Here is a 142,050-nt window from a genome sequence, read left to right as displayed (position 1 = left end):
TCCATGCGCAATTACTAAATGCAATCATTTTCTTCTTTGACAACTAAATACGTGTTTTTTTTATTCTATCACCACCAGTTCAACACATCCTAGCAATGGCAGGTTAAACCCCATTGACTACCAGATATTTTCATGCAATAATTTACATAATTAACTAAACTGTACAAAAACTGGAGCTAGGCATTCAGTTCATGTAAGCAGAAATCAGCATAGCTCGCAATCAAAATTTTGTTTACGTTTGTTAGACCAAGGAAACCATTGTACATGACTACGTATAATTCGACATTGGCAACTTCAGCAGCTATTTTTCCACTTCGTCTGGCAATTTTTCTGGTTTCTTCCCAATAACCGAACCAGAAACATGCTGTTCTAACAAGCTGCATCATTTCCAAATAACATTTGGAAAATCTATCATTGCATTTTTTTATCACCATTCACAAAAATATGGACATGTCTTTGAACTGATAATAGAAACGAGGAGAAAGTGAAAGGAATATGTACCAGGGAAGATCGTGGTGGTGATTTCCAGTCATAGGAAAGCTCTTGTAAAACTGAACAGAAATCTGGCCTTCACTTGAGCCAACTGAGGGTGCAGGAGACCCCTCTGACATCACACTTGCTCCTCGTCTGGTACTTCTACCTACAAGCAAATCAATATCACGCCGATCCCAGAAATTGCAGCATCAAAGAAGGAAAATTTTGGATTGTGAACCACACATTTTGCATACAAAGGAGGGGAAGACAAAATCAATAGCAATTGGCTGAGGCATAAAATGCTTATGAACATTTTCAAAGGAAAAGAAATTAGAGGAGCGAAAAAAAGACAATCTTCAGGGCACCAATCTGAGATGAAAGCATGCTTCTTTGTACTACCTCGAATTCAAAACAAGAACTGAAAAAGCACTATTAGTGAAACTGTACTCCGCCTATGACTTAAAATTTCAAGCTAACGGCTACAAGAATTGGTGACTAAGCAAGTCAATAACTAGGAGAAGACAACCTTAAGCTGTGTTAACTCGTTAACAATTTCTTTCAATCTAGACTGCAAAATAATCACTCCATTCACAGCTCAAGAACTCTAAATTTAAAAGAAGATTTAATTCTTCTATAATAAACAACTTAATATGGCATTCCAGATATCCTTTTTACGACATTTTCTAGGCAATTTAGCTTTTTCTTGTTCCAGGCAAACAAATCAATATATTGAGAGTCGATGTAACAAGTTTTTATTTTTCTTTCATTTTACAGATGATTTGGCAATACTTGGGGAAAATTTTGGAGAAGTTGAAATTGTATTACAATGTCATAATACTAGACATGTCACATTGTGAAGCAGAGATACTCAACAAAGTTAAGATTCATAAACTATGTAATAACACAAATTGAGCTTATTCAGCAAGCTAAATCTTTCTGGTAATTGGAAACAATGAAAAAGTTATTTGAGAAAACTGGGAAATGAAAAGGTAGGTTATTCAAATTTGAAGCAAACAAACCAAGGTATCTTGTTATTTCCCATATTGGTACTGTACAGTCCATGATATTTATAACAGTAATTAGGATAAGAGTCATATTTATCCGAGGACGAGAATAATTCTTAAACTCAAAAGATGTCAGTTACCTTGAAAGAGTATGACAAAGCAAAAGAGAACTGTGAAGACCATAGCATAAAGGCTAGTGCTTGATGATGAGGCCTTTGAGTCCTTCATCCTCTTCCTTGTTTTAATCCGTTTCATCCTAGCACGTTTTCTCATGGCAAGTTCAGCAATCTCCCTCACCAACATCTGGTCAGCAGCATCCAACAATGGACCTTTCGGAGGCCGTGGTGGTTTGGGTGATTTCCTAGTGTTTGTCTTCTTGCACTTCGCTTCCCTCAAGTTCTTCTCTGCTAGGGCCACGAGTTCATGATTCTCTTCTCCTTCCGAATTCTTTTCTGTCAACAACTCTACATTCTCACCCTCAACTCCCCCGAAACTCGAAGAACTACTACATGAGTTTATGCCACTTTCACCCTTGACTATTCTATCAAAGCTCCAAAGATCACGCCAAACTCCGTTCAGTGTTCTCTTTGTTTGTAAACTTGATGAACCATGATCTTTTGTTCTTTCATCTTCACTGGTAGTCCCACCACTTTCGAGATCTACTTCGATATCTCTTTCTCTTGCAAGCAAGGGATCCATTCAAAATAAAACCTCTAATTCTCCTTAACCTAAGATAATTATGTTCCCCACTACTGGTAAACTTATTATACTCGGTCCCCGTCTACATGAATCAACCCTTCACCTCTAAGAAATATCACACAAGGTAAGTCTCACCAAATCAAAACAGAACAGTCCGCACCAGAGTCCAGCTAAAGTTTGAAACTCTAAGCAAGCGTATAATCCTGCATTTGTCAATGAAAAATCCAATATTAGTAGCCGAATATGCACGAAAACACAGGAACATTCAAATGCTTATTCCAAGGGGGAAAAGATACAAATTTATGAATCGTGGATGATTAAAACTTCATCATTCATCATCTGATACCCAACGGAACAAACTAAAAGATAAAAGGAATTAAACTAGTCATTATCATTTTAACTCGGTAAAACTTGAATTTGTTTCTATAATTTTCTATACAATCAGATGTGAGACAACAATCAAACAGCTCACAGCCTCTATGTTAAAATGATTAAAAAAGGGGAGGGAATCGAAACCGAAATAAACCCAGAAACTTATACCCTTTAAGATAAAACCCCGAAAAAAACAGGCGAGAATAAGCCGCCGACCGGGGGGGGGGGGAATGCACACATCATAGGAAAAGAAGAGACGTATAGCAATAAGAAACTCAGAAGTGAAAATAGAATGTATTTACCTACCACCTAAGTGAAACGAAATTCCTTCGTTGAGTTCGTCTAACCTTATATTTATTTACCCGCACGATTTACTAGCTTCTTTTTAAAGAAAGTGGCCTTTATATTTCGTAAAAAAATCAGAAATTAATATTTTCTTTAAAAAATCTTTAAAAAATAAATTTAATATCAAAAATAAGTGTTCAAATTATACCGTTATTTCCGAATATTTGCATAAAATATTTTTTGACTCATTCAAATGTTTAACGTAACAAATACTAACATTTTAGGTGCACAAGCCGACGTTAGTTTTGTCTTTGTATGAACGTGTCAGCTACTCCGGGGATGGTAACGGGCACTCTCGCCGGTGGAATAAGTAATATTCCTACGCTTTTATTTGACTATTCAAAAGAAGGAAACGAATCAATTAATGTCCATATTGAAAAGTATATTTTAAATTATTAGAATTAATAAAATCATCGGTTAACAATTAAAAATTTAATGGTCCCAAGATTCCTGCAGTTCTTTTAGAACATATTTCAAGGTTAGGTCGGCTTGAAGGTCAACCTTTAATGTAGCCCACTAATTGATTTGCAAGAGCTATATTTGATTTAAATGTGCGGAAAAATGAAACAAATTCATTCAACCTGAATTACTTGATTCAATTACGTAAATAGTATTCATAATCTAATAAATTATAATTCAACGTAAAATTGCTTGACTTGCCCAGTGAGACAAATCCTAAGAACATCACAACGATATATAAAGCAAAAGGTAATGATGTTATAAAACAACACAACATACAAAATGAGTGAAAATGCCAACCAAGTTGGGCATTCATGGTAAGACGAATGTTGATATGTAAATATATCCCTCTTACATTGATTATGAATCCTGATATGCAGCCCACATGTCAACGTAACCCTTTAGAGAACGCGGAAGCTTCTTCTTCCAGGCATCAAGATCGGACACCGCCAATTCACCGGTTAAAGCGAGGGAACTATCGTCATCCTTTCCATTCCCAAGATTCAAAACGAAAAGCTTGTCACCGAAAACCCTATGCATGGCCTTCAAAGTCTCTTCCATCACCATCTTCCCATTTCTCCGTTCATCCTCGGCCTCCACGCAACTACCACCTACGTTCACCATGATTCTCCCGCCTTTCCTCAGGCTCTTCCTTAACTTCTGCCACGTGGTTGGATCCTGAAGCTCCGGTATCAAACTGCCTTTACAGAATAAATCCACTAAAATACCTGCAAACCCGTTTCTAATACTAGCTTTCAATGCGTTTCCAATGTAAATGTAAAGCCTATCCGGGTATTGTTTTTCAAGCTTTTCAAGGCCAAAATATTCTCTTCCAACTTCAACCACGGAGGGGTCAAGTTCCCATCCATGTATTCTCAATTCAGGGTATAATTCAAGCATCAGGCGAGCTGCGGAACCTGCCCCAAAACCTAGAATACCAACAGGTCCAGGGGGTAAAATGGGAGGTAAGGTAGCAAAAACGTCAAAGTAAGTGTTGGTAAGTGATTTGAAGAGGAATGAAATGCTGTGGATGTTTCCAGGGGAATCGAGGAGTAGAAGCCTAGAGCCGGCAAACGGGTGGTCGGCGCTTCGAGAAACTTGTAGGACACGGATATAGTTGTGCCTCGTTTTGAATTTGGCAATGACTTTGACATCATCGATTGGGATTCCGTCGTCTTGGGTTTTTGTTTGTGGCTTGTACTGATGGGTTTGGTCAGACCTGCTGGATGCTAGAGGGAGATGGACCAGCTTGGGTCTTCCAGGTACTTTTAGGGAGAAATGGTGCAATGAGTGGGAAGATTTTACAGTGTAGCAGGTTATCGGAAAGGGGTGTGAAATAATTAGCCTTTGGCCTTGGCCTCCGAGCATCATTACTTCGGGTGATATCCTCTCGTCTCGATAGTTAGCAGCTATTATCTGGTGCCCTGCCTAGTACTCTTATTGAATCCCCTTGGTTATATATCTTTGGTTCTTGTTTTATGGGAATTTCCTAACGGGATATGTTTCACCCTTTGGTAACCTATGAACTAATTGCAGCTTAAGGGTAAATGTACTTTATTTTCTCAGCTTAGCCCAAAGGCCTAATTTAACCATAATTTTCAGCTCCAGGCGTTCAAGAATGTAGCTTTCACAGCTTCATAGCTAAAGTTGCCCTTTTTACTAGGACAAATTTTCTTAACTAGGATAAAAATGGCACTAATTGCAGCTAATCCTGCATTTATCAATGAAATATCGAACATTAGTTGCGGAAAGTACAACAAAACAAAGGCCTCTTCAAATGAAAATTCGGAAGGACAAAACGATACCAAATTTATCAATAGTGAATAGCTAAAGTTTCATCATGATAAACAAGTTCAAAAAACAAACAATTTGTTATCTACTAACTCAATTTATTTCTAAATTTTCAATCCTTTCTATTGATAATCATAAGTGGAACAGTATTCAGCTCCCACCCTCTTTATATGCAACTCCACAGCAGAAAATTGAAACTGTAGTAAACCCAGAGCTTTTTATACCCTTCAAAATAGAAGCCCAGAAAACAAGGGAAAATTCGCCGCCGGCAAAGGGGGGGGGGGCAAAAGCAGAGACATGTAGAAGATAGAAAATCAGAAGAGAAAAAGGAATGTACCTTAAACCAATAACAGCTTAATTTCCTTCGATGTCTGCGAGAACCGTTAACTGAAGACACTTCTTCGGCTATTTCGTCTAACCTTATCTTTCTTCGTTCCTTTTAAAAGAAAGTGGTCTTTATAGTTCATGTTGAACGAGGCTTCTAAAATACAGACATTATTAAAAATGAATTTGAATATATAAAATATCTATTATAAATATTATATTATAAATTAAAAATATAATATTTAAATTATATTTATACTTATTATATTATGATATATAAAATATATTAACTTAAACTATAATAAAAATATAAAAAAATATTTTAAGATAAGTTATTAACAATATTTTTATATATGAAATATTTTATTCAGAAAAAAGTATATTATCAATTTTTTTTAACATGTGAACATAAAATTCATAATAATTTAAATATTTGTTTTGATAAAAAAATATTAGTAATTATAATAAATTATTTTTTAAGAACATTAGTATTAAATTAAAAAAATAAAATGTATATAATTAACAGCAGTTCATACATTAGTAAGAGTAAAATTATAATTTGTTTTACGTTTCCAAACGTAAAGTTAAAACTGAAAAAGCTAGAAATCATATTTTTTGTGATTGGTTTAAAACCATCGATTTTTTTTTACCTGTTTGACATTGATTTTGTGGTCGAAACAGACTTTTTATCTCAAAGTGTTTTTAGAAAGCCACGTTAAACGGGACCTTAAAAGAGTATAATGTTAATTTAAAAACAAGGTAAACAATATGAATAACCGCTTAATTGTGAGAAATTTGACTTTATTATCAAATTTTTAATTAATTATTAGATTATTTAAATGATATTAACCCCTTAACATTTGAAGAAGAAATGGCATGATATAGTTAAATATTTATATAATTATATATTTGATTTTTATTATTTTTAAATTATATCAATTTAATTTTAATTTAATAAATTTAATTCTATAATCGTACGATAATACATCTCATTAATGACATTAATAATGAATTATGTAGGAAGGGTAGAGCAACTCCAACCACTTAATTAAATCAATATTTTGATCAAAGATTTAAGTCTATTTTTATATAAAAAAAACTTATTTTACTATCGCTCAATCACTAAAGTAACAACGAATGCTCAATCACTCTGCTACAACTGTTGATATTCGAATTTGTAAACTCTATAAATAACCGTGATTCTTTTACCCACTAAACTTTGTATGTCAACTTTCTCTCCATTTAACACTTATTTGGGTTTTCGGGGCTTGGACCATTAAAATAATAAATATGTGTTTTAGTACTTCATTTTGTATAAATGTAATTCAAAATACTTCTAACAAAATATCATTTTTAACCATCGAAATTTTATAATTAAATTTCAACCAATCAATGAATCTATGCCAAATCCCAGAAGCATCACAAAGATTGTTGCTGAAAAAATTACCTGCTAATCAGAGTGCTTATGTTGGAGGAAGCTTGGTAAATAATGTATTTACTTGCTCAAGAGCTCATAAATGGGGCCATCTCAGATCTTCCATTATTATCTTTTAATTTCCTCCCCTGTTTTGCTTCCTTCCCAACACAACATATTTAAGTTACTTGTGAAAGCAGAGCAACTTCCCTGCCGTACTCACCATTGTTGCATTCTGCAATTTGTAAATGGCAAACATTTTTTTCCAAATGATTTGAGCAAAATCTATATTAAATTTGTGTTTCAGTGAAAAACCAGAAGAGTTGAGTTGCAGAAACAAGACAAGCTGCAAAACGTTGGCCAATAGCTTCAAAAAAGTAAAACCAAGTTACACTGATGATCATCAAGGTCGGGCAACAGGTCCCTTGTACAAGAGAAATTGCCATTTGTCAAGCAAGAAAAACCACATACCAGATGAACTGATCTCATTTTCAACTATACCTCCTTTCAACCCAAGTCGGTGGGGGAATTTTTTTTTTTACATATACATACGGACACTACTCTTCTTTTAGCATATGGGATGGTACAAGGTCCTGAAGCAGGCCATGGTCTTTAAGCAAAGACGATGCTGGGCTGCAAAAACGCCTCTCATGGATAAAACTGGGGTTAAAGGACGAACCATTTTGGCCAAAGTTCAAAGGATACAATGCATTAATGGCAGCAAATGGCTCCATACCAAAAGTACCCGCACCAAGACTTGAACGAGGCATGATTGGGCTGGGATGAGTGTGTTGGCCTTCGTAAGTGGTTATCACAATGCTCGGGTCACTGAAATATCTCTCCACTCTTTTCTTCACCTTACATAAGTTGGTGGTGCAACGATAATAATTCCTGGGTGACATTAAACAGTATAAATATTAAACCATGGAACTGGAAGTTGTTTTTCTGAGATTTATCTGAATTGGTGAAAAACAATATAAGGGGGACGAAAATGGATTAAAAGGTTTGAACTTTGAAGTTAGTAATACTACCTAGGAAAGGAGCTGTTTTTCACAGCTTTTTGGCCGTACTTTCTCCATCTGTACCCATCTTCCAAATGATCAACCTCGCTCTTTGTCATGAACGCGAATCTCGGCTCTCTCTGTCTCTTCTGATTTGTCTTCTTGGGTTTCAACCTAAACCCACCATCACAAACGCCAAAAAACAAAACACTTCATCAGCTTCAAATCACTTTGATGAAAAAACAAACCCCCATTTGTCTTTTACACTAAGATTTTTTTAAAAAAAAAGTTATACTCACTGTTTACTGGTCTTTTTCTGGTCTTCTTCCTGGTCGTCCACTTTATCAGGCTCATCATTGACAGCCTCACTTGATGCCGATGAAATCGAGGAAGAGTTTGGAGTAGCAGGCTGATTTAACACGTCAACGGAAGAGTCGATCTTCGTCGAACAAGGATTATGTAGCGACCGGGTTAGTAATGGAGCTTGTTGTGTCATATCAAATAAAGACGTGTTCAAGTGATCTTGAACACCCAGCAACTCCATAAACCCTAATGGCATCGTCTCTTCTTCGCAGCTGAAATCGAACACACTTTGTAAGGGGAAACTACTCGAGATGTAACCAGAAAACGATGAGCTCCCCGACAGATCCTCCATCTTCAGACCCTCTTTTCTCTCCACAGAAGTCAATCAAATTCAAATACACCAAAAGATCAGTTTGTTCTTCATCAAACAAACAACTTGCAGTCTCACAAGGGAAAGAGGGAGAGAAAGAGTAGAGTAGGGTTTGATGTGATTTATAAGGTAGGTGTGAAAGAGACTTTTAGGTTTAGAGATAAAGCGGAGGAGACAATGGAGAGAGATAAGAAGAGTGAAGAATATATAATACGGGAACAAGAATAAAAAAGGATTGACCGGCGACTGTAGATCAACCTTTTGAGCTGAAATTCAACAGTGTCGGTTGTCTGCATGTCCTCTTCGTTGGTCGGATTCGGACAGTAATTATGGTCGACGCTTTCAGACGTAGATCTTGATTGGTGCAAGTAAACTGGTTTGAAGTGTGAACGGAGTTCCCACGTGAGATTCTTACGCGTTAAAACTCGCTCCGTCTTTCATGGTTCGTTTTAAATTTTTACAATCACAAAATAATTAACTAAAATGAAAAATTATATCTTACTAGCCGTGCTAATTGAAAAAAAAAGTAATCAGCTTGAAGGATTAAGGAGTTCAATAATCGGTACGTTACGTGGGATGTTAAGTTACATTTAAACATTGTATTATTTCTAATTAAAAAATTTATAACATTTTTTATATTTTATATTATCCTTAGAAGGGATGAGTTGGTGATGAACACAAGAGAGTGAAGGCCAAAACCCTAAACTCAGTTACTTCTTTCTTGGGTGAGATTATATTCATAGGAGCATGCACGGTTACATGTGTTGAAGGTGTGAAAATAAGGGCATAAAAGAAATGAATAAATGCTCGAATATTCAGTCGGTGATTAATGGCCATCTTTTCTCTTTGGCAGACAGCCGTAATCCCTGAGAAAATAAAATCAAAAAAGGAAGGAAGATCAGAAATCAAATTTCTCTTTATTTATTTTTAGATACCGTAAGTTGTGTTAGATGATTAAAAGGAGCCCTAAATAATGAGTCAAATGTTCTTCACTTGATTCCATGTAACAACTCCCACTTACCATCTCGTGGAAGACATATAAATGGGTATATATTATAGCATGAATTTCTCCCTCCTTTATCCACTTGCACCGTTCATTAACTGTCATCCAATTTAATATCATATTATATGTTCGCCTTAATTTAAGTTTAGAATTTAAAATATACTATCAATACTACGATTATGTATGTATATATATATATAGTCAATCATTTAATTTAATAATAGGGTTTAAATATATGATTTTGATAATCGTGATTCGTGATCAAATTCAATTTTTTTATCTATAAAAATTAACATATAAATTATTCATTTAAAACAATTATATACTAAAACTATAATTATGATCTAAATACAATTTTTTTTATTGGTTTGCTATTTTTTAATTAAGCGAATGTGATTACAAAATAGTACATGTTCTAAATACGATCAATCATTTGACAATTAACATTCAATCACCATGCTGCAACTATTGGTGTTTGAGCATGTGACATTTAGAACAACGACGATTCTTTTAATCACTGAGGTAAGATGGTTCGTACTATTTTTATTGCACGTTTTCTTATGTTTTTTGACATGTTTTTTATTATTTTACCTTTTTTCATTTATTTTTTTCTATAGGTTGATTTGACATCACCACAACTAATCAATATGAAGCTTATCTAGTATATTGTTGATATTTCTTGCTTTGGATCCTCAGATTGGACGTAGATACATCATTTACGTTTGTGGAAAGCTTTTTACGTCGCTCGAGTCTGATTTGCAGTTTGTCAGTGATATTTTAATAGTTTGATCCCCTTTTGTGGTTCGTTTGTCGATACGATCAGATATGTTTGTATATATATTTATTCGAGTTTTTTGGTTAGATTTTTAAAATTTCCTTGTATGGTCCTTATGTGATCTTAAGTTGCTAGTTTTATTTCAATGATTATAGGAAATTTTTCATAATTATGTGCTTAATTTACATTGTAGTTGTAAATATTTATTGTAATTAATGAAATTTCCTATTTTAAATAAAATTATTTGTTTCCATCGAAAAAAATATGATCTAAATCAATTATCACATATTAGGGTTTTCTTCACGGTTAGAAACTTCACATTGGGTAAGTAGGCTGCCCTCAACGTCAGGTTAAGAGCAGCTTCCGTGGGAGACCTCCGAATTATGAAATGCTCTCCGTAAAACTCGATCCCACGACCACAAAATTAAGAACCTTGTGCTCTATGAGCTGGACATTGCCATATTCCCCGAGTCCTGAGTCTTCTTGACCAGCCTAATTTTTAGAGTCGAACCTCAAATCTTGACTATAGTCGCGTGTCTACGCTACGTATTCAGACTTATCCTTACTTTTATTTTATTTTATTGCCTTGGTCAAATCTTTGCTGTTAAATATATATGCAATAAATTTAGTAGTACAATATATATTTTCAATGAATAATTTAATTCTTTGATAATTGACATCAATAAAATTTTAGCCCATCTAATAGTTAACTTTTATTTTTAGTCCATTTTACTTCTTAAATTTTCAATTTTTTTAAAATTATACTTAAAATTTAGTTTTTCTTTGATTTTAATATACATTCAAAATTTAATGTTAAGTTTTGAAAAAATTAAAAGTTTAATTACTAAAACTGATAGTTTAAATACTAAATGCGTTAAGCTTTTAACGACATGTACCTAAATGAAATGAAAACTAAATGCTATGTAGGATTTTAAAAAATTAAAAGTTTAAATATTAAAAAAACAAAAATTGATAGTCTAAATACTAAATACATAATTTACCCTTATTGAGCACTATTTTAAAAATAAAATAAAAAATTAATTCCCTCTCTTTTCTTTCAGCGTCTAGACTTTGTAGAACACTGTCCTTTACATTTGATGCTATGGAGTATGGACCCTCCTCCATTTCCACTGTTGTAACTGACTCGCGAGTCGTAACTGAAAGCAAAGACTCTCTTCTCTCTTATTATTTCTTTTTTCTCGACCGCATTAGAAGATTTTTATTATAATCCAAAGTTAGTGACGACAGATCGATGCACATAGGCATGGGGCAAGTCAAAGTCACAAAATAAAAAATTAATTAAAAATACATATTTAAATTATATTGTTTTAATTTAAGTATTGTATTATTATTTTATATTTTGATCGTTACTATTTATGAAAAGAACTTTTATGTACTAAATATATAAAACATGACAATTTCTATTAATTTTCTTTTAAAGAAAAGTTAAAATTACTAATTTCTATTTTTTAAATAATAATATCAAGACGAAAACATTAAGATTTTGACAAGTTCAACTTCAACGTGATATTTATGTCACATTAGTTAATTTTTATAATAAATTTGAAATAATAAATGTATTGAGGGACTGATTTATCTGGTAGTGTAATGATTGAGGGGGCAAAAGAGAACGGGACAAAATCTCCAAAATTTAATGGTTGGTTTACAGACATCTAGTTGGTATTCGAATCGTATGGGAACATCGTTGGTTGTATCTTCTTTTACCGTCTCTTTCTCTATGAGCGGAGCAACGTTACGATAATTGACACCTCAAAAATTTCTAATTTTTTTTATATAAATTTAATATATATGGTATAAAAATAAAAAAATAAAAAAATAAAACATCTTTTAAGAAATTTCGATACTCTTTAAAATGTGAGTCCAGTCTTTTTAAAAAAATTAATAATAAAAAATTAAAATTTACTTTTTTTACACATAAAAAGTCAATAGTAACGTTCTCCATATATTTTACTTTTTAAAATTTAATTGTACACCACCTTAACCCTACCTTTTTTTTTATAAAATATTTAACAATAAAAAATTAAAAAAAAATCCCTTTTTCAAGTTTTTAATCAACTGTATTCAACCCTCTTTTCCTCAAAATTTTCTTTTCTCTATGCCTTTAACCGACAATCTTCATCATTTGATATGATATTATTAAATTTTTAACAAATTTTAAGAAAAAAAAAACAAATCGAATCGAATCACATTCTAACATAAAGGTAAAATTAATTAATTTACTTATTGTTTTCTTTGAGTTTTCAATGTTTCAATATTTTTCAAATTATTATTTGATATTGATAATGAGTTTGTGTTTTTAATGTTTGGAATTATTAAAAATATTGAGTTGATTTTAAATTTTGAGGTAATTATCCAAGATATATTAACAAGTTCATTGTTTTCGTTGATTTACTAAGATAATTTCGTCATCAGCTCCTCTTTCCTGATCCTTTTCCGTCACTTCCGTCGCTGCTAAAACCGACAGTCTTGGGTACAACCTGTTTCTGTTTCGAGCCACCACCCTCGTCCCTGAAGCCGTTGCATTGTCGGCGACCGAAGTGCAAAGCTTTCCCACCAGAAAGGATCCCAAAGGAATCAGATTCTTAAAGCTCATCGCTCGCTCGCTCGCTTGAGTATCAGGGTTTAAGCTCTAGGCACCAAGGTTTTGTTCTTTATTTGTATTGTGGCCAATGGGTCAAAAGAAATAGAATGATTCTAAACGACACCGTTCCGTTCGTTTTTTTCTTCCACACAAAACGCAGCGCTTCACTGTTTTTTAAAACTCCTCAAATAACCAGGGTAAACTACATACTTAAATTTTAAATATATTTTATTTTAATCATATGATTATATTTTAATAAATTAGGCTCGTTTGAGCCACTCAGATGTTAAGTCTTTAACAAAAACATGATATCATCATATTTTTATTTATCAAATCAATCTAAAATTTTAACTTATTCTTTCTCATGTTGATATTTCTTAATCGTTATTGAATATTATTTGTGATATAGTCAGTATCAATGTTTCTCTTTTTCTTTTTTTTTACTTCTCAATTCTATTTTTTTAATAAATAAAATTAATTTTTTTACCTTATCTCGAAAAAAAAGAGTATATATATGTGTGTGTCTACAGAGATGGACCTAAGCGAGGGCGGGTGGGGCAGTCACCCCTTAAAATTTTAAAATTACTATATATTTTAGATTTTTTCTATATATTTTCTATTGAAAATATGTTTTCTACTCCTAAAATTTTATATGTTTAAGTTCGCACCCCCTAATTTAAAATCTTGTATCCGTCATGTGTGCCTACCTAAGTCATTGTCTATCTCATGCCTAAAATATTGGAATATAACCCAAATAAGTAGTTTATAAAAAAATACTATTCCATTTTTAACACGCCAAAAATTTCGATACAACAACACATTAAGTGATAAGAAAATATGAATTTATTAATTATTTGAGCATGAAATATTAATTATTTTCTTTACTCTTCTCGTTATTTTTGTAAGAAAATGATATAGCATGGAATGTTATATAACTAGAAGATTTCATTAATTGAGGAATGCATGTTTGGTGCATTTGTATGTTTTGTGTTAAAAAAAATATTTATGTGAGCTGTTTGCTCATTTAGGTATGTTTTAGGACTTTTTTAAGCTTAGAAATGTTAAAAATTGAGTTTCAGCTCCAAATTTTCAAAACTTTAAGGTGGGTTTTGAAACATAGGGTTAGTCGATAAAAATATATATTTTAGATTGATCCTCAAAACTTTTATTATTTTCAATTAAGTCCAAACATTAGAGTATGAAACATTTGAAAAGCATTTAACACTTCTGATTTGCATAAGCACATTTACATTTTATGTTACTGTTTTACTGATTATTGATACTGAAAATTGTGGGAAGTTTAGACAAAGGCAAGGCATTTCTTAGTTTTACTCGATTCACTGGAAGGACAAATTCTAATCTTGTGATACAATAAAGAAAAAGAGGTGAAAATTTATTTGTCAATTCCATTGTTCCCTTCCTAACGTTCAGAAAACAGCCTCAACAAGGGCATGTGTCTTCTTGGGGTACCCCATACCAACCAAGTGGCTGACATAAACTCTCCCATCCTTCACAGTTGCCGCCGTGGCCAACCGATGGGCAGGACCCTTAAACTTCGCCACGACGGAAGCCGACTCCCATCCGTCGAAGCTCTCAACCAATCTCCCCGAAGGGTTCCCGGCGACAACCAGCTTGGTCGGAGAAATTAACTCGAGACCATCACCAAAGACTAGCGAGCCTCCATCCACTTGAATCAACTTGACTTCCTCTCCCTTGCTTAGATCAATCTTAAACAAATTGCCACTGAAGGTATGAATCACAATCAAGTAGCCATCGGGGTGGTAGACAATTCCGTTCAATGCAACCAACCTTTTGTACCACTCTTTTGGAGTGAAGAGTGGGCTTCTGATGACAGATAAGAACTCGCCATTAACACCAACTTCCAGATTTTGCTGGCTTTAGCGTCGGTAACATACGCATTACCATATGCATCTACTGCAACATCATCCGCAAAGGATTTCTCATCACCTAAGGATCAAGGTGGGGAAAACCGTTTAAAGTTTATTAAAAGCGTATTCTAAATCATATGTGAATATATTTGATATCCATTTAAATGTGGATCCAAAAATGAATAAAGCAATCTCGGCCCTGTCCCTACCCTAATTATTTGGAAGGGAAGAAATGCATATTTAATGTGTCATAATGTTATAAATGAATTCACTACATGGTAACATTAATATCAGATTTATGAGTTATGATCTGGCATTATTGGGCTCCAACATTTGAAAAAAGAAAAGAAAAAGGAATGTCCTTCAACAAAAGCAAAACGTCTATAGTTTAAGACAAGTTCGGATTCCAACACAATTCATTTTCAAACAAATCGACAAATTAAATGAAAGTTCTGGTTTTTTATTATTTTGTCTGAAAACTAGTTCTTTTCAGAAACAACTTAGGACCACCAATATATACTTTCATCTGTCTGTCCCATCATCATCTCCATGGTTTGGTTTAGATATTTTTAATATCAGATTTTCTAAATTTTTTATATTTCATAATTACATAAATCTAGATTATTTTTAAAGTTCTAGATTAAATCTGTTGAAGTGAAACTCTCTCATAGATGTATATATACAAAAAAAATATAATAATTCATTTAAACGTTATCGTTCTTTCAGACTAAAAAGAAGGGACAAATTATTATGGTGATACTTACTAGGGCCACTGAGCTGGGTTAAAAGGAGGCGGTTCCACGTGGACAAATCATAAGCCGCGAGAGCGCTGTATCGGTTGCGGAGCAAGTCGGCCACGACCACAAGCAGCCGGTTTCTGGGGCTGTCAACGGCGATGCCGAGGGAAGAATTTCCGGCCAAGTCAAAGTCTTTGACCACAGTGGCCTCTTGCAATACGAGACCCGGTGTGTAGTCGTCGGGAAAGTGGATTTCACCGACTCCACCTTCCAAGAAACTGACGAGGAATCGACGGCCTCGATCGTCCCACTTGGCGCACTCCCTGAAAAAGCCGGTGCTATGGTAGTGGAAAACATGGTTGGTAGGCTCGGCACGTTCTTCTGAGATGATGTAAGCTATGGGTATTGCTGATACGATGAAGACGAGAACAAGGAATCCAGGAGAGCAAAATCTAAGCGCCATTCTTTGATCTGTTTTGAGTTAGAGTCTGTTTGGGTGAATAGAAAAAAAGAAGACCGAAAATAATGTTATTGGAGCTGTGGAAAGAGATGAGTAAGAAGAAGGTTTTAATTAGGTAACCGCGTAAGTCCAAAAGGAAAGTGTGTTATTACTTATTAGTGGTTTTGCTCAATTATTTTGGGTGTAAAAGAAAGATGCCGAGTCTTGTATATTAGCATTTTCTTTTGGGTAAATTATATAATTAGTCACTAAATTTTATTCTCTTTATTGTATTTAAATTGTTTTAATTAACTCACTCAACTTTAAACATTAAGTTTCTTTATCACCCTATTATTAACTTTCTAACCACGTTAACGTGAATTAAATAAATATTTTTTAATCATACAAAATAGTTAAAAAGATAAAATAATTATTTTTTTCTTATTTTCATTCTTTTTTATTCTTCCTCCTCTTTCTATTCTCTCTATTTCTCTCTTCAACTTGAATAGACCCAATTTCGATCACCATACATATTATCGTTTTGTTCATCGTCGATCGCCGTAGTCGGAGGTCAATGACTCTCAAAATTGTTAACAAACATGTCTGACAATTTTGAATGCAAAATTAGTGTTCTTTAAAAAAAACTAAATGACACAAACCTTAAATTCCATATTACAACCCCCACTACACCCTAACCCTAGATGGCAGTTCACTGCATAGAAAATTCAATTTAGAAATTTAGGATTAAGATTAGATTATTACTCACCCGTCACTTCTCTTAAAAAAAACTCCTAATGCTTGCCATCACATAACTCTTACTTGAAGGATAGGGTGAATTAAAAAATGAGTGAGTCAGAACTATCATTGAATTAGGTTTGTCCCAAGAAGTAATCAGATGAAACTATTGCTTTATGATAATAGAAGAAGTAAATGGATTTAAACTAGGTACATTACACTTTGGGTCTTTGAAAGAGGGGGAATACGATGATGATTTGAGATTTGAGATTTGACGTTTGAATTTATGGTATGAAGGTTTAGAACTAGAGATTGAGAGTAGAATTTAAGAATTTTTTATATTCTTTTAATTGTAAATTTTATGTGATATATTTTATTATTAAAATAAGTCATGTAATAATTATATGAATGAGAAAATGGTCAAAAAAAAAGCTCAATGTACAAAGTTGAGTGAGTTAATTGAAAAAATTAAAAGTATAATGGGTAAAATAGGAGAGAGAGTAATTTTAACTGATAAATGATTGTAATTTACTCTTTTTCTTTTATATAATGTTTAGTGGAGAGTGTTTGTCCAAAAAAATGATGATAATAATTTGGGTAAAGTATAGGTTTACTATCTATATTATTATTTTTATTTCGTTTTACTATTTAAATTTTATTTATTTTAAAAAACATACTTGACATTTAATTTATGTTTTTTGTACTCGTCGTTAAAAACTTAATGGCGATATTAATATGTCAATATAAGGTAATGTCAGATCATCATTGAAAAAAATATCATGTCTACAATTTTATTAATTTTTTAATGGTAAGGTATCAAATTGAAACCTAAACTAAACGTTAGATATAATTTTGAAAAAGAATATGTACCAAAAAGGAACAAAGGAATAGTTTAAGTACTAAACTTATAATTTATCCTAATAATTTTTTCATAAATTTTATTTTTTATGTTAAGTTTGTCTTAACTCCTATCAATAGTAACGTTCTTTTGCCAAATTGTTAGAATGTCATTTTCACCTCTTATTTAATTATTTTCTTTGTTTCATTTTAATTAAAAATATCTTAAAATAAAACAATAATTTTTCATACTAATATATTTATTATATTTTAATTAAATAATTAATTATCTATGTTATAAATTTATTAAATATGTTTATTTGATATTAAATTGATATTTAAATGATATTATATATATTTAAATAATATAATATAATATTTATATTAATATTATTTTTATGATATATCTATATTATATTTAAATATATTATTTAAATATCTAATTCTTAATATAAATTTGATTGAGATAATACATATTTGATGTAGATTTGATACAAATTTAATGTATCAAATTTATAAGATTGATTGTATGTGTATTTTTCTACATCATGAGATTGTTTCTCTGCTTCGTAGTCATCTCACATGTAGAAATAAGACATGCAAACAAGAGTTTCGCGAAACTAGTTTGCCTGAAGTTCTTTGGTACAAGTACACTAGACTGGTTTTTTTTTAACATTTTTTTTAATTGAAAACATTATTTATAATAATTTTTATTGGCTTCTGAAAATGTTATCTTCTGCATAATATTTTCAGTTCAACTCAAAATGTTGAAAAATTAATATTTTAGGTTACGTTTAATCGAAAATATTTCATTTCATGCCGTTTCTTAGTCTTAAATTAGACTACCATATAACAAAATTACCCGTTTCTATATGGGTTAACTATGAAATAACCATCCAGCTCAGTTGGTAGAGCACAAGACTCTTAACCTTGGAATCGTGGGATCGAGTCTCACAGAGGGCATTTTATAATTTGGATGTCTCCTACGGAAGCTGCTCTCAACCTGACGTTAGGTGCAGCCTACTATCCTACCTCCCCCTTACCCCATCACATATGAGAATAAGGGTCAACTAATTTTTATATGGGTTAACTATATGATTGACCACTTATGTTTATGTTCTCTCCATTTTTCTTCATTGATTTAAAAAAAAACATAATATATAGTCACTTTCGATTTTATTTAATTCAGATGCGGTCACCATGGGTTAACTGCCATTAGACCGTTAACGATTTGTTGAGCTGGCACGATAGTTAAATAAAATAGAAAATACTTTGTTTCCACATGGATCGGGTTAACTATCTGATTGATCACTTATGTTTGTGTTTTGTGCACTTTTCCTCGTTGATTCCAAAAAAACATAATATATATGATTACTTTTGTTTTTTTATTTAATTAAGATGTTGTTGCCACGAGTTAATTGTCATTAAACCATTAATAATTTGTTGAGATGACACGATAATTAAATAAACTAGAAAATACATCATTTTCACACGTATAAAAATAAAAGCGACCATATATTATATTTTTTGAAATAGATAAAAAAAAATAGACAAACTCAAACATAAATGATCAATCATAATTAACCCTTAATTTATTAAAAAAGAGAGATGTTTAAGTTATCTTGAATATCAAAATTAACAATTGTATAGATGTTAGATCTCCGATGATTTCAAATGTTCCAACGGCTCCATCACTTTCTCAGGTACAATACGATCATATCATTACTGTAACCCCTAGATTTAATATGTGCGTCACGATTAGGTTTAGTGAATTATATTAAAAATTTCTAAAACCTTTTCAAAACACCTTTTTAAAGTCATGTGTAACCAAACACCTTTAACCACATAATTAAAAGTAATAAAGTTCAAAATGAGTCATGAAAATATAAAACATCATTCATGAATACCGTATTGACAAGCGTTAAATTTGTCAAATAAAAATAATTTTTAATTCTCAAATAAATAAATAAATAAAATAATATAAAGAAATATGATCGATCCACAGGGACTAAGAAAGTTTGATAATATTGTTTCTCGAATTGAATTAATTACAAGAAATTAAAATGAGGATTTAAAATTAATGAAAATAAATAAATAAATATTAAAAGCATATATTCAAAGCATATAAAATATTTAGTAGTCAAATCATATCAGTAAGTAATAAATAAGGAACACACCTTAAAAAGAAGTCAAACCGGGAAGTCTATTAAGTACCGGCTTCGCTACGCTTTACTACAGTGCTCGAACTTAAACCATATTGAATACGAGTTACTTATTGAAGGTAATATTTAAATCTAAATATTTATAGGGTTTATGAAACTATACGAGTAATCACATGTTCTCGTGATCGGACGGATCGAAAGGAGTTAGGTCGAGCTGACGAGCAATCGAGAGAGTCTCGAGTACCTTCAATAATTAATAATATAAAACAATCATGACTTTAATTAAAATACACTTGAATAAAATAATTAAATACATATGCATGTACAGAATTCAACGCTCGATTTGAACACTTTCAGGTTATAATTTAGCAAAATAAACTTAGAATTCGAACTCAGGACGTCGAAAAACATAAAATATGAATTTTTAAAAATTTAGACTTTTTTGTTAAAGTCAAAGTTAACGGTTTGAGTTAAAGTCAACTGTTTAATAAAGTCAACGGTCCAAACCTGTTTGGGTTGACTCAGACCAATTCTAGTTAACTGGGTCTGAGTTGACATGGTGACTCGGTTTCTAGAAGATTCAAGCGGAAAGAGTAGCACTACACTTAGGGGCGATGCGTGGCAGCGCGTGCGGTGGCCAAACAGAGCGGGAAAATCGATCGATTACTCCCAATGTTCCAATTCACAAATAACAACTCAAACGTCACCAAAACTCATCAAAACACGAAACAAAATATATAAAAAAAAAATCAGAGTTTACCCACGACAGACTACCAAAGAATACCAGTGAAGTTGTGGTTTCGGTCAGGTTTTGTTTGGAAAGATGCGAGGAGCACGTCAATATAGTTGGTGTGGTCATCGGATGCCGGAGTCAACGTAAAATCGAATAAAAAGATACAACGACGGTTTTTGATTCCAACGACGATCGAGGGCGATTTACGAGATTTGGCGATGGATCTTAACAAGGGGAAGACGGACACACCAACGGTGACGGTGCACGACATGAAGACTGGAGATTGATTCGATGGTAGGCGAAAATAAAACGGAGATGGTTTTGTAATTTAGGGATTTAGGTTGCGAAAGGCTCGATTTTGATTGGGGATTTGTTTTGGCGATTTACGACATTTGGTGGTGTATCTCGACAAGGGGATGGTCGGGCTTTGGTTGCGAGGTGATGACGAGCAGACCAAAGGTGGCGTTGCACGACATGACGACTGGAGATTAATTCGATGGTATGCAAATTTAAAATGGAGAAGGTTTTGTAATTTAAGGATTTAGGTTGGAAAAATCTCTTTCTAACATTAACAATGACCTAGCCTGATAGTTAAGGTATGGGTGGCCATGCCCCTAGCTCACTCGTTCAAACTACCACAACCATAATATCTCACTTTTCCCCCTTTTTTAATGCTGATAGGTAAGGGTCAAATCCACGTTTAAGTCCCTGAACTTTTAAATAAATTCAAAAAATATCTTAAAACTCTGAAAATTAACAATTTGGTCCTAAAAATTAATTAATTAAAATTTAATTTAAAAGCAAATAAAGATTGGGTGTTAAAATTATATTTCTTAATAAAGTACCTCAATAATCAACTATCAACCTTGCAAATAATAATTCTCGCTATTTGTGCAATAATGATACTCATACTTGAATTTTGAACTTTAGGGTCATTGATCACATTTTATGATATTCACATTATTATAAATAAGGTTACATGTGCTTCAAATTTACATTCCATTCACCTTTTAAATGATAAAACTGTTCCTATAACTCATATTGGAACATTTGCTTTACCATTTCATCAATTTACTCACAATGTTTTATTTGTTCCCATTTTCAACTAATTCATATTTACCGTAAAAGAATTATTATTATTCCTTGAGGTCTTAAGTTCGAGCATAAAAATATCAGAGGTACGAACGTTCAGTGACAAATGATTGAGAGTTATATTTAATCAAATACTATATTTTACTTGCCCATAAAAAATCACCTAATAAGCCACCTGCTGTAGCAAACTTGGTTCCCCAAATAAATAGGAAGGTGTTGGATATATCTATCGACTCGTTAATAAGTTGGGTTCGTTTTTTTCAAACCCAGCTCGAGCCCACTTATTTCAGAAAGGGCAAATTAGATACTTTTGTGTACCCATCGGATTCCATCCTCGGTTCATCGACACAGCGTCATTCAGGTAAACCGTAATTTCTTCCTTCGATTTTCCTTCCATTTCTATGGGGTTCCGATTTCAAATATCTTTATGCGTTGAAATGATGATTCAGTTGTTTCATTTCTTAGTCTTGAAAGTTTTTGATATTGATTTCAGTGACTCAACAGCGTGCACGGTGGTGATTTAAGATTGTTCTTTGTTTTACGATTTTTTCATCGGAGTTTTGAAATTTTGGTTGAAATTTTTATGCTTTTTCTTAATTGATAGCAAAAAGCATAAATTTCGATTTAATTATTGTTTAAATCACAACAGTGCTTGTTTTCATTTTGCTTCTTAGCATTAGTTAGGGCTGTATTGCTTGATTGGTTGGGAAGTATTCTAATATATTTCCCGTCAAGCTAAGAGACTCGAAATCTCTATATATAATTTGCGTGCTTAGACATAAGAGAGTATGAAGTATGCAATGTAAAACTGCTGTTGAATGGAACCAATAAATTGAATATGAGTGGGTTGATCTGTTGCATTGACAAATAGGAAGGTGTTAAGGTGAGGCTTCATTTATAAATTTATGTTGTAAGCATTAACAATGAATAATTGAATGGGTTGGCTGCATTGCTTGATTGATTGACAACCATGAAATTGTTTTTTAACACAATGTTTTAGATGCCAGCTTTATTGGTCTCAAAACAAATAGATGTGTAAGAACTACTGATTATAGCCATTTTGAATGAAAGGAATCAATATTTGAGATTGAATCTGCGTATGTTGTTCATCTTTCTTCCATGTGTTGATTCAAATGGGTCAAATTGGTAGTTAAAGTACTAAAATTTACATGGATTGCTCTATATTGTCATTATTAAGGGTTATGAACATTAGAGTTGGAAATTAAATGGTTTAATTATGTTTAGGTTTACTAGATTCAACTACAGAAGTGAAATGGCTGGGGGGAGGGTTGCTCATGCTACCTTGAAAGGACCAATTGTTGTTAAGGAGATAGTTATCGGGATAACGCTTGGCCTTTGTGCTGGTGGGCTCTGGAAGATGCATCACTGGAATGAGCAGAGGAAAGTGAGAGCATTCTACGACATGCTCGAGAAAGGTGAAATCAGTGTTGTTGCAGAAGATAAATGTTTTAATGTCTTGTGAAATTGTGGACAGATTCAGCTGCATTTTGTTTTGTTATAATTTGGCTCTTATATTGATGATGAGCAACCTCGATTTGAATAATTCCATCTCATTGAGATCTTGATTTCAATATTTGCTTTGCAAATTGTGTCCTCGTGGCTTCTTCTATAAAAAAGGTTTCTGTTGCATCTGTTTGATGATGTTTTTGATCCGGAGATGTTTGATAAAAGTTTGAAAGCGTCGTGTCAAGCCATTGTTCTCTGTCATGGTTGCAGTTGGAGAGTGGGGAAGATTATAAAACTGAGCGCCATGTTGTTAGTGGTTGTAGATCACAAAAACCAAATGTCATTAGGGGTTATAGTTTCATATCAAGAATCTGTTCTTTATGAAGTTATGCAAGACTCGTTCAGCAGAGGCGTTGCCGGTAAACCAATAACAATTAGATTCATGGGTGTTAAGTACAAAATATAGTTTTACACAGTAATATGTTCTTTATGATGATATACAAGAACATGGTTTTTAAATGGTGTTGAAAGATCTTTAATTACACTTTATTCAACAGAATTTACATATAAAGATGATTATACCCAAATTCAATTTTAGATAAACTTTTCAAATGCAAAAATCTCTACTTTTTTCTGATGGCTCTTTATTTAGACCACAGTCGTTTGTTTCTGCTTGGGATGTTTCTATAAGTTTCTGCCTACGACGTCTCCATAAGTATCTTTTGATTTGGCAAAAATGAATAAATGTAGACAAAAAGGTCACATCCTTTCTGTCAACTTGCACACATGACACATAGCATCAACTCATATGGTTTGAAAAGCGCATTTCTTTCCTGCAGCCAATCACGACTGCCGACTGAATTGAAATCTAAAGCTTCTTTCTACGTCGTATCCTTGATGAGCTCAATATTATAAACAGCTTGTGGTATAATTGGCTGTAGTAGATTCTATACAGTTAAAATTTCAGTTTTTTTTAATCCCACCTGATTCTTAAAAACAATTACGTACGTTATTTTTGTTAATCCAATTTATTTCTTAATTATCCAGTTTTGCTATGGCACATAAGAAACAAGAGCTCACATAGATACAGCGGCTTTCACTTCAAAACCCAGGGACCAGAGTAGTAAATATAATCCAACCCACGGAACTCAAAACCAGGCCACTACCTCCTTTAAAGTTCATGCTTCCTCTTTTGCTTTCTTATCAACACTTTAACGCCAACAATTTCTCAGACCCTTCTTATATTCAAATTGAAACCAATAAAAGAAAAACACAACCCAAGTTGTAGCAATGGAAGCATTTCCACTGAACTTCAAGAAAAAGGATTGCAAAATTGTAGTGGCGGTGGATGAGAGTGAAGAGAGCATGTACGCACTTTCATGGTGCCTCTGTAACTTGATTTCTCAAACCACAATCAACAATCTCATCCTTCTTTATGTCAAGTCCCCTCCTCCCGTCTATTCTTCCTTGGACGTTGCAGGTTAGCCATGGCTGTTTCTTCAAATCGTTGCGTTTTCTATCCATTAATAACTACTTAAATTCTGCCAGGACTACTGTGCTCACAGCGTATGGTTTCAGGGTATATAATTTCGGGCGATGTGATCAGAGCGTTGGAAACTTACGGCAATGATCTGGCGAACTCGGTAATGGGAAGAGCCGAAGATATATGCGGAAAGTTCAGCACCGATGTAAAAGCCTCTTGCTTTCAACTTGAACGCCGCTTGTTTTTATTTACACTTTGTATTGTTCTTACCGATGATTTCAACTGTGTGCAGGTAACTGTGGAGAGAATGGTGGGAAGTGGGGATGCTAAGGACGTTATATGTAATATCGTTGATAGAATCAAACCCGATACGTTGGTGATGGGAAGCCATGGTTACGGTTTCTTCAAAAGGTATAATGATAACTTCACACTTCATTTATGGGGTTTTTCCCCCAAGAGAAAAAGGGTTAGTCGGAAGCGTGAGTGATCATTGCGCCAAGCACGTTAAATGCCCGGTGGTGATCGTGAAACATCCGGGGAAGATATAAAAGCTTTCCTTCTTGCTGCATTTCTCCTTGAATATTGTATAGATCAAATCATTAGTATTAGATGTTTATTGTGGACTGTGATTTTCTTATCTGAAAGTATGTGTGTTCCTCAAAAAAAGGAAATGGGTTTATCAGTTTATGCCTACAACACTACGACATACGTTATTCATTTCGCCGAACCATAATTAATGGAACCTTTGTAGGTGACAGCGATTTGCCCGAAACAAAACAAATGCAATAACATTCGGTAATGTCCAAAAGTACACGAAGGTTTCAATTTTACCCGCAACCTAAACTTACCTGGTTGGCCTCTAAACGAGCCGAACGAACACGAATGATGATATGTTAATATCGTTCATTAACTTAACCGAACAAACGAATACGATCAACTAAACAAACGGAATTTATTCTTCGTGTTCGTTCATTAAAAAAATTAGTTTGTTCATGTTCGTTCGTTAAAAATGATAACAAAACACAAATGAACACAAGCAAACGAACATAAAACGAATGAACATAAAATTAATTGGGTTTATATTTCATAAGATTTTTTTCTTTCCAAATAATTTTTTAACAGAAAAGTACGAGTTTGGAACAAATGTATAGTCGTGTGATCCTTTTGTAACTTTTAATAGTTGAGTGACTCAACAAAGCAACACTCTATAGTAAGAGGATTATTTTGTAACTTTTAATACTCGAGGGACTTAATAAAGCAATATCTTATAGTCAGGATCATTTATTTACTTTGTTCTAAAATTTATAAGGTATTAATATTTCAAACAGATCTAGAGATTGAACTGAATATAAACGAACGAACATAAATAAACTAAAATAAACAAACGTATTACCGAACATTCATGAGCGAGTAAATCATTTGTTCGTGTTCATTCATTTAATTAAACGAACACAAAATCATGTTCATGTTCTTTATTTAATTAAACGGACATAAAATCTTATTCATATTCATTCATTTAATAAATAACGGACTTCCCGCTGAACGATTCACTAAACGTTCGATCGCGTCGTTATTATAAATATCATGAAAATAAAGATAACATAAATCAAACTAAAATAAATATATAACCATCATATAATATTTTTGGATTTATAATGAAACAGAAAACTATTAATAAAACTTATTACTATCATTTTTAACGCATCATATCTAAATTATGTATGCAGTAAATACACCTAAATTTTTAAATATATTATGTATTGTATTTGACTTGCATGTAAAATTCAAACGAATAGATTAATTAGAATTTTGAATTATATAATATTAATATTTAAATATTTGATTAAAATATTTTGATATTTAGGACTAATTTAGACAATATATAATTTGAGTGTGCATGGGGCAGTTAACTTAACCCGTCCCAAAAATTACCATTCTATTACTAAAAAATCGGCGGGTTAATTATATGGTTTTTTTCGTGTGAAACGACGTCGCATATCACAGAAGAAAGGGAGCTCACAGAAAAAGATACAGGTTACGAAATTCCATATTTACCCTAAATTTTGGAATAACATCGAGAGTTATTGTTCCTCTTTTTCCAATATTACCCTCCAGTGCCCCAACTCGTTTTCGTTTTTATTGGGGGGGTCAAATTTGATCCTTTCTTCTATGATATGAAGTGGTTGCCTTGAATTACATCGATCTCACCGTCCCTCCGATCTCAGATCGTCGCAAACTATCGAGCTTCATCCGTTTGTATTTTCCGGGGATCCGAAGTCTGAACCGGAGAGCGAAACGATGTTTCTTGTGGATTGGTTCTACGGCGTTCTTGCCTCCCTCGGTCTATGGCAGAAAGAGGCCAAGATCTTGTTCCTCGGCCTCGATAATGCTGGTAAGACCACATTGCTTCACATGTTGAAAGACGAGGTTCGTTTTCCCCCCATTTTTTACTCATTTTCCAATAGTTTACCCATTTTGCTTCGAGTATCGAAATCTGTTTTTGAAGGTATAGTTTTGGATCTCGAATCAGATTCTATTGAACAGAAAATTTTGAAAGAAAAAGGTAATTAACTATGTTGAATATTACCGTTTCCAGAGATTGGTTCAACACCAGCCCACTCAGTATCCGACATCCGAGGAGCTTAGTATTGGGAAGATTAAGTTCAAAGCTTTTGACTTGGGTGGTCATCAAATTGCTCGCAGAGTCTGGAAGGATTACTATGCTAAGGTAACCAAAAACTGAATTTAATGCTTATTTTTTAAGTAAAATTTCCTTGTCAACTGTGTGTTTTCTATGTTTCCATGTTTAGTACTTTTAGTGATTCTGCATTCACTTGAATCTGTTTATTTTTAATTCTTTTGCTATGGTTATTACAATCTCAATTGCCAGGAGTTTATTAGTTTTGATGACAGAACTTACTCTATGCTCATATGTCGCACTGATGTTTTTGTGCCTGAGCTATTTTTGTTCAGAGTCTCAATGGATTTTTTCCTGCCGTGTGATGTAATAGAAACAAAATAAGAGGGTTTCTAATGTCATATGCTGATTTTCTAATCATTTAATGGTAATGAATTTTCAGTGAGGTTGGTAATTTGATCACCTTATGGAACGCTTAACTTTTAGCTGATTGATTTATTTCTCAAGCTGTCTAGGTGAAACCGGAGTCTCGAACAGTTATCAAAGTCTCAAACTCCTATTATTAGATCTTTAGCATATCACTATAGTTCATTTTGTAAAGGTAGCCATTGGTCGAGTATTATCTGTCAGCTGTAGCTTTCTGCGCAAAAAAAAAACATATTTCTCAAGCATATAATACAAAAGGCATAACAAAGAAAATAAAAAAAGAGATTCCTTGTGGGCATGTGTGTTTCTGTTTCGCCATTCTTCTTGTGCCAAAAACAGCAATGTTTGTGTGCTGAACCAGGTGATCTGGATCTGGCAGCTGGATGTGAAGGTTGAATTGAAGTTGTATGAACATTTTTTTTACACTATCATTGCTTTTGAGCAACATACAATGTATGATGAGAAGTTTAGATGACATTTTTTGCTGCTATATGTCCTTGTTCTTATTGTTTTGATTTAGAAGCTATGGCCACATGGTCACCGGTGAATGCTTTGAATTGTATATTTTCTTGGTTCCAGGTGGATGCTGTGGTTTACCTGGTAGATGCCTATGATAAAGAGAGGTTTGCAGAATCAAAGAAGGAACTCGATGCACTACTTTCAGACGAGTCCCTTGCCAATGTCCCATTTCTTATCCTTGGAAACAAGATTGATATACCATATGCTGCCTCTGAGGATGAGTTGCGATACCATCTTGGTCTCACCAACTTTACCACCGGCAAGGGGAAGGTAAACCTAGCAGACTCGAATGTCCGTCCACTAGAGGTATTTATGTGCAGCATTGTCCGCAAAATGGGATATGGTGATGGCTTCAAGTGGATGTCTCAGTATATCAGTAGGTTAATGGCCAGAAAGATGCATTACGCTTTCAAACCACAGCTCCATCTCGTCACACCGATTCCGGGAAAAGAATGTACTCATCAAACTGTTTGAACTGGCCCCCAAGTGTGTTTTGAATTGGGATGTATAAAAGGGAGGTAAAACTGTCACTGCTCTGTAAAATAGTTGTGGCAGCAAGTCTCCGGTACTGTAGTTTTCTCAATGAACTTCCATATCCTACCAACTCGAATAGAATTCAATTGAGTAGCATTTTCAACTTCGAAATTGATTATGTTAGTTTCTTTTATAAATAATTCTTGATATACCGGCTGGTAGAAAGGTAAAGGTTTTGATTCATATGTAAATCATCTCAAATTAGACATTCGACTTCCGACACGAGTTCAAAATATCAACTCGATAAGGATTTTGAAACGATTATAACTCAAATTTAAAATGATCAGAGCAATTGTTTTTATATAAAATATTTTCACCCACTTTATATAAAAAATTATATATTTCATATCAGACAAAGAAATCAAGAGACCAAACCAATTATCATCGTTGAGTTCAAGTCCTCAATCTTTTTTTTTTTTGAATAAACAAGTACTCGATCTTAAATTTAGTCAACAAAGTCCATAATTAAGTTTTAACAAGTCCATGATTGAAACCGATACTGTTAAATTTTCTTTTGACATGATTTAGATACCACAAGTAATTAAAAGAAAAACATCTCCATTAAAGTACGGAATTAGTTAATACTGCAGTTCATGGTTGAACCATATATTTGGCGTCAATTTTGTTTAGGCCGGGTACAGCAGACCTACATGTCTGCCATTCATCACCCTGGGATTAATGTAAATGGAAGTTAGATGATGAAAAGGGATCCAACGACCCTATATTTTATGATGTTTTAGTTAGTCCACCACAAAATCGTTCTCGATATGGAGCCGTTTAACGAACACAATCTACAACTTGAAGGCACCCTCTCCAGATTCCTTCATTTAATATCCATCATCTTTCTCTCAATTCCTACACTGAAATTCACATATATCAACTATCGTATATATTATGGGTAACCATATTACCACTGCTACATGTCTGCCATCCGATACCGCCGGGAAAGTAATTCTCTGGGATGGTTCGGTTCAAGAATTTAGCTGTCCATTGGAAGCGGCGGAGCTGATGTTGGAGCATCCGCAACACGTTGTCGTGGAGTTCAACGCCGAAATTGATCAGAAGAGACCGATTCCCTTGCCCGCCGACCATAAACTCGACGTAAAAAAGCTTTACGTGATGCTACCAGTGAGACGAGGGAAGCCCATCACGTTGTCGTCGGAGGAAGCTCGTCGTGTGCTGTCGAGTGCGAATTCAGTCTTGAGGTCGAAGTCGATTTTATCGTCGTCCCCGAAGCTTCTTCCTTTGTTTTCCAGGATTTGCACGGCGAATGATCATGCCGACAGAACGGGACATAAGTTCATGTTGCAGAAGAAGGAAAGCGCCGACAAGAGGTCCGATGGGGATCAGAGTTTAAAGGAGTTATTTTCGGAGAGTTCGGAAAGTAGGCCGGAATATTTGAATATGCAATATTCAGGCAAAGGATGGAAACCAAGCTTGGATACTATAAACGAGAAGGTACGAGTACGACATAGGTTGTTTTAACTTCAAAGTTTTTCAGTTATCGTAGGCTACTAAGCTTGACCTGTAACTTGGTGAATCGGATTCCTGTAACAAGTTTTCATGGTTTAGTTATTTTTGATTAAAAAATAATTAATAATATCTAAACACTACCCATTATCCCTAACACTGATAATACTATCAACTAACTAATTGTTAAATAATTACAAAAAATCAAGTAATTATTAAATAAAATTATATTGTAATGTTTTAAGCACCCCAATTTCTTTAAGACTGTAACTTTAGGGTGATCAAATTATACGTTTCTCTGCATAAAAATGGAGATACAAATTGTATGCTTAATTTTAAAAGGTTTGATTAATCGTCATAACAGTCGAGGTAAATTATAAATTTATTCAATAATTTTATTTTCCCCTTATTTTACTTATTATATTTTAAATATTTTAAATTTAATTATTAAACTTTATATATTTATTGTTCAACCGTTAACTTTCTAACAGTGTTACGATATGACAATCAACACCCAAAAATTAATCTTAAATATTTTTATAAAAATTATATTTAAATAAATAAGACATAGTATTAGTTTAAATAAAAAACTAGTTATTTTATTTATGTTCTTTCCTTCTTTTCCTCCTCTTCTATTATCTCTATTTCTTTCCTCAATTTAAATGAATCCTCCAGCTTGCCGCTATTCTAACCACCGTCGGTCATTTTCTTGCCTTGCACACAAGGACGGAGCTCCCTTAGGGTTCAAGGGCCCACGTCTCTGTTAAAACTTATATATTTGATATAATCTTAGTTTAATAATACTTTGGTTCATGTAAAAATAAATATTTAAATTTAAAAAATATAAAAAATTATTAAATATTTAATTAAGTAGAGGTCGAACTAAAGAATGATAAATTAGAAGTTGTCTTTTGAGTTTTGAGTTTTTTTTTTAATTTATATGAATACAAGGTAATACATGTTCAAAGACTTTCAACTATTTGACAATGAACGCTCATACTCCTACATACGTGCTTGAACTCGGGACCTCAAGGATAATAACAATCTCTTAATCACTAAGGTCGTTTAGTTCATGCTGAATTTCAAATTTAAATACCTAATAAATCTTTATATTTTTCTTAAATAGTCTAACATTTCAACCCCTACCAATATTTAATTTTGGCTCGTCTCAGTTTGCACCACCCTTTTACTGCTCTGCCCATCGGTCAAATGTTCTTTAATCATATTTTTCAACTTCATAGAGTATCTCAAAGTAGAAACGCCGGGAATGACATCATTGGTTAACGTTAGCATAATTCTGGTATAATACTTCTTATCACTCTTCTATTCATAAAACACCATTTGAGGTGGTTTATGGGCAAGCTCCACTCATGAACCCTATGTGGCTGATGATTTCATTGTTACTACGATTGATACAAGGTCACAGGCTCAAGAAGCTGCAATCAAAATGTTGAAGTTCTATCTTCAATAGGCTCAAATCGAAAGAAAATTTTCACCGATAAAAAACGATCCAAAATAACATTTCAAGCCGGTGATTGGGTCTACTTAAGCCTCAATCTTACCAGAATTGCCTATCCACCTCAGTTGGTAGAGCACAAGGCTCTTAACCTTGTAGTCGTGGGATCGAGTCCCACGGTAGGCAATTTATAATTTGGAGGTCTCCCACAGAAGCTGCTCTCAACCTGGCGTTGGGTGCAGCTTACTATCATACCTCTCTTTACCCTATTACATATGGGAATAAGGGTCAACTAATGTTCTTACCAACAATATTTCTTGACTACAATTTTTTTTTGAGGTAAATACGTACATATTAATAATATAAAATTTCTATATTTAAGTGTATGCGATAAATTTTTAACATAAACACATATATTAATGAAAACAACTCCAAATTTTAAAGAAAAAAAATTCAATTCTAAGAAATTTTAAGATGAATATATATTCTTGCTAACATCAATATACATCCACCACTATGTTAGAAGAATGAGTATGTTTAGAAGAATATTAGGCAGTTAGGAAGCTGTTAAGCTGGTTGTTAAGAGAGGTTATTCTGTTAAGCTACCTGTGCAGTATATAAACACAGCAGCCCTTGTATTGTAATCAGAGTATCAATAAATGTTTACTTCAATAACGTTTTACTACTTTCTCTTCAACTACTTCCTAATATGGTATCATTCGCCAAACGGTCCTGACTTCATTTGTTCTTTCGCTGCATGGAAGAGGAGGAAAAATGTCATCGCGTCTTCGGCAGCGGCAACGGCTGCTAAACCGGCGTCGTTTACTGCATCAGGAAACATGAGATTGCAACGAATTATGGCGGTTTCTATGATCTTCTCATCACATTTGCATCATGTCCACTCTTCCAGAGAGATAGAGATACTTATTAAGCAGATCGCCGTGCCGGTTTTCTTCGGCAGTCCATGCCTTGGTCTAAATGGCCCAAGGGGTAAGGCTAGCACCAGTTTCATCGCGAGTTCCATCCAAGGTATTAAGCATTGTTTGATAAGTGGAAAGGGCTTCCTCCGTGATCATATCACCCACCAGAACGACAAAGTAATCATCGGGAATCTCCTTTGCCCTTTCCCGGAGCTCGTTGACTTGGTCATAAAACCATTGGAATTAGGATCCAGGAGAAAGTAGGCGGGCTGCCAACATTTCTCGACTGGTTTCAAGTGAGTCAGGATGTTGTTCTCGGCCCATCCTTCCAGAGATTTGAAGATCTCAACCTTACGAGGCGGCATGGAGTGGGTGATCTGAGCAGGCACCTCCCGTGGAGGCGCGAAAGGCTTTTTCAGATTCCCAACATCTTTGGAGCCATAAGGAATGGTGGAGATCATGGAAAACTTGGGAGATCTGAGAGTGGATTTGGGAGGAAGAGCATGGCAAGGGAGTTTCTGAGAAATCGAGGCAATGAGACTGAGATTCAGAGCCATTTTCGCGCTCGCCAGATGGGTAGTGTCGCTTCTGCGCTTAAAAATTCCCCCATATTCCGAACGCTGGGTCTAATAGGCGGGAAATGGATTGAGGCTTATGATCACCACACTCTTCAGGTTAATAATTCTGCCAATGGGAACTTATAACAGAGATTCCGTTTATGGGTACACTGGAGACCATCTATATAGTATTTTTTTGTGCAAGTAAACAGAAGTTTAATTTTGCATTCATGTTGTTGCTTTTATTGCTTATATCTCAAAAGTGTTATGGGACTTGAAAGCTTCTCAGCTAAAAGTCCATAAAAAAAAAATTTCAAGGAATCTGGTAAAAGAGGGTGAAGAACAAAGAAATGAAGGTGAATCAGAAGTACGAAAGGAAGCATAAGCACTTTCGATTCAAAGTGAACGGAAGGAAGCATCGGCACTTTCGGTTCAAGAAGAACGAAAGGAAGCATCGAAAGCATCGACACTTTCGATTCAAAGTGAACGGAAGGAAGCATCAGCACTTTCGACTCAATTGTTCATCTTTTTATCAAGAAGGTTGAGAAAGTAGGGAGAATGTTAGAAGAATGAGTATGTTTAGAAGAATATTAGGCAGTTAGGAAGCTGTTAAGCTGGTTGTTAAGAGAGGTTATTCTGTTAAGCTACCTGTGCAGTATATAAACACAGCAGCCCTTGTATTGTAATCAGAGTATCAATAAATGTTTTACTTCAATAAACGTTTTACTACTTTCTCTTCAACTACTTCCTAAGTGAGTATAACAGAAAGTATACACAGGAAAGAATGACTTGTTATTCATCTCAGCTGGTGCATTACATTTATAAGAGAAGATTAAGCTCTCATTAGCTGCCAATAACCGTCTAACAAACTAACACTCTTAGCTAATCAACCTAACAGACTAACTGCCTCCTCATGCATGTGCTGCATTGATAACAGTCTAACATTCCCTCTACTTTCTCTTCCTCCTTCAACAAGGTAAGACACATCCTTCCGTTCGACTTGAATCGGAAGTGCCGATGCTTCCTTCCGTTCGACTTGAATCGGAAGTGCCAATGCTTCCTTCCGTTCGACTTGAATCGGAAGTGTCGATGCTTCCTTCCGTTCGACTTGAATCGGAAGTGTCGATGCTTCCTTCCGTTCGACTTGAATCGGAAGTGCCGATGCTTCCCTCCGTTCGACTTGAATCGGAAGTGCCGATGCTTCCCTCCGTTCGACTTGAATCGGAAGTGCAGATGCTTCCCTCCGTTCGACTTGAATCGGAACAAACATTTGATGTGAATGAACATTCAACAAAAAATTCTAAAAGAAAAACCTATTCTATAACAACAATGTGAAACAAACCAAACACCAACAACATCATTGAAACATTTGATCCGCATCACCACAGAGTAAGTTGAACACAGCTCCCTTGCGGCCGAAATGCTCTGCTCTACCAATTCTATGCAAGTAAACCTCACAACCAGTCTCCATATGGTTGTCATGTTTCATAAGAAGATCATAGTTGTGAGGATACACAACTGATGAATAAAGGATACGATCAATCTTGATCAAACCAGTTCTCTTGTGAAGTTCATATTTCACCTTGCTCCTTTTTCCAATTTCAACCACGCAGTTAAAAATCGTAGAAGTTCCAGGTCCAATCTCAAGATCATGCCATGGGTGCGCAGCGACGGACCTCCTGGTCATTGAAGAAAGGGTCCTTTCATTCAAAGGAGGATGTGCAGAATTTTGAGAGTCGAAGGACTTGGCAAGAGGCTCAATTGGGGGAGACATCACTACAGCGGTTTCCAGTTCTGAAGAAAGAGAAACTTTTCGAGGATCTTGAAGGAATGCGCAGATCTCAAGAACAGAGGAAGCAAAAAATACAAAAAGATAATAACAAAGAAAGATGTGCCCATTGAACAGGCACCTCGACGATCTTTTTGGTTTCTTGAGGCGTTGGTGCCTCGGCAGAGATGACGGTCCACAGAACCACGACGGTGAGTGAAATTCTTGTGCCATATCGCACAACATTTTCTGCAGCTCCTCCAGGCTGCAAACTTTCTCCTCTTCCCTTGTTTGAGCCATAAGGGAGATCATTTCAACCATAAAATCAGACAAGCCCTGATCGTCTTCATCATCGAGATCAAATAATCCAGCATCGTAATGAGTTCTCTTCCTCTGATCTGATAAAACGGAATAAGCTTCTTGAATCTGTTGGAATTTACGCTTGGCTTCACTCAATAGAGAAGGAGTGCTCATCCACTTATCCAGATGCCATTGCATTGCAAGCTTTCGATAAGCACGCTTGATGTCTTGAATGGAAGCATCGATCTCGACTCCCATAACATTATAGTACGATGGTAAGCCACGTTCAGCCTCCATCACCACAATCCAAATAATATTTGAGAATGAGCCCCAAAAGCTCAATGAATGTTGTGTTATAGTGGTGTTAAAGCCCGAGCATGGTAACTAAGTCAGCAGTTTGCTGACTAGACCCATTGTGCACCATGAATGAAGAACTAGAGAGACAGAAAATTTAGAAGCGTGAAAGCAAAATTCCCAGGACTTTGGCGAAAGATACCATATTAGGAAGTGAGTATAACAGAAAGTATACACAGGAAAGAATGACTTGTTATTCATCTCAGCTGGTGCATTACATTTATAAGAGAAGATTAAGCTCTCATTAGCTGCCAATAACCGTCTAACAAACTAACACTCTTAGCTAATCAACCTAACAGACTAACTGCCTCCTCATGCATGTGCTGCATTGATAACAGTCTAACATCTAGACCATCAATCATTATAGCAACTGATGGGATTTTTACCCAGGGAAACATTGATTATTTTAGAAAAAAAGGATGATAAAGAAAATCAACCTAGTTGAAATAGTATTATTGATTCAATAGTATTTTCCCGAAGATGCTATTTGGATTTCATTTAAACGGTTTTAGTTAGTATTTATTTAGTCATTGATCTTCGATAAAAGTGATAGACAGTGATTAAAATAACGGTCAATGTAATGACCAAAATCTAAGTTCATTAAGGTTGAAAAGAGAAACACAGAAAGAGGGGAGAAAGAAAAGGAAGAAGGATTAAGTAGAAATGAAGAAAAAGAGAAAAAAAATTGTGTAGACTAAATTTACATCGTTTTCAATCAAAATTTGATTTTTTATAATATCCAAAACTACGTCGTTTTGGTGTTGATTGCCACATCATAACACCGTTAGAAAGCTCGTAATCGAGTTATCAAAAAAATTCAATGTTGTAATATCCCAAACTACGGGTTAGTGACTAAATTATAAGGAATTTGGAATGTGTTGATTAAAGTGAAAAAGTTGAATAGTTTAATGATTTAATTAGAAATATTTCCTAAAAGTTTATAGTAATTATCCAAAGAATTAAAGGGCAAAATGGTCATTTAGCATGAAAGATATTTCCCCCCAATTATATGAATGATTATCGTGGGGTGGGGAAGAGTTATCTACAAACTCTTCTTCCTTCTTCATCTTCTTTCTCCCGTGGAAGCTAGGCAAAGGTAAGAGTTTTCTATTTTATTGATTATTTGTTGAATTGAAGGATGAGTTTTGATTATTAGATGACAACTAAGCTTAAGTTGTCTTATAATCAAAGGATGAAGAAGTTGTAAGAGATTAAAGAAAATGAGTTTTTATATGAAATCATGGAAAAGGGTTGATAAGTTGAATTTGAAGTTAAATTTGACTTGTCATCATGCTAATTAAAAAATATGAAGTGATAGAATTGAAATTAGAACATGATGAAAATTTGGTATGATTATTGAAATTCATATGAGGGATAGGATTTTGAGATTTAAGATGGTTTTTATGGATATAAGTTGGTTTAAGTGATGGTAGTTGAATTTAATGGCATGATAGAGATTTAAAATAGAAGAATTGATTGAAGAATTGATGATTTTTGGGCTTGAAATACAATTTCTGGGCAGAGGGAACCGATACCCTATGAAGGGGCATCGATTCCCCCCCTTGAACGAAAAATTCCAGTATGTTCAGGGGGTACCGATTCTCCCCTAAATGGAAAATGAAATTATGGTTCGTAAAACTAGCTTAAGTTATTAATATCAAGTTTAAGGTTTAGGCTTCTGATGGTTGTTTTGAAATGTTATATTTATGTAGATATTGAGCATAAACAAGTTTCTGGAATAATCAAAGGACTAGGATTGAATCAAAGTAAGGCTAAGGTGAGTGCAATTTTAATTGTACTTATATTATTGAACGAACATTGGCTTGCGATGAGTCAATAATGGAGTTACTATGGTAAGAAGTGACTCCTAAAATGTTATTTGAATTGTGATTCTTATGTTTGTATGAGTACATGAAAATGGGTACATGTTTTATACTTATTACATATGTTACATGAATTGAGTGAACACATATTAGTGTGACGAGCTATGTGAATTGGTTTAAGTAGTGGATGTGATTATATAAGTTGTATAGTATAAATATGTGATATAAGACATAAGTTTAAGAACTATATGATATGAGATAAGATAGACACATGCTATTATAAGTGACTATAGAATCACGAACTATATAAAATAGCAAAGATTTATGTGATAACAAGAGAAAGGATATAAATTACATGAGTAAGATATATATATATATATATATATCAGAATTGGTATAACCAACTTATGCGATTAGATGAAAAGTGGGATAAGTTAAATAACATTGATCTATAGTACAATATGAGAATAATATATAAACTAGGAGACATTGACAGAAGTAACTATACGAACATGTAAGATAAGTTATATGGGGAAAAGTTATGAGATTAAATGAACATATAATATATGAGTCATATGGTAAAGACTTATGAAGTTATAGGAAAATGCTATGAAAATTATGTGATGATAAGTTATGAGAATATATATATAGGTAATAAGATATGTGAAATTGAATTAAGTAAATATATGAAATTAGAATATATATATTTAATGTGAAATAAGTGATTATGTAAAACTGTGAGAAGTTATAGGACATTGATAATCGAATTATATGAAAGTGTGTATATGGATACATGTATAAGTCATATGTTATCCTAGGTGCTATGTGATATATACATATGAACATATGTGAACAAAATATGATATACGAGTTTATATGAATGCATGAAAAAAATGATACGATCTATGTGATTACAGGAATATTTGATATATGTTACATAATATGAACTTATGTGTGATATGAGTTATATAACAAGAATTATATACAAACCATATGAGAATGAGTTATGATATTACATGGTTATATAATACAAGTGATGTGAACATATGAATATATGTCTATGAGAAGACATAAGAATAAGATGTAAACTATGTGACATGTGAATGTGAATCATATGAAAATGTTTTACGTGTAAGTGAACTACGTGCCTATATGAATATGTGAAATGAGAGATGGTATAAGCCATATGAAACGATCTAGGTGAATACATGTACTGATGATACATGTGATATGAGATATATGGTTACACATACATGTGGTATGTGACAGAAGAGAAAGAACAAGTGATATGAAATGTTATAAATGATAATGCCCATGTTATATGATATGAGAGCTATAGGTGTAGTTGGCATGCCAAGAGTCGAGGGTATTGTAGTCCTTCGGGACGTAGTGGTCCTACGGGACATATATAACAGTCATTCGGGACGAATACTGAACAAATGTTCGGTGCCCCATGAGGGAATTTATACGAGCTGTGGTGACAACATTAGTGCACAACCTCAATGTACTCACATACCTCTGTTCTCAATAGTGTACATGGGTGAAATAAAGAAATACCAATGAATGTTATGTATATACTTTTAATGATATGAAACGTGATATGATTTATATGATGAAGTATGTATTGATTGGTAAAATGTATGGTATTGTAGGATGATATATGTGCATGAGTGTATTTATTACATGCAAAGGTATATGATTCTGTTTGATATGATGATGTTAAATGATTATGCACTGTTAGAAGATAAGTTTCCATTATATGTTTATATGCCTCACTAAGTCATCGACTTAGCGTGTGATTGTTTCATACGTAGGTATGGAAAGCGAAAGGAGAAACAAAGAGTAACAAGACAGGTCAGTTCTCCTTACCAAAGATCAGATCAGAAATGTAGATCGAATTATATGTATTTTATTAGAAAGAATTCAGTTGACATGTAATAAATAAAGGAATTTGTATTGGATACGCTCTGATCGAGTTTTAGAATATTTTAAACGTATATATATATGTAAATGGTATTTATTCCCTATTTGTAATCTGGAAATTTTAACATTTGGGATACTGTTTATACGGTACTGTTCATACAGTACAGTTCATACCATATTTTATTATTTATAAATACACTTTTGTTTTCAAAATTTTATACCAAACACAATTGAACAATATATGATCTTATTTTCTTAAAATAAGTTCAAATGTCTTGCTATTTTGTGCAAGTAAAGGTTTTAAAAAGTCAATGTGACACCTCGGACTCGTATCTGGGTCGGGTACGGGTTAGAGTGTTACAAATGTATAAAATTCAGTGATTAAATTAAAAAAATTAAAAGTACAATAAGTGAAATAATAGAGAAAGTAAAATTCAGTGAATAAATTTATAGTTTACTCTAATAGTATTAATTTTCTAATTATAATTTAATTGTTTAGAAACAATTAGTTATTGAGTTATCAAAATGATCTGAGACGTCGGGTCCATGAACATTCCGGGGACCTGTATCCGGTACGGTGCAGTCGCATGGTTGTTGTTTATGCTGCCAGTGCTTACCCGAAGCCATTTCCCCTCCCCTATGCTTTCTCTCTTCCGATAAAAGATACACAGGAGAAAAGAAAAAGAAACAACGAAGGGGAGCAAATGGTGGTTTTGGGTTTTTCCATTTAATTTTATTAATTAAAATTTCATTAAATATTTGGTAAAACACCGGTCAAAGGGATCTCAAAAGTTCTCCACTATGGCGGTCAACCATCCAGGTAAGCAGATAACAGTCCACGTGTGTTTTCCGTCACACCTGTTAACAACTGTTAACGTTGAGTGACCAATTTGTAACAAACGATAACGTTAGTAATCGATTTGTGACTTTTGAAACATCAGTGGTAAAAATGAAAACTTACCCAAACATTAGTGACCATTTGAGTAGTTCAACCATCGAGGTAAGCAGATAACAGTCCACGTGTGTTTTCCGTCACACGTTGAGTGACCAATTTGTAACAAACGATAACGTTAGTAATCGATTTGTGACTTTTAAAACATCAGTGGTAAAAACGAAAACTTACCCAAACATTAGTAATCATTTTAGTAGTTTACCCTTTAATTTAATATTTTTTTATTTTAAATTATTTTAATTTTAATTTATTTTAATATTTTTTTTAAAGTTAATATATGTTAAATTAAAATAAAGTTAGTCCTCTAATCGAATGGTGACACGTGGTACAACACATGGCAGTACCACGTGGCACCAGTGACACGTGACAACATTCGATTGGAGGATTAAATTTGTTTTAATTTATTAAAAATATGATTAAATTGAGAGAATATGTAAATAACATAAACCAAATGTGTGACAATATCAAAATATTTAACTGTTGTTAACGATAATTAACTCGTAGTGAGCATATCTTAGTTAAAGGAAAATGAAAACAACCGAATATCATATTTTTTTGAAATCAGTGAAGAAATATCTCGTTTCTGTAAGCATCTATATCTTTGCTGAATGAAGCAGGTATATGATTATTTTGACAGAAATTATCTCGTTTCTAACCCTTTGGTCTTGTCTCTGCAGGCCTATGAGAAGGTATCAACAGCACTCAAAATGGAATAAGATGTTGTGATAGCCAATCTAGATGCTGACAAGCACAAGGATCTAGCTGAAAAGTATGTAAACTTAACCAGTTAGCTCAATGTTCATTAATAAATGGTTTCTGAACGTTTATGGAATGTAGCAGTGGATGTTAAAAGGCCTTTAATTGAAGATACGGAGTAAGTGGGTATCCAACGTTGAAATTCTTTCCAAAGAGCAACAAAGCTGGTGAATACTACAATGGTGGCAGAGATCTAGATGACTTTGTTTCTTTCATCAATGAGAAGTGTGGCACCAGTCGTGATGGAAAAGGGCAGCTGACTTCAAAGGTTAAAATAGTTCATCATTAGTGCGTCATGTTCATCATTACCTATACTTTATTTGAAATTTACTGTTCTCCCCTTCTCTTTGCTTAGGCTGGTATTTTGTCTGGTTTGGATGCATTGGTGAAGGATTTTGTGGCTGCCGGCAATGATGAGAAGAAAGCAGTCTTCTCGAAGATTGAAGGGGAAGTCGAGAAGCTTTAGGGCTCCACTGAGAGGGATTCATTTTCTCTCTCAAGTCTTCTCCGATGGACTTGTCAATTCATAGTTTCCTGTTTAAATTTTCTTTATATCAAAGAATTGTTGCATGCCCCTGTTGCTGGTTGCCAGGTATGGAAAGATATACTTGAAAGCTGGTAAAAGCTGTTTGGATAAAGGTGCTGATTATCCCAAGAAGGAAACCGAGCCGCTGCAGCGGATGCTTGACAAGGTAAGGATTACTGTTGAAAGTTGAAGTAAGTTTATGTTTTGGTGGGTCGATAATTACGAGTAATTAATAGGATGGTGCCCTGAAATTAACGCTCCCATTCCTTTAATAAACAAACCTGTAGAGGTGGTTAAAATGTATTTATAAGCATATGATACGTGTGATGGCCGTAACCATGAGTTATATGCTTATGATGCAGTTCACCAGCCCAGATAAAGCAGATGAATTCACTGTCAAGAAGAATATCTTATCGACATTCATATAACTTTGAAGATCACTATATGCACTGGCGGCCAGCCCAAGTTTCAGCCATGTTTACGAGAACTGATTTTGCATCCCAGTGCCAGAATCTAGTCAAGTTCGTTTCAATGGCTAGGCGTAGATATGATTTAAAGTGCTTGGGTGCGATAGTAGTAAAGGACTTTGTACTAGCTAGAGCAGTTCTTTAAATTTGGCATTTCTTCTTTTGTGTGCCCCTTTACTCGATGATAAGAATTTTCCGGTTTCCGTTAACCTCAACACAATAATAAAAAAACTTCAATTACAGCAGGTTTATAGAAGCGTCGTTTCATCGAAGTGAAGCTGCTTTTAGAACAAAAATGATACAAACTTACTCATAAGAAGACTGTGCGTCCATCTTGAATTTCAATAACACTATAGTTATGTCTCTAACTTCTCAAAATGCTTTTGATGAACACAATTGTTAAGCTGGCGCTTTTTGGTGACCTTTTGCCATTTTTGTTCCGTTCCTCTGCCAATTTTGCCCATGCCCGAATCTTGTATGCTCGTAGGATGCCTCCTGATCCCATTGGCAGACAATGATATCCTGTTGCCGTGCATTTCTAGGGCTTCAATAGTTTGATTCACCAGAGGCAAACCAGGTGAATTCCTGCCATGAAAATTTTCCTTTCCTTCCAAAAATCTCCCCTGTTGTGCGTCCTTAGCTTCAACAAATTCGTTCCTCCTCATTGTGAACTCACGCTTTCCACATCCCGAAGATCTATTCCTTTTCTCGATCCTATAATGTTGGCGACGTGATGCATTCGGAGCGGCGGACACCCAATGCTCGTAGAGAATGCCGGCGACATACTTTGGTGGATATCTCAGTGGAGGAGCACACAATATAGGACTCTGAATCTGGGGACTTAATGTAACAAGTTGGGGGCTACTTTGACTCTGCAGCTTCTCATTCTGATGGAATTCATTCCTGGTAATATCAATTCAAGCAACAAATCGGTTACAAATAACACCCATTGTATTTGATATTCTTAGAAAAAAGTGCTTTGCCAATGCCATTAAAATTAAAAAGGAGGTTCTTAAGTGCAAGTGAGATGAACCCAATAAGAAATGTAAAAAAGGGGAGAAATAGCATACAGTGAAGGAGAGGGGGGTTGAAGATGGAGATCGAGTTGTCTCCAATCAATCCCTTTGTCTTGCAGAACAACTTCTCTGGGTCTTGCAGATCCGAAAGGGTTTGGTTTCTTCTGCTGCCTTTGTTGCTGTTGTGGTTGCTCGGTTGCTGCAGCTGCAATGGCGGCTGCTGCTGCTGCTGCTGCTTCTTTCTCGACCTCATCGGCCCATGAGAAACCAGAGCCGCCCATGTTTCCACTTCCTATCATCATCTATCTCTCGCACTCTAAACCCTAACGGCTATCCCGCTGTTTTAAATTTCAAAAGGATGGGACTTGCTATTATTTTATTAATGGACAGGCTAGCAGCCAACAAAGTTCATATCAATGAACATGTGAAATTATATGCTATAAATATTTAGGGTAAATTACGCATTAGTGCCTAAATTATTTGCTTTGGTCCATTTTAGTATATAAACTTTTAAATTTTTTTAAAATTATACTTAAAATTTAGTTTTTATTTCATTTTAGTACCCACCATTAAAAACTTTAATTTGTTTTTATTTTAGTACTACTGTTCAAAATTTAATGTTAAGTTTTGAAAAAAATAAAAGTTTAGGTACTAAAACAGACTAAAATTGATAGTTTAGGTACTATACAAGTTAAGTTTTAACGACGGATACTAAATAAAATAAAAACTAAACTTTAGGTATATTTTTGAAAAATTAAAAGTTTTGGTACTAAAACATACCAAAATTGATAATTTAGGTACTAAATTTATAGTTTACCAAATATTTAATATATATATATATATATATATATATAATTGAATGAAGGATTTATATTATTTGTGGAATAAAAACTAAACTTTAGGTATATTTTTGAAAAAATTAAAAGTTTTGGTACTAAAACATACCAAAATTGATAATTTAGGTACTAAATTTATAGTTTACCCAAATATTTAATATATATATATATATATATATATATAATTGAATGAAGGATTTATATTATTTGTGGAGGGGAGCTATGGAATTGCATTTGGGCCTATTCATATAAAAATAGTATAAACTACTTCAAATACCATTGAACTTAAGCGTAGGTTCAAAAATGCTATTAATGTTTAATTTTATTAATTTTATCACTGATGTTTATGTTTAATTTCAATTAGCCACCGTAATCTGTTAACGGGATACTAACATGGCATCTCCATGCCATGACAGTGATGACATGACTCTCTCATTAAAACAACATCATTTTGGCACAACTGTTTTGATGCTAAAAAACCCAAAAAATATCATTTTATTAGAGTTATTTAAATAAAAAAATTACTTTACAGGGAATCTGAACTAAGGTTCTTCAAGAACCAACGTAAACACCAAACCACTGAGTTACCCTAATAACTTATTACATGCTCAACAAAACTAATATAAAACTTGCTAGCCAAATCAATATCTTTCTTAACAAGAACGACTGATCGAGTTGGGATAGGAGTTTGTCCACCGGTCAGGTCAGCTAGTTCCAAGATAGGGAGAGGGACTGGAGCGAAGGAGTGAGGAGTCGAGTGCGAGCGAGCCGGTGAGTGCGTTATGTTTGAGGTCCAACTGATCGCTAAAAATCGAAGCTCCTTCAACAACGAGATTGATCGCGGCAACGATCCGTAGATCCGACCCATAATAGATAACTCGACGAAAGCTGATAGTTTCCCAATGGCAGCGTCTATTCTTCCTAATGGACTGTAAAGCCAAAAAATCAAGTGGGTCTAAAATTGCAACAGTCAAGAATTTACATTGAAATAGAGCAACCAAAAACAAAGCGACCATATTTCTTTTTCCTTGTTCACCATTGCTAAAAGCTCGAGTTTCCCAGTAAAGTAAAGAGATGCTTATATAAGAACAAAAAAGGATACTTTCAGGTTGATGAAGGTGGGATTTTCGTAGGACACAAATCATGAAAGATTTGGGTTTTGGATTCTTGCTTTTGAATTCACTTTCTTTTATTGCTTGCTTCTCTGTTTTTCTCTTGTTGATGATGCATGTTTTACTTTTTCATGATTTAGGGTTAGGGTTATAAATTAGGATTTTATATCAAATAAATTATTGTTAAATTGTCATAAGGATCCTATTTGGATTAAATGACTTTAATGAAATCGTCTATGTTATCACTGTCACAGTAAGGAGATGCCATGTCAGCATCTGTTAACAGATTAACGGCGGATGGCATAATTGAAGTAAACATAAACGTCAGTGATAAGATAGGCAAAATTGAAACGTCAGTGGTATTTTCGAGCCGGAGCTTAAAGACCAGCGGTATTTGAAGTAGTTTACCTTACAAAATATACTCGATTAACTTTAGGGTAAATTACACAAATAGTCATTAAAATATTGGTACATTTCTTTTTTCACTATTAAGTTTGAAAAAGTATAACATGATCATTAATATTTTAATTTGTAACAAAATAGCTACTCAACAGTTAACCTTTCGTTACCTAACATAAATCTAACATGACATATTATTTATTATTTTATTCTCATATATTATCATGTTATCATTGTTGTCACCGGTCATCACCGTTGGTTTACAGAAATTTTTTTTTAAACATTTCTTGTTTATAAATGAAAAATTCGAATGAAATATCGATCAAACCACCATAATTGATCGTCGATGATCGTCATTATTTTTCAACCAACAATGACACTAAACTTCTCCTCTTCGCTCACTCTCTTTTATCAGTTTAGGTTTCTAAAATGTACAACTAAAGTCCCAAATCAAATTTCGTTGGATCTATACCGGTGACTATTAAATTTGAATTATGTTGTTCTTTTTGGCCTCCACTATCATTTGATCATTCGATTCTTATAAAAAAATCATCATAACATAAATTAAATGATCAATTATAAAACCCGCAAGCTTTTGAAAAATTCAGCTAAAACCATGAATTTTTTACCCAAAATTTTCCCTCAAACTTGTCATAGTGATATATTAAACAACAAGTAAGGTACTTCTAGGGGGGATTTAGAACCAAAAATATGTGATGTATGTAAAGATTGTAGGTCAATAAATAGGTTAAACTACATGTTTAGTACCTCAATTATCACTTTTATTTCATTTTGATCACCCAGCTAATTTTGTTTCAAAATCATACCCAACATTACGCTTTGGTTTCATGCTGGTCACCCACTATAAAAATTAACGGTGATGATGATGTGTCACCATAAGGTAATGTCATACCATCATTGAAAAATAAAAAATAAAAAATGTTGCGTCAGTAGTTGTACAATTTTTAATGGTGAGTGACCAAAACGAAACCAAAAAATAACGTTGATATAATTTTGAAAAAAAATATAGCTGGGTGACCAAAATGAGGGTGACCAAAATGAAATAAAAGTGATGCTTAGGATACTAAACGTGCAGTTTATCCTAAAATAAACTGCACATCTTCCATAATTCTATCATATTTTGTGTTAGGGCAATTTCTTCGGGCTGCAATTTTTGTGTTCATTTAGGTTGCCTCTGCTTAGTACTCTGATGCTTCATTTATTCCCCTTACGGTGTATTATAAACCACCAAGCTCTTTCATGCATGCCTGCTGACAAACAACCATAGGAAGAGGATCAAGAAATAAGGTTGGTGGACTATCCCAAACCCAAAAGATTGAGAACCTCCAAAGTCATGACAATAATGAATGTGTGAGAAGGCAACATATTGGGTGGAAGAAGAGGATGAGCCATTATTTTGAGTAAAATAGATTAGGCGGGTAAAAATATTAGCTCATTAGATCATTTTTAAAATTAATTAGGGATCTACAATATTTATTATAGTGACTTGGAACTTATCACGTCGACTTGATGAGTTTTAATAAAATATGTCGATTTGATGAGTTTTAATAAAATATTTCATTAGAACTTATCATCCCGACATGATAAAATCTAATAAAAAATTATATTGTATTAAAACTCGTCACATTGACGTGGGAGTTTGAATAAAAAAATTATTTGGATAAATTCGTCATGTGAGCATGACGAGTTTTCCATGTACTGTAACATTTACCGTACATCTCAAAATAAAATCCGGGTTGGCCTAATAGGCAAATCTTTTTACCAGTTTAACTTATTGGGTCAATTTTACCATTATTTTGTGCTTTTGGTATGAAGTGTCGCATCCTGTTTCTGGCCCATAATGTTAAAGCAATTCAACGATGGTGTTGCAAAGCCCATAATATTTCTTTTACAACATCATAAGGGTGCGTTTGGTTAACGGAATGTAAGATTATCAGTGGGAATAAAAGATTATCAGGTAATAAGATTACTGGGAATGTTGTATTTTGTGTTTGGTTGGTTTAGTAGGAATGTAAGATTACCGTGTTTGGTTAATGGAATAAAATATTATTGGAATGTATATTTGATCAAATTGTCCTTAATATATATTTGTATAATATTACACGTTGGAAAATATTTATATATTTTCTTTAAAAAATTTAAGTTCATAAAATTTATATAATTTTTTTACAAAATTAAAAAAATAAAAAAAGGTTTAATGAAAGGGTAAAATTTTATTTTAACCTCTGAACTTCATATAAAATTTTAATTATAGTATTTTTTGTAAATCTAAAAATAGTTTAAGGATAAATTTGTAATTTAACTTTCGTATAATTTTTATTATTAAATGACAGAAGAATGATATTTTTGAAAAGAAAAAAAATTAAGGGCATTTTAGTCCAAAATGCCGGTAATGTTACAATACCTAAGGGAAGTGAGGTAATGATATTCTCGGTAATATACCTCAAAATATCTACTATTGGTAATAAAACATTACCGAAAAATGACATTCCTGACTAACTAAATGGGGGAATGTGAATTTCATTTTTGGGGGAATCCCACATTCCCCTATCCAAACGGCCCCTAAGTGTAAGGGCATGCAGCAGCAGCTCCATGTTCCCATGCTCATTTCCTTATATCCATTTATGCTAAAAGAGCATCAAAATCATTTGCTCCAAATTCATTGAAGAAATCCACTTTCTCACAGAGAAAGGGAATATAGAAGACTTCAGATATTACGACTAATGTAAAACATATCAAATGAAAAATATTTCTTTTACATTGTTATAAGAAAAATTAAAAAATTTCCTCTCTCTATATTTTAAATTTACTAATGATAGAATTACGAAAGACGCGACATTTTCAAAACATTGAATTTAATTAATATTTGATATGCATTTTTATAAATTTTTAAAGATATTAAAATGATAAAAGTCCGAAGTGTGGTGAGTTAACCGGAAGAAGTATGGAGGAGGTGCAAGTAGTTGGCCTTTGTAGCTTTCCGATCAAGGAATTGATGCGACAATAAGAGGGTGCCAAAACCAAGATTTCAATGAACGACACGTGGAATCTAATTTTGTCAATAACTAGTAGCTATCTTCTTTGGTTCTTTGTACCAAACTTAAATCTAATTAATTCCCATCTCTTGTTTGTTTCTTACTTCAGAAAAATCCGAATTCCCTTTTTGCTCCATAACCCTATTTCAATGCCGATTTGGTCATATGAAGATAAATTCAATATTTTCTAAATAATATTTTATGTTTCAATTTTTTAATAAAAATATTAATAGGTTTTTTTAATTTTTAAAATGTAAAATAACTCAATTTTAAATAAAATTATTATAACTGAATTTATAATTTAAAAATGTTTTAAAATTTTAATAACCAGACTGCACCAGAAAAGTGACGCCCACATTACCATCATCGTCATAATTGCGGTTCACGTAACGTGCGAGTGTCTCAAACATTAAGGGCAAATCACCATTTAGCTTGTTTCTCAATCAGTGTTGCAATTTATTAAGCTACAACTTTGTGGGTTTTCCATCATTAAAATTATGTTTTACTTTGGGATATGAATAACATTGCTAAAAATATGTATTTATTATGATAGATTCAAATACATCGTATATATAAATATTATGCGCAAATTTAAAATCATATTTATTTTAATTTAAATTTAACTTACGCTAATCGTATTAACTTTGATCAAAACACACGCACACGAGGATTTTTCAAATCATTTGATTAATAATCAAGACAGAGGAATTCTCTCGATACAATTACTCCTCCAAGCAAAATTTAAGTACGACCTTAATCATACTCCTAATCATGCTTTTAAGTTTTAAATCCACGCGCCAAGGGAACACGTGAAACACCGCCCTTGGGCAAATAATCCGTTGGATTCAACCCAAAAAAAGGGGTAAATTACACCAAACATCACTCTCTCTATTTTATTTCGTGTATTTTAAATTTTTCAATTTTCTCATTAAACTTAATACATTTAATTTTTTTGTTACTTCTCTGTTTTCTCACTAATAACATTATAAATTGATTGTTATAGATGAAAAATGATTATGTTTTGGTTAAAATTTATTTTCTAAAACGACATCGTTTTAACGTCGTTAACTATTTGACGGCGGAGTGATCAGAAAAATCAAATGTTAAATTTAGTGAGAAAATTAAACGGATTTTAAATACAATGAGTGAAATAAGAGAATAAAATTTAGTAATGATTAGTGTAATTTACCAAAAAAAAAAAAAAAAAGAGTTCGGTCCTAACACGTGAGATTCGTAGACAGGTACGGGGAGAGAGTTGGACTTGGAGTGATAGACATAGTAGCGTTGGGAGACGGAGGATAGTCATAGATTCGAAGAGGCGTAAATGTATATATACATATAAATCATAAAGAAGAGTTAGCTTTCGTTTCTCTACTTTGCACAGAGAAAGTGTAATGGAGAATTGACTGTGTTGTAGAAGTGTTAATATCACAAAACGGAAACTTCAACTCCCACTCCCACTCCCAACAGACACCAAACTTTGCTTATTTTTTTAATCTAATTTTCTATATATCTTTTTTTAAGATTCATTTCCTGTCGTTTTGGAGATTTTAGTTTCCTTTTTGAGATTTGCGTTTTGATTTTCTGGATGGTGGAGTTGTGAGAATTTTATTTTATTTTCTGGGAATAATTTGTGGAGAGAAAATGGCGGCGGAGGGAACTTTGTCGTTTTCAGTTGCTTCAGTTGTGGAAGATGTATTGCAACAGCACGGCAATCGCTCCCGAGATCTTGATTTGGAATCCAGAAAAGCTGAGTTAGCTGGTATTTTGATTTTATTTGTTTCTCTTTAAAGTCTGCATCTGGATTATGAATTAGTAAGAGGAAAACCACCTGATCATTGGTCATTTACATTTGATGTTTTCCTTTAAAACAAAATAGATGGATTATGCCTTGTTTGTGAGTAAAATTTGAATACAAAATATATGAATTATGCGATGATCTCTTGAATGGCAGCATCAAGGAGGTATGAAGCGGCTGGATGGCTGAGGAAGATGGTTGGAATAGTTGCGGCCAAAGATTTGCCGGCGGAGCCATCGGAGGAAGAATTCAGGCTTGGTTTGAGGAGTGGAATAGTCCTCTGCAATGCTTTTAACAAAGTTCAACCTGGAGCTGTGCCTAAGGTGAAATTATTTTTCTTCTTTTTTTCTTTAAATTGATTTTTTTTTTTTTAAATGTCATTAATATTAATGGAGTTGGTTGGTTTTAGGTGGTGGAACGTCCATGTGATGCAGCTCCCATACCTGACGGAGCTGCATTGTCAGCATATCAATACTTTGAAAATGTGAGGAATTTCTTGGTTGCTGGCCAAGATCTGGGACTTCCTACATTTGAGGCATCCGATCTAGAACAAGTATGTTTTTCGAGCATTTTCGTTTTTCATATTGATTTTAACTATTCTCTTGTTTCGAAAGAAACAGGTTCCATTGAATAGAATTGATTATTTATTCATAATTTGGTTAAAATCTTCAGGGAGGCAAATCTTCAAGAGTGGTGAATTGTGTTCTAGCGCTCAAATCCTATAACAAATGGAAGCTCTCTGGTGGAAATGGAGTGTGGAAATTCGGTGGAAATACAAAACCTGCAACCACCACATTGGCCAAGCAATTTGTGAGAAAAACTTCAGAGCCTTTCATGAACTCCTTCCAGAGGAATTCATCGATGAATGAAAAATCATCCAATGGTCACGCCAATGAGATTGATACTAATAAAATGGTTGGTAAGCTTGAATGTTTTCAACTACCGCATGTTTGAATATTATACTTGGTCAATGTCAATGAAGTTTTTCTTTCTGTACAAGCAGGTTGGTTCTGGTTCGTTAAGTATGCTGGTTCGGGCAATTTTAACAGATAAAAAGCCTGAAGAAGTTCCAATGGTAAGTTTTTACTAGCCCATTACCGTAAATAAATATATCAAACTCGAGTTGGTACTTCTTGCTTTTATTAGCTAGAAGGTTGAAGGATATCTTTTAGTAGTTTTGTGTTACTTTTATCTTGTTGTGTTGACTACTAAGATATTGTATTCGTTTCATGTCTTCCTAATATTTGGTTGTCGTCTTCGTTGAGTTCTCATAAACATTGATTACCCTTTCACTATTGCTGCTACTTACTTCGTCATATTTGGTTGTTGATAGCTGGTTGAATCTTTGCTCAGTAAAGTTGTAGAGGAGTTTGAGCATCGTATTGGGAGCCAAGATGAAGTGGTTGTTTTTTCAGAATTGCAAAATTTGTGCTTAAAAATTGACAAAATACGAATAGTTATTACTATATAACTACCGAATAATGTTTACTAACCACTTGTATATTATTTTTTCTCCAAATTGTAAGATGAAAACAACTACAAATGGAATCAATGATTCTGATTTCAGTAAGCCTCTACCAAAACAAATTCCTGGGGATGAAAAGGTATTTAACGATCATTATCTATTACATAGATTCACTAGATGACTTTTCTTGAATGTGTTACTGATGTGGGTCAAGTTTCTCTAACTTTTTCCCCATACTTATGATGATTTAGATTGAGGAAAAGAACATCGAAGTGATGAAGAAAGACAATTGCTTTCATAACAACATCACTGATGTCAAACTAAAAGGTCAATCTCTGAAATTACAAATGATCCTTGATCGACAACAAAGAGATATTCAGGTGGAAGCTAATTGTGTAGTATATCCTTTTTTTTCTTGTCAACTTTGTATTTCATTGAAGCACTTATAAGAATTATAAACTTTGCAGGACCTAAAACATACTATTAATGCCGCAAAAGCAGGCATGCAATACATACAAATGAAATTTCATGAAGAGTTCAACAATTTTGGTACTCTTACTTTGCTTTAACAGAAGTACTTATTTGCATTTTCTTGCATTTTACAGAGATGCAATGCGTGGTATTAATCTCTGAATTTAATGCATTTGTTTACAGGCATGAATATCCATAGCTTAGCTCAGGCTGCTTCTAGTTACCATAGGGTTCTAGAAGAAAATCGCAAGCTATACAATCAAGTGCAGGACCTTAAAGGCAATTTTCCTTTTGCATAAATTCTAACAATGATTTTTGCTTGTATCAAGTCTTGTTGATTAGAAAGGTTATCTACTTTGTCTGACCAGGAAGCATCCGTGTTTATTGCCGTGTGAGACCATTCTTGTCTAGTAAATCTGGCTATCTAAGCATTGTGGATTGTATAGAAGACGGAAACATCACTATAAACATCCCATCAAAGAATGGTAAAGGATGCAAGTCCTTCACCTTCAACAAAGTCTTCGGGCAATCCGCAACTCAAGGTTTCTAACACTAGTGGTTTAAGTGTTGATTGATTATGTTTTTGCAATTTTAGCATTCTTTACTTGGTTATATCTTATTATCTTGCAGCGGAGGTATTTTCTGATATGCAACCACTTATTCGGTCAGTTCTTGACGGATATAATGTTTGCATATTTGCATATGGCCAGACAGGGTCAGGAAAAACTTACACTATGGTAAGACATCTAGTGGTTGAATTTTTCACTTAAAAGTATGACAATTCATGCACTAAGACGTCTGATGGTTTAATTGCCAGGTTGGACCCCAAGGACTAACAGAGAAAAATCAAGGAGTTAATTATAGAGCATTAGGTGATTTGTTCATGTTAGCTGAACAAAGAAAGGATAACTTCTGCTACGATGTTGCTGTTCAGATGATTGAAATTTATAATGAGCAAGTCAGGGATCTCCTTGTTACTGACGGAAGTAACAGAAGATATCCTTTTCTCAATTCATTTGGTTTTGTTTCTTACAAGATAATGTTATCAGTTAGAACATATGTAAAATTATATTTACAGATTGGTGACATAGAAAAAGCTATCCCAGCATTCTTATTTCATCTAGAACTTTCATGTAGGGTTAAATGGTTGTTACTTGCCAGTTATTATCCAGGCTTATCCTTAATTTAGTAATACATTAGAAATTCGCAACAGTTCTCAGATAGGTCTCAACGTACCGGATGCAAACCTCATGCCTGTTTCATCAACATCTGATGTTATTGATCTGATGAACCTAGGACAAAGGAATCGGGCAGTTGGTGCAACAGCTCTAAATGACCGTAGTAGCCGATCTCATAGGTAGCTTTTGTTTCTTTACACTGCTTGATCCGGAAATGTTTCTTTTTTCAACTAAATTTTATTTATCACATTGCAGTTGCTTGACTGTCCATGTCCAAGGAAGAGATTTATCAACTGGAACTGTTCTTCGAGGCTGCATGCATCTTGTTGACCTCGCAGGAAGTGAGAGAGTGAACAAGTCCGAGGTAACAGGGGATCGACTAAAAGAGGCACAATACATCAACAAATCTCTATCAGCTTTAGGAGATGTGATTTCTTCCCTTGCCCAAAGGAATCCACATGTTCCTTACAGAAACAGCAAACTCACTCAACTTCTTCAGGATTCACTCGGTAAGTTTAAACTGTCAGAAACTTCTTAGGAGCAAATGCACTGCATTCATTTTGTATTTTCAGAAGTTTTCATTGTACTGAGACTGGCAATGTATTTTCAGGAGGGCAGGCAAAGACACTAATGTTTGTTCACATAAGCCCGGAGCCTGATGCCCTGGCTGAAACAGTAAGTACTCTCAAATTTGCGGAGCGTGTGGCTACTGTTGAACTTGGGGCTGCACGAGTGAACAAAGACACCCCAGACGTTAAAGAGCTCAAAGAACAGGTTATTTGGTCTAGAGAGTTGGCTAATGTAATACTCTTTGACTTTCCTCTGAGTAACTTGTCGGAATCCTATTTCAGATCACGAGCCTGAAGGCAGCATTGGCAAGGAAAGAGGAAGAAACGGAACAAAGTCAGCAATCTATAATATCCAGCACTGGTAGCTCTGAACAATACAGAACAAAGGCTAGTAGTGACTTGTCGCCGCTTAGTCCTAATCACCGGGTTGGAGATATGTTGGGAGCGAGACAACACATGGGTGGTGTGGGTAACACCAAGGTACCTATTGTTTTCCACATTTGATTGGATATAATTTCTTGCCAAAGTTACAGAATAATATAACAATTCAGTGTAGGAAGATTGCTCAAGATCTCTATAAAGCTTGATTGTTTAGATCATCATCATGCATTATCTACACAAGTACACATGGTGTGTGTGTGTGTGTATATATGTATATTAGTAGACCTTAGATGTTAAATTTAATAACTTGTTCTGCATTTTGTAGGTTCGCACGAACACTACATTGAGGCAAATCTTTGCTCTTGATGAGTTACTAGCAAATTCACCTCCCTGGCCTCCTGTTACCAGTCCTACACAAAACTTTCGGGATGACGAGAAAGAACCAAGCTCGGGTGAGTGGGTGGATAAGGTCATGGTGAACAAGCAAGATGCCATTCCCTTAGGATGTTGGGAAGCAGAAAATGGGAATTTGCCCAATGTCTTTTTCCAGAAATATCGCCAAGATTCTTCAGAGATTTATCCACATCAATCACCATATAATATGTTCATGGGGGATAACAGGTTCAGCATGGCGGCTAACGATGACATAGATGATCTTGATGCTGCTACCAGCGACACGTCCGAACCCGATTTGCTTTGGCAATTCAATCAGTCCAAACTTAGCAGCATAACCAATGGGATTGGGATTGGATCAAAGGCCAAGAAACCTATTCTAAAGTCTGCAAGTACCCCAGAACGGAGGTAAGGCAAATGCATACATACATACATACATACATACATACATTATGTTTTTGGCATGTTACAAAAAGCTTGTAAATCTTTGCAGCAAAAATTTATATCCAATGCCAGGGCCGTCACCATCCAGGAAACAAGGAAATGGAGTTGGCCAGCCTTTGCATCGAAAACCAGCTCCTGCTGATGGAAAACGCAATACTGGAAGTAGAAAATAGCATGTTCACATAACCATTAAAATCACTTTGGAGTGATTTATGATTCTTCGTTTTATTATTATTTTTTCTTTTATATTTGTTAGGGAATGAGAGACAGAGGTTTTACATATACGTATGTATTTTTTTTAAAAATAATTCAAATATGGTGGCAGAGAATTATTAATTATTGACAAATAGACTTAAGCATTTTCAACGAATGAAACATACAATATAGAAAAATAATCAGAAAAATAAAAATAGATAAATACAACATGAATATATAAACACAAAAAACTGACATAATATATTTAACACATAAATACTTATATAATAGAATTAGATATAACAAAAACAAGCACGAATGAAGTGGACTTCATAGTAAATGAATTATTATTATTCCCGAGGATCCAGGTTCGAGTATCATAAATACTAGAGGTTGTGAGCAATCAATGCCGAAAGGTTGATATTTTATCTTTATATAGATACTACCTTATACTTACATCAGATTAATACTTCTTTTATTTTTATTTTTTGACAACAACTAATTTATATATACTTTAGATCCTAAAAATGAGTGATTTTATCGAATTAACATTTTTTATTCCTTTTACTGATTTTGCTTAAATATCTTTAGTTTAATCTCTTAACTTTAAATATTAAATTCTTTTCTCACTCTTTCGTTTTCTCATTTATTGTCCAACAATATAATTTATTTTAATATCTTTTAATTATATAGACATCAACTCATATTTCAACCACCATTCATCGCAACTAACTATTGCATAAATCATTGTTAATTATGGTCATTTTAATATCCAAAATTTTGGAATAGTGACTATAATGTAAAATTAAAAAAAATAGAGACTAAAGTGTAAATTTATAAAGTTTAGAGATTTAAAATGTAAATTTTCAAAAGTTATTTTTGGGTCTGTAAATGAAAAGTTAAGCCCAAGAATATAATTTTAGCGGGTTTCATATTTTTTATTTAGAGTTTGTATAAAAGTCTATTAAAGGATAAAGATATATATAATATTAAAATAACTGGGTCAATTCGGAAGCTTACAAAAATTAAAAAAAAAAGATATTTTTGAGTTACAAAAATTATAATGATAATTTTAAACAGTGGAATTTGATGGAATTTGTATTATGAAGTGGAATAGTGTCATTTAGTGACTAAATTAAATTTTTAGAAAATTGAAAAAGTAAGGAAGGAAATTGATAAATGGGATTTTTAAATTTAAATAAGAATATTAAAATGGAGATAAAAGTATGGCATGGGGTAAATATTATGATTCATTAATGACAATTTTGACTTTTGGACCAATTGTAATTCATTTTTAATTGATTTTTAAGACAAATTAGGAGATATTTTGCAAGAAAATTCAAGACAAATCGTCCCATCTTCTCCGGCTGCCCGAAACCTCCATAGCCAAGGTGAGAAATTTTATTTTTCATTTTTTGATCCATTTAGTGAAATTTAGGTCTAAGTTGTGAAATAAGAAAATAGTCTACACTAGTTTCTCTACAAATTGGTATAAGTATTGCATTGTTTCATGTGAAAATGTGAAAATGGGTATTTTTGGTGGATGATGGGGAAGTTGAATTCGATTGAAATTAGGTTTGATTTTGATCTTTGAAGTGTTATGGAATCATATTCGAGCTTAAAAGTTATTTAAAAACCACTAAGGGACCAAGTTGTAAGTATTCGGTCATGTATGGATTTTATGAGAAATGTTAATTTTTGTTATGAAAATGGTTAGAAATGATTGAGAATGGATGAATTTGAGTTGTAGGTGATGAAATTGAGCTTGAAACAAAGTTGGAGACCATTAGGAGAAATGCTTGAAAGATTAGGCCTAGGGGGAAATAATTAGGAAAAATTTTGTAAAAAATTATTTAAGGCTTAGAATATATATATAGGAATGATTTCATGTGATTGGAATTAAGTTTTGGATCAATTTGGAGTAATGTTAAGCTTAAGGAACCTTTTTGTAGGTTTTGTGAAGTTGAAAGATTATTGGGTAATTGTTGGGAAATTAAAGTATTATCCTGGAAATTAGTGTTAAAAAAGTGAATTGGACTATTTTGGAAGATGGTGAATGATGAAGAATTCAGTTGGAAGTTTAGGAAAAGTTGGCGATGAAATAGAGAAAAGGCAAGATTGAAGTATTTGATTTGAAAATATTATTTGAAGTTGGAAATGGTGACTAACATGGACTAAAATTGATGGATAGGGACTAATGTGTGAGATGTTCGAATTATATGGATAAATTTAAAAAAATGTGTAGTTATGGGTTAGTTGTGAAATTATGGGAAGTTAAGTGAATTTTGGTTATAGGATATTAATTTCAAAGAACTACTAAGGGTATTTTGCAAAAGTTGGGTTAGAAATTAATTAAGTTGGAGAAAATAGTGTCGAATATACATTTATTGTGTTTTTGACATTTTATTTGAATATGTGCTTAATATGTTAGTTAGACACTAACATATGTTTAAATTTATTTTGTCGGATAATTGAATTCGGAAGATCGCGATTGTAATCGAAGTTTAAGTAAACGAAAAGAGAAGAACGAATTAGATAACGATTCGAACTTGATAATTCGAGCTATAAGTGAGGCAACAGGTGAGTGCAACTAAACTTTTTATAGTAGATAATACGATGATGAATTGCGATGAGTCAACCTACATAGATTTTATTAATTTATTTTATTTCATAGCATATAATAGCTTTGGGTATGAACTGCCCAATATAGCATTTATTTTAATTTTATTATATTTGAATGTATGTATAATTATTTTATATGCAAAATAACATATGATTTTCAAACAAAGCTCATTGTATGAAATTTGTAGTGGTTCAATTGACATGCCAAGAGGTGGAGTGTTGTTAATCGATCATACAGAGATACATTTATGTACATCATAGTTACCAGATACATTTATGTATTAGAGATTAATACGTACATTGTTGTTATGTTCTATAGTACCTATACATTCACAGGGCACCTATGATGCACTCACAAGCACTAAATGTGCAACATAGTCACAGACAGTTATATGGCACATAGCATAGACCACTCAATCATAGACTCGTGTCTTTGTGCATGCAAAAAATCCCTACTAGGATGTACATAAATGTACCTCTTAGATTTCTTTTTTCCTTTAGAGTTAATTTTTTCACAAGTTTCTAAACTATGAGTATCATTTTAAACTGATCTTCAATCTTTAAACATTTTAATTTCATCCATAAACTATTACTTTCATTTTAAATTGATCTCTAACTTTTGAATGCTTCAACTTCATCCTCAAACTTTGACTCTCATTCTAAATGTGTCCCTAAAATTTTGATCTATAGTTTTCTATAACTAAAAAATTATTTATATATTTATCATTTTAAATTTCACAATGATTTAAGTTTCGGTTAACAAATTGTTTCAAGTTTTGGCTCTGAATTATTTTTAAATTTAGATCTAAATAATATAACAACGAAACATATCTTAGAGAATCTAAATAATTCATTTGGATTAACAATCAATTCAGGAGTGAAATGTTGTGCACAAATATAAACGCATATCCAATACTAAAGAGAAAATTTTCTTTGAAAATCTTAAAATAAATAAAAAATATCAATCAGATAAAATTAAGGGCAACATATTATAAATTAAATAATAATATTTAGTTTTAAAATTTATAATAATGTAATAGTATATAAAAGTATATATAATTATAAATGCATCAAATATTAATCTAAATAAAAATGAAGAAAATTAGACAACACTTAAATTAACCAACAACGAATATAAGTAATAGAGATGACGGCTGTTATATGACGAAAAAAGTATCCTCCAAAACCGTTATTGTATGATGACAATACTTATAACGATTATAATAATATTAGTTATATCCACAATCGCGATAATGCAATGCAATAGTAATTTAAATCTTTGATTTTTATATAATTTAAATTCTTATTGTTGGTAGAAAAAGAATGATGGGATTTATCAACAGCGATGATGATATAAGAACATACGAAGAATTCAAGAGGAGCTCTGCTTTTTACTTACAGATGGTTGCCTTTATCTTCTCCAAAGGCTCTTGTTTTCCTTTGCCATGGTATTTTCATATCTCCATTAATATTAGCCAAAAAAATTTAAATCTCGGTCCTATACGAATGAATTCATAAGATTTTCCACCACCTTTTAATTTTATATATTATATATTTATGATAATTTTCACAAGTTTACAGATATTTAATTTAATTTTATAAAAAAATAACATAATATAATTTTTTATAAAAAATCGTATAACAATAAAATAATTTTAAAATTTTAATGGGATAGATAATATTTAAATATAATTTGAGATTAAATAAATTTGAATATTCAACGTGAATTGCAGGTTGTGCCGTGGAGTGCAGTGAATACATGAAAGGTATAACAGATGGCCTCTTAAATGCCCTGTTTTCCCCTTAACATATGAACACAATTTGTTAGTGTATCTGAGCAATTTAGTTTATGTAGATGAGGATCAATTAATGTTGATATCATGGTTTCATAGCAGAATGTGGAATCAGGTTTGCTGCTGCAGGATATGCGGCGTTTGGGATTGATTATGAAGGGCATGGAAAATCCAATGGTCCTCGATGTTACATTACCAAGTTCCAATACATCGTTAATGACTGCAGTGACTACTTCAAATCTATATGTGGTATGTACTCTCCAAGTGTACATCGCCAAATACTTACCAAGATTCGAAAATATGATCTTTATAATTTTGGTAGTTATCGGACAACATGAGGGCGCCTCAGATGATTCGGAATGTATTGAATAAAATGGAAGAAATTATACCGAAATGGAAGATTGTACCGTCGAAAAATGTCATCGACTTGTCATTCAAGGATCCGGTTAAGCGCACAATGGTGAGGACTCCTCTTTGTTCTTGTTCAAGTGATCTCTGTCTCTTGAACTGGTCCAGTTGATCTTAAACTATTTGATCATCATATAGATCAGGTGTAATTGTTTTGATTCGTGATGGATTGCAGATAAAGAACAATATGTTGATATACCGAGAAAAGCCTAGACTGAAAACAGCGCTGGAACTGCTGAGAACTAGCATCAGCCTTGAACATAACTTAAATGAGGTTAAATTATCATCCCCTCTCCCTATATGTTTTATGTGTTTCGAACCTTAAACCACATATCCTAAACCTTGAACTACATCGGTTAGTTGTGTGCTTTCGGCAGGTGACATTCCCCTTCCTAGTGTTGCACGGCGAAGCAGATATAGTAATAGATCCATAAGTAAGCAAGGCCTTGTGTGAGAAAGCAAGCAGCAGCGATAAAACCATAAAATTGTATCCAGGGATGTGGCATTCATTGACATCGGGCGAGCCCGATGAAAACTTCCGAATCGTTTTTGCAGATATCACGGCTTGGCTCGACAAACACTGCACACGTTAATCAAATTCAGCATCCTTTAAACAAAGTGTTCGTAAAAACTCAAGCTTACACAACCTAGCCTGATATGCACCAAATTAGCTGGCGTCTCTGTATATTTCTCTACACCGTAAGAATTATGTTCCTATCGAAGCGGGAAAAGACAGAATATTAGAATATAATAATGAAGTTTTGCTTCAGTACTTTTGAAAAAAACTTCCGAATCGTTTTTGCAGATATCACGGCTTGGCTCGACAAACACTGCACACGTGAACAATTCAGCATCCTTTAAAAAAGTGTTCGTAAAAACTCAAGCTTACACAACCTAGCCTGATATGCACCAAATTAGCTGGCGTCTCTGTATATTTCTCTACACCGTAAGAATTATGTTCCTATCGAAGCGGGAAAAGACAGAATATTAGAATATAATAATGAAGTTTTGCTTCAGTACTTTTGGAAAATTAGCCGAAAGTTGTACAGATAAAAGATGCATACGGCAAAGTTTGTATTTCTCGTGTCAAGACACAAGAAAGGGCAAAACAAATGAATTAGTTAACAAATATCATCTCTGGCACTAAGGTTTCAAATTACATACATTCCAATAGGTGAAGTTCTCCCGTATTTATCACAAGTGGTTGAGATTCAAGAATTTGAGTTTGTAAATTAGGATCCTACCACCATCACTATTGATGAATAATTTATAAATTTATATGTAAATCTTAATTGGGTCTTATGTATGTCCTGACCTTGAATTGAAAAATCCATCCAATTTTATTATAACCAAAAAAAAGTCTTTCCGTACACCGTACAAGCCAAAGTAAAAAAGTAACCATTATTGCATAATAAAGTGGTATTTTAAGAAGTTCTCCGATGTAGAGAGTAAGTTAAGGCCAATTTGAAGAAGTCTTACAAAATGATGAACAATATATGAATCCAATAAAGTTTGAATTTCGTTTTTAGATTATCAAATTTATTATTATGATTTATTTTAGGGTGAAGTATATAAATAATTCTTGAACTTTGAGGCACTTGCATTTTGGTCACCTAACTTTTAAAGCTTGCAATACAATCATCAAACTTTTAGTTCATTTTCAGTAAGGTCCCTGTTGTTATCTCCTGTTAGTTTTTGTTGACATGGCAATTAGCTTATGCTATCTTCCCTTCTTCTTCTTCTCTCACATAAAAGAATGTGAACAAACCCTTTTAGAAAAAAAAAAGAAATTGGGTGCCCAAAAAAGAAGTTTGGGGAGATTTTTTATTATGAAATATAATCTTTTTGAAAAATTAAATAGATATCAAATTTACTTTCATAGGATAAAAAGGAAGTGAATTTAAAAATTTTGAAGTCTAATAGTCGTTTGAGGTGGTGATCGGAGGCGGATGGCGATGATGATGAGTGATGATCAACAATACATGGAATTTCACATAATTAAGAGGTCAAATTGATATTTTATCTGAATTTAAAAGATCAAACTAGAATTTTATTTAAATTTTAATAGTCAAATTGATATTTTTTGAGTAGCATAAAGATATATATATATATATATATATATAATATATATATATATTAATGGTTAAAATCAATTTTGGGCTTAAAATAAATAAAAGAAACTGTGCTGAAATCTGAAATCTTAGAAATGCAGTTAAACTCAGCCCAAGACCATTAAGTTATTTGCCCAACAGAATATGAAGTAGCAATCGATTTTGCTTGCAGAATTCGATTTATTTTTTTCTGAAAAATTAGCTTCTCTAAAACCCTGCCGCCGATTAAACCCTGCTTGTCTGCTTCTTTCAATCCGAGGTCTCGCTGGTTGCGGCGCCTCTATTATAGCAATGGCTCGTTTCCGTAATGTAAGTAATAGCTTGCTCTTGAAATTTTAGCGCTGGTCGATTCTTTTGAACTCCAAAACTAATATACTGAGCTATGAATTTCGTCATGCTTTTGTTTATTTTTAGGGTTTATTTTGTTATTGTTTTTGGGTTGGTTTGGTTTAATCATGTTTTGATATCTGAATTGAAAAAAAAAAAACAGAGAAAGACGAAGGTTTTTGTGAAGCCTATTGTGAAAAAGAACCAGCAACAGCAATCAAATGTGGACCATATCACAGGGAATAAAATCCCAAAGAGTTTCGTGTTTTCGAGAGGGAAGCTTCCTGGTCCAATTAGGCAACTCCAAATGGACTTGAGAAAGTTGATGCTTCCTTATACTGCTCTCAATCTCAAGGTAATTCTTTCTTTCTTTCTTTCTTTCTTTCTTTCTTTCTTTCTCTTTTCGTTATATATATATATATATATAGAAACTGGTGTTACTTTGTTTCGTGAGTTCTCTTTTTAATTAAGGTTTTTGTTTTGATGTTATTTAATTGTTGCAGGAGAAGAAAAGGAACAATCTGAAAGACTTTTTGAATGTTGCAGGGCCAATGGGTGTAACCCATTTCCTCATTCTATCCAAAACTGAAACTTCGCCTTTCCTTAGGGTTGCAAAGACTCCTCAAGGCCCTACTCTTACTTTTAAAATACATGAGTATTCATTGGCTGTTGATATCGCTCAGTCTCAATTGCGCCCTCGATGTCCTCAGGATCTTTTCAAAAATCCCCCGTTGGTAAGTTATTCGCCTCATACTGTCTCTCTAATGGAACTTCCTTGTGTTATTGTAATTATTAGCTGCTTGTATAACTTATTTTATATAAAAAAATATGCAAGTTTTTTACAAGCCGAATTGGTTGAGTTTTTGTCTAAACTTATACATGACACCTTCATGACATTAATTTTGAATATATATTGGGTAGATTGTTTTATCCGGCTTTGCAGCAGGAGATGAACATTTAAAGCTCACCACTACGGTGTTTAAGAACATCTTTCCAGATATTGATATCAATACTGTGAGTGCTTGGACAGTTAAATTTTAGTATCCTAACTTCACTTGTTTCATTCTTCCCTTTTAACATTGTCTCAACATGAAAATTTCAGGTTAAACTTTCTTCTTGCCAGAGGATTGTGTTGCTTAATTACAATAAAGACACAAAGCTTATTGATTTTCGACATTATTCTATCAGATTACAGCCTGTTGGTGTCTCCCGGAGAATTCGTAAATTCGTGCACAACCATCAAGTACCTGATCTTAGGAATCTTAAAGATGTGAGCGACTTCCTCACCAAGTGAGTATTGTTATGAGCTATACATATTTATAGTACCGTCCTTATGAATGGTATACTCTTTTTGATGTGTTTAACTCTCATGTGTTTGATTTGTTATATGAAGAGTGGGTTACGGATCAGAAAGTGAAGCAGATGAGGAAGCTGCTACAGTTACTCTGACTAGTGATCTTAGTCGAGTTAATCGCGCCTCCACAAAAAGTGCTGTCAAGCTTCAAGAAATTGGACCTAGAATGACTCTCCAACTCACAAAAATTGAGGGTGGATTATGTTCTGGTGAAGTTATGTTCAGTGAATATGGTATGCTCATCTATCCTATCAATTCTTATCATTGTTAACAAGATAAATCATTTAATCGATAAAAGAGATAGAAAGTCTACCTTTTCTTGTACATGCTAGATTAGTCACTGAGAAATTCCAGATATCTGCCCTATACAGTGCCATCATTCAACTAGCATTTTAATAAACCATTCTCTATTTTTCCAGGAAATGCTGGCAATAAGATAAAACCTGACAGTGAGAAGGGTAATGAAAAGGAAGATGGTGATAATGATGACGAAATGGGATATAGTGATGAAGATAACGAAAGGGAGGATAATGAGGATGATATTGAAGAAAGCGAGGAAGATGATGAAGAAGATTAATAATGCTTTCATAAAGTGGAAGGATACGACTTCTGGAGTCTCTTTAAGATGACATGAAAATTATAATTAGCTGTGTTATTTACATGTTGAAGGTGATCATCTAGTGAGAGAGATCCTCCATTATAAGAGGATCTAACAAGATTTCATGCCAGTTAGTTTTTTTTCCATTATAAGAGGATCTAATAAATAAATGTATATAATTCTTTTAGTTTTTATAATTTTTGACGTGACACCTTCAAAATATGTTTAGTGTGATGGATCTAGGCGCACGAGTAGGAGTAATCGTCTTTCTAAAATTTTAAAATTAATATATATTTTAGATTTTATCTATATATTTTTTATTGAAAATTTGTTTTCGTTCCTTCTAGAATTTTATAAGTTTAAGTTTCTTCCTGAAAATCTTTATAAGTTTATGTTTGCCACTAACATAAAATTATGTTTTCATTCCTGTTTAGTGATAGGTATTGGATAAGATGATTGTATCTATCTTTTTTACTACCTCAACCACAACTCGAACTTGAGTATCCTTCCACTTGACCTTGATCTATCTCGATTATAAAGAATATTTCAAAATCCTAATTTATGGGAAATAGGGATAAATTGAATAATATTATTAAAATAATATATTTTTCTTATTAAATGACAATTGAGTAATAGTATTACTTAAAATGACATCCTTTTGATAGAAACGTCACGTGAAAAGTAATATATATATACTATAAAAGACGTTTTTTTGTAAGATACTTCTTTCAAAAAGTACATTTTATAAGATGTGCTTTTGTCTACATGACATACCTCTCACACAAACGTCACGTGGGACCAAATTCTTATAACAAAATTATACAAATTTTATTAAAAAAGAAATAACATACCATTTATGTTCAAAAAAACACGTATTTACACGAACACACACGTAAATATGTCAAACCTCGTCAACAACACATTTTATTTTAATATTTTTTTTTCATTTGATTAAAAGAAAATACGAAGTACTCTGATATAACTCAAGCAATAAAACAATGTGACAAACTTGTCGAGTTAGTACACAAGGATAAGTGTTAAGATGTATGAATTGTTGAAACTCCAAGATGCTTTCGGTGTATTAATGCATCGAATGGTGAAGTCAAAAGGGGCAGTTTTTTTGTTGAAAATTTGATAAGGGAAAATTATCAAATTTAGTCCATGTACTTTAAGATATTTACAAGATTAGTCCTTAAGCTTCAACTATAAATATCATAACCCATTTAGCTTCAAAACCATCCCAAATCATTCTAGCTTTCTCCCAATACTAGAGAATTTAGAGAGTTTTCTTGAGAGTTGTTTTCTTTTTTTTTTTTATCAAGAGAGAATTGTTATTATTTTATGCTTGTTAGATAGAGAGAAATTGTAATTTCTATTTTCTCACAGTGAAATTATTCTATTTTTGCCCGTGGTTTTTACCCTATATTATTTAGGGGTTTTTCCATGTAAAAATTTGTGTATTCTTTATCTTTATCTTTATTTTCTCAAATTATCAGTTGCGATTTTGCTCTATCCGATAGCCGTATTACACAACATGAGTTTCTTGTATGAAATTCTCTCAACTACGTAAACAATCCTCGTATGGAATTTCTTACAACTCTTCAAATGTAGGGTTTTGTTATTCTATTATAGTGGATAAGATGCTTATCCAATATTGAATTGGCTGGTTTGAATCTGATAGTTGCAACGACTTAAGAATAAGAAAGGTTGATAATAGCTTGGTGAAGCCGTTAAGGTGTAAATACAGTTAGCTCTCTGCACTCTTACGTCTTTCCTCTTCTATTCTACTCTTGATAATTCCTTTACTTTGGATATCCAATACTAGGAGTAGGACTACTCCAAACTATCTACTTACACGTTATTTCCTTTTACATGTTCTTTCCTCTTTTTTTACCAATCAGGTGGAAATCTACTATGTATTTTATTAGAAAAGCATTTCTCAACACAATAATCCTAATCTCATTTTATATGTATGTATGTATATATGTATGTATGTATATAAGATCATTATAATTTTAACTTTTTATTAAAAAAATAAAAATACATCACACTCGTATGGTTCAATTATCTATTTATAATGTTTTTAACCATTAATAACGTATACTCTTAACTATTTGACAATAGAAGTTCAACTACTCGACTGTAACCGTTGATGTTCGAACCCGTAACTTCTAGGAATAATAATGATTTCTTTAGTCACACGTATACAAGTTGGTTCAGGCTTCCTGAATGAATAATTCAATCAATCTTATTGTAAAAAGTATAAGAAGAGGAGAGAAGAAAAATGAATGGTGTAGGCCCGAATGAAAAAGGAGCGCGACCCTCCGCCTTTAAAATAAGCGCCGATCGTTTCTGATTTCCCTCAAACCTCAACGCTTCCAAGTTTTCGAATTGAGGATCACAGCGGGAACAAACGATGGTAAACTTGACATTCTATCTTTGTTTTTCTTATATTGTAAAGTTTACGACTGTATCTTCCCACCTATCATTTGCTCCACTTCCTTGAGTTTCCCAGAAACGTTAAGATCTAAAGTCGTATCACCTTTTCACAATGTATTTGATGTATAAGAGCGTTTATCTTGTGATTTTCAAAAAGGCTTTACTTGTTTTGAGACCCCAAACTTTTTATTCAAAATACAATTGCGATCTTTTCATAATTCCTGTTGAATTTCAAAAAAGGAAAATGATTTTTTTAGGTTCTTTGAGGACTATACTTTCGAGGTATTTGATGCTTTGACTAAAATCTGAAGTAGGGGTTAGCTTTGAGTAGCATGCCATATGCTAATGTTGTGTGCTATGGGCTGACCAGCACACATTTTCGCAGGACGGGCGAAATTCGGATGAGTCGAAACCAAACACTGCTGATATGTCTATTTTTGTGAGTTTCTCAACCCCAGTTTATAGGATGTAATGATAATCCATTTATGATGTTTTGCTAGTATCGTGAGGGCATAAGTATTGTTAATGTTGATATAGTCTCGACTTTTAGGTTCCTAGTCAGTGAGTAAACTTCAGCAATTATTTGCTGTTGCGGTCGACGTGCATCTCTGTTCTTATAAGTATCTATTTAATGATTTCTTTGACTGGTTTTTTTGTAGGTGCGAGATCTTCTTCAACAAATGGTGAGCTATAATCAGACCCTTTGTTGTTTGAAATATCTCAGTTATTGACAAATGTTTTGTTTACAGCAAACCAGGTTTCAAACAATGTCTGATTCCATTATTGCAAAGAATATCCTTTTCATATATTTTTTAATTTTATTGGAACATGTTCTTTTCATTAGATAGAAATTCTCTAGTAATATGAAATGTCTTTGAGTTACTTCATTTATGTAAAAGATATTTTACATGGAAAAATGTCTATTTTTCTTTATATAGCTTTTCCATTGTATTGTTATACGAGTAGGTCAAATTGGCTAGAGTAATCTTGTACTTTACTATCATATTTGTCCAGTTATTGGGAAATCTAGGGTTATGAGGCTAAGCTGAGACTGTTTTGAACCTTAATCTAATGTCTGTTTTGCTGGGAAGATATGAAGAAGTTTGAAACTTTGTTCTGTTTTGCAGTATTTTAGTATTAATTAAATGGAAATAGTTAATTAGTTACTTTTGTTTTAGTCTGAATTGTGTGACTTCTATTCTTTACTTAACTTCAAAGCACTTGATGAAATGGGAGACCGTATAAACGAGCTGGAGAACAGCGTCAATGACCTAAAAGCAGAGATAGGCGTGGATGGCTCTCCTTCCCCTTTAGCCCCATCAAAGAAAAAGTCAGACTCAGCAAAGCAATAAGATGGCTCAACATAAAACTTGGCCAAAGATTGTGTTTAGCAGTTGATTGTGATTGTAATTAGGTGATATTTTGTTTCGATTGAGACTACTTTGGCAAGCAAGAGTAGGGACATTACTGTGTCCCTCTTTTCCAGTTTCTTTTACATGTACCAAGTTTTTCTTCTGTGCACTCTGTTGTTTAGCAATTTGTAGAGGGAAATAATATGAATATGAAGTGATCTCTGTGCAATACCAGGTGCAATGCAATCCCAGATCTTTGAAATGCTACATGATGTTAAAGAGATAATGACTAAAGTTGGCTTTCTGAAGATGATCTGTCCTAGCTCACATTTCATCTTAAAACAGTTACGAGTGCTTTTACGAATCAATTGGATTAAATCTCTCTAACATCGATTCGGGCTAGTCTCGAGTTTGGGATCATTTGAGTTTGAGACCAGAGTTTGGTCAAGTCATTTGGTTTAGTATCTGTATTTATAACTGGAGAAATTGATACTTGAAAGGTACATTTCTAAGGTATCAAAATTAGAGTTCAAAGAGAGGCAAATGGTTACATAATAGCATAAATGGGTATTTCTTCAACAACATATGTAATGTCTCCATCTCACGTGAGGGGAGCTTGACGGTCTATCCCTTAATCCCAGTTTATTGCAAAGTTTCTAACAAATGAGAAACAAATGACAGAAAGAAAAGGAGGCAGAAGAATAACCTTAACCACGACAATGAGTAATGGTGCTGCATCCTCGGTTGTATGGATTAGCTTCCCTCCTGGCTGACAGTTATAGTAGGACGCCCCCCTTCGAGAGCATGGCACAGTGTCCCTGTGCAGAGCTCCATAGCTTATGTACTTCGTGGTTTGCAATACTCGCCTGCTAATCTCAGAGTCCATGTCGAGCTCATCATACATCATGCACTCAGCCACTGAGACCTGGCACCCAGCCTCGGCGGGAACCAAACTCAAGTAGTGCTCACCGCTTGAGTCGACGGTGAACGAGGCGACAACCAGTTTTGTGAGGACTACCGAAATGACCAAGGGAAAGCCAGAGGCGTTAGCCATTTCTTTCTTTTCCTCTCCTTTATTGTGGGCGCTTAAGTTGTTTTAAGACAACTTGTTTCTAAAAATGGCACCGGGGAAGGAAAATGGTTGACCGATAACGAAGGTATGGGATTGATTTTATAAAGACCTGGAAGAAAGCACAGTCCATGTGCTTCAAGATCCAAAACTTAACCCATTCTAATTGGCTCTTTCAATTATATATTGTGTCGCATTGTTCTATGCCGGTGCAACTTCCAGTTACTCGAGACTCTCAATTCTCTCCACAAAGGAGTGTCCACATTCATTCATTCACTTAGCTGTCACTAATCAACAATATAAGAGCTATGAACGTTGAGGGAAAAGAAGTCTGGGGATTTGGGTTCCCCAGCTCCATGATGTCTACATTAACCAAGACATTCAAAAGTCGAAACAGATTGCAACTTCAATTTCATGACAGATGAACACAAACCTTAATATATTCTACTCAAAGGCTGAAGGAAAATTAGGAGACAAAATCACACAACGCTGAGGCCAAAATGCAAACAAGATTACAAACACCTCATTCTTATTCATCAAATACTAATAGCTTTGGATTGCAATCCAAGTTTTCGAGCTTTTTTGTTTCTGCAGATCTTGGACCTTAATCCAAGACGGCCTTTCCGTGATATCAGCCACCCAAGCAGCAACATGCGGGCGAGACTCAAACAGATTCTTGACCGAGCTCCCCCTTAAAATACTGAACATTAGGCAGGTGATGCAAATCCGCCAAGGTGAAGTGGTTAGAAAAAGCGCCCACATTAATCTAAGAATTATATAGAAAAATAATAATGAATAAATATCATTATAAAATATAAGTGATAAACATAATGAACGAGTTTACTCTTATCTTGATATTGTTATCCGAAATAACAATTTGAGACAAAATCAATATTGAGAAAATAAATAAAAAATGTTAAATTTATTAGAAGATAAGATAAAAATTAATGGAAATAAAATACTCCTTTTATTTTGATCTATCTATCGAAATCAACTTAGGTTTGTCGCTACACAATTTCCTTAAGACATATTTTCGGCCACTCCTTTGGTGCTTGAGTTCATTGGTCGTATGTCTCCCATGATACAACAACTAATGATCAACTACAATAGCATATCTGCACAGATCACGAATGATCCTTGCCTTTGACTATCATCGGAAAACTAAGAAACAGAAAAAAAATTTCAAGAAAAGAAAAATTCTTAAAAAACTGAGTTGTGAGATGTGTTGAGATGTTTGAACTTGTTTAACCTAGCAGGTTAACTCACTATATATAGAGCATTTTCAAGAGACATTTAATACAACCAAATATCTTTTAATATTTAACATTAAATATATAACAATATCTTTTAATTTGAAATATTCAAAATATAAAACTCATTTTACCATTCAAACTTAAATATATATTATTTTAATTCGAAACTTAAATATATTATAATTCGAAACATATATATAAATATTCAGTTAAAAATGTAATAAATACATTTTTAAGTTGACATATTCAAAGAGTAATTATCCTACTAATATTTAAATCAAATAATATATTTAATTTACAATGGTCAAAAAGTAAAATTCTTTTACTATTCAAACATATATTATTTTAATTTGAAATATACAAAAATATATAATTATCTTTTAATATTCAAAATTAAAAAGATAACAAATACCTTTTTAAATTAACTTATTAAAAGAGTAATTATCCTATTAATATTTAAATTAAAAATTATCTTTTAATCTACAATAGTCAAAGAGATATGAATTTAATATAAATATAAAATCCATCAATTAAATTCACCCGTACATGAATAAAATTGATGATTTAATCAAAAAAACATTTCGACACGATGTGGTGATATCCTCTACGATTGATAGTTGCATAGGATAGAGAGATGTCCTCCTTTGAACCTTCCCTTGTGAAAGTATATTTACTTTACTGGTTAAACAATATACGTGATGTCCTTGAATTGTTCTGTCGTTTGTGCAAACGATGATATACTTCACACAACTATCTCTCTGACAAGAATTTAGTTCTCATGGGTATGTCCTTAAAGCCATGAACACATTCTGCAAGAGTTTGAAAGAACTATACCCAATAGTCTCCTTGAAGCGGCCCCACTTCACTCTCACATAGATGACTTATGTTGCTCGACTTATCTTTAAAAGTCAATAGTCTATACCACTTTGATCATTGTTTACATCATAGAAACAGATTTGGGATAAAATACCCCCATAGTAACCGTACAAGGGTTTCTGCAATTAGGTTGTTCATTTGAACCTAGATCTTGGGATATCCAGTCAACAAGGTAGAGTTTTCCTTCACATAAAGCCTTTAAATTTTATGGGCTTTAGTCACATTCCTTTAGATGTTTTTTCAACTTGATCTCAATTTAACCTTTTGGTTAACAAATTCTTAATGTTATCTTTTGATTCTTACAAAATCAATAGAGATAACTCAATTTGAGATCAGTTGTTTATGGTATTATGTTGACGATGCATATATCTCGACTTACCATTATAATTGAAATTCTATGTTAATCAAAGTATAAACATGTCGTGGGCACATGTTTTAGCCATTCAAGAATATTCTCTAAGAAATTTCAAAGCTATTTAATTCGTAGTGAGTAGAATATCCGCAGAACCCTGGAAGGCTCGATCGGTCCGGACATTCACGTCGCCCACGTCGTGTTGGTGCGCCCCAACCCAAATGGGTTCAACGGGCTTCAATTTACACCCCGAATGCGCTTGCACGCTAGGCACATTTTCAGCTTATTCTCTAGACTTATCTAGAACTACAAACTCAGATTCCATTATGAATCTGGTTATAACTATTTTCTTAAGGATTTTCATAACACGACTTATCTTTTCAATGTGAAATATATTCACTTGTGCCATTGATATTTAAATATCAAATTCCAGCTAGCATCAGTCTATCCTTCTAAAATAGTAGGATAATCAAAGAAAATACAATCCATCGTTTAGGATTTATTTTCATTTGCTTTGGTAATATGACTATTACCTTCTCAAGACACCTCACATTTTCAACTGTTTGTATGACACATGTTTTCAACATTTTTCATAATTCATATGGTGTCTTGTCATTTTCATGGAGAACTTATTTAAAAGGTAATTAGTTGACAGAACAACTTCTCTCTCCTCCACATGGTCTAAGAACTCAGAACTTCTTTACATTGCTTTCATTGTTCAATTCTTCCGCTTTGCTACTCCATTTATTTAGGAGAATATAGTGATGTCACTTCATGAGTAATATCACGTTGTGCACACTTCTTACCATCTTAATCTATTTATTATGTTGGTTTTCAATTTCATGTTTATAGAAAATAATTTTTTATAACTTCATTTTACTCTTTAGCAAATACACATAACAATACTTTTGTTATTATTATTGAAGATAATAAAACATTTATTCTCCCTCGTTTATGTCATTATTACGAAGTTTAAGAACTTGGTCTCTAATAATTCATTAGTACCAACATCTTCCGTTTTGTATCTATGGCTCAATTGTACACCTTATATTGTGTGTCCAATAATACAGTCAAGATGTATTTCCAACAAAGAAAGTTATAATGCTTCCAAGATCCTGTAACAACGTTTACCTCATCCTCTCTAATAATAGAAGGATCATATCACATTTGGTCAAATTCACCAAGACCAAATAAAATAACATCTTATGTTATCACATCTTGAAATTTTATTCATAGAATTTTACAAGTTTCTCATTGTGGCTCATGGCCACCAACAATCATGATTTCATTTAACACACGAAACTAGAATTAATAATAGAGAAAATAACCTTAGTGACCGAAAATGCCTTATAATATACGATTTTAACCAATATTTTTTTTGGATTTGCCAAAATGACCAACAAAATCGCAACGCGATCTCGAATTCGCAACGCGAACTCCAATTTTGCAACTCAGTTTCCAAAATCGTAGCGTGAATAGTAAAATCGCAGCGTGAATAGTAAAATCGCAACGCGAATTTAGAAAATCGCAAAATCGTGTTGCGAATTTCAAATGGTAACTCTCTGCTTCTAGACTGGGATTTTAAGTGAAAAATAAAACTTATCTACATGTGTATAGGAATCAACTTTTTCTTAATATAATTCAAAATTTAATTTTTTAAATGTATTTAATTAATCTGGGTTAAGGATTCTTTCAAATTTCAAACTTTAATTAATTGAATTTAGAATAATTTGTAATGAAGATTGACAAATGAAATAGATTTGTTGTTCATTTACATATAAATTTTTTCACGTGTACGAATATTTTTTATAAAAATTATTTATGTACTTTTCCAACAAATTATTATAGATGGATGATAAGAGATAATTTACATATAGATTCGTTGCGATTTTACTATTCACATTGCGCTTTTTATTATTCACGTTGCGAATTTGACTATCGCGTTGCGAATTTGACTTTTGTGTTGCGAATTTGACTTCTGTGTTGCGATTTATAGATTCGCGTTGCGAAATTGGAAACTGGGTTGCGAAATTGGAGTTCGCATTGCGAATTTGACTTTCGCGTTGCGAATTTGTTGGTCATTTTGGCAAATCCAAAAAAAAGTTGGTTAAAATCGTATATTCTCTTAATAATAATTCCAACAAGAAATCAAAATTAAATTTTGACTTATTCTATCAACATAATTTAGTCATGAAGTAAAATTTTGAACAAATCAGTAACATGGTTGTTACTTTCCATCAATTTCTATAGAAATCAAATAATTCTGTTACACGACATAATTAAAATTTCAGTTGATTTCAAACACGGAATCAAAGATTCCAAGAAACAGAAAATTAATTCTTGTTTATTTTCGATTTTGTTATCGGACATAAACAAATATTCTGAAGCAAAATCAGTAACCAAAGTTACTTCCACGATAATTTTTGTTATACAGATTTGTCTACTTAGAGATTTTAGTAAACCCATTAAGACGACATGATAAATCCTGAAACAAATTTATTTTGTTATCTCGTTTTCCCATGATATTTGAGTTGGTTCAAATTTAAAGAAATGTAGAAAAAAAGTTCCGAATCATTGTTAATCAAACCCTAAACCATCAAGATTCAAGATGTGCCTTCACAAAGTGTGCAACCACTCAGATCTTGCAAAGATTTTGGAATTCAATTCTTTGAATCCCTACACATAATTTAATGGATCCATATCTCACATTAAAATTAAATTCAAAAATATTTCTCAAAGAATTTGAAATTCATAAATTCAAAATTGAAGTAAACTTATGACGTAAATTCATCTTGATTTTCGCCCAATATAAGCATGGTATCCTCGAGCAGAAGCAAGCTAATTGGGACCACCCTTCACAAAGCAAAGACTTGGAAAGCAACACGTATCACAATCAAATATAGCACTTACCCTTTTATCATACCCAGCAAATTGAAGGGAAAAAAAATCATCCCCAACAACGTCAACACTCAACAATGTATGCGCCGATGCCAGCTGAGTTGGGATTTAAAAATAGCGGAAAAATTACATAATAGTGTTTGTTATTGTTGCGATTGTCCATTATTCGTTAAATTACGGTTGCTTCATTGTTATTAGTGTGATTCAGCTTCGCACCACTATTTTCCGCAATAACGGTCTTTAATGTTACCGCTAGAATGATATAACGACAGTTATAAGACAATCCAGTCGCTATTTAAGTATCTGATATGAACCCTCCAACACCAATACAGGCACTAAAAAACGAAATGTCACCCCTAACATCTATAGCCCAACCAACTTGCCTAGTTCAAGAACTAGGACTTGTTCGGCCCGTCAATATTAAAACCAAGCTTCTACACAAACTCCCGAGCTCGATAAGCTACCTACAATATCACTTTCATCCGATTTTTAAAATCTGAACTGAATTGAGGCTCCTCTTGATTCACTTTCAAATCAAACGATTGCCTCACGTCCGAAGTCCGGAAACTAAAATCCATCTAATCTTACAAGCTCCAAAATAATTTCCCCCTCATTTCCGTCAATTTCAAAGCCCAGTTTCCGTTGTTGTCTTCGTATTGTTTTATGGCTCGCTCAAATTTGCTTTTTCATTTCATTGATGTTCGGTGTTATGTGTTCTGTGTATATCTTTTGTCTCGTCTCATTGCTGCTGTCTGATACGATGCTCTTCGTTTTTATGTTGCTTTCGTTTCCCTTATGTATTTTGTTTGTCGTTCTGTCGTGAACTGTGCGCCGTTTATTCGTTGTGCTGTTGTCCGATATATATTCTTTGTTTTACTGCTCCTCCTTTCGCTTTGTTGCTACGATCAATCTTCTTCATTATCCAATTTCAATCATGAATAAGACAAGACAAGTTGACAATTAATTAAGAAATGAATCTCATTACAAAGAAGTTGGAGTTGGGTTCAAAGGGGTTGTTTGTCTAGGTTTTGACAACTAATTCTTGCCTGTCTGAAATCCAATTGCATCTTCTTCTTCTTTTTTACTGAATTTCCAAGAAAGAGGAATCAAACAGCATCTTTCACTTTCGTTTTTCTTGCGGACTTTATCTTTTCAAACGGTTAACTAAACAAAAAATATCCAGACGAGAGACCCTAGAAAGAAAAAGAAAGATAGTCCAATTATTTACTCTCCATGCTTTAATTATCTGCAGCCAATGGTGTGTAAATTAACGGAACAGCCAAAACCTTGACTTCGGGTCATGATCCTCACTTGCTGGAAAACTATATAATTCAATCCATTTCAATATTATATATTAATGGCAGCATGATCGAGACCCGATGGAGGTTTTCACGACAAAACAAATAAATGTCCAAATACCAAGTGTGGTCCCAAGATCTACCACTTTTAGAGTGAAGCCCTAACCTCGGATATGTATGACTACTTTGAAACTACAAATGAAGAAATGAGCACACTATTACACACACATATGATCAGGGATGTATTAATAGGGGCGGGCGGGGGAGTTATTATTTAAAAATATTAAATTCTCTTAATATTTTTTATTTTAATAATATGTTTTCACCTTTAAAATTTTATAAATTTAATCTCTAACATAAAAGTATATACATATATAATATACATTGAATAATCTAAAGGAAGAAAATTTATGCTTTGGCACAATTCAATTTGCTTCTTTCTCTCATTTTCTTTTCACAATTTAATCTCTAAAATTTCTGCCTTTATATTTGTTACGCTTTTGAGATTTTTGTCTCTGCTTTTGTAATTTTCTTTTTTTAAAAGAAAAATACATTCTAAAATCCAACTTTCTTATTTTAGGTGTATTTTTATCGATCCGAAAGGATGACGTCAAGGACGGGCGCATGATTTTATGTTAGGAAAGACGAACTTGAACTTATAAAATTTCAGGGTTGCGACCGCCTATCAGAATAAAATTGATATTCATATCGAGTTTTTTATTTACAATTATTATTGCTATCAATTTCGTTTTGCAACAGTGCCTTTTCAACATTTATAATGAACGTAATTTTTTTATACACAGACCATGTGAACTAAAATTTAGATAATCTTGTTTATTTAAATCATAAAATTTAAAATTTTAATTTCTATTTTAAACCCTAAAATATAAATCACTAAACCTCAAATAGAACAAATAAACAAAATAAATAAATTTGTATAAATTAAAATTTATAATAAAAGCTATTGATTTTATATATGAATGTGAAAAAATCATCATATTTTCTTAATTGATATTTAAAAATAAATTGATTAAACATACATGATAATTTCTTAACTCGTACTTAAAAAGATTTATTGCATGTAATTTTGACAATGATTATGTATGAAGAAAATAAAAGCTGAAGATAAACACAATATAGAGGATGGAGCCATAATTAAGGTAGATCCAATATAATGGACTTTGATTGATCAACACAACATAGAGGAGGAAGCCATAATTAAGGAAGACACTAGAGAGCACTGTGAATCTAATATAATGGACTTTGATTTCTAAGATCTTCATTCACTTCAAGTCTAAGCATAAAATTAATTTGGAAAACAAGCCTTGGAATTTGTTACTTGAATGGTGCTTGTATGCATATTATATCAGTTTGCTCGGAAGATGAACAAGATTGATAATAAAAATTTTGTTAATTTAATAACAAAAATGAAAAATTATTTTGAATTTTAACTATTTAATTAATAAATTTTAAACTTTTGCTCCTTTTCATTTTCCTTACCGAACAAAATCATCAAAACTAGGTCTGGGTTTGAGTTTCTTTGAAATAAACCAGCAATTAAGCTGGCGAGAGATGAACAATAATAACCAAAAGGAAAAAGGGTTTCTTAAAACTCTTTAATAAGTTCCTTTCTTATCTATGGTGTACGGTATAAATATGAAAGCAGTAGTCTTTAGTCTTTACTTTCTAGTGCCGGTGAAGAACAGTGAAAACAGTTGAAGAATTGAGCTCAAAATGGAAATTTTAAGGAAGAAAAAACCCCCTAAGATTTCCAAACAATAAAATCCCAATCATGAACTCAGATGTCATAAACAGATGATGATTTAACAAAATACTTCCAATAAAAAAACTCAATATTTGTAAGAGAGAAACATATAAGAACCAGATTCAGCACATGAGAAATATAAAAAGTAGTTTGATGTAAATTCAGGCATTGAAACAGACAATTCACCATGATTTTATATTTTAAACTTGAACGGTGTTGATTGAACCACGGACCTGTAATTCGAAGTTTCTTCCTTTTCTTGGTGGCTACCAGCAGCCCTATTCAAGTTAACCCTTTCTCCATCTTGTTCCCTATACCTAATCAAATACTTTTTCAGTTGCTCCGCGTAGTTATCGAACCCTAGAGTCGCCAGCGCCCAACAAATGTCGTCGCCGTTCACCGTCTTACGCTTTTCCTTGTGGCACTTATCGGATGCCTCCCCGGTGACGAAGCTAATGAACTCCGACACGCATTCCTGCATGGTTTCTTTCGCTTCTTTGGAGATCTTTGCGTTCGGAGGTAAAATCTGCTTCATGATTCGGCCGACGTTCGCTATCGGAAGCAGTCTACCACCAGCAAAGTTGTACTTCCAGTCTAAATTAATGCCTAAATTATCAGACATCTCTCTATTAAAAGGAAGAAACAAATTATTATCCTCTTAAACTCAGACACGTCTCTTCTAACAGCTAACTTGCTATATATACAGATGCATAGACGAAGAGATGGAAGCAATATTTTATGAAAATTTAAGTACACAAAATTATAAAATTTCAAGGAATGTAAAACCATATCATAAAAAAATTACAAAGGAAATAATTATATTATATAGAAAATTAAAATTTTCCGGGTTGCGACCTCCCATCCAACACCTTTCCATCCATCCCTTAATTGAAAAAAGATGTCGGGAATTTTAAATTCTTATATAATTTATATACTTTTATCAAAAATTATTTTATTGAAATTTTATAATTTCATATCCTTAAAATTTTTATATAATTTTATACAAAAATTTACTTCCTAATATAAAATCTAACATCTATTTTTATTTAAGTATATATATATATATATATTTAATACATATATACATATCTAGATGCTTCTGTATGTGTAAATATATATATAAATAATAAAGTGATAAAGTTTATTCGACTTGATCTGCAGGTCAAGACACAACGACAGATAATTTATCATTATTGGTATGAATTAGGGTTTTTCTCAACTATTTTATATTGAAGTACTCTTTACTGGTTTTGGCTATAGAGTTTATGGGAGAAATCTAAACCTTAAAAGAAAGGGAGAAAAAGACTTAAACTTACATTTATAGACAATGGTCCCCCTTCATAGTCGTTGACACTTAGTGCTATCAATAAGTTGGAACCAGACAACCTTAAAAAATGTTGCAAAATTGAAATTTGTGGACTTAAAGACATGCACGTGTGCTATGGTACCAAACTCTAAGACCTAAAAAAGAGACCAAGTTAATTATAAAATTAAAACACTACTAAAGTTGGATTACCTACTATTTAGGTTTTTACATGAGATTATGTCACAATAACGACAAGAAATTATCTCACTTTTCTAATTGTTATGTTTTGTGAAGTCATGTGGTCGGGTACATGATCCTGAAACTCTGGACAAGCGATAAAATGCCACGTATGGCCTATGATGACCCCGATCAAAGGTTAAAACAATCGACAGAACTCATTAAGATTATTAATCTTGATGATCGTTATAATTTATGTATTAAAACATCGAACCCAGCACGATGAGTATGTATGAAGGATTTTGTATACATGGTTAATAGAGAGAGAGCGTCTAAGAATATTAGAGAATATTGTATAGAAGAAATAAATTAAAAAAAGAAATAAATTAATAGTTGAAAAGTTTTATCCCAAAAAATTAATGGATTAAATCCTAGGTTTAGCAAAGATTTCTAGCATTTTGTCGAATAGAACTTCTCTATCCCCACTCCATGTCCCTGTATATGTGTTCCACTATTTATATCATGACTCATATATTAATGATATGTTAATAAATTAAGGAAGTCTGTCGTTATTTTAATTTCCTTCTTTTTCATTTTTTTTATTTTTTACTGAAATAAAATTAACATTAGTTTGATAATATTAAGTTTATGTTGGTGAATTTAATTTATTTAATTAAAATTCTAAACCATAAACCCTAAGCTCTAAACTTCAAATCTTAAATTTCATAATCAAAACCCTAAACCCTAAATCCTAAAATATAAAATAAAAACATAAATAAAACTAATTGAATTGAATTTTGTGTATGACTTAATTTAAAAAATAAAATTAATAGTAGATAAAAAATAATTTTAAAAATAAGTTAAATTCACTAAAATAATATAATATTGTTGAAATTTTTTAAAATATTATCAAAAATTTTGTTTTTTGTAAAAAAATAAAAATTGAATGAAAAAGAAAGAAATAAAGAAAATGGTGAACTTCCTTAGTTTGTTAATATATCATTAATACATGTGTCATAATATAAGTGGTGAAACATATATAGGAGCATAGAGTGAGGGCAGATGAATTCTATTCACGTTTTGTATGACTTATCTATAAAAGTAGGGAAACAATGCTGAAAACCAATAAGTACCTAGAGTGGTTTTTTTAACGAGGATCATGTCTATGTCTTGTTTTGTATGCGTTATTCTAATAAAATCGTATAAAAATTCTTTTTCAAAAAAATATATCTTAAATTAAGATTATAGGTATATAATCAATAATTAATTGATCAAATAGGACAAAATATCATTATTTTTAAATTAAATTAGGAGTTTAATCATTAAATGGCCACAACGGTAAAAGTGAATATCATTCTCTTTAGAGGTTTTGGGTCTGAGCAACTACGTCTGCATGGTGTGTGTGCATCATTAACAGGTCAAGAAAGTTCTGAACAAATTCTACTTTGTAATCACTTCATATTGTTAAAAAAAGAGTTTGAAGATTAACATTAGTAATAAAATTATTAAAAAAGATTATTTCATAATAAGTTTCTATAACCCTCGATCTAAAAAAAATATAGGTATAACTTTTTTTTTTGTCATGACCATGAAGTTATTGTGGCTGTCTACAATTTAACAAATAAAAGAAGTCAGTAGTTTTCATTCTTCTCATTGAAGGTGAAAGTATCATCTTTTGCAGTTTAGCTCTCGTTGACAGAATCAAATGCGACTTTTGGTGTCTAATGACCAAAGATTTGATTAAAATTTGTGACAGAATCATGTGCACACCTTCGTATATATTCTCCTTCATATGCCTCGTTAATGATTCTAATATATGTTATCAAAGAGAATATATCCGACCCTGAATTTAATATTACCTTCCACAAGACTTGAATGCCTTGTTAATTGGCAATCTTGTGCATCAAAACTCTACTTCCCTGCGTGAAATCACTGTTGAGAGAACATGTTTTTGTGGTCCACACCCCGTTTCTCACTAAACAAATGTATGCTTTTGCTTCTTTGTTATGAGAGGGTTTGAAAAGGCAAAGGACAAACCAAAACAACACAAACGACATACTTATCGCCATCTTAAACTTAGTTTTCCTTTTTAAACCTTACTTTACTTCATATGTTGACTTATGAGCCCCATTCATATCGATCTAAAGTTGAATATTTATGTATATATATATGTATGATCTGTTCATATTATATAATTTTTTTAAAATCATTAAACGGGTGAAAATAAACCATTAACAGTTGATATTTTCACTGATTCAATAATAGTAAAAGTACGTAAAATTAAAAGTTTTAGGATATATATATATATATATATATATATATATATATATATATATATATATATATATATGGGTTGGAATAATCAAGCATAAAAAACCAAGTGCCGAGAATCTTGGGCCCTTTAATGAGTATTTAGAAACGAGCCTCTTGATTTGGGTTTGCTTATAGGGTTGTGAATGAGATAAAATAGATAGTGAGTTATTCGAGATTAATTCGATCAAAGTTCGATAAATACTCGACTCGAATAGACTCAACTCGAGTTCTTAACGAGTCGAGACGAGTTACTTGATAGTCGACTTAAAAAGCTTGCTAGCAACTCGAAAATAATATATTAAGATTTTATATTTTTAAAAAATAAAATTATTAATAATATCAACATTTATGTGTTGTTTTTTTATATAAAAATACAATATAAGATTTTCATGTATTTAAGGTTCATGTTTGAGTTTAAAGCTTCAATCGATTTAAGTTTAAGATTTTTTTTTCATTTTGAGCTTTTACGAGCTTCAATTCATGGTTTCAAGTTTGAGTCTGTTAAGTGGTTTATTAATTATCTTAGGAGGTTAGGTAGGAAGCAGTTAATTGATTAAGCAGAGGTTATGTATTCAGTTAGTTTGTAAAATACTGTGTATAATAGGCTGCCTGTTATAATAAATAAAACCATTGAGGAAATTATTCAATGTTGCTTTCATGTTTACTGTTTTACACTTAACATGATATCATATATTAGGTGCGGTCCATTACTGAGAAAAATGATTATGTGCTTACCTTTCAATTATTCAGTTAATAGGCTGCCTGGTGTTCGAACTTCTTCTCGAACTGTGAAGCCTTCCCACTGGTTAAATGATTATGTGCTTATCTGCCAATCTTCTTCTTCTTCCTTAGGTCAGTATCTGGTTTCTCAAAATATTTCTTATTCTCGCTTACCAAAATCTACTCAATCTTTCATTTGTTGTACCTCTCAAACTTTTGAACCTAGAACCTTTGCTGAAGTAAAACATAATCCTGATTGTATAAAGGCAATGACAGAAGAAATTCAGGCTCTAGAATTGAATAAGACCTGGACTGTTGTCACTTTGCCTCCTGGCAAGACATGTATTGGCTACAAATGGGGTTTTAAGGTGAAGTATTAAGCAATTGGTGAAATAGAACACTTCAAGGCCCGGCTTGTTGCCAAGGGCTTGTTAGTTATTTACGTGTCAATAATGCCCCTATATTATGGGGCTGAATGGGTCTGTTATTAGTTGCTTTATTTACTCCTATCTTAGTGCCACTTAGTGTGTAGTGTCAGTTAGTTTGTTTCTGAGAGTCTGTAAGGCTTATATAAGCCATTCTTTGCATTGAATAAAGTGTGAAAAAGAAAAGACGTTTACTTTGAGTTTACAATTGGTACCAGAGCCATTCTGGTACAGTAAGTGAGTGAGTTACGTGTGCGGAGAGCAAATATCCAGATCTAATGTGAAGAACAATCTGGTACAGAGTGTGGGCAACCTAAGTGAGAAGTGTGGGAGTAGAATGTCTACATCAGAGAAGTTTGTTCAACCGGCCATTCCAAGATTTGATGGCCACTATGATTTTTGGTCCATGACCATGGAAAATTTTCTACGCAGTAAGGAACTGTGGCAACTAGTAGAAGATGCCATGCCAACGGTTGGAGCCACGCCCACTGAGGCACAGAGGAGGAGTGCTGCTGAGGCGAATCTAAAGGATATGAAAGTAAAGAACTACTTGTTTCAGGCTATTGATAGAGAGATTCTTGAAACAATACTGGACAAAAGCACGTCACAAGCGATATGGAGGTCCATGCAGCAGAAATACCAAGGATCAACACGAGTCAAACGTGCTCAACTCCAAGCACTACGACGGGAGTTCGAATTACTGACTATGAAGGATGGTGAGAAGATTGATAGCTACCTGGGGCGCACTCTCAGCGTAGTCAACAAAATGAGAGTAAATGGTGAAACATTGGCCTCGAGCACAGTGGTCAGCAAGATACTTAGATCTTTAACCTCAAATTTCAACTATGTGGTGTGCTCCATCGAGGAGGCCAACGACTTGAGCACCCTAAGTCTTGATGAACTTCATGGCAGTCTGCTTGTTCATGAGCAGCGAATGCAGAGTTTTCAACCTGATGAACAAGTGCTGAAAGTCACTCATGATGATCGTTCGGGAGCAAGCCGTGGTCGCAGTAGAGGAAGTCGTGGATGGGGAAGAGGACGTGGGAGACAACCTTTCAATAAGGCGCTTGTTGAATGTTTCCAATGTCACAAACTAGGACATTTTCAGTACGAATGTCCTGGAGTGGAGAAGCAGGCTCATTATGCAACATTTGAGAATGCAGCAGAGGCAGAAAATGAGATTCTGTTGGTGGCATATGAAGAGATGACACAATCTGTCCAGCGGGAAGACTGGTTTCTAGATTCTGGGTGCAGTAATCATATGACTGGTAATAAGCAGTGGTTCACAGAAATACATGAAAAAGGGCTCAATAAGAATGTGAAACTTGGAAATGACACAACACTGAATGTTGCAGCCAGAGGAAGTATTCGGGTTCAAATCAATGATGTTACTCATGTTATATCCGATGTTTACTACGTTCTAGAGCTTAAGACCAATCTCTTAAGTTTGGGACAACTTCAAGAGAAGGGTTTAGCTATCTTAATCCAAAATAATACATGTAAGATATTTCATCCAGATAGAGGATTGATCATTCATACTAACATGAGAGGAAATAGGATGTTTTATATATCAGCCTCAACGACTTCCCAACATCATCAGTGCTTCCAAGCTGAAGACGATTCAGATAAGGTAACGCTGTTGTGGCATAAACGATTTGGACATCTCAATTTTAAGGGACTCAACACACTCGCAAATAAGCAAATGGTGATTGGTCTACCCTCTCTGAAAATTCCCAAGGCTATATGTACTATTTGTCTCGTGGGGAAACAACATAGAGATGTCATTCCAAAGCAAAGTTCATGGAGAGCATCAATGAAACTCCAATTAATTCATACTGATGTATGTGGTCCCATTTCGCCAGCTTCACACAGCAATAAAAGGTACATTCTGAGCTTTGTTGATGATTATTCTCGTAAAACTTGGATTTATTTTTTGCATGCAAAATCCGAAACGTTCAATGCCTTCAAGAGCTTCAAAGCATGTGTTGAAAAAGAAGCTGGCACCCACATTGTGTGCTTAAGAACTGACCGAGGCGACGAATTCAATTCCAAGGAGTTTTCAAACTTCTGTAATCACCACGGTATCTCTAGGCAATTGACAGCTGCCTACACTCCTCAACAAAATGGAGTTGCCGAGCGTAAGAATCGCACCATCATGAACGCAGTCAGAGCAGTGCTTCATGACAAACATGTTCCAAAATCCTTCTGGCCTGAGGCAGTGCGGTGGTGTTTTCATGTTCAAAACCGAAGTCCAACCTCTGCAGTAGATCAAGGGACTCCAGAAGAGGTGTGGAGTGGAGTGAAGCCGCGTGTTGATTACTTTCACACATTTGGATGTGTCGCACATGTTCATATTCCAGATCAAAAGAGAAGCAAACTAGATGCAAAAAGTCAACAATGTATTCTATTGGGCGTAAGTGATGAGACAAAAGCTTACAAGCTCTATGATCCTATTACAAAGAAGGTCATTGTAAGCAGAGATGTGGTGTTTGAAGAAGACAAAAGCTGGAATTGGGATGCGCACGTAGATGGAGGTGCAACCCTTGCTCTTGATTGGGGAGACAAAGATGTTGAGGAAATTGAAACTGCAGAATCTACTTCCCAACAAATAACAGTCAGCCATGATCAACCAGTAACACTCGAGCCAACTTCAGATTCAACACCCGCTGATTCTCCAATTGAAGGGAGGGCAACGAGGACCCGGAGACAACCATTATGGATGTCTGACTACGAGACCAACCTATCTGTAGAAGAGGAGAACTTACTGGCAATGATGATAACCGATTCTGAAGATCCCCAATCCTTTGAAGAAGCTTACAGGAGTCAGAACTGGAGAGAAGCAATGGATACTGAGATGAAAGCAATTGAAAAGAACAACACGTGGGAACTTGTAGATTTTCCAGACGGTGTTAAACCCATTGGCGTGAAATGGATCTTTAAAACCAAATTCAATGAACATGGCCAAATAGAGAAGTATAAAGCCAGGTTAGTGGCCAAAGGCTATGCCCAACAGTATGGAATCAACTACACAGAAGTATTTGCTCATGTGGCTAGACTTGACACAGTAAGAGTTGTGTTAGCTGTGGCAGCTCAACGTTCATGGGAAGTATTCCAACTCGATGTCAAAAGCACGTTCTTACATGGTGAACTTCAAGAAGAGGTGTACGTTCAACAACCTGCTGGATTTATCAAGAAAGGCAAAGAAAATCACGTATACAGACTCAAGAAAGCTCTCTATGGACTTAAACAGGCTCCACGAACCTGGTACAGTAAGATAGAAGCCTACTTTGCCAGAGAAAAATTTGTACGTTGCTCTAGTGAACACATATTGTTCACAAAAAAGGTTCATGATAATATTTTGATTGTTAGTCTCTATGTTGATGATCTGATTTTTACTGGAAATTGCAAAGATATATGTGAAGAGTTCAAATGCTCAATGCAGCTGGAATTCGATATGACCGATCTGGGTAAAATGAGACATTTTCTGGGAATAGAAGTAATACAGAAGGAGGCAGGAATTTTCATCTGTCAAAGACAGTATGCACGTGAGGTTCTAGCTCGGTTCAACATGACAGAGAGTAACTCTGTTCGAAATCCCATTGTACCAGGAACAACATTGTCTAAGGATGATGAAGGAGCTCCAGTAGATGCTACAAAGTTTAAACAAGCTGTTGGTAGCCTCATGTATTTGACAGTCACACGGCCAGACTTGATGTTTGGGGTAAGTCTGATCAGCAGATACATGGCTAATCCAAATGAGTCACATTGGGCTGCAACAAAACGAATTTTCAGGTATTTAAAAGGCACCATTGAGCACGGTCTTTTCTATCAAAAAGGAAAGAAAATGGGTCTCACAGTCTACAGTGATAGCAACTATGCAGGGGACTTAGATGATAGAAGAAGCACCTCCGGATCAGTATTTATGATAGGAACTGCAGCTGTATCATGGGCTTCGAAAAAGCAGCCTGTAGTTAGTTTATCTACTACTGAGGCTGAATATATTGCTGCAGCATCTTGTGCATGTCAATGCATTTGGCTTAGAAGAATTCTGGAGCATCTTGGGTTAGAAGAAAAAGAAGCCACCGAAATTTTATGTGACAACAATTCTACAATTCAACTATCCAAGAATCTTGTTCTCCATGGAAGAAGTAAGCACATCGCAGTGAGATTTCACTTTCTCAGAGATCTGGTGAATGATCAAGTAGTTCAACTGAAATACTGCAATACTAATAAACAAGTGGCTGACGTGATGACTAAAGCTGTGAAGCTCGATCAATTTGAGAAGTTCAAACACAAACTTGGTGTAGTTACTGAAATAAGCTAAAGCTTAAGGGAGGGAATGTTAGTTATTTACGTGTCAATAATGCCCCTATATTATGGGGGCTGAATGGGTCTGTTATTAGTTGCTTTATTTACTCCTATCTTAGTGCCACTTAGTGTGTAGTGTCAGTTAGTTTGTTTCTGAGAGTCTGTAAGGCTTATATAAGCCATTCTTTGCATTGAATAAAGTGTGAAAAAGAAAAGACGTTTACTTTGAGTTTACAGGGCTATAACCAGAATGAGGGGGTTGATTTTGTGGGTACATTCTCTCCCGTGGTCAAGATGACTATAGTTCAGTTGGTTCTTGCTCTTGCTTCTATATTTGGTTGGTTCTTATGCCAAATGGATGTCCATAATGCTTTTTTGCAAAGTGATCTTCTGGAAGAAGTATACATGGAAATGCTTGAGGGTTTTTGTAGTCAGGGAGAGCATATGTAAGCTACAAAAGTCTTTGTATGGACTGAAGCATGCCTCAAGACAGTGGAATTCGACGTATTCTAAGACTTTATTGGCAGTTGGTTTTACTCAAAGCAAGTATGATTATTCTCTTTTCACAATGAAGCAGGGGACTAAAATTGTTATGGTCTTGGTTTATGTACATGACCTCTTAATCATTGTAAATGATGGAAAGATGATTGAGGATCTTAAAGTAACTTTGCACAGGAGTTTCAAAATGAAAGGATTTGGGAGAATTAAAGTACTTTCTTAGTATTGAGGTTATGAGATCAAAATAGGGTATTTTGTTAAGTCAACGAAAATATGCCCTTGAACTAATAGAAGATTCAGGGATATGGGGAGCCAAACCTGTCTCGACTCCTATGGAGTAGAATAGTAGACTTACAACCACTGAATATGACAAGTTTGTGCATCAACATAATGAGGAAGAGTTGTTGGTAGATAAGTCTAAATACCAAAGGCTTATAGGAAGATTGCTATATCTCACTCATACCGGACCAGACATTGCGTTTTCAATCCAACATCTTAGTCAGTTTATGCATCAACCTCAGAAGAAAAATGAAGAAGCAGCCTTGAGAATTGTGAAGTACATCAAGAAAAATCCTGGGTTAGGAATTATGATGAAAGCTTCAAGTAGTTGTAAGTTGAATTCATGTTGTGATTCTGATTGGGCAACCTGTCTAGTGTCACGTAAATCAGTTACAGGATACTGTGTAAAGCTGGGAGATTCACTAGTTTCATGGAAATAAAAAAAACAAAATAATGTGGCAAGGTCTTGTGCTGAACCAGAATATAAGAGTATGACAATGGTGACATCTGAAATTGTTTGGTTAAGTGGAGTTTTGAAGGAGCTAGGAGTTCAAGAAGAACCAGCAAAGCTCTTAAGTGACAGTAAGGCAGCTCTTTAAATAGCAGAAAACACAGTCTTCCATGAAAGAACAAAGCACATAGAGATCAGCTGTCATTCATAAGAGAGAAGATACAAAGTGGTGCAATACAAACTCAGCATGTTGCTATCACAGAGCAAGAGGCAATATCTTAACAAAAGCATCTCAAAAAGCATAATGAACTTGACTCATGAGGACATGTCCAGGCTATTGCATTCACTGTCATGTGCCAAATATAAGATCCTAAATAAAGACCCGAGCTCAAAAAGCATCTCCCCTTTGAGTTCAACCCCAACTTCACCGACAAGTTGAGGAGGATTAAGGTGTTTTGCAACCCTCTTTTAGAACATTTGTATCTGTTGGGATCGGGAAGTTCTTAATATTTGTAAAACTAAAAAACCAACTTGTGAATTATTATACAATGCAGGTTCCTCTACCAACAGTGGATGATAGGAAGAAAGTTATTGAAGATGTCGATAAAGAACGGCGTTATGCAATCGATACCGCAGTCGTGCGCATAATGAAGAGTAGGAAAGTTTTGTCCTACCAACAATTAATTTCCGAGACTGTCCAGCAGTTGAGTCGATTGTTCAAGGTATTGTTATTAGATAGATGAACAAGTATTTGAAGCATCATATCTTCGTATTAATGTCTGGATAAAGATATATATATATTTGTATTTGACATTCGTGTTCGAGTTGGAATGATTTTGTTATTACTAGTTAGATATATTGGTTGGAAATTGTAGCCTGATATTAAAGCCATCAAGAAGCGAATAGAAGATCTGATCACACGAGACTATATGGAGAGAGACCCTGAGGAGCCAAACATGTTTAGGTACTTGGCCTAAAAATTGCTCTTTTGCTTCGTAAATGGGAATAACGTATTAATGATTATATGTTTCATTACCACCAAAGATTATAAAATGACTTACCACACATACATAATAACAACAACACTGAAGCAACTTATTCTTTAACACATTATTTGCCCCCAGATTTGGTATAGGCTATAGCTACTAGGTTGCTTGCTCATTTTCATAATATATAGTTTATACATTACTTTTAATGGCAGCACTATAACCATTGACCCTATCATAGTATCTGTTCCAAAGCATAACACCTCCATACTTGGGTGATTTCTTGATCTTCGAAAGTATTTCAGAGTTCAACACACCAGGTGGAATGTAACCACTTCCGGCAGCTGCCTTAGCCGCCGGTAACCCTAAAAACAACTTCTTTATGGCCTTAATACTAGCCCACCGCCTCCACGAAGCTAGAATCTTGCTTGTGTTACCTGGACTGTATTGGCAAGGTGGATTGTTGTAAAACTGAACCCACACATAATCGAAAAGTCCAGTACTAAGTGCCGCTCCCAAGAATCTATCAGGGATCGGACACTGAGGAGCAGCCGACAGGTAAACTTTCTTACCAGGCTTACTATATGCAGCCAAGTAACGTGCGAGATCAGCCCAGTGTTTGGTCGAGCCGAGCTCTATATCAAAGTCTATACCGTTCAGCACGGCGCTTCCTAATGGCCGGGAAGGTGATTTTCCACCCAAGAAGTTGTTGTATAAGTAAGCGGCTACCCGCTTGGCGTCGGCTTTAGAAGACAGAGAGTAGTGGCCGATGCCGCCGCCGATTGAAAGCATTACCTTGATGCCTTTCCTTTGGCAGTTTTTTATGGCGGAACTTGCGACCCTGCAACCACCGTTTGCAGGGTTGCAATGGCCTGCAAGATTCAGCACCGGGGCTCGCCCGCTACCGAACTTGTTAAGGAAGGCTATGTTGACGTATTTGTAGAGTCCGGTGTTACAGGTTTGGTTTAAGGTGGTCTCGGAGCCGCTTTGACCCCAATAGATCGCGATCCCTCCGCCGTGGGAGACCTGGATCAGGGCTAGGACTAGGACGGAGACGAGAACTTGTGTGTTCGTGGACATTGTTGTGTTGTTTGAAACTGTGGTTTGATAACGGCGATGCAAAAGGTGGCTTATATAGAGTCGAAGGAGAGCCCAAGCAAGACGTAATCGCATTAAAATATGAGCGAAGACCCATTTTTGGCGGTTCACTGTCACTGCCCTTTTATCTTTTCAATTTGATATTCCATTTGTTTATGTTGACAGATAAACTCGAAAGACTTCAATCTCAAGTTAATATTTTTCTTCCTTACAGTTCTTTAAACCAGAGGCCGGTTTATGTGGCTCATGAGCCCTCCAATTTTGAAAAAAATATTATTATTCTCTTAAATTTTTTAAAAGTTTTTATTTAGTTTTTTTCAAACATTTGAAAATTTATTATATTTCTTAAATTTTAAAAATATCATTAATTCTCAAAATATAAATTTTATATCTATAATTTAATAAAAAAATTGTTAGAGTAACTGTTACAGTTATTTGATTATTCAATTCAGCTCTTTCCGGTAACTTTGCTAGTTAGGTTATCAAGCTTATATAAGCTATTTACTCGTATTCCTTTGAATCAATAAAAATTTTCACTTTCTTCGTTGTTCTTTCACTGTTATATGGTAATAGATCTCATCCCATACTATTCTCAACCGAGTACAGTATACATTCACTGTCGGCTGACCTTGCACCATATCATTTAATCGTTTCGTCAATTCAAATAACCTTTGACCATTAGATAGTTGATGTTCCTCAACAAAATAACCTTCAAATATGCAACTCTTTACCTTTTCTTCCGTCGTAAAGAAGGGCCACCTGTCAATTAATGAAAGAATGACTTGTACAGTGAATCTGTGTACGCTCATTTTATATATTTGTTATAGATATAGGCTATTCAAATAAATTAATTAAGAGAGAAAAATACGACAATTTTTTTTTATCGATGCCTTTATACACCATGCTTAATGGGTTGGCAATTTGTTGCCTCAAAAACACGATATTAAACATGTGGTATATAAAAAATTTAGGTCAAAGTATGTTCCTCAGTTAAAGGCAGTGGTGGATTTAAAAATGTAAAAATATGATCTAAAATTTTAATTTTTTTCTTAAAAATAATGGGTATGCAAAAATTATAATTTTTTCTCTTTTTCTTAACACATTAAATTAAATTTAATCATTTCTTCAAAATAATGTGATGTATTTGGCCCTTATCGGAGCGCAGTACATCCACCACTGGTTCAGGGACAGGGTATATTTAAGATTTAATTGAGATTTACATAGAAATTTATAAATTGCCACCAAGAGTGACGATGGTAAAATTCAAATTTTACCTTACAAACTCAAATTTTTGAATTACAATTACTTATATCAACCCTAGTTAGTATATATATATATATATTGAGAGATGACTTTTTCCATTTTAATAATTTAAAAAACGAGATGAATCAAATCCATTTGAATTCAATACTTTTTGTCGTCGGATAATGTGTTAAGCTCGTATTCATCGAAACTCTTAAGTTTGCCTTTGAGTTGTTTGTTTTTAATTATGAGTTGACCTATAATTATTTTTTTTTAATATCAACGCCTTTTCAAAAACGTATTGATATTTATAAAAATATATAATATTTTATTTAATTAATAATTTATATACTTTTATGATAATAATTTAAATTTTATTACATTATGTTCTTTTACTATTTGTTAGTCACGATATATTTTTATTTGTGTAATAAATTTTTTGTTAATATATTATAAAGTGTTTATCTCAATATTATTAATCAATTATAAATGTTATCATTACGCTAATAATTTATATTTATTTAGCTTTAAATTTTTTATAAAAACCCTTGACTTTATTAAAAATAGAAAATCTAAATTATAACGAAGGTTTCAACCATAATCGTAAACTAAACATATGAAGAAAAAAAATTAAATACGAGAAAACTACCCACTTAAGATCACAAAAACAATACAAGGAAAAGGTTAAAAAACTAAACCAAATAAACTCGGATAAAATGTAGATACGAACAGATCTGGTCGTATCGACAAATGAACCACAAAAGAGAATGAAACTACTGAAAGACCACCGACAAATCGTAAATCAAAATTGAATGACGTGAAAATATTATCCACGAACATAAATCATGTATCTAAGTCCAATTCAATGGTCAAAAGCATGAAAGTTCACAATGAAAACAAACAAAACATCATCTTAATCGATCGTGACGATGTCAAATCTAATCCTAAAAATAATAGTCAAACAACAGAAAATATTTCATAAAAACAGAAAAAAAATGTGTCATAAAGATAAAAGAAGACATATCATAAAAGCAGAACTATTAAAAATAAAAATAAAGATATACAATAACAAAGAAAAGAAAAAATAATAAATATCGACGATTAGCAATTAACTTCAAGGTTGATGTCATCGTCAATCACAAAATTAAAGGGAAAAAAAAAGCTTAACTGAGACAAAGAAAAGAAGAGAGAATTTATTTTTAACTTTATTTATTTGTTATTAGTAACTTACTGTATTTTTATCATTAATTTTATTTAATAAAATTTTCAAGATAGTTAATTATAAGTTAATAATTTTGAAATTTTGATTTAAAATCACGCAACTGAAAAGATAAAATATTATCTATCATATTATAAAGCTTAAAGTATAATTATACTTGGTTGTTATAAAATATATGGTATGTAATCAATAATCGATTCCTATTCAAAATATATAATTGATTCATGCGTAATTATAGCATTTTGAATTTTGATTTAGTCGGCGGCGGTTCTAATTTTACATTAATGGTCCATCGTCAGTGTTAATCATTATTTTTTTTTATCTTCTGTTAGTTTGTTGCTTTTATTCAATTTTTTTTCTAATTTTTAATAAAAATCATTTTTATTTGGTTTCTTACTTTATGTATATTTTGCGCATGTTTGTATGTTTTTTTTTTTGGCATGTTTTAACTCTGTTCTTTTCGCACGTTTTATTTTTCTCTTATAACATGTTATTTTCCTACTTTTGTGGTAGATGTATGATTTTGTATAGATACTCACGTCGCTTGTATTTAATTTGTGATTGTCAGTAGTCTTTTAGTGATTAGATATTCTTTTGTGGTGATTCGCTGATGTACTTAGATCTAGTTTGCAAAGCAACATGTAAGTTTACTTTGATTTTTTCGTCACTCTTTCATTATCTCTAAAACATCTAGTTGGATGGAGACAAATGAATATTATTGACGATTAGGGAGTTATTATAGATAATGGACATCATATTCACAAGAAAGTTTCAACTAATATTGTGCTTTTGAGTTTTCTTTTCATTTTATTTTATGTTTGATTTTTTTTGATAGACTTAGTGTAACACACTTAACCCGTATTCCTACCCGAATACAAGTTAAGGGTGTCACACTATTTCTATATAAATGGTTGTCCCTTTTTCCCATATATATAGGGTAAGTGAGAGGTAAGATAGTAAGTTACCCCCAATACCAGGTTGAGAGCAGCTTCCGTAGAGACCTCCGAATTATGAAATGCCCTCTGTGAGACTCGATCCCACGACCTCAAGGTTAAGAACCTTGTGCTCTACCAACTGAGCTGGATGGTCAAATTTTCAATATTTAACATTTATTATTATATTGTTTAATCAAATAAATTCATAATAAAATATTTAATTTCCAATTCACATTCGGTTTCCTGTAGTGATTAAGCAGATCTATATTATTTCATATCACAATTAAAACCGCCTAATTTAAATATCAACTGATTATTTTTTATAACATGATTTATTACTACTCATACGTAACCACTTACCATATTTTCTTCTTTCTTTATTACATTTTCTCATATTATATTACTGTACGATTTAGCACATTTTTATCATATACTTTTATATCACCATATATATATATAATATTTTTAATACATATAATTAAATTTATTGAAACATCTCCTTTATAGTTATTGTATACCGCCACACATCTACCAATTATTACTATAATGATACAACTATTACTATAATGTTCACATTACATACATATACTTATTATTAATATTTCATTCTAAACCAATATAAATCATTCAGTATAAATTAGACTTTGCATATAAAATTTTACTATAGTACACTAATTAAATTTGTATTGTTCCTTTTTTTCATACTATCTATTTTCTTGTATTGTTCCTTTCACTATAATGTATCTTTTAATTTACTATATCTTTTACTATATTGTATCTTTTAGTTTCATTTTATAGCCCAATGTATAACTATGAGAATACATGGTACTCAAGTTAGTCATGAGTATTCAGTACGGTATGTAATTGTATGACACATTAGTGTCTTGTATGTAGCATAACTGTCAGTAACGGTATATCACATTTAGTGTCCGATATACAGTATAAACTTTCAGTAACAGTATGACACATTCAGTGCCCAACATGCAATATAAACTGTCAATAACAACAAAGCACATTCAATGCCCAATATAAGTGAGCGTACAGGTACTGTAGAACACAACATTATTGTACTAGTAATCAGATATGGTACCTCACAACGTCAAAACATCATAAGACCCATAATACAAATATAGTGTCAATATCAATAATCAGTAATCATTTTATCTCGCATACCATTGTTTCTCAAGTCTTATACACTAGACTTTTATTTAAATCTTATATTCATTTTCATATAAAACATTTATAGGAAAATTATCAAATTCATATACTATTTTAATCATATATTAATATTTCAACTAAATTCTAATTTGATCATCACATTCCTCTAATAATCATTTATTACCATAATTCACTTAAACTTCACACATCATCTTATACTCAGTTTCTATTTTAACCCTTAATTTTTCCACATTTACAGTTTTGCTTTTTAACTTATACTAATTTCTAAATTAGTCCCCATTTAATATTTTAACTTTAGAATTATCATTCTACTATTTACTGCTCAAGTACTTTAAAACTTATATTTACTCAGTAACTTAACATTCCAACATGAAATCAACATTTTAATATTCAATTCCAATATGTTGCTTAAAATTCTAAAGAATTACATAATTGCCAGTTAAATTTCCATATTTTTTTCATTATTACGATTTATCCCTTATACTCTTACAATCTTCTAAATTCGATTCCAAATTCATAATCTAACCATAGGATAAATTTTGCTAGAATTCATCTCAACTTTTCTATTTTATTCAATATGGTCCTTTTTATCATTTAATCCCAAATTCAAGCATCACAAGACAAATTCAAACATTCCAACAATGTATTCAAATTCTACTCATAAACTTTATACCAAATTCCATTTCAAACCCACAAATTATATAAATTTTCAATTTAATCCTCAATCTTAATAATCTTACAAGTTAACTTTAATTCAAGCTTCAATTAACATAACCAAAAATTCAAGTATTTAATTCAAACATAATATCTCAATAATTACACATTTTCACTTAAGTCTTTATCTCTTCCATATTTATGATTTGGTCCTCAAACTTTATCAACTTTTCAAATTAGTCCAATTTCACATTCTAACATCAAATTAAACATTTTAATAATAAGTTCCAGCATAATACAACATCTATTAAACAATTGTACAATTAATTCCTATATTTCTTAATTTATACGAATAGGTCCCTATACTTTTATAATTTTCCTAATTATTCCAAATCTGTAACACCCCAATTTTCAATTATTTTTAATTTAAAATTTATTTAGTTAATTTTGGGACCAATTTATAATATTCTAGAAATTCTAAGATAGTTTTTGAAATCCCTGAAAGGATAAGGACTCACTCCTAAATTAGACCATTATTGGTCAACAAAAAAAGAAAACCGATGGTCGATGGGTTTAAACCCAGGCCATAGGGAGTCATGCCCTAACCACTAAGCTAGGGCACTGTTTATGTTATAAATAATCAACAAATAAGATTTGAACCAATCGGTTGGGATATTAAATCCCCTAAAAATCGAAAGCCAAAAAAAAATTTCAAACTTTGAAGCCTTTATCCGTCACCATCCACCGCTGTCGTTCGTCGTCTTTGGTTTTCGTGAAGTACACCGTTGAATACTTTATTGTTTTATAACTCTTTACATTAATTCCGAATCTAAATCTGAATTCTATAAAGAATCTATTCTTAAATATGAACTATTTCTATATAGAATAAAATTTATTTTTGGAAAAATTATGTCTTTGGTCCTTGAACTTTTTAAGTTTCTATTTTGACCATTAAACTTTTAAATATTACATTTTAGTCACTAATCATATTTTTTGGTATTACATAACATATTTATTTTAAGGATTGCGACTATATGGTTATTGGAGCCATGCTTTTGAAATCAAATTCATTGGCTTTTTTTTCCATTCAAAAAGCAAAAGAATTTCCTTTAGCAAATATTTCTTCTTCTTGTTCTTTTTAAGATAAACACATATAAGCTATTTAACACATTCAAAACAACAATATCCGAGATACAAGTTGAAAATTTTAACGGTGAAAACAAAAACATGCCCAATGAGTTAAAGAATGAGCAGCAACATTTGCATCTCGACGAGTGAAGATGACTTTAAACCATGGATGAACAGCTAGATGCTAATGCCTGCGAGCTTCCAAAAGGTGAAGGACAACGATGGAGAGATGGGGGTTGGCCAGCTTACAGACTATCGATTGCGCATCTCCCTCGATAAGAACATTAGTCCACCCATTTTCAGCAGTAAGCGAGAAACCCTTCAAAAAGGCCCTAGCTTCCACAAGTTCAGCTTAGGAGAGATCAGTCAGACGACGAGATACCCAATTTTAGCAAACATTTCGTGAAATCATTACAACAGAGTACCTTTTATTAAAAAAATAATAATTATACGATAATATATATTTAGAATGTTTCTTAATTATATATATATATATACCCTTCAAGTAATACTATTTAAAATTTCTAAAAAAAATAACATTCTCTTTTATTTTCCTCCCCATAACCATGTTTTAATCTTAAGCTGATAAGCCGTAAGCGGATATAGAACATCATAATCCCTCGGATTTCACCTTCCCTTGATACACACTCAACAATTCAGGCACTTCCTCATGATATCTGCTCACAAACCTCTCCAAGAACCGTTCCTCCACCGGCAGCAGCACCGTCGTTAAGCTGGAATCTTCTTTTATCAATCCCTTGGTCAACAGAATCTGGAAAACAGAACACCTGGGGATTATTCTCTTCTCCAAGCTGAAGAACAAGACCACAGGGCATTCAGCTATGGCTCTGGATGGCCACCCCATTTCATTCACAAAATAATCCATACTCTTCATGATTTTCTTCTCCGACAACATCATGGAGTGAGGCTGTTTCCTAAACGCCGAGAGGATATCATCTTTAGACCAACCCCATCGCTTGTAAACCTCGAAACACTTGTCCCATATCGACTTGTTTCCTTTCCCGGAAAGGGCGTGAATCGCCAACACGAACGTGGATTTCTTCGGCTCGAATCCCATTTCTTTAACCTCTCTCACGGTTTCACAAAAGGATTCTTGTTTTTGCATCACGGCTTCGGGGAAATGGGTTAATAAAAGGGAGACACAATTCTGGGGCACGCCTGATTCTTTCAAATAAGCCACGTTGGGGATAAGACTCTTCGAGGGATTTACAAGGAAGATCCATGTACTGCGTTTCATGGAAGCAACGATTTTCTCATCGGAGAGCAAAACACTCTTGAGAAACTCGTAAGTGGGGATGATTTTATTCTCTAAGCTTCGAGTTAAAAGGGTTGTTTCCGATGAAAGAGTCCTCGCAAGTTCACTGCTTGACAACCCGATAGACCGGAAAAACTCGAGCTTTGGAATAAGGATGTTATGGGGATGGGATAAAAGAAGCTTTGGGCGTTTCCTGATGAGATTTGAGATCTGGGTTTTTGAGAACCCGTAGTTTCTCAAAAGAGCTAAGACCAAATCTGGTCTCTCGGGGGACTGGAACTGTATCTTCTCGGAAACTGCAATGGCGGACTCTAAGGAAAGGCTGCACGAGTTTACAAGGTAAGTGACGACGAAAGGGCGTTGCTCGGCAAGGGTGCCTTTGAGTTGAGCTGGTTTCCACGGTGCACGAGAGATTGATAGATAGTCCAGCCTTAGGGTTTGGAAGTTTTGGTTTACTGCCATTGTTGAAGATTTTGAGTGGATAAAGAAAATGGTTAGTTTCTTTCGGAGATTAAAGAAAATAGCCATTGTGGAAAATCACTTCCACTTCGCAGTGGGCTTGACTTTTGGACAATGAGATGCCTGTTTATTGAGAAATCACCGTTGATGGTTAAAAACCTGAATCAGAAACCAAACAAAGAGAAGAACTGCGAACAAAGAGAAAGCAATTAGAAATGACGGCGGCGGCGGCGGAAGAGTTTTAGGGTTGTAACCAAAATTATTTTGGGCCAGTCTCAGAAAACTGATCTAATCAACCTCAACAACCCAAACTAACATTTAGGGTCGTATGTTTAACGAAAAACAAATTTCAGTTTGTTTCAAGAAAAATAGATTTTGAAAAATAAATTGTATTTTCTAAAAAATATTTTTTTAGAAATTATTTTTGATATTTGAATGATATTGTGTAATTTATTTTTCAGTGATTGATAAATGTTTTAAAAATTATTTATTATAAACATCAAATGTAATAAATAATATTATTTATTAACAAAATAAAAATATTATTTTTCAAATATTAGAATAATTTATCTAATATTATTATTAAAATATTATATCTAAAATTTTAAATAAAAATATTAATATTATTATATTTTATTAAGATAAAAATATTATAATTATATTAAATAGTTATTAAAAATAATAATATATTAATTTCTTATTGAAATATTATTATTATTAAACTATTAAAACTTATAATATTAAAATAAAAATATTATATTACATTTTAAATATTTAACAATTTAATGATATTATTTTTATGAAATTAATAAATAATATTAGTTTTATTAATAATTTATTATATATATTAAAATAAAAATATATTATATTATAAAATTATCAATAAATATAATTTAATAATAATATTTTATTAAAATGATACAAAATAATATGTTAATATTAAATATATAAAATAATAATGTTTTGAGTGTTTATGCTTTGAAGTAAAATGTTCGTAAGATGATTTACGAAAAATCAAACTGTAATCATTTTCTTAAAAATACAAAGAAATTTCAATTGACCAGAAAATTGAATTACATTGATCATCTATTTTCCGTCAACCAAACCCTTAATTATTAAACACATCTGATGTCTTAAATCTTGAAATTTTAATTCCAATTATGTCAGTAGTTGGTGGGTTTGTGAAGATGACTTTCAGTGGCCTTGAAATTGAACATCTAGGGTGCGTTTGGTTCACGGAATGTAAAATTATCAGTGGGAATAAAAGAGTATCATGGTATAGGATTACTGGAAATGTTGTATTTTGTGTTTAGTTGGTTTAGCAAGAATGTAAGATTACCGTGTTTGATTAAAGGAATAAAAAGATTATTAGAATGTATATTTGACCAAATTATCCTTATTATATATTTGTTTTTTTAACAAGTTGGAAAATATTTATATATTTTCTTTAAAAAAAATTAAATTCATAAAATTTATATAATTTTTTTTTACAAAATTGAAAATATAAAAAGATTTAATGAAATGGTAAAATTTTATTTTAACCCCTGAACTTCATATAAAATTTTAATTATAGATTTTTTTTATAAATCTAAAATAGTTTAAGGATAAATTTATAATTTAACCTTCGTAGAATTTTTATTATTCAATGACAGAATAAAGATATTTTTGAAAGAAAATTTTTTAAGGACATTTTAGTCCAAAACACCGATAATCTAACAATACCTAAGGAAATGGAGGTAATGACATTCCCGGTAATATACCCAAAAAAATCCACTATTAGTAATGTAAGATTACCGAGAATTACATTCCCGGCCAACCAAAGCGGGGGAATGTAGATTACATTCTCATGGGAATCTCACATTCCCCTAACCAAACACACCCCTAGTATTCATCGAAAAGGTCAAAGGTCACTGGTAAGTGGTGTAACTGGTAATGGTAGTACACAGAACTGTATTGTGTAATTTCTTTAAAAAAAAAACCCAAGATTGTCAAGTTTTAAGATAATTTGCAAAAGAAAATTTTAGTACACAGAGTTTTTTGCACACAAAATATGAAAGAAAGAAAGCAATATCACCAATAAACCCATTTATACACCATACATTGCATTTTAAGAATATTAAGTTGCCTTTGTATTTGAACAATTTCCACGGCCACCCAAGTGAAAAGCATTGTCATGATGATGGGGCTGGGAGTGCAAGCGACGGTGCTTTCTTGATTTGTTGAACGAGTAATTTCTTTAAACTTCTTCAAAGTTTACTCCATGCTCGCCTGACATCACATACACTCCGACCAAATAACAGTGTTACCGTTTAGCCAGCAGTTGTAACCACAGACTCGGCAAGCTCTTCCAGGAGCTCCTGCTGTTCCATTGATGCACAAGCCTGTAAGATGCAAGATTTTGCATTACAATTTTGACCATATTCTTGTATGGAACCCTAATCGATATTTTTCTAGTTCAATATCGAGATAGATACATGTTCATGCAAAATATTGGGAAGAGAAAGAGAGAGGGGCAATGAAAGCAGAAATAGAGGTATAAATAGTACCTGAACTGCATTCTCGATATCACCTTCAAGAAAAGATGTAAGCTCGTAGTTCGTCTTTAGCCGGTGGTCGGTAACCCTATTGTCCTGATAACAGGTAGCAACATGATACTTGTCAGACTCCACAAGTGACTTGCAGTCAACCATAAGCCATTGGAGCTTCTAACAAAGGCAACATAAGCAACCAGTAGTTCCATAAACAAAATATATATTCAGCATATCTAATCTCTTAGAAGTTGTGTGAATTTTTTCTAAATATTCTTGTATGGTTTTTATAAGCGGAAGAATAATCATGTAACTAAAAGCAACTTCGAAGAAGCTGGGGACCTTATAATTGTAGGTTCGAATCTTTTCAGCACGAGCACCAGTACCAACCTGCATATCAAGACACGTGTGACACAAACATAAGGCTTTTAAAATCCAGGCCCAAATGTTTAATATCAAAAGGAAACAATCACAGAAGAGGAAATTCCATTTAGAAGAAAGCAAATACACAACCGGAATCAGCATATTTTCTTGCCAAACTGTCACTACAAATACACTGACATTAGGAGAGAATATTGAACAACAAACAAGAAAGAAGGCAAAACAACGACCTGAAAAGGATGTCACTTCATCATATAAGAGTGCAACTGAGCATGATACATGGAAGACTTGCAAAAGGTTCTCATAGATTCTCTTAGCAATTATTGTAATGCTTAGTTAATGTTAGTGTGTTAGCTGCTGTTAACAACTCAAGTTTAATAATGATGATGATGATCACCCCAAATTACCAGACTGCCATTGGACACACCTAGATAGTTATTAATTTGTACTTAAATTGGAGGTATGGGAGTGGAATGGGGGTGCTTGAAGCTGGACATGAAAAGTCATTGTCATGAAACCCCATGAAACTGCCACTCGTGTAACAAGCATACCAATGTTATACCTGTGATTTTCGTTCATTCCTTATCAACTCTTGCTGCTCTCTTACTTTTATTTCATACCTGTAAGGATGAAAGAGATCATAAGGAATAGACCAAAATGGAAGATATAAGCTATTTTTGAGAAAATATGAAAGCAAGGATACTGATTACTTATCTCAGATAATAATTTCTAATTACTGATTAAAATAAATAGCATTGTAAAACAACAAAAACAGAGACCACAAAAGCAGTATATGGTTAAGTTGTGCCTCACAGTTTTGCTCGTAGCAGCTGCAAAGCACGATTCTTGTTCTGATGTTGGTCCTTTCTTCGGTACAGAATATACGGATCCCAGTTGGCTTGTGGAAGAGATCAACTGCTGTCTCCACCTTGTTGACATTCTGGCCTGCACAATAATGAAGCATAACGAACCTCTCAAAAAAAAAAAAAGGAGGAATGGGAAATTACACATGACGAACTGCCGATTCATTTGATCATTGTTCAATTCATATTCTATGCAGCTATACCTCCAGCACCACCAGATCTTGCAGTTGTGAGTTCAATGTCTTTTGGATCAATTTCCACTTCAACTTCATCGGCCTATGCCAAAATTCATGTCAATCACAAATTAACTCAAATGAAAAATAATAAAAAAGGAGCTTACAATCATATATGTGGAATGCAGCAGATAAAATGCAATCTAATGTTTTGTTAAACAAAGGCTTATAATAAGCATTTAAAAGGCTAAAATAATTGATATTAATTCCAAGGCTCAAAACACAATTGAAAATTGAGATGACATCTTTCACACCAAGATGTCTCAAGTCAAATATGATTCAGGTCTGTAATGTAATCTACCTCAGGCATGATGGCTACAGTTGCTGTAGAAGTGTGCACACGGCCCTGTGTTTCTGTTTGAGGAACACGTTGAACCCTATGAACACCTGATTCATATTTCAATTTGCTGTAGACACGACTCCCCTTAACCTCTATCACGCAAGTTTTGAATCCTCCTTTTCCAGCCTTAAAAGTTCCAGAAATTTGACAGTCATATCAAGAACAATGGCATGGAGATTTTGATGCTCTTGAAAAACAGAAAGAACGATGCTAGAAATACTTGTACACAATTTTAACTAAAACTTCCTGGCAATAAGTACTAAAAGTCTTTAACCATCAGCTATGGTTGGTTGGATATAATGAGTTTGGCACCCCACATATTTTAGCAAGATTCTAAAAGAAGGTACAATTAATATTACTGCAGTAAGATATACCTCAGAGCATGAAATTAGGGCAGATTTCCAAGAGTTCCGCTCACTGTAATTTTGATACATTCTGACCTGGATGTTTTTAAAAAAGCAAGGTCAGCTAATCTCTAGTTAACATATAGCAGAAAAAAATATAGGTCAAAACAAGAATCAAAATGTATCATTTGCCTAGTTCCATTAAGCTGGTGACACAGGAAATAAGTAGAAGTAGAAATTAAACGGTTTCCTGATTCGATCCCAGCATTATTTAAAAATATTTCTGTTCTACTTCTATGTCATCAAGGTAATAGCTTCTTTTAGATCGCCTTAAAATATTCAATGATTAAAAATGATTACAAACCATAAATCTAAAAGGATAAAAGAAACATGTACCTACAAGATCACCAGCCCATATTCCAGCCTCATCACCACCAGTACCTGCCCTCACTGGAATATTGACAAGCATAGTTCATTAAAGTGTGACTGTGAAGGAAAATTTCATTAGATGATGCAGCTAAAACTATCGTCCATATCACATGGAAAGTACAACTTGTATGAAGACCAATGCTAAGTATATAGAAATATCCAACCAAGAGGAATGATTTCTAACATGGACCATTGCTCGAACTGCAGCACAATGCAAATTATAGCAAAGTACAGCCTGAATCCTGTCTGACCTAGGAATTCCGTCAATGAATTATCTTCTCAACAAGATTAGGAAAGGTGATATAATTACCTTCAAGCATTATATTTCTTGCATCAAGAGGATCACTTGGAATCAGCAGCAACTGTTGACATAGAAGCAATATAGTAGTTTGAGAGATCACAAACAATAATTGGACATATTCCACTATAAGGCTCAATATTGATTAATTCTCATCAAAGAACAATGTTATATAAAATATGCAGTCAGTATCAATCTCATTCCAAATTGTTGGAACATTTTAAATGGAACTCTTTTGTAGCGCAAAGAAAAGTGATCATAACTTCTATCTCGCACTTGACTAAGTAGACAATAGACACAAGTTATTCTTCACTCAGACAGTAGCTCCTAGATATGGAAAAAAATTATAGTGGTAGTGAGATATGACGTGAGATGTTGAGTGAAAACCTTAAGCTTCTCCTCAAGCTCTTTCAGTTGACCAGATAAAGAGCTGATTTCGGATGCTATCATATCAGCCATCTTCATCAGTTCCATCCTCTTCTGATAAAGCTGGAAAAATTATTGCAAAAGCATGAAAAAAGATTGACTAGCTTTTATCTTATGGTAAAAACAACTTCAAAAAAATCTTATAGAAAAAACATTTTAAATAAGATCGTCAAAATTACCTTTGGCCTCCTCTAATTGCTTCTCACAATCCTTAAATCTCCTGAAAGTTGATACAACCTATCCATCAAGAAAATAGAACATGAAATTCATGTCCATGGAAACTTTATTAGCAATGAAAGAGATTAATTGCTGTAACCACAAAAGAAAGCAAGACGAAATCCAGTACCTCGTCAAGTTCTGAAACAGATTGCGCCAGTTTTTGGTATTCAGAGGGATTGGAGACCACATTTGGATCAGCAAGCCTAACCTACAGTGTCATTGTTTGGACAAACAGCAAAATAAACAATTGAATTTAGAGACTATCAATGGCATAGAGATACAGTTGGTGCCGAAAACGACAAATTGCCTAAAGTGAAAGTGGCAGTTAAGCTACCAAATGCAGTAAAAGATAAACCTTCTAGTTTAGCCAACAATGACTGAAAAATTTTTCATTTATGAAAATGCATGGTTTGGCCAACTTGGATTTCACTTTCTCCGCAAAGTGTCTCTCTCTAATACTGGATGAACCTAGCTGACTAACTTTCTCATACCAAATTTTATTCTCTGCAGAGCAAACCTACAGAAACCATGCCTAGTTTTGATTCCCAAAACTAAAGAATCATCAGGCCGACCAATTTGACTAACACACAACTAAAACACTCTCATTTCCCAAATAATCGAAACTTATTTAACAATACAAAATAAGAGAAATTAAGAACTCTACCGATAATTCCTTCCACGTCTTCTCCGCAGATTCCAGTTTCGTTATCAGATACGGCTCCTGCAAAAAAAACGAAATCAACAAAAGTTTATCTTTAGCGAAATATGAGTTCTGCTTTCCTCAATTTAAAACGACGAAGTTTGTTTTGTCAAACGCACCGCCATACAAACGATTCTGGAAGCTCTGAGTGTAGGACAAGGTCTGGCTAGCCTCAAACATCTCGACTTAGGAGTAAAATGGCGTAGAACTGGGAAGTGATTGAAAGTAGTAGTGAATATTAGAGCTGTAGAGCTCATTGCAACGCAGTTAATGGCTGCTAATGTATCTTTTGGAGATAAATTCGATGTTTGAATAACTATGGTTGTGGCGGAGGAGAACGAGAGATTGAAGGGAGTGGCCGTGGGGACAAGGAAAAGACACGGTGCCTTCAGCTAAAACTCCTCCAAAACCCCAACTGATAAGGTTGTGTTTTTAGCCAACATACATGATATATCGTACAAATTCGAGCTAATTCCACTTAAACTTAAAAATTAATTTATTAATTTGATTTTAATTTAAAATTTTTTACGTTAAATTCAGTTTATGAAATTAAAATTCAAAGTGAATTCGAGTGGAGTGAAAAAATGATAAACTACATGTTTGATAAATTTTATTTTGAAAATTTAGTACTTAAATTATTAATTTTTATCAATTTTAATACCTAAATTTTTAATTTTTTTTAAAACCACACCTAACATTTACTTTTTTATTTCGTTTTACTACCTCATCATTAAAAACTTTGCACATGATACTTTTTATGGGTAAATTGAATCATCATCACTCTATCATTTTCTCACTTCTATTTTGGTCACTAAAGTTAATTTTTTAATTTAATTACTTAACTTTCAAATAACTTCTAATTTAATCACTCTAATTTTCAAATTTATTTTTTATTTTTTATTATATATTAATAAAATAATAATAATAAATTTCATGTCATAAAAATTGTTAATAAAATAAATTAGAGTGATTAAAATAGGAGCAATTTGAAAGTTTAGTAGTTAAATTGAAAATTTTTAAATTTTAATACCAAAATAAGAGTGCGAAGATAGTTAATGCATGAATGATGTAATTTACTCATAAAAATCAGTGCCGTTAAATTTTTAACGACGAAATACTAAAATGAAACAAAAACTAAACGTTAGATATGATTTTTTTTTTAAAAATAAAAGTCTAAATACTAAAACGGGTTTTTAGATATTAAACGCTTAATTTACTCTTATTTTATTCACTTTTTATCGTTAAAACTAAAAATATTATGTGTCAATTGTTTATATTATTAATTTGTTTTAACTTAGTTAGTAATTCGTTAATTCTCTTTATTTTGACGGTTGATGCATTAAAAATAGTTAGTTTTTAATTGGTTTATATTATTAATTTGATTAAAAATTGAACTTAACAAATACAATCCAAAAAACAATGTAAAGAATTACATGATAAATGACTCAGTAGGCTTAACTTCAGGCACACTTTCCCTCTCATATTTTAGAGACTTCTTTTCTTGCAAAATTATTTTATGAATCTTCCTCACCACGTTATCTATTACCCATTTAGTAAAATTAACTTCCAAGTAATCATCGATTGTCATATTCATATGAAAAAAATGTGAAGAATTATCCTTGAAAGAAATGACATGGAGAGAAAAAAAAAGGTGAGATGGATAATTTTTTAGTGGTTGGAACCATAAATGATGTAGTGAGGATGATTCATGACTGTATTTTTATAATGGCAACAACTGATAGATATACTCGATTTCGGGACCCCTATTTTTATGCTTCTTAATTGTAACAACTGATAGATATACTCGATTTCGGGGCCCCTATTTTTATGCTTCTTAATTGTAACAACTGATAGATATACGACCCTATTTTTATGCTTATTAATGACAACAACTGATAAATATATTCGATTTCAAAACCCCTATTTTTTGGTCATGTTGCGACCCTCAGCCACGCCCCTGGTGGACCATATGCTTATTGGTGTCCAAATTATATTTTTTATTTTCAGAACATATTTCTGTCTTTAAGATTGTATTTTCATATTTTTGTTTTCTTTGAATTCATAGCTTGTTGGAACAGCAGTAGCTGTTTTCATAAAATTTTGGGATGAAAATCTTGTGTTTCGTGGAAAACAAAATTCATCATCTGTTTGTCTGAACCATACTAAAGAAATGGTTTTGACATATCATCTCTATCGCAACATAAAATTTTAATGTTTCTGATCAAAATCAACAGTGTTGTCTACTACAACAAATGGTCCGACACATTGTGAGATGGAATAGCAACATAAAGTTTGAATGGATGAAAATTTGACATAGAAGATGTTCTGTTTGTTAAAATTCTGCAGATTCTTGAACACTGTCTGTTAATTTTTTTTTTTTAAATAATATGATGTGATTATAAGATAGTATGAAATATGGATGAAAGAAAACAATCGAGATCAACGACATCCAACATCTCGAGGCTAGATCAAATACATGGCAGCCTTCATTGCAAAGCATCACTGACGCCGAGGCTACAATCTGAGGATATTTTTCGTTTTTTTTTTGCCACATTAAATTGCTGCATAAGAGACATAAAAGAACCCCAGGCTTCTTTTTCAACATGTAAAAAATCCAATACATGCAGTTTCTCTCACTTTAGGATCCATATATAGGCTAGCAAAACCCAGAAAACCACACCTTTCTTTAGCCTGCAGATATGAGCTATGTGTATGACCCTCCAATTCTGGAGGTGATTTTCTGCCCTTACGGGGGCTTTTCCAGTGTTCAAAGGAGAGACAAGGGGGACTGTTATGGAGATGGCGAGATTGCGACGAAGGGGAAGAAAAGAGGTAAAAAGTGGAGTGGGAAATGAAATGAAAGACACTCAACCATTGAATTAAACTAATTATTTATAATAATTTTATCATATTTTGTATTTAAACTATATAATAATATCACCAGAAAATTAATATTTTTTGATGATTATAAAATTTAAATATGTGACACTTTAAATTAATGATAAAAAGTTTAGTTATTCAACTATAATGCGAAACTATTTTTATTATATCAAACTTAATACTTACTTTCATTATTAATTTGAAGAATAAATGTTCATTTAATTTAGAAATAATTTTTTTAATAATTACTTTTATGTATTTATAAAATTTATATTAAATTATTCTAAAAAGTTTATTTATTATATTATGAAAATATTTTAAAATATTTATTTTGTAAAATCATCTTATTTATTTATTTGAAATAATTTTATTTTTAAATTATCTATTTAATTTTAAATAATATTCTACGGAACCAAAGTAATATTTGGATAGTAAACATATATTTTACCCTAAATTTAAATTATTTAAAACTAAATAGGTAATTTAAAAATAATATTATTTCAAATTAATAATTAATTGAATTTTTAAAAATAAATAAATATTTTTATAACACTATAAATATACATTTTTATAATTATTTCATATATTTTTTTTATAAAAAGAATTAAAGTTTAAATACTAAAATTAAACAAAAATGATAATTTAGGTACAAAACGATAATTTATCCTTTTTAATATTTACTTTATAAGGATAATTTAGTTAGTAGTACATTTCAATACCTATGGTATGTCATAATATGCAACTTGCATCATAGAATTTTCCGTAAAAATGTCAAATGTATTAATATTGATGTTATCTACAGTCAATTTTTCAAAAAAAAAATATCAACAATTATAAGTCGAGCTTTTCACAATCGGAATAATAAAAAAAATCTATAATCGGAGGACTATTTTCTTATATTACTCTATTGTTTTTATATTATTAGGGGGAAAATGTGAGTTCACAAGTTTTATGGCACTAGCAGCCGTTCAGCTTTTTGACTCTATTTACTAAAAGAAAAGTGGGAGAAAACAAATGTCGGTTGACTATTAGTAGCAATGTCGAGGCTATTTTCCAATTTTCCTGGCTGATACAGATCGGCGAAGGCTAAACAAAGACAAACCATTCTTTTATTTATACTCTTGTATGTAGCACCTGTAGTTCCACTCTCAGCGGCTGCTCCTCGCCTTAAACACTTGCATTTCTAAAGTTTGCTCGGAAGTAGAAAATTACTTTGACTAGTACCAACTTGAGCAGAGAAAATAACTTTTGAGGTTTCACGGCCATATAGCGCCTGCCCTGATGAGCAATGGGACAAGCTGGTTCCTCACTTGGAGGGACATGACTTGGTTAGGACCCCCAATGAGCTGCTGCCCTATGAACACAACAGGTACACCGACCTTGCACCCCATCTGCTGCAGTGCTCTCTCAATCTGTCCCCCATTCTAAACTTCATCGAGCTCGTAAACCGTAGGGTTAGCCCCAAAGCCACTTATCAGAGTCTTGATGGTGTGGCTCATGCAACACATGGTCCGGCTAAAGATCACCACCGGCCTGTCGGCAACCATCCTTGTAATCACTTCCATTGTTATCTAGCAGGGAAGAGTAATGGAAATGGAAGCTCAAAGGACCTTATTGGGAGACTTCTGAAGTTTTAAACTGCTTAGCCCTGATGAGGAACCTAATCACCCTGGAGACCCCATTTATACTGTCCATACACAGGCGTAAAAAACAAATATTATATTCCAATTGATCACAACAGTATGCAAATACACAACATGTGGCAACAAATAGATTTAAAATGACTTCACTATCCTTAACATACGCAGCACTCAACAATACCCAACAAAAAATGCAATTAAAGTATAGGATGCAAATTTAGAACTTTCTTAAAAGTAAAAATATCTTGTTGATATTTGATACTCTACAAGATGCATTACATGGCATGCTAATTACTTACTTTTCTTAAAGTCATTCGACCTTCCTTGAGAAGATATTCAATGACCTATATGTGTCAAGAATGGGGTATTTTCCTATTTGGTTTCATCTCATCATCTCTGAATAGATTTTGGCATTATATATTAAGTTAGAATATACTCACATTTCGAAACCACATTTTTAAAGAATTTGCCATCATCTCTCACATTTTTCCCATTTACCAAATCAGATGCCAAAATAATAACGCATCAACAAGTTCAATCAAAACCAAGTTTCAAAGTATAGTTTAGAGCTTAAATTTGCTTGCTCCCTCAAAACACCGAATTGTAGTAAACATGCACATGGAAAGTAACATTCCACGGTACTATATTATACCTATCTGATCAAATTTGGGATGACAGAATTATAGTGCTCCCCAAGCCCAAATGCATGCTTATGGTATGACAACCTGAGAGTCCCCTCAGATGAAGACCCTCCATCAGATTTGTACTCCTTTCCCATCTCCACATCAGGAAAAGATCCCGAAAATATCATGATGTGTTTTCTCAGGCAGTGAGTTAAAGCTCCAAGCTCTAACTGCCCTCCCCATGCAGCAGTAGACTCCACCTCCTTACAGTAGTTCTCGAATCTCTCTGCTAGTGAATCATCAGAATCTCCATCTACCGTATTCTCTGACAGGAAAAAAGGAAGAAAATTGGATGTGTGCTTCCTCATATAATCAGCCACCATTTCCCGTAGCTCCTGATATGTATAAGGAGAAGAACCTCCAGACACAAGGGCCAGCTGATCTTCAACGGCTCGGTAGAGGCAGTGTCCATCCGGCTTTATTTCATTGATTGTGAATCCCAGGGGTTTGAGTTTTCTCTCCAATTTCTCATCTTCAATCATTCTATCACTCACAATGTTGCTCTGCTCTTCTTGAATCCGTTGTTCTCTAGCAGCCTCTTGCTGAGCTCTTTTCTCTCTTCTCTTGGCACCTTTGCTAGGCATTGGATGATCCTGCTGAGGAGTTACAGACACCCCAGCTACTGCCTTCACTAAATTTTCGATATTGCTTTTATCATCTCCATTACTGTAGCCTAGTGAAGAAAGCTCCTGAGCTTGTTTTTCCCTGAGCTTAGCAGAGAGCTGAGAGATCTCTTCCTCCACCTGCTTCTTTTTAGCTTTCTGTTCAGCCTTGCTACCCTTTGCTGCAGCCTTTTTCAGGCTAATTTCCTTGTTTTGTAGCTCCGATATCTCCTTTCTGCAGAATAGTAGAAAAAAGAAGTCCCATAAAGGGAAAATATATATTTAAGAATCAAATTTGTTAAATCAGGGGATACATTATTAATATTTACATATGAGCCTTATTTCATAATAGAACCTATCCTTATTAAACCATCAACATTGTGCTAGGAAAAAAGTGAGATTAATTAACAAGATTAAATGTGAAAGCAAGGAACACATCAGTTAACTAACCAAAACCATGAATAAAGCTTACAGGTATGTCAAGAATTGTATATTAAATATCACCGTATTACCTATGCCTAGAAAGCATTTCATCACGGGTTTCCTGCTTTTGAGATGTGCAGGGCAGACTTACTTCACAAGGTTTGTCATCTACACCTTGAACATCTGCCATCTGAGAACACCTAAAATCACGGTCAATGATAACACCTAAAATCACGGTCAATGATAACACAGAGGAAATGGTAATGTTGAACTTGGGACTACGTAAAGGACATCCAAAATATCTCACTTAAGTATGCAGTTAATATTCAACAAGCAAACCAAATCTATGCTAGTCTAAGCCACAAGGATGCAGCTAAACAGGAGAAATATCTATCTTTAAACTTGGCTTTCCGAATGAACATATGGTCAATTTTGCAAACAAAATAGATTATCCATGTATGGATGAGAACCGACACGTCGACCCAACATAAACTTTCTAGATGCTCTTTTAAACTAAAAATATAACTCTTTCATTAAACCAAGTTCAAAAACAATGCTTAGATATGTAACTTTTTTTTTTTTGGAACTCTAGATCCATGCATTTGCTAAAACAATTCCAATTCCTTAAACGCAGCTTCCAATGTGAGTTAAGTAATCAATTAAACAGCACCTTCAATTCAAATTCCCATCGGAAAACCAAGGAAAAACAAATAGAACTCACAATTACTCCTTTCAAAACATGAATTAAACTGAAATCAAAGAACAACTGATAAAAGAAATTCCACCTCGAATCTATACAAGTTGAAACAAATCCTAGCAACAATGGATGATCAGAAACTCAACAAGTGAACATTATATTAATAAATAGACAAAAGCGTGATTTAAAATTGGAGCTTAGTTCTACAAAAAGAAAAAGATAAGCAAAGCAACCATAACATGTAATTGAAATTCCTTGAATAATTATGTTTTGTATACTTCAAATTTTCTAGTATAAACTAACATTAAACGAAGTATAGTGATAAAGAGCAAACCTTTGGAAAGAAGCACGAAATTCTTTTAAGTTAGCTAGGGTTTACTCGCGTATAAATCTTGAAGGAAAACAAGAAAGATAAGAAAGCCCATATTTACCTACTTATGCAAACTTGGGTGGAAAAAAAAAGGAAGAAAATAAAATCGCTTATTGGGCTCATAGGGGCAATATATTGAGCTAAATGTCTAATAGCAAATTAATTGTTAGAGGGGAGAATTTGAATTTATAAAATTTTAGTGGGATGAAAATAAATTTTTAATAGAAAATATATAATAAAAATTTAAAATATATGGTAATTTTAGATTTTTATGGGTGATCTGCCGCCTAAGTTCATTCATAGATAAACTTAAATATTTAAAATTTTAAGGGTTAAACTTGAACTTATAAAATTTAGCGGAGTGTGAAAATATATTTTCAATAAAAAACACATAAAAAATTAAAATCTATGACAATTTTAAATTTTTAAGAGGGCAACTGCCCCACCGTCCCATCTCCCTCTGTACATCTATCTATATATATATATAATATATTAAGTCTTGCTCGTCAGTTTATCACCTTTAGATGACGTTTGATTCACGAAAAATATCATTATTATGAGAAAAAATCTTTTTCGAAATTATATACCTAGTTTGGTTTAAGAATACTCTCTCTTTGGAGTAAATGAATTATTCCCTACGGTAGCAATTTTTTAATCTTTTTTCTGGAATGTCATTCACTTCATTTTCTTGTGTACTAGACAATTCTCTCTCCTTAAGATAATAATACCCCTGAAATCATATATTTATTTCAAAATGGTCATTTCTTTTATAACTTTCTTCCATTTCCATGGCATACAAAAACACATCACGAAAATTGCATACTAATGAAATGATGTGGCATTTCACTTTCTGAGATTATCTCCTATCAAAAACAGACATAATTGCATAACCTTAATCAACCTCTGGATCAGATGGTGTTTAAAAACTGTCAATTGAAGAATAAAGTTTTTGTGGCCACGATGTTTATGACTGTACGTTATTCAGGTGATCGAAAATATCGTTCCGATCGAAAACTTGTCGGCTTACATAAAGTCAATCCCGTGTCATGAGCTGATTGTTGCAGAAGCGGCATTGAGCTTACGAATTCTCAGTGATATTGCAGATTTTCAGTGCTTTATATTCTTTTAATGGTGTTGACTACATTTTAAAGAGGAATCAAATGGTTGGTTCGTTTGCAAGTTTTGTTGATGATTTTATAATTTTTACCTATTGATGTGTGTATGGCCTTATCTGAGAGACAGAAAGATGATGCTGGAACTTTTTATTCCTCCCCATCCACAACTTAAAAGGCGAAAAAGGGTGTTTCTTTTATAATGCTTGGAAGTTCCTAGATGCATTGATACTCATCCACATGCACAAACATTTATGTGGTTATGGATATCCATGAACATATGATTTCTTAAATTACTCATGATTTTACAAATGCGTACCTTTCCTTCGCCCATGATCTCATGCATAAGATGGCAAGAAGATAGATAATCTGTCCCACTCTCGACGCCATTGCGTATGTGTGGTCATTCGCCATTCACAGGTTCACTCGCATGTGTTAAAGCACTACCAGAAAAGAGCAGCAGCAGCTGTATGCATGAGGTGAAGTGAGCATATCTGTGTGTTCACGTGTAGGAAGAATCATACAAGTTGGTGGGCGCAATAGGATGAGCTACAGCCTCATAATGTTCTATTATTGTAAACTGACAAGCTAAGACACTATTTGATCTTTATTTTAACCATCTTGTTTCAAAATTGTTGATCATATCAGATGGCTATAGGCTTTACACTTTACAGTCCTCACTTATGATATAATCTAGTCCATGGCCTATTAGAAGTAGAAGGCGCTCTGGTAAGCAGAAAATGATTGCGGTATGTTCGATAATGATCGAGTGCATTGGTTCTATAACTTCGATGGTTTTAGTATTTAGCAGAAAATCTGTTTTCCAACTTGTTGAAACCATGGAAACACAGTAGTCCCCATCTCATAAAGTAACTTTATTGTTATTAGCATCTAGGTAAAGGCATGTTCTTTTGAACGTTCTTCAAACTAAGGCATCTTCTACTATATGTTGTCCCTATAAATACTCTCTACCATGGGACTTGAGTTCTAGCAACCTCAAGCTTTGAACCCTTTTCCCACTTCACCTTCTCAACGCGAAGGTAGTTTCATTGTCTCGATCGACACTAAAGAACTTAGCACATATTAAGTCGACATTGTGGGTCCGGACTTTAACATGGACAAGGTGACGATATTGGCCTCAGAGAAAGGGGTAGTGCTATTCAGCAAGAGCTCATGTTGCCTGTGTTATGCAGTCACAGTTCTGTTTCAAGAGCTTGGGGTAACCCCAACAGTTTACGAGATCGACCAAGACCCTGAAGGAAGGGAAATTGAGAAAGAACTTATGAGGTTGGGGTGTACCGTGCCGGTTCCGGCCATCTTCATTGGTGGAAGGCTCATAGGCTCGATGAATGAAGTCATGTCCCTGCATCTAACTGGGGGACTAGTACCTTTGCTGAAGCCCTATCAAACTGTTAAATTAAGTAATTGACAATCAATAAAATTGGCTCAAATCAGCAGTCTCTAGTAAGGTGCATGTGCACTATAGAGATGGATTAGCTCTCCAGCAATAGAATGTAATCTGTTCCTATTTCTTTAATAAAGTTAAATGGCATATACTTTTCTTGATTTGAGCTTTGCTTTCAATATAATCCGAATGATTACTGTATGTTGTTCAGATGCTTCACTTTCTACATATTTTATTCATAGTTCAACACTATGAACACGTAACAAATACTCATAATATTAAATTGCAGTGATAACGCAGACAATAGTCGCATATCATAACGATTTTTAAAATCATCACGATGTAACGCCCACAACTACATACGCAACTGCAATTACAATGTTATACTATACAAATATTTTTAAGAAAATGAAGAGTAGGAGCATGCTCCACGTAGAAAAGAAATGGTTAAAAATGGAGGTCCCAAACTTTATACCTTGTTTGCTACCATCGGCTCTTCTTTTACTTTATCTTAGATGAAAGGTATTACATTCCTTGCTGTTGACAATGGCCATAAACATTGTTTTTATTATTGCAATATTCTATCAACCCAAAAGACAAAGTAAAATAAAATAATGCTTTGTGTAGATTCCTCCATTGTTAATATGGAGACAAGCATATAGATTCTATTGAAAGTAGGGCAAAAAACATAGTCAATGGATGGAAGGTGGAGTCCTACTATGGGAATCAAACAATATTAGCAACCCATCAACTTAGCTTTACAATAATCAATCTTGTCAGTCGTAATCATGCTCTATGACTGTTCAACTGCTTTTTATTCTTTTTTATCATTAATAACATACCATGGACCGCTTGACTACTCTTGACTACTCTTTACTATCATTATGTAGTTAAACGTCTAAATCGACTCCAGATTCTATATTAGAAATAAATTTATAAAAATTCAAGTTTGGAACTTCTTATAGTTAGTGGAGTATACAAGGAAAGACCTTTAAGCTTCATATAGTTGACAGAAAAGGCCATTGGTTTGCTAAATAATAACATTGCAAGTTTGGAATTTCTCCATTCATATAGTTAGAGGAACCGGAAATCTGAAATCTTAGGTTTTTTTATTGAGAAAATAACCTCAGTTACAAAAAATGTTTTATAATATACGATTTTAACCAACAAAATCGCAATGCGATCGCTAATTCGCAACGCGATCTCAGGGACCACGACCACTACCCGACCCGAGACGAGACGAGACGGACGGCGGCGGTGGTGCGCGAGAGTCACCCTTGTTCTCTTTCACTCAACAAGGAAGTGGGAAATCCAAGCCTTAAATACCCATTCCCAATAGTGTTTCCAATACTATGTGGGATTGAGCATTACCAACACTTGTTTCCAATGCTAAGTTGAAACATTTAACATTTAACATTTGGAAGTTGTAACACATTTAACCAAGTGAACATCCTACTCGGTGGCCAAGATATAGATGCATCCTTTTGGAACACATTCGTCTTGTGTTGATTATATTTCCACCCCACAATTTCAACAAATCTTATGTGATTCTCATGCACTAGTGGTATTACCTACAATGACAAACGTAATTATTGTTTTATATTTTAAGTAGCTAAGCACATAATCTATGTTAATGATTAAATGAGAAGGTTTAATCAATGCTTGATAAGGCAATGTACTTGGCGAAAGTTGGGTTAAGAGAAGTGTTAAATGTGTTCCAACTTCCAAATGTTAAATGTTAAATATTTCAACTTAGCATTGGAAACAAGTGTTGGTAATGCTCAATCCCACATAGTATTGGAAACACTATTGGGAATGGGTATTTAAGGCTTGGATTTCCCACTTCCTTGTTGAGTGAAAGAGAACAAGGGGGACTCTCGCGCACCGCCGCCGCCGTCTGTCTCGTCTCGGGTCGGGTCGTGGTCGTGGTAATACGTGTCTTCGACTATCGCAACGAATTTGGAAAATCGCAACGAATTTGGAAAATCGCAACGCGAACTTCGACTATCGCAACGCGAACTTGGACTATCGCAATGCGAATATGTAAATCGCAATGCGATAGTCGAAGTTCGCGTTGCGAATCTGGAAACTGATTTGCGATACCTGAGATCGCGTTACGAATTAGCGATCGCATTGCGATTTTGTTGGTCAATTTGGCAAATCCAAAAAAAATTGGTTAAAATCGTATATTATAAAACATTTTTTGTCCCTGAGGTTATTTTCTCTTTTATATTACCTTTCTTTTCGGATTTTTCCCTGTTTGTTGGTTAATTAGGTATTTAATAGTAATTTTGTTGTTTGCTTTTAAATTTCTTCTCCAGTCAGAATGAAATATCGAGACCTTAAACAACGTTATTATTAATTATGGTTATTTCTGGTCTCTTTATACATCTGGTTCTTGAATTTGAGCTCTACATCTTGTTTAAGGAACTCTGGTTGAGAGCTAGTAACAAGGAACCTTACCCGTTACCAGTCAGATCATATGAAGTGCTCACTCTCTTGGCGAGGTTCTCAGGCGGTTGATTTGCATGCACTCTTGCCAAACAAATTTCTTGAGGATTTAAGGTTGGTTTGATGTAATGCAATTCTCATTGGAGTTCGTCTTTATCTAGTATGGAGAACAGTAGTAAAAGATTATAATAAGTTGAATAATGATAAGTTTATACTGTCAAATTTTTGGTCTAATTACAATTTAAACAAATCACTGTAAGTTTAAATATTAGACAAATTAGAAGTTGTCCTTTGAGTTTTGAGTTTTTTTTTTTAATTTAGGGGGAATACAATGTAATATCTGTACAAAGACTTTCAACTATTTGACAATGAACGCTCATACCCCTATATACGTGCTTGAACTCGAGACTTCAAGGATAACAACAATCCCTTAATCACTAAGGTTGTTTGGTTCATGTTAAATTTCGAGTTTAAATACCTAATAAATTTTTATAATTTTTTCAAATAACCTAATATTTCGAGTTCTGTCAATATTTAATTTTATCTTCGTCATGTGTACATGAGGTACGTTGTTAGTACGATTACTCGAGTTACATTGTTTCCATCCTCTTATCTGGAATGAACATGACTCTTAAATATACGAATGTATGTTTTTCTATGTTTTATATACATACACACTCATGACTCGGTATCCATATAAATACTTTCGATCTTTCATATTAAATAATCTTGTTCTCATCCTTGTATTAATATATATTTAAAAATTTCAAATTAGATATTAATGAAATGAAACAGGAGGAGAGTCATATATTACTAAAAATTGCCTTCCATAATAATATGTTGGACCTGGACCGTCTATCGAGTATGAGTCATACGAGCGGTAAATGGTTTACTGTACCAACGAAGGTTGACCTGAATAGAAAAGATTCTGATCGCTTAAACAAGTCGTCTTTGTTTGAACCTTATGGATGCAGTAAATTTTCTTGAGAAAGATCTCTACCTTATTGTCCGACAGTATTTCGGAGGATTAATCCTAACGAAACCTGAGGATATCTCGGGATACAAAAAAAAATGGTTTACTGTACTATTGATTATCAAACTTTCCAGCAATGTCCTGTCATCAATAGTGATAGCTTCCAGATACAACAACTAATAAGTAAAAAAAATATTTATTATTATTAAAATTTTATTTTCTTAATTATAAATTAAATTTTAATTTCTGTTTTAATTAACAAAAATAGGGTAAACGATATTGTTTTAGTTCCCAAAAATATTTAAAATAACGTTGTTTTGTAAGAGTAGATTTATTAAAATATTTCATTTGGGAGGATTTGAATTCTATTCTTTCAAGATAAAAAAATTAGAGCTTAATCATGGATCAATTTAAAATGTTAATATATTCAAACAAAAGATACATATGTTAACACTTACGATTATTTTATTTATGTTCCAAAACTAAAATATTATTCATAATATAAATAATATTAATATATGCAAAAATATTTTATTGCATTAATAAAATAGTGATATGTGTCCTTATTTTATTGATTAAATAAAATCATTAAAAATATTAGTAGTTGCTGACATAAAAATAAAAATTTATGCATTAATATGATTATTAATTTTTAACTATAGATAATTAAAAAATATTTTTTTAAAAAATATTTTTTTATCCTTCTAATTGTAATGTTTCACTTTGACTAATCTAAACAGATTAAAATCATACACCTGATTTTTGTACATTAATCTCCTTATAATAATTTTTTATATACATAAAAACTTCAACTCATTATATTTAAACAATTTCAAACTGCTATTGATATTAACTCCAATTTTCTATGTTTCATTTGGCAAAGTGAACCAATTTTGAAGCAAAATAAAGAGGAAAGAAAGAAGACACCAACGAATGCATTAAGACAAATATTAAAAGATAAGATTACTCTATGCTTCTTTTGTCTCTCGTTCGTGATTAAGATTCTCTGGCTGTCTCTCGTTTCTTGGTTTCCGTATCAATGGTATCCCATTCTTTTGCTTTCTAAACGAAGTTTTCGAATACTTAAACCCCAACACAAGATGAGTGATGAGAGGAACAAGCAAATACGGAGGAGACTCTGTGATTACTGTGATCTTTCCACAGCTCTTTTATACTGCAGAGCTGACTCCGCCAAGCTCTGTTTCTCATGCGACAGGGAAGTTCACTCTGCTAACCAACTATTTACCAAGCACTGTCGCTCACAGCTCTGTGACGCCTGCCACCACTCACCTGCTTCCGTCTTCTGCGAAACTGAGCAGTTTGTTTTCTGCTCTAATTGTGATTGGGAAAACCACAAGTTACCCTCCTCTTCCTTGCATAATAGGAGGCCTATAGAAGTCTTCACCGGGTGCCCTTCCGTGAGTGAGCTGCTGAGCTTTATTGGATTGAGGAGTTGGATGATAAACCTATCTTTCGAGTGAAGGCAAACTTGGCTGTGGAGATGGTGCTGAAGATTGTGATGGGTTGCTGGATTTGTCTAATTGGGAATCTCCTGTGATTTCTGGCTTTGATGGGTTGATTCTTCCCAGTGATTTTGATCATGGGTTTAAGCCTACGGATGTCCCTCCTCTACCAAAGGTTTAGTATTCTTATGTGTCTATGCTAGTGAAGAGTTAACAGTTGTTTATATGTTCACTGAAATTTGGAATTTTGGGATTCTTATCAAATTTTAGTTTGTCGGCCTCTTTTTAGAAAATTACGTCAGTGAGGTTTGGCTGCCTTTGTTTAAGCAGTGAAAAAAGGACGATTTGTGTACCATTAACTGCAAATTTTTTAGCTGTTTGTGCATTGTGTTATCTATAAATAACTGTTGTGAATGAACTATTTTTGAATCAGAATCGTAATTCATCTTGTGGACAACATAAGGAGGAGATATTTCATCAGCTACATGAACTGGCAAAGTCAGAACCCAATCTCAGCTTAGAAAAGGCTAATGTTGAAGCCATTATTGGATTCCAGTCACTGATACCTGACGCTGACAATTTTCAGCCAGGAGGTGTGCAAATAAGTTGCAGAAATGATGAAGATCCTATTCCATTTCCTGCCTTTGAGGTCTGCATTTTCTTTTCCTCTAGTGTTCACCGAGATATAGCACATTCTCAATATCGATCAGCGTTCTTTTTATCATTTTAATTCGAGATCAACAGATGATTGTGCCACTGTTTTGTTTTTGGCTTTGAGATTCGAATCCGATAGCTATGGAAATCGAAAGTGCATACAGCATACTAGCATCTGCAGCACGTTTAAGTCTTATTTATTGGCCTTTGTTGCCATTTAGGAGGAGTTTAAGTTGACAATTAGATCAGCAAAGAAGCAGATTTATTGTTCCTTTATTTTTATGCCTGGTGAAACAAAATTGTTGTTGATTAAGTTAATGGATTTTGCTGTGAAAAATCTATCAGACACTGATGGCGGATTACAGGATTTAATCCTCACTGTCTCTCAACCAAACCACTGGTGTAGTGACAAAAAGACTTGCATTGTATTCAAGTCTCGATTGACACACTGTCTGATAAAAAAATCTTCATTGGCATGTTCAAATATAAGCGCCTTCTTGATTAACTCGTATACTGAAAATAGAGCTGTGTCCTCTTCATGCAGTCAAGTCCACTACAGTGCTTCAAAGATAATAATGTAGAGCTGGCCAATCAAGCATTCCTACCTTTTTCACAATTAAGAGGCCATGCAGAGGAAAATGCCGTGGTTCCTAATAAACATGAAGATTCTAGCAGGAATGTCGATGTGAATATCAGCATCGAAGACCAACGGCAACATCAAATTGTTTCAGGAACCACATTAGCACCTCCAACGGTTGCTGTCCATGAGTTAAATAGCCAGGAGAGGGACTCTGCAATCTCACGTTACAAGGAGAAAAAGAAAACAAGGAGGTATTTGCTTTCACTTTGTACCCTTACTATCACATCTTTTATCTGTGTTCTCTAGTGGTAAGCATCATCTGGGGGGGAAACACCCTTTAAACCTTGGTTATTCGGTCTAGAGTTTTTTCATGTATTCGGAAAATCTTTGAAGAATTGTTTTGTGTGACACATGACAGATATGACAAGCAAATAAAGTATGAATCAAGAAAGGCTCGAGCTGAAAGCAGGACAAGAATTAGAGGGCGTTTTGCAAAGGTGCAGCGTTGAAAATCATACTGGTATAGTTGGGTCATTTCTGTTACTAGAGAATGTTTTCCTTTGTATTCCTTCTTCCTTAGAAGCTGAAGCTTTAGGGTATATCAGGTTCCTCACTTGTAAAATATGAATTTTGCAAATAGTGCTAGTGTTCAGCTTTTTTACCTGTTATATTGAATTGTAAAACCTATATGTAGTACTTGAAGTTAATATATTTGTTTCTTTGTATCATTTTTTGACTTGTATATATAGATATATGTATTGATCACGACTTATATACCGATTTTTAATGGTGGTGTCAATTTTTAGAGTTATGATGTTTATTTATAGGTTAACAAGTTCATTGAATACTCGCGAACATGTTCATTTTATATTCGCGAACATATTCGTTTAAGTGTTCACAAATATGTTCATTTAATAATATATTTGTAAATATCAATTAAATAAATACTAAGTTAACTTTTTATAAAAAGGTGTGAAATATATGTCTCTTGAATTCTTATCACATATGTAATATTATTTTAACTGTCACTATTTAAATAATAATAATTCTTTTTTAAAAACTGTTTCTTTTAAGAATTAAATAAATTAGAATTGATTAATTCAATTGTAAAATTAAAATAATTCAATTACTAAATAATCGAATAATTCATATAATAATTTAACTCACAAACTAAGTCCTAATGTAATAGATTAATAGTATAAATATAGGCGTATAGCACTGTTACCATGAGCGAGCTATTTTGATTGTTATCGTGCCACTATAGCAAGAGCAAAGCCGAAACCAATAGAACCGAGGAGTCGAGCAATGCAAAAGGAACCGGTCATTATTGTCGGAGCCGCCTCTTCAGGGCTGGCCATGGCGGCTTGCCTTTACCAACACTCAAATCCCTTATGTAATTCTAGAAAGAGAAGATTGCTTCGCTTCTATATGGAAGAAATACACCTACGATGGTCTCCATCTTCACTTAGACAAACAATTCTGCCAGCTTCCTCATATGTCGTTCCCCGACACTTACCCCAGATTCGTCCCCAAGCACCAGTTCATTAGCTACTTGGACGATTACGTTTCTCGTTTTAAGATCAGACCTCTGTACCAGAGAACAATCGAGTCGGCCGAGTTCGATGAAGCAAACAGGAAGTGGACGGTTAAGGCTAGAAACTTTGGGTCCGGCGAGGTCGAGGAGTTCATTGGGAGGTTCTTGGTGGTGGCTAGTGGTGAAACGACCAATCCTTTTACGCCAGAGATTGAAGGACTGGATGTTTTCCCCGGTGTCGTTCTTCATTCAACACAGTTTAGAAATGGCAAGGCTTTTGAAAACCGGAATGTTTTGGTCGTGGGGTCGGGCAATTCCGGGATGGAGATCGCACTGGAGCTAGCAAATCATGGTGCACAAACATCTTTAGTTGTTCGAAGCCCGGTAATAACAAACTTGTCTGAACTTAAATTCTACTTCTGGACTTCTGGTGGTTCATAATCTTCTTTTCTTAAACTGCAACAGTTCATATTTATTTATAAATAAATATATGGTGTCGCAGGTTCACATTCTTTCAAAGGGTATGATTTACTGGGGGTTGATTCTGTTTAAGTATTTACCAGTTAATATGGTTGACACATTGATGGTGATGCTCAGCAAGCTTGCTTACGGAGACCTGACCAAGTATGGAATCCGTAGGCCTGAGGAGGGTCCAATTCTCATGAAAGATGCTTATGGGAAGTACCCTATAATTGATTTAGGTACCTGTCAGAAGATCAAGTCCGGGGAGATCCAGGTAATATGGGATTACTTCAAAGAATATTTGTATCACTATGGGTAAATTATATGTTTAGTACCCCAACTATCTCGTTTGTTCAATTTTGATCACTCAACTCCTTCTTTCAAATCATACCTAACATTTAGTTTTGATTTTATTTTGACTACCTACCATTAAAATTAACAGTGATAATGAAATGTTAATACCATGTCATCATAAAAAAAACCCACATGAGCAGCCTTATTAATTTTTAATGGTAAGTAATCAAAATAAAACCAAAAGATAACATTAGGAATCCTTTTAGAAAATTTAGGTGACCTAAACATAACACAATAAATAGTTGAGGTATTAAACGTGTGGTTTACCCTATATACATATTAGATTTGTTTTTGTGATTTACATTTGAGATTCAAATATATCTCTTTTTAATAATATTATTTTTAACACTTGAACTTAAAACTCTTCTAATTTAATGAAGGTTTTGAATGATCTAAAAATGTATGGTTGGTTGCAGGTTTTGCCAGGTATATCAAGCATAAGAGGAAATGAGGTAGTGTTTGAGAACGGAAAAACGCATCCCTTCGACTCACTCGTCTTATGCACCGGCTTTAAGCAGCCCACAAATGTCTGGCTCAAGGTAACTAATATGACATGGGTGTTGCCTTCTCAAAGAACATAAAACTAACAATGTTCAATATAATTAATTGAAACATGACTCTCGTTACAAGTTAAAATCAAGATAATTGAACATTGCATTTTAATTAACTGCAACAAGTTCTAATGTTTTGATGCAGGGAGATGGTTACCTGCTGGATGAAGGACTTCCAAAGGTGAGTTTCCCAAACCATTGGAAGGGAAAGAACGATTTGTACTGTGTCGGACTGTCGAGAAGAGGGCTGTATGGAGCAGCTTGTGATGCAATGAACATAGCTGATGATATCAACTCACTTCTATAACAAAATGTTTCCTTTCAGCAATGAATAATACATATACATATACCAAGTAGAACACATATATGTGAACGTGTGCCTATGCACACATGCACGCATCCATATCCGAATGGACGTGTCAACAGATGTAAAAGGATGCATGTACAAACTCAGAAGGATCCAACTATAAAATGGCCTGAGCCAGCTTATATTTCCCATTGAGTTCTGTTCATGACAATCAACATAAGCTATGTAAACTTTGGCACAGTTCACTTGTCTAAATCGTAATTTTCGATTCAGGATTTTCCCTTAATCCCCTCACCCTTGTTAGCCAAGATATCAAACTGAATTTGCAAACTTTTAAAGATTTCTAAAGGAATCCATCAAATTCAAAGCCATCTCCAAATTTGAAACTTGATTGTCCACGAATGCCCTGCACAGTTGCCCAATTGTCTCCAACTGAATCAAGATATAGTACATTTGTAAGACTTGATGCTTACCTTACAACCTGCAAAATAATGGGCAGCCATGAGAACCTGTGAACAATTTTTTTTTTAAGAAAATAAGTATATCTGTATCACATATTTGTATCCAGAACTCCCCTGAGTCCAGCTAACATGGGCTCCCATTACATGAAAAAACACGGTTGTACAAATAAAAATCATCAAGAAATAGCCAGTAATATTTATTTCCCTGATACCTTTTCTATGAACAAAAAACATGCATTTTACTTCTTTGCAAATAACACACAGGAGAACAAGAGAAGCTTTAGACCTATGGGTGGAAAAGCAACTTTCAACTGCATTACAATCAAAATATAACCAAAATTCTGTTGAATATAAAGAAGGCAAGTACAAAACTATCCTCCATTCAGCACCAAACTTGATGTAACAAAGTAGCCACCAATCGAAAAACTAAATCAAACATTATCACCAGAATCATTTGTTGGCCCGGGTTGCCTGTAAAAAATGTATGGTCATGGTAAAAGATTACCGAAGATCTATGGAATCTTCATTCATTGGGTCTAGTTTCAAAACAATAAGGTAGGATCACTCATTATGAGAATAACACAATAATAGAATAACATAAAAAACAAACATGATACAAAATGAGTCATGATATTGTTCTTTTATAAAATTATCAAATTTTCCATGCGCTACAAGTCTAACAGACAAGCTACCCTTCTAAAAAAGATATTACCATAGAATCTTAATCATCAAAAAGCTTCATATTCAATAGCTTAACTTTAGATACGTAAGCAAAGCATGTGAGTTTAACTAGATTAATTATTAGCTTCAGAAGGTTGGGGATTGGCATTGTCAAATCCTCCACTTGTTGGGGCTGCAGAACCAGTCGCATATGGTGCAGGCACGGCCATAGAGGGTGCTCCGTCAGAAGAAGTGGATTTCATTGCAGTTCCAGGATTTGCTGGTGGTGGAGCCAGTGTAGGAGGCCGTGGAAGGCCATTTACTTGACCGGGCAAAGGAGCACCAGGCGGTGCCAGCATTGGTGGCATGCCTGGAACAGGAACATAACCTGGTAATGTCACCAATGAAAAAAATAACTCAATTTCATCCTGTGCGCACAATTGCGATCTAGAATCGAAAAGCCAATGACTTGATTGAAAAGAAGAGAGTATAAGGTATATGCTATACAAAACTACAGTTTTATGATAAGAAAAGAAGTATGGAAAAGAAAATTCACCGACTTCACTATTGCCACATAAATTCATGACCGAATTTATATTATTAACCAAGCATCCAAACCTTAAACTAGCAACAACAATAATGATGCAGATATGTGTTGAATCATACCAGGAGCACCTGGAGCTGGTCTTGGCAGAATAGGGGGCCTCATCCCTGGGATCAATGGTTGCATAACAGATGTTGGAAGAATGGGAAGCCGGGGCCTCTGAGCCATTAGATGTTGATTAAAAGCAGCACCGCCCTGCTGGAAAGCTGTCACTTGGCCAAGATGTTCCTTGATCCTCTGGTCAATTAGGCTCTGGGTCTGTTGCTCCTCAAATTGCTGATAGTAAATTCTAACATTTGCCTAAAGTTACACAAATAATAAGGGGAATAATTATAACTCTCAATCATAAATAAACGAAATACAAAGAGAAAAATTTCTACAATTACCTTGTGTTTGTATCCTGCATTATGTTGTTTTCTAACTGATGGCTGAAATTTAAATCCAAACAAATTTGTCAACAATTGTTCTAAACCCAAGAATCAAACTAAAAAACCTTATTTTTTTTTTAAATATTTTAATTGTATATAGACTAAAATATGAAAGGATTACAGTAAAGAGAAACATATTTTCTTTAAAAAAAATAAAATAAAATAGAATCACAGAACTCACGGAGTCGTGCGTCAAATAAGTGTCGCAATAATCACAATAGTACCTGCAAATTTAAATCCAAATAAACATATCGATAAGTGCTAATGAAAAACCTCCTATTGATGATGGTGATTTCTTTTAGAATTGAATAAATTGGTAAGATCCTTACCGAGGCATGACTGTGAGAAACTCAGAATCGAAGCGCGTTGCAGATCGTGAAACCCTAAAGAGAGATCGACAGGATGATGTATAGAGCCAATGAAAAACCCTAGCTCAAAGACGGTGAAAAGGAGGGAAAACGGATCTAATACCAATTAATACACATATTGTTATTCCATCCGTAAATATTTTATAAGTAAAATATTATATTGTTTTTAATATTAAATGTGTTTCAACGTATTGCATGCAACACAATAATTATTGAAATTCGTATGAATATTTGTTAAAAAATTCCGAGGTTCTTGAATTAGTTATTTTTGAATAATTGATTATTAAAACTTCAACAAAATTATTATACACGTGTTATCAATTCGCATCATTTCGTTTGTGAGATAATTTAGGACATGTGATACCAGAGCCCAACACAAAAGAGAAACAAAATGGGTTGCAGCCCAGTCAGAAAACAAGTAGAACATAAAAAATAAAAGCAAACTATACCTATAGTCACTTCATTATTTTTTTCATTTTACTTTAATTATTGATCTTTTAATTTTGTAAATAAAATCATTTAATTATTTTCAATCAAGCTACTTGTCTTAATTTTTAACAGATAAGGTGATGTGACCGTTAAAAAACTTGGTATAATTACACATTTAGTAATTGTTACTTACATATTTTATGCAGTGAATAGTGGAGCTGCTTTGGGGGGAAATGGCTCCGATTCAGGTCAGTGTTGCTAGGTCGAATCTTTATGTGTTCTCCTTTAATTATGTGGCTGTTAGGGATTGAATTTTAGAGAATGGACCATGGTACATTCAAAACAAGCCATTGATTCTTAAAAGGTGGGAACCGGGGTTGAGGAAAATATATTTTGATATTTCAAAAATGCATGTTCGGTTGCACTTGTATAATGTTCCTCTTGAACTTTACTTGAGGACTGGGCTAAGCAATATTCCTAGTACAATAGGTGCTCCCCTCTATATGGACTCTGTCACTGCATCTAAGAAAATGTTGTAATATACTAAAATTTGCATAGAGATAGGTGTGGGGGACAAAATACCTAAGTATGTAGATGTTATGTTGGGATATGGGGTGGATATTTCCATATCCATTGTTGTGCCTTTGATGCCTCCTTGTGGAAGTTGTAAGGTATTTGAGGTATTTTAAAGAGTTGTAAGTTTCGAGTTTTTTAGCATGATTCATGAAAGTCAAGGCGTCTTCTTGAATGTGATTAAATTTCAATATTCTTCTAGACGTTGAAGAATGCTCGAAATCACCTATGAAAGACTTCACCCTTGAAATTTTACACAAATTAATTTATGAATTTTTAGGATTTTCGAGTACAATTTTGACTCTCTTAGTCGTTAGAGAATTCGAAGCTATTCTTGAGAAATTAAAAATTATTTCTTAATCTAAAAATTTATTAATTGCATGCATGAGTCGAGATAAAATATTCTTGGTCAAGTAAGCGTCATTTTTACGGGCGTCGTGAGGGTGCTAACCCTTCCTCACACGTAACCATGCCCCCGAACTCAATTTTGGTTTTCGTATACCTTAAACATTTATTTTGGTGTTTCAATCTCACCTTAAACAAATTGGTGGTGACTCTCATCATCTTTTCAAAAGTCGAACGTTTTATTTATTTTTTATTTTGTTTAAAAAATGGTGTCAACACTTGCTCAAGAGATGGTGAGGGGGTATGCAAGGAAATCTTTTTCCCCCAAGTGTGCCATCAAGATTGATTTGCAAAAGGCTTTTGACTCAATCAACTAGAAGTTTTTTATGAATGTTCTTGCTACTCTAGGACTGTCCGAAGGTTTTAGAAGATGGATTAGGACTTGTGTCACTATTTCCAAGTTTTATATGGTCTTTAATGAATGCTTGGTTGGTTAGTTTACCCATTTGTAATGGTGATAAGTGTTCTCTCCCATCTCTTGGATGATGCTGTGAATGAGGGCGTCTTTAGGTATCATCCAAAGTGTAAATGATTTCCCTAACTCATATTTGCTTTGCAGATGACCTGTTAATTTTCTGTTATGGGTCTGTTGATTTTGTTCTTAGAGTGAAAAGTGTTTAAAAGGTGTTTTATGGGATGTCTGGCCTTAGATTAAATGTTGGAAAAACTGAGTATTTTGCTTATGGGGTGGATGATGAGGGCTTGGAAGGTATTCAGGTGGCTATTGAATTTAAGATGGGGAAACTCCCAATGAGATATCTTGGAGTGCCTTTGATTACTAGGAAACTTATTGAGAAAGATTGTCTCTCTCTGCCGGAGAAGATTAGGGGCAAGCTTGGTGTGTGATCCTATAGGAAACTTAGTTATGGTGGAAGATTGCAGCTCATTAAAGTTGTGTTGTGCAGTAAATCTAACTTTTGATGAAGGCAGTTGATATTCCCTAAGGTTGTGGTTAAAAGGGTACAACAACTGCGTATGAGATTTTTCTTGAAAAAGAGTGACTCTTCTGCTAAAGGTGCAAGGGTTAATTGGAGTTAAATATGCAACTTGAAGTCTGAAGGAGGCTTGGGGATTAAAAATCCAACTTGTTGGAATAGGACTTGTTGTCTACAGCTTATCAAGTGCAATCTTGTAGAGGAGGGTTTTCTATGGGTAGCTTGGATTAAGGAGTATGCTCTAAAGGATCAGAGCTTCATGAATTTTACTTAATACCCTCATTACAGATGGGTTTTGAAAAAACTATTAAAACTGAAGGAGGATGCTGAGACTCTCTTTGCTAAGGATTTAGATTGGAGGAAAGTTGATGGTAGATGGATTTGGGAGGAAGTTAGGGATAAGAAGACAAAGTCAGATGGCAGCATGTCATTTGGTTCCCTCTGCATGTTCCTAAGTTCTCAATTGTGGTTTGGATGGCTATCCTGTACATGCTCCCTGCTAAGGATAAACTTACTAGGATGTGGTTGGTTGTTGATAGTTTTTGTGAGTTGTGTGGTGGTGTTATTGAAACTAGGAATCATGTTTTTGGGGAATGTCAGCTTGCTTTCACGGTGTGGGGCAGGATCCTGCAATTTTGCAGATTACCTTGGCGAAAACAGGGGTGGGATGGCCTCTTGGACTGGGTGATCAGTAATTTGAGGGGAAAGTCCTTACTTGTAAGTGTTTTGAAGATTGGTTGGACTGATTTTCTTTACTAGGCATACTCCTGATGCCTTGGTTGAGGTTATTCGGGCGGATGTCTGCTTTAAACTTCATGGTTGCTGCAACATTAGGTTAGATGGGTGAATATGCAACTTTCTACTGCTTGAGGGATTCCTTAATGATCCTTTTGGTTTTGTGTGGTTTATTTGTTTAGGTTTTGTGTCGGTTTTTGTTTTTGTGTTTCTGATCGATCGTGTGAACCTTGATTTGGGGTTTCCTGAAGCGAGGTGTCTTACTATTGTTGGATGGTTATACTTGTAGCTTTGTTGTATCTTTTTTTTTTTGGATTTTGAAATGAATATATTACTTATCCAAAAAAAATATATAATGTATAATTTATATCAATTTTTTAATTGCCACATCATCTTATTCATTAAAAATTAATGACTAACAACTTAATTAATAATAATTAAATAATTAGATGATTTGATAGATATAATTAAAAGATTAATAGTCAAAATAAAAAGAGGATGATTCCTCGTAGTTTTCCTATAGCGATTCTTGAGTTGACAAAGTTGCACCAAAAATTCCACGCCAAACTCGGACCATTCATCTCCAATACTTTTTTGATTCAGTGAAACTTACGACACGTTTATTTAATGCTCTTTTTACAATCTCAAAGTCAAGTATATATATATATATTAAATTAATTATTTGGCTTTATTGTCAAACTAACACAGTCAATTAAGTCTGGTCGTTTACTTCCACAACAAGCTCCTACAAATCTATAGTTTTTTTTTTCCAATTCGGCATGCTTAAAAAAGGTGTTTTTGTATTGTTCTGAAAGATAAAAAAAAAGTTGAATTCAAAGTCGAGTCATGGAGTGCCGAAAGCTACTCGGTAACATCTGTTCATAGATAATTCTCAACTATTTGACTTTAAATGTTCAGATCGTTGATATTTCTGGTTTTCAAACTCGATATCTCAAAAAATAACAATAAATTATTTACAATTAAAATCACTTGATTCGTGCTAGATATATAAGATTAGAATGGTAATCTTGGGAATAAATTGTAAATTTAAAAAAATTTGCTGGAATATGGATCGTAATAAGTTGTTTAAAAAGGTATTGTGAATGGTACATAATTTTCAAAATTGTCGACGGTTATTTTTATATTTTTAGATCAAATTAAAATGAAAATAAAATTATAGAACTGAAATGAAACAATAAATATAAGGAATTTAATGATATTAATGTTTGAATTATAATTATATTATTAAAATTTTGAAATATCAAAATTATATATATATATATATATATATATTATTAATCTGGAGTTAATATAATGTATTATATCTTAAAATACTCTCAATTATTTGATATTTAACGTTCATACCTTTACATACGCGGTGGTTACACTCAAAATTTAAAAAATAACAATAATACTTTAATCACTCTAATTATTTGATTCGTGTTGAAATTTTATACTTGAATGTACAATTGAGGCGACTTTTTAGTTTTTACACGTCATTATCATTTTTGTCTAAAAATACTTTTCTCTTAAATTTCAAAATTTCAGGCATCTATTAAAAATTTTGAAATTTTGACATTATATTTTTAATATGTTAGACAGCAAACTTCAGTTTTTATAAAAAAAAATTATTACTAATTATAAATATTTGATATGTATAATTCAATTACAATTTTTTTGGAATTTTCATTTTGGTTCTTATAATTTTAATTTTCTTTTAATTTAATCTCAACTGTACAAACAAAAATCACAATCAAACTAAAGCTATCGAGAGTTACCATCAACTCCAACGATAAAAGTATAATTTCTCAAAATACTTCTTATTTTTTTTCAGGAAATAATTTTCAGTTTTCAGTTTTTTTTTTTTTGAAAATTATAAAACATGTTGGGTTAATATAATTGAAATTTTGAATCCAAAATTAAAATAGAAAAATTGTATTTGGTATCTAATTTTTTTAAATTCTAAATGAATAAATAGTTATTAAAAATTAAATTAAACTATAATTATTAAAAAAATATCATTACATTAATTTAACATGTGAGCTATGCAAATATAAAAATAATAAAGTTGATAAGAAATTTCATAATAAAATATATTTTAATTTATAATAAGATAGAATGTTATTGTCTATTAGGTATCAATTATATTTAAAATTATATATATCGTTATAAGCAAGAGCACACAAAGTGTCTTTTTTTTTGCTCTCCCGGTTCTAAGGCTTAGCCTTGACTAATCCAGACCGACCCCTATATACACAAGGACTTGAACTCAAGATCTTGCTTAAGTGATATCAAGTTGTTTATCACTTGAATTAACCCCTGTTGGTAGCACACAAAATGTCTTTAAAATAAAAATATGTTTAATGGTAATTGAGACCCTAAAATTTTTAGAAAAAATTATTTAGATGAGTAGCCTCTTGAATGTTTTTTGCAATTACAATTTTAAAATAATTAGTGTAGTTTGTGAATGATTTTTGCATTTAAAAAAATAATTTAACCCTTTAAAGGACGGAATCAAATGTTGATTGTCATGATACTTACATAACAGTTCACAAACTTAGATGACAATCTACAATATTGATGTGATAGTTCACGATATTATTGTGACAATACACGATATACGATGATGTGATAGATGCACTTAATTTTGAGGACTTGTTTATTTTTCAAAAATTTTAAAAATATATATTTATATTAAAAGTATAAAATATAAACAATTATTAAGATATTCAATACATTAAATATAAAAATACAATAAAATTAAATTATTAAAAATTCAATTTAAGGATTATATTAAGTGTAACAAAAGCTCAAGGACCATGTTGATTTTTTCACAAAAGTTTGAGAGTTTTATATATCATTAAGTCAAAAATTGTTGTTAGAATGATTTAAATCCGTATAAGTTAAAAACATAGATCTCATGTTTCCTTACTTTTCAAATTTTTAAAACAAATTTAATGAAAATACTGAAAACATCTTTTTTATGTTTTCGTATTTTTCACCTATTTTTTATTTGGGAAAAGGGTACCAAAAACTTTCGTACTTTTCAACAACAAAAAACTAATATGGCTCTCCACCTTTTTTGCATCTAATGTGGCCCTCTGAGCAAAAAATAAATAAAAACTCAGTGTAATCTTTTAATCAACGTTTTCCGTCATTTACCAACAACTTCGTTACTTTGTGCTGAAGTGACAAGTTAATTAGGCCAAAATCCTATTTTTTTCTCAATCTAGCCTTCCTATTTTTCTCTTCTATTTTAGTCATTAAACTTTAAAAAATTTCAATTTAATCACTTAACTTTTGAATTACTCATGTTTTAATCATCGTGATTTATTTTATTAATATTTATGAATGATGTGGCAATTTTTCCTTTTCAACCAAATATTTCTTTTTCTTTCTTTCTTACCAGATTCATTGAACCCATATTGAACTTGTAAAAAACTGGAGATGAATACTTGACCAGGTAATGAAAGAAAAAAGAAAGAAACATTTAGTTAAAAAGGAAGAAAAATAAAATGAGAGGATAAAGGAAGAGGGTGAAGAAAAAAGTTAAGGGCCACATTGATTTTTTTTAAAAAGTACGAGGGCCTTGGTACCATGTTGTCTTTTTATTTTTAATTTCTAATTTTACAACCAAAGATGTATTCTTTAACGTTTTCTATTTTCAAAAAAAATGAAACGAAAACAATCTATATTTTCTTTAACATTTTCTAATTTTTAACTTTATAATTATAGTTTTTTAGCTCTAAAAAGGTAAAAAGAAAGAAAGAACGAAAAAAAAACTAGATTCGTGGGTGTACCATTGACCTTAAATCTCTAACAAGTTTCCCATGCACACCATTTCTCTATATCTTTCCCCCCGAATATGGCATTAGAAATGTTAAATAAATTGTAAGTTTCTGATTAGTTAAACAAGCAGTGTGTTGGGTTCAGTTGGTTGATTTAAAAGGACTGATAATCATTTTGTTCCCCTCCATTTGAACCACTCTTGTCTTCATACAGAATGAAGCAGATTAAAAAGAAGAGTAAAGCCAAAGCAATAACCCCATATACTAAAATCATAAAGCAAAGTTTGCCCATTTTATGAAGAAAACAATCAGGTAGTTTCGGGTGGTTGATTGCAGATCGGACCAAAAGCACAAACCATCCATTTAACCATTACTTGGAGTATTTGTATCTACTATTATTAATGGAACCAATCAATCCATCCATGTGACATTTGCACTGTGCGTTTAGTGCACGTCCTATAGCAAACATCATCGGCCCCCCACTCTTCAATGCTCGGCTGCCCACAGCCCTCCAAATAATTATGCTCGTATTTTTTAAGTTTGAAGTTTGGCGAATTAAGAGTCTGTGTAAATGATACTGAAGATACTGCATATCTTATAATCTTAGCTTTATTGATCTAATTATATCTTATTTGAGAATCTTCATTAATATTAGCTTTATTAAATTAGCTGACCCTATTCTCATATGTAATGGGGTAAGGGAGAGGTAGGGTAGTATGCTGCCCCCAACGCCAGGTTGAAAGCAACTTCCGTGGAAGTCCTCCGTTATGAATTGCCCTCAGTGGGACTCGATCCCATGATCACGAGGTTAAGAGCCTTGTGCTCTACCAACTGAGCTTTATTGAAGATACTAATTATTTAAGTAAAAAAATGGGTAAACTACTCACATAGCCACTTGACTATAAGATATTTTCAGTTGATCACAAGACTATAAAAGAATATAAAACACTCACTTGATTAGCTGACATTAACAAAAATGATCATCGAATGTTAGTTTTTAGATGAAAAAGTTGACGGGTTAATAAAATTAGTATAATAAAAAATTAATCCTTAATGTTTATTTATTATTTTAATTTGATCTTGACTATAAAAAATTATAGAACACTCACTTGATTGATTGAAATCAACAAAATGATTATCAGATGTTAGTTTTTAGACGAAAAGTTGACGGAATAATTAATAAAATTGATACAATAAAAATTTTCATCCACAACATTTATTTACCATTTTGATTTGATTAGTTTATAACTTAAATTTGATGTTTTTAAAAATATCATGCCAATATTTCAATTACATTATAAAAATAGAATAATTAAATTCCATGAAATTAAAATAAAATTTGGGGACGCAAATCATAATTTATCAAAAAATAGAATATTTGGGAGCGCGTGGCTTCTAGAAGATTTTGGTTTTATATTTATGTTTGTCCTTCTAGAAGGGAGTGGGTCCAACCCCATTTCATTTGCGTATGTATGAATTTGCTTCTAGAAGAAAAAGGGGCAGATGTCATATCCTTTTTTTTAATATAAAAATTATGTTTTATTTTCTTCGCCATTCAAAATAAAATATACAATTTTTCCATAACGTCAAACACAGGTGCAACAGCACCCCATTTATCTTCCTTTTTCATATTTTATTGTGTTTTAATTATTGCTTATGGAAATGTTTTGATTTATACAGTATTTAGCAGAAACTGGAGAACGAAGTCGGTAGTAATAACTTTTTTCCCCCTTTTGAAGCTGTTGTTTGGTTGAAGATATGGGTTTTAGGAGAAGCAAAGTCGTCGATGTGTCTTCTTTCTTGCTCTTCGAGGCCACCGGCGATTCAGAATCCGGTTGTAATTTCGATCCCGCCGTGGTTGATATCAACGGTGAACACCACGACGACGACCGTGATTATGATGATGATGCGGAGTCATGTAGCTGCGATACTGTATCTGATTCTCTTCCCGGTGTTAGAGACATTTTTAGCTTGGAAAACAAATTTGTGAATGTCGCCGGTGAAGACGGTGGAGGCGACGAAGGCGACGACGACGACGACGGCGGCGTGGTGGAGCAAAGGGAGGTTCAACTTTATAAGAATTGCTGCAGGGATGATCAGCGTGTTAATGAACTTTTTGTGGCCAAGGAAAACAAGCCCTCATCAGCTGTTTCCGTTGAGAACTCAAACGAAACCATGAACGAGATGGAAAAGAACAGGCTGTTTTGGGAAGCTTGTTTGGCTTCTTAGAAAATCTGGGTTTTTCCCCACTTCCTTTTCTTGCTAGCCAAACGGCTTTCACCTTCGCCACTCTCTTTATAATTCGTTCTTCTCCATGTTCCTCGGTTTCTCCGTATTTTTTTAGTTATTTCTTTATTGAAAATGGTGCTAATTGTGTATAGATAAACATGATTCCATGAGAAGAAAGTAAGCAAAGGAATCCATGGATCTTAGTTTCTACAGTTAGTTCTTTTTGCAGTTAATAATCTCTGGGAATTTTCTTTCTCCGGGAAGAGCCCATTAAATAGCCCATTATTTAAATTTTACTATATTAAGTGATTGAAGCTAACCTAATAAAAATTTGTAGTTTCACATTGTCACATTTTTAATATACGGTTAAAGAAATATGTTACGAATTTTATTATTATTTTTTAACAAAATCAGTAAAATGTTATCTAAAATATTATTATTTCTACATAAAACATTAATATTTTTTAATATTTTCGGTGAAGTACACAATAATAACAAAATTAGTAGAAAAACTAATATTTTAGATAATGTTTTACCAGATATGTTAACAAAACCGATAAAGCGTCCAATAATAACAAAATGGTAGAAATAATAATATTTTTGATAATTTTCAGGGTCGGTTTTGGGCCTGTGTGGGCTGCTCAACCCCACAGGGTCTAATTTTTGTAAGGACCTCCAAATTTTTTTAAGTTATATATATATATATATGTGTGTGTATTTAGGATGTTTGACCCAATAATTTTTAAATTCAATGCCCACATTATTTAGAGAATAACTTACTTTATATTTCACTTTATTACATGAAGATATTGTTTACCACTATTTAACGTTTTCTTATAGTTATAATAAATTTTGAAATATTAGTGAATTTTATATATCTAATATTTTAGTTTTAAAATGTCTATTTTACTGTTATGGTATAGGGTCACCAAAATTTATAAGACAACCCTGATAAATTTTTATTGATTTTATTAAAAAAATAATAACAAAACCGATAATATTTTTAAGTATGTTAAGGCTGCCGTACGAATTTTCCCATACAAATACAACTTGAAAGTCATGTTTATTACAAATTTTAGGGATAGGGCCCCTAATCTCATTAGAGTCTACCTTCGTTGAAAATGAACGTAATAAAGAGAAAAACACCGAGAAAGAAGTTTAATTAGTATAATAAGTCTTAACTTTATGCAAATTGTTATTATTTATTGCAGATAATGTTATTTAACTTATGGGTCAGAGCAATTAATTAGATAGGAAGATGCATCCTGATTCAACTAACACTGTAGATGAAACTAACTTTCAACTCAACGAGTTGCTGCATTGATTTTTTTCAATTTATTAATAGTGATTAAAAAGCTTGTTTTTAACCTTTGGTTACAATTATTGTAGCTGAAAAATTACTCTCCAGGGTGAGAGGTTGGTACCAGCTTTTGGTTTTTTACTTCCTCAATTTTACTGTAAGAACTAAAAGCGGGTTAGAAAGATTAATTTGCAAGTCTCACTTCTCATTTCTTAGAAAAGGGGAAATGTAGAATTTTCAGGGTAAATAATTTAAACATCCTTAAATTGCACATTCAAATTATTTTCAGGTCTAAATATATATATTTGGTGCACTATATAAATAATAAATCTAAGAGGTGGATTTTTGTTAATTTTCGGCTTAATATAAAAATTACTGTGAAAACTTTTACCTCTAAATACGTTTTAGTGTTTAAAGAATATATCGCTAAAAATAAGTGTTTAACGTTTTCTCAGTTATAATTTTAGGTGTCTATGTTTATTTTAAAAAAAATTAATAATAAAAATATTATTTTTAATTAAAAAAATTAAAAAAAATAATTTATTTATAAAAACCCTCAATTTTTTAGTAAAATTATAAAAACCCTAAAAAACTAAATTCTCTTATTTCAATCCCATTGTCAACCGTCGTCAGTCATCTCCGACCACCATCGTCATCTTCGAACGAGCACTCACCTGTCGCCACCCACCCATTGATCAATCGTCGTCCTTACCGTCCCCCAAAATTCCTAAATCTAAAATTTCAATATACAAATCTCTAATTCTCAATTTCAATTTTTTAACCCAAACGATCGCCGGCCATCGTCGTCGTCGTCGAACATTTGGATTTTGATCGAAATAACACGGTGGTTCGAATGGTGGCGACGGTGTAGCTTATAGACGTCGGAATCGGCCGGAATCAACGAATAACGACTACGAAGGCTTAAAATCCGACGAACCTTTGAGCGCTCCTCCACGACAAACGGTGTCATATTACAAAAAAACCAACAGTAGTTTGATTGGGCATCGACACCGGTGATGATGACAGTGACGGTGACGATCATCGCTGGTCGTCCGACGAGTTTTGGAAGGGGAAAGGGGGAGGGGAGATGCACGGGGTTCTGTTTGAAAATAATAAATTTAAGAGGTGGAATTTTCTTAATTTTAAATAAAATTTTGAAAACAACGTAATTTTTTCTTATTGATTCTTACATTATTACTAGATAAATTAAGTTGTATGTTTCTTGTTATGTCTCAAATGATCATCTATCTCGTAAATACTAAACACCATCAAATCATCCACAAGCGCTTTTCAAAAGTTGAAAAAAAATAAAAAATATTTTAAAAGTTGAGATAAGAATAAAATATTTTTCTAAATAAGAATAAAATATATTTAATAAGTTGAATAAAAAAATAAAATATATATATTTTAAACTTAGAATATGAGTTTAAATTAAGATATATAAAATATTGTAAATTTAAATTAAATTTTAAAACCCGTATACAACATATATAGTATATGTTGTAAAGCGTCAACCGTTCAGTGGTCTTGCCTTGGCGGTTCCTTCCTTGCTTTACAACATAGCACCCCTGGTTTGATTCCCTCCAATGCAAACTTCCTTTAATTTGTTTTCTTATAATTATAGGGTGACACGTGTCATCCTATGATTGGATGAAAACAAAATTTAATGAATTAAATAAATTATAGATAAATTGAACCATCCAATTAGAGATTAACAAGTGTTGCATTTTAATAGAAGATTAAATCTATTGAATTTAATTAAAATTAGGATTAAATTCTTGCTTATTGAAGAATCAAAAGAATGACAAAAGTTGAAAGACTTTTTTTTTTCATATACGATGTATTCAAATTCTATTTTCCTTCCATTTTCCATTCTTTTCAATTACTAATAATACTTAACCATTACCTTTGACTTTTCTGGTGTTTCAAGAAAGACCAAATGTTATAACACATGATGCATTTCTTATCGACAATTGGTCAATTGATGCTGTAGCTCAAACGGTAGAGCGCTCGCCGAGAGGTTCATGGTTCGATCCCTTGCTTCTCCATCTTCGTTTTCCTTTTTTGGTTTCCTCCACACAGAACATGGCTGATGGCGCCACTAAAAACATCAGGTACTGATGGTTAAATATGCTTGAAGATTTTATTCACCAGCCGTTGATAAGTAGCTCCGATATCCTTCCACAAATCAATTTATGTTGCGGAGAAAAAAATGTTGACATACCGTACACCTTTAAATACTTACAGATTGTATGCCCTTTATCGACTGAGTTTGAACGTATCTAACTTCATTCTATATATCCATTGTATCGGTATATGCAATTCTGCGTTCATTCGAAACTTCTATTGGAGACCCTGAACTTGTACTTCCCTTCTTACCTCTAGAACAACGATAGCTACCGGAACCGGAGACCTGATCCGAGCCATTACATTTTATAGATCTCTCGATGTCATCTATACGAGCAACCAGCGGAATCGGCCGTTCAGGGATTGAGGGAACAGAAACGTCTGTTTCCAACATTTTCACAACCTGGTCCATAGATGGCCTGCATTGTAACTCTGGATGAGAACAAAGAACAGCTATCAACACATATTTCTCCAGAAATTCTGCCGGCCTCAACTCCGGCATGTGGGCTTCAATAACGTCCAAAGCTTTATCCTTCTTCACCAACGACCACGCCCAATCAGCCACAACAGTAGGGTGGTTCTCATCACTCACGGTCAGCGCTTTTTTTCCACTCAACAGCTCAAGAAGTGTTACACCAAAACTATACACATCGCTCCTATCAGTCAATTGGCCATACAGTGCATACTCAGGTGCAACATATCCCATTTTTCCAGCTACCCTGGTAGTCAAATGTGTCATCCCTTCCGGCGTAAACTTGGCAAGTCCAAAATCCGCGACCTTGGCCTCAAACATGTCGTCCAAAAGTATATTACTCGCTTTGATATCCCTATGAATGATTGCCGGTTGTGCCCCGTAATGCAAATAAGCCAGCCCCCTAGCTGTCCCTAACGCAATCTTCCGACGAATAGGCCAACTAAGTCTTGCTTTCTTCGGACCAAAGAGATGATCATTTAAACTCCCGTTCTTCATTAAATCACACACGATTATCCTCTGATGACCGTCTGATGGTGTCATAGCAGTACAATATCCTCTTAAAGCAACGAGATTCACATGCCTAACACTTGCGATAACCTCTACTTCGTGCTTGAAATCCGCATCCCCGACGGCGGAACAGTTCTTGAACCTCTTGAAAGCAACCGCAGAGCCATCAGATAAGTAGCCTCTGTAGTCTGTACACATTCCCGTAGCATCCCGTACCTATGATGTTATTTACGGAGAAATTCCTCGTAACTTCCTTAATCTCGTCCAAGGTAAACTTAACCAAATTAGTATTTTCAAGATTCTGAATTCGATCCCTCCTTTTCTTCTTTGAATCTCGATATTTTCTATAGAGAAACCAAAACCCAAGAATGAAAACAGCTAAACCAAACCCAACCCCGATTATTACACCTTTTTGCTTACCCTCACCATTGCTGCTATCACTTAACTCGATCGAGAATAAACAAATGGCCGTACCTTTAGTTGTTGGTCCAAAATGATTAGCAACAGCTGCTGCATAAATAAAAGGGTAGGCCGTGCAGTCGGACACGTTGGCAATCGAATCGTTCGACCTGTACAAAGCTTGTAAACTGGCCAAGCTTCTAGTACATGAAGCACAAGCGGGACCACCCAAGGACTGGTTACAGCTTAAAGCCACGTCGTTTAAGGTGATGGTCGGGACAGAAGCTTTGAATTCGGACCTTGTGGTTAAGTCCAAGCAGCCCTGGGAGATCCAAGCAGTTTGGAAACCGAATGAGGAACGGAGGTTGAAGTTTGGGAGGAGAGATTGATAAGATTGCCAACAGGAGTCGGAGGAGTTTAAGGGAGGAACGAATGAACCGATGCGTTTAAGGTATTCGGAGAGAACGAGGCGGATGCCCTGGAGGAGGAAGTTGCAGACTCCGGGGGTGTTGAATTGGGGCCTGTTGGAAAGGACGGGGCGGAGGATGGTGAAGTTCAAGGGACATGGTAAGGTGCCGTTTTGAGGAAAGCAAAATGGTAAGAAAGTTAAGATTACGAAGAAGAGAAGATAGGGAGAGGACATTTACGATGAAGTTTTGTGTCTGGGTATAAGCACAGCCTGAGAAACGTAAAACAAGTGGCGGAAAAAGACTCTCAGAGACAGCGGGGGAGCGGCCGAAAACAAAGCAGGCAAATTCGTGGAAGGCTGAGTGGTGTTTTAAATCTGTTCATTTGTCAATAAGACAATAACGTTGTGGGTGGATTGGTTCTCCACGTTTCGGGTCCAATTTGGATGCCTAAAGCTTTGTTTTCTCCTTTTATTTTTCACTTCTTAAAATCCAACTGGGTTGTCCTTTTAACTGTAACACACACAAATCTGTAGATAAAACATATTAATGCCAACTAATTTCAACCACTTGAGAGACATTTTTTTGCTGGATATTGGTGTTTTGGCATGGCCAAACATCATCTGACATCCTCATCCTGGTGAAAATGAAGTCTCCATGAGACCGTCACTTGGCTCACTCACCGAAAGTTCACGAGGAGGTAAGATAAGTTAATGCGATTGAATTTTAACCAATCAATTAATCCATGTACGCTTTCGTATCTAATATAATCTCATGATATCATGATATGATATATGATACCAACTACTTTAAAAGTTATTAAATTTAACAGTTAATATTGGATGAATTAATAAAATTTTAAAATATACATTTCAATTAGATTAATAGATTTAAAATTTATTTGATTTTTTCAATAATTTGATAACTTTTATCATTAA

At 33.4% G+C, this 142,050-nt stretch overlaps 18 protein-coding genes and 9 pseudogenes across 22 annotated transcripts; 12 read left to right on the top strand and 15 right to left on the bottom strand.

Annotated features, from left to right (window-relative positions):
* Positions 1–184: 184 nt before the first annotated feature.
* LOC120121050 lies at positions 185–2,327 on the bottom strand. Its single transcript, XM_039140524.1, has 3 exons — positions 1,619–2,327; positions 502–640; positions 185–377 (listed from the first exon to the last, which is right to left on the bottom strand). Exons 1-3 carry the CDS (start codon positions 2,175–2,177, stop codon positions 302–304), a joined length of 774 nt encoding a protein of 257 aa, XP_038996455.1. The 5' UTR covers positions 2,178–2,327; the 3' UTR covers positions 185–301.
* Positions 2,328–3,591: 1,264 nt separating this feature from the next.
* On the bottom strand, positions 3,592–5,022 carry LOC120121048 (probable polyamine aminopropyl transferase). The gene has a single exon (XM_039140522.1). The coding sequence runs from the start codon at positions 4,722–4,724 to the stop codon at positions 3,714–3,716; it is 1,011 nt and encodes a 336-aa protein (XP_038996453.1). The 5' UTR covers positions 4,725–5,022; the 3' UTR covers positions 3,592–3,713.
* A 2,216-nt stretch (positions 5,023–7,238) lies between these two features.
* Positions 7,239–8,737, bottom strand: LOC120121049 (WRKY transcription factor 23-like). The gene is made up of 3 exons (XM_039140523.1): positions 8,183–8,737; positions 7,914–8,072; positions 7,239–7,773 (listed from the first exon to the last, which is right to left on the bottom strand). The coding sequence occupies exons 1-3, from the start codon at positions 8,536–8,538 to the stop codon at positions 7,440–7,442; spliced, it is 849 nt and encodes a 282-aa protein (XP_038996454.1). The 5' UTR covers positions 8,539–8,737; the 3' UTR covers positions 7,239–7,439.
* A 5,482-nt stretch (positions 8,738–14,219) lies between these two features.
* LOC120121073 lies at positions 14,220–16,166 on the bottom strand (annotated as a pseudogene).
* A 5,688-nt stretch (positions 16,167–21,854) lies between these two features.
* Positions 21,855–23,197, top strand: LOC120120944 (cytochrome c oxidase subunit 5C-like). The gene is made up of 2 exons (XM_039140428.1): positions 21,855–21,921; positions 22,821–23,197. The coding sequence occupies exon 2, from the start codon at positions 22,834–22,836 to the stop codon at positions 23,041–23,043; it is 210 nt and encodes a 69-aa protein (XP_038996359.1). The 5' UTR covers positions 21,855–21,921; positions 22,821–22,833; the 3' UTR covers positions 23,044–23,197.
* A 1,105-nt stretch (positions 23,198–24,302) lies between these two features.
* LOC120121042 (universal stress protein A-like protein) lies at positions 24,303–46,583 on the top strand. Its single transcript, XM_039140514.1, has 7 exons — positions 24,303–24,507; positions 24,606–24,715; positions 24,803–24,921; positions 24,976–25,080; positions 29,865–29,877; positions 37,976–37,987; positions 46,571–46,583. Exons 1-4 carry the CDS (start codon positions 24,318–24,320, stop codon positions 24,995–24,997), a joined length of 441 nt encoding a protein of 146 aa, XP_038996445.1. The 5' UTR covers positions 24,303–24,317; the 3' UTR covers positions 24,998–25,080; positions 29,865–29,877; positions 37,976–37,987; positions 46,571–46,583.
* On the top strand, positions 26,623–28,697 carry LOC120121040 (GTP-binding protein SAR1A-like). Its single transcript, XM_039140513.1, has 3 exons — positions 26,623–26,937; positions 27,107–27,238; positions 28,154–28,697. The coding sequence occupies exons 1-3, from the start codon at positions 26,809–26,811 to the stop codon at positions 28,565–28,567; spliced, it is 675 nt and encodes a 224-aa protein (XP_038996444.1). The 5' UTR covers positions 26,623–26,808; the 3' UTR covers positions 28,568–28,697.
* Positions 29,522–30,112, top strand: LOC120121134. The gene has a single exon (XM_039140585.1). The coding sequence runs from the start codon at positions 29,522–29,524 to the stop codon at positions 30,110–30,112; it is 591 nt and encodes a 196-aa protein (XP_038996516.1).
* Positions 30,697–35,395, bottom strand: LOC120121133 (chaperone protein DnaJ-like). Its single transcript, XM_039140584.1, has 4 exons — positions 34,991–35,395; positions 31,106–31,117; positions 30,826–30,834; positions 30,697–30,729 (listed from the first exon to the last, which is right to left on the bottom strand). The coding sequence occupies exons 1-4, from the start codon at positions 35,393–35,395 to the stop codon at positions 30,697–30,699; spliced, it is 459 nt and encodes a 152-aa protein (XP_038996515.1).
* LOC120121041 lies at positions 32,420–33,045 on the bottom strand (annotated as a pseudogene).
* Positions 39,786–41,860, top strand: LOC120121132 (protein disulfide-isomerase like 2-1-like). The gene is made up of 6 exons (XM_039140583.1): positions 39,786–39,905; positions 40,768–40,839; positions 41,061–41,174; positions 41,262–41,357; positions 41,467–41,598; positions 41,795–41,860. Exons 1-6 carry the CDS (start codon positions 39,786–39,788, stop codon positions 41,858–41,860), a joined length of 600 nt encoding a protein of 199 aa, XP_038996514.1.
* Positions 46,584–49,819: 3,236 nt separating the features above from the next.
* LOC120121045 (kinesin-like protein KIN-14I) lies at positions 49,820–55,293 on the top strand. Its single transcript, XM_039140518.1, has 19 exons — positions 49,820–50,080; positions 50,273–50,439; positions 50,526–50,669; positions 50,789–51,031; positions 51,120–51,191; positions 51,450–51,518; positions 51,643–51,720; positions 51,833–51,961; positions 52,049–52,130; positions 52,236–52,331; positions 52,421–52,594; positions 52,683–52,789; positions 52,870–53,048; positions 53,248–53,409; positions 53,486–53,739; positions 53,841–54,004; positions 54,082–54,279; positions 54,506–54,981; positions 55,067–55,293. The coding sequence occupies exons 1-19, from the start codon at positions 49,963–49,965 to the stop codon at positions 55,188–55,190; spliced, it is 3,036 nt and encodes a 1,011-aa protein (XP_038996449.1). The 5' UTR covers positions 49,820–49,962; the 3' UTR covers positions 55,191–55,293.
* A 7,049-nt stretch (positions 55,294–62,342) lies between these two features.
* On the top strand, positions 62,343–64,597 carry LOC120121039 (peter Pan-like protein). The gene is made up of 7 exons (XM_039140512.1): positions 62,343–62,455; positions 62,637–62,828; positions 62,977–63,207; positions 63,395–63,487; positions 63,576–63,763; positions 63,867–64,060; positions 64,247–64,597. Exons 1-7 carry the CDS (start codon positions 62,438–62,440, stop codon positions 64,402–64,404), a joined length of 1,074 nt encoding a protein of 357 aa, XP_038996443.1. The 5' UTR covers positions 62,343–62,437; the 3' UTR covers positions 64,405–64,597.
* A 2,151-nt stretch (positions 64,598–66,748) lies between these two features.
* LOC120121043 (heat shock factor-binding protein-like) lies at positions 66,749–68,413 on the top strand. Of its 3 annotated transcripts, none has more exons than XM_039140516.1 (5): positions 66,756–66,844; positions 67,250–67,303; positions 67,524–67,547; positions 67,614–67,656; positions 68,086–68,409. In XM_039140516.1, exons 1-5 carry the CDS (start codon positions 66,842–66,844, stop codon positions 68,214–68,216), a joined length of 255 nt encoding a protein of 84 aa, XP_038996447.1. In that variant the 5' UTR covers positions 66,756–66,841; the 3' UTR covers positions 68,217–68,409. The 3 variants fall into 3 exon arrangements, with proteins under 3 accessions (XP_038996448.1, XP_038996447.1, XP_038996446.1); XM_039140515.1 differs by having other exon boundaries at positions 66,779–66,844; positions 67,235–67,303; positions 68,086–68,410; XM_039140517.1 differs by lacking the exon at positions 67,614–67,656 and having other exon boundaries at positions 66,749–66,844; positions 68,043–68,413.
* Positions 68,414–68,923: 510 nt separating this feature from the next.
* Positions 68,924–69,270, bottom strand: LOC120121131 (annotated as a pseudogene).
* Positions 69,271–69,546: 276 nt separating this feature from the next.
* On the bottom strand, positions 69,547–90,270 carry LOC120121038 (hevamine-A-like). Its single transcript, XM_039140511.1, has 2 exons — positions 89,283–90,270; positions 69,547–69,561 (listed from the first exon to the last, which is right to left on the bottom strand). The coding sequence occupies exon 1, from the start codon at positions 90,268–90,270 to the stop codon at positions 89,383–89,385; it is 888 nt and encodes a 295-aa protein (XP_038996442.1). The 3' UTR covers positions 69,547–69,561; positions 89,283–89,382.
* On the bottom strand, positions 69,573–78,349 carry LOC120121130 (nuclear transcription factor Y subunit B-5-like). The gene is made up of 2 exons (XM_039140582.1): positions 77,961–78,349; positions 69,573–69,648 (listed from the first exon to the last, which is right to left on the bottom strand). Exons 1-2 carry the CDS (start codon positions 78,347–78,349, stop codon positions 69,573–69,575), a joined length of 465 nt encoding a protein of 154 aa, XP_038996513.1.
* LOC120121129 lies at positions 88,251–89,206 on the top strand (annotated as a pseudogene).
* A 6,962-nt stretch (positions 90,271–97,232) lies between the features above and the next one.
* Positions 97,233–107,223, bottom strand: LOC120121037. The gene is made up of 3 exons (XM_039140510.1): positions 107,218–107,223; positions 107,158–107,161; positions 97,233–98,388 (listed from the first exon to the last, which is right to left on the bottom strand). The coding sequence occupies exon 3, from the start codon at positions 98,381–98,383 to the stop codon at positions 97,256–97,258; it is 1,128 nt and encodes a 375-aa protein (XP_038996441.1). The 5' UTR covers positions 98,384–98,388; positions 107,158–107,161; positions 107,218–107,223; the 3' UTR covers positions 97,233–97,255.
* Positions 100,426–105,543, bottom strand: LOC120121036 (annotated as a pseudogene).
* Positions 107,224–109,240: 2,017 nt separating the features above from the next.
* LOC120121034 lies at positions 109,241–109,994 on the bottom strand (annotated as a pseudogene).
* LOC120121033 (OVARIAN TUMOR DOMAIN-containing deubiquitinating enzyme 5-like) lies at positions 109,457–111,574 on the bottom strand. Of its 3 annotated transcripts, none has more exons than XM_039140508.1 (3): positions 111,459–111,569; positions 110,314–111,181; positions 109,457–109,592 (listed from the first exon to the last, which is right to left on the bottom strand). In XM_039140508.1, the coding sequence occupies exons 1-2, from the start codon at positions 111,557–111,559 to the stop codon at positions 110,314–110,316; spliced, it is 969 nt and encodes a 322-aa protein (XP_038996439.1). In that variant the 5' UTR covers positions 111,560–111,569; the 3' UTR covers positions 109,457–109,592. The 3 variants fall into 3 exon arrangements, with proteins under 3 accessions (XP_038996439.1, XP_038996440.1, XP_038996438.1); XM_039140509.1 differs by lacking the exon at positions 109,457–109,592 and adding an exon at positions 109,691–109,708; XM_039140507.1 differs by lacking the exon at positions 109,457–109,592 and having other exon boundaries at positions 110,224–111,181; positions 111,459–111,574.
* A 2,988-nt stretch (positions 111,575–114,562) lies between these two features.
* On the top strand, positions 114,563–115,102 carry LOC120121067 (monothiol glutaredoxin-S9-like). The gene has a single exon (XM_039140540.1). The coding sequence runs from the start codon at positions 114,663–114,665 to the stop codon at positions 114,975–114,977; it is 315 nt and encodes a 104-aa protein (XP_038996471.1). The 5' UTR covers positions 114,563–114,662; the 3' UTR covers positions 114,978–115,102.
* A 4,277-nt stretch (positions 115,103–119,379) lies between these two features.
* On the top strand, positions 119,380–121,595 carry LOC120121030 (annotated as a pseudogene).
* Positions 121,596–122,308: 713 nt separating this feature from the next.
* On the top strand, positions 122,309–124,373 carry LOC120121032 (annotated as a pseudogene).
* Positions 124,374–125,357: 984 nt separating this feature from the next.
* LOC120121031 (U1 small nuclear ribonucleoprotein C-like) lies at positions 125,358–126,909 on the bottom strand. The gene is made up of 5 exons (XM_039140506.1): positions 126,765–126,909; positions 126,617–126,659; positions 126,394–126,435; positions 126,070–126,307; positions 125,358–125,791 (listed from the first exon to the last, which is right to left on the bottom strand). The coding sequence occupies exons 1-5, from the start codon at positions 126,770–126,772 to the stop codon at positions 125,538–125,540; spliced, it is 585 nt and encodes a 194-aa protein (XP_038996437.1). The 5' UTR covers positions 126,773–126,909; the 3' UTR covers positions 125,358–125,537.
* Positions 126,910–139,128: 12,219 nt separating this feature from the next.
* On the bottom strand, positions 139,129–141,391 carry LOC120121029 (annotated as a pseudogene).
* Positions 141,392–142,050: the final 659 nt, after the last annotated feature.

This window comes from Hibiscus syriacus, unplaced genomic scaffold (genome assembly GCF_006381635.1).
Source record: "Hibiscus syriacus cultivar Baekdansim isolate YM2019G1 unplaced genomic scaffold, ASM638163v2 tig00110356_pilon, whole genome shotgun sequence".
NCBI lineage: Eukaryota > Viridiplantae > Streptophyta > Magnoliopsida > Malvales > Malvaceae > Hibiscus > Hibiscus syriacus.
This window is presented reverse-complemented; position numbering and strand designations above follow the sequence as displayed.

What these genes read in the sequence shown, in the direction of transcription:
- LOC120121039 (XM_039140512.1), top strand. An exon ending in TTTTCAAAAATCCCCCGTTG is followed by an intron (nt 63,208 to 63,394) that starts GTAAGTTATTCG and finishes TATATTGGGTAG; the next exon opens with ATTGTTTTATCCGGCTTTGC. An exon ending in GTGAGCGACTTCCTCACCAA is followed by an intron (nt 63,764 to 63,866) that starts GTGAGTATTGTT and finishes TGTTATATGAAG; the next exon opens with AGTGGGTTACGGATCAGAAA.
- LOC120121132 (XM_039140583.1), top strand. Translation starts at nt 39,786, where the DNA reads ATGGTTGTTGTTTATGCTGCCAGTGCTTACCCGAAGCCATTTCCCCTC. An exon ending in CTCTGCAGGCCTATGAGAAG is followed by an intron (nt 40,840 to 41,060) that starts GTATCAACAGCA and finishes TTCTTTCCAAAG; the next exon opens with AGCAACAAAGCTGGTGAATA. An exon ending in TGCAGCGGATGCTTGACAAG is followed by an intron (nt 41,599 to 41,794) that starts GTAAGGATTACT and finishes CTTATGATGCAG; the next exon opens with TTCACCAGCCCAGATAAAGC.
- LOC120121133 (XM_039140584.1), bottom strand. Translation starts at nt 35,395, where the DNA reads ATGGAGGCTGAACGTGGCTTACCATCGTACTATAATGTTATGGGAGTC.
- LOC120120944 (XM_039140428.1), top strand. Translation starts at nt 22,834, where the DNA reads ATGGCTGGGGGGAGGGTTGCTCATGCTACCTTGAAAGGACCAATTGTT.
- LOC120121050 (XM_039140524.1), bottom strand. Translation starts at nt 2,177, where the DNA reads ATGGATCCCTTGCTTGCAAGAGAAAGAGATATCGAAGTAGATCTCGAA. An exon ending in CTTTGTCATACTCTTTCAAG is followed by an intron (nt 641 to 1,618) that starts GTAACTGACATC and finishes ATTTGCTTGTAG; the next exon opens with GTAGAAGTACCAGACGAGGA. An exon ending in CACCACCACGATCTTCCCTG is followed by an intron (nt 378 to 501) that starts GTACATATTCCT and finishes GAAATGATGCAG; the next exon opens with CTTGTTAGAACAGCATGTTT.
- LOC120121037 (XM_039140510.1), bottom strand. Translation starts at nt 98,383, where the DNA reads ATGGCAGTAAACCAAAACTTCCAAACCCTAAGGCTGGACTATCTATCA.
- LOC120121031 (XM_039140506.1), bottom strand. An exon ending in ATGCAGGATACAAACACAAG is followed by an intron (nt 126,308 to 126,393) that starts GTAATTGTAGAA and finishes GTGTAACTTTAG; the next exon opens with GCAAATGTTAGAATTTACTA. An exon ending in ACCAGCTCCAGGTGCTCCTG is followed by an intron (nt 125,792 to 126,069) that starts GTATGATTCAAC and finishes TGACATTACCAG; the next exon opens with GTTATGTTCCTGTTCCAGGC.
- LOC120121048 (XM_039140522.1), bottom strand. Translation starts at nt 4,724, where the DNA reads ATGATGCTCGGAGGCCAAGGCCAAAGGCTAATTATTTCACACCCCTTT.
- LOC120121040 (XM_039140513.1), top strand. Translation starts at nt 26,809, where the DNA reads ATGTTTCTTGTGGATTGGTTCTACGGCGTTCTTGCCTCCCTCGGTCTA. An exon ending in TTCACATGTTGAAAGACGAG is followed by an intron (nt 26,938 to 27,106) that starts GTTCGTTTTCCC and finishes TACCGTTTCCAG; the next exon opens with AGATTGGTTCAACACCAGCC. An exon ending in GGAAGGATTACTATGCTAAG is followed by an intron (nt 27,239 to 28,153) that starts GTAACCAAAAAC and finishes TCTTGGTTCCAG; the next exon opens with GTGGATGCTGTGGTTTACCT.
- LOC120121067 (XM_039140540.1), top strand. Translation starts at nt 114,663, where the DNA reads ATGGACAAGGTGACGATATTGGCCTCAGAGAAAGGGGTAGTGCTATTC.
- LOC120121134 (XM_039140585.1), top strand. Translation starts at nt 29,522, where the DNA reads ATGGGTAACCATATTACCACTGCTACATGTCTGCCATCCGATACCGCC.
- LOC120121045 (XM_039140518.1), top strand. Translation starts at nt 49,963, where the DNA reads ATGGCGGCGGAGGGAACTTTGTCGTTTTCAGTTGCTTCAGTTGTGGAA. An exon ending in TGAAGAGTTCAACAATTTTG is followed by an intron (nt 52,131 to 52,235) that starts GTACTCTTACTT and finishes ATTTGTTTACAG; the next exon opens with GCATGAATATCCATAGCTTA. An exon ending in GCAAGTACCCCAGAACGGAG is followed by an intron (nt 54,982 to 55,066) that starts GTAAGGCAAATG and finishes AAATCTTTGCAG; the next exon opens with CAAAAATTTATATCCAATGC.
- LOC120121049 (XM_039140523.1), bottom strand. Translation starts at nt 8,538, where the DNA reads ATGGAGGATCTGTCGGGGAGCTCATCGTTTTCTGGTTACATCTCGAGT. An exon ending in CAGAAAAAGACCAGTAAACA is followed by an intron (nt 8,073 to 8,182) that starts GTGAGTATAACT and finishes TTTTGGCGTTTG; the next exon opens with TGATGGTGGGTTTAGGTTGA. An exon ending in AAAAACAGCTCCTTTCCTAG is followed by an intron (nt 7,774 to 7,913) that starts GTAGTATTACTA and finishes AATGTCACCCAG; the next exon opens with GAATTATTATCGTTGCACCA.
- LOC120121042 (XM_039140514.1), top strand. Translation starts at nt 24,318, where the DNA reads ATGGAAGCATTTCCACTGAACTTCAAGAAAAAGGATTGCAAAATTGTA. An exon ending in TTCTTCCTTGGACGTTGCAG is followed by an intron (nt 24,508 to 24,605) that starts GTTAGCCATGGC and finishes GTATGGTTTCAG; the next exon opens with GGTATATAATTTCGGGCGAT. An exon ending in GCGGAAAGTTCAGCACCGAT is followed by an intron (nt 24,716 to 24,802) that starts GTAAAAGCCTCT and finishes AACTGTGTGCAG; the next exon opens with GTAACTGTGGAGAGAATGGT.
- LOC120121043 (XM_039140515.1), top strand. An exon ending in CTGCTGATATGTCTATTTTT is followed by an intron (nt 67,304 to 67,523) that starts GTGAGTTTCTCA and finishes GTTTTTTTGTAG; the next exon opens with GTGCGAGATCTTCTTCAACA. An exon ending in GAGATCTTCTTCAACAAATG is followed by an intron (nt 67,548 to 67,613) that starts GTGAGCTATAAT and finishes TTTTGTTTACAG; the next exon opens with CAAACCAGGTTTCAAACAAT.
- LOC120121033 (XM_039140507.1), bottom strand. Translation starts at nt 111,559, where the DNA reads ATGGCAGATGTTCAAGGTGTAGATGACAAACCTTGTGAAGTAAGTCTG. An exon ending in GAAATGCTTTCTAGGCATAG is followed by an intron (nt 111,182 to 111,458) that starts GTAATACGGTGA and finishes ACTATTCTGCAG; the next exon opens with AAAGGAGATATCGGAGCTAC.
- LOC120121130 (XM_039140582.1), bottom strand. Translation starts at nt 78,349, where the DNA reads ATGTCTGATAATTTAGGCATTAATTTAGACTGGAAGTACAACTTTGCT. An exon ending in GAAGAAACTTCGAATTACAG is followed by an intron (nt 69,649 to 77,960) that starts GTCCGTGGTTCA and finishes TGGTTAATGTAG; the next exon opens with ACATCATGGAGCTGGGGAAC.
- LOC120121038 (XM_039140511.1), bottom strand. Translation starts at nt 90,270, where the DNA reads ATGTCCACGAACACACAAGTTCTCGTCTCCGTCCTAGTCCTAGCCCTG.